The sequence below is a fragment of the Somniosus microcephalus genome, unplaced genomic scaffold, assembly GCF_052327205.1.
Source record: "Somniosus microcephalus isolate GS21.2 unplaced genomic scaffold, FLI_Smic_1.0 unresolved_chr5, whole genome shotgun sequence".
Classification (NCBI taxonomy): domain Eukaryota; kingdom Metazoa; phylum Chordata; class Chondrichthyes; order Squaliformes; family Somniosidae; genus Somniosus; species Somniosus microcephalus.
In genome coordinates this window covers 2,308,877-2,447,384 of record NW_028225183.1, presented here as the reverse complement: position 1 = coordinate 2,447,384, position 138,508 = coordinate 2,308,877, and the positions used below count along the sequence as shown (strand labels likewise).

The 138,508-nt window shown below is 46.0% G+C and overlaps 50 non-coding genes across 50 annotated transcripts; all 50 read left to right on the top strand.

Annotated features, from left to right (window-relative positions):
• The first annotated feature begins 30,612 nt into the window (after window positions 1-30,612).
• Window positions 30,613-30,684, top strand: trnae-uuc (transfer RNA glutamic acid (anticodon UUC)). The gene has a single exon. It is a non-coding gene; the product is annotated as a tRNA-Glu (tRNA).
• Window positions 30,685-31,878: 1,194 nt separating this feature from the next.
• trnad-guc (transfer RNA aspartic acid (anticodon GUC)) lies at window positions 31,879-31,950 on the top strand. The gene has a single exon. It is a non-coding gene; the product is annotated as a tRNA-Asp (tRNA).
• Window positions 31,951-33,921: 1,971 nt separating this feature from the next.
• Window positions 33,922-33,993, top strand: trnad-guc (transfer RNA aspartic acid (anticodon GUC)). The gene has a single exon. It is a non-coding gene; the product is annotated as a tRNA-Asp (tRNA).
• A 704-nt stretch (window positions 33,994-34,697) lies between these two features.
• On the top strand, window positions 34,698-34,769 carry trnae-uuc (transfer RNA glutamic acid (anticodon UUC)). Its single transcript has one exon. It is a non-coding gene; the product is annotated as a tRNA-Glu (tRNA).
• Window positions 34,770-35,963: 1,194 nt separating this feature from the next.
• On the top strand, window positions 35,964-36,035 carry trnad-guc (transfer RNA aspartic acid (anticodon GUC)). Its single transcript has one exon. It is a non-coding gene; the product is annotated as a tRNA-Asp (tRNA).
• Window positions 36,036-37,988: 1,953 nt separating this feature from the next.
• Window positions 37,989-38,060, top strand: trnad-guc (transfer RNA aspartic acid (anticodon GUC)). Its single transcript has one exon. It is a non-coding gene; the product is annotated as a tRNA-Asp (tRNA).
• A 704-nt stretch (window positions 38,061-38,764) lies between these two features.
• Window positions 38,765-38,836, top strand: trnae-uuc (transfer RNA glutamic acid (anticodon UUC)). The gene has a single exon. It is a non-coding gene; the product is annotated as a tRNA-Glu (tRNA).
• Window positions 38,837-40,030: 1,194 nt separating this feature from the next.
• Window positions 40,031-40,102, top strand: trnad-guc (transfer RNA aspartic acid (anticodon GUC)). Its single transcript has one exon. It is a non-coding gene; the product is annotated as a tRNA-Asp (tRNA).
• Window positions 40,103-42,055: 1,953 nt separating this feature from the next.
• trnad-guc (transfer RNA aspartic acid (anticodon GUC)) lies at window positions 42,056-42,127 on the top strand. Its single transcript has one exon. It is a non-coding gene; the product is annotated as a tRNA-Asp (tRNA).
• Window positions 42,128-42,831: 704 nt separating this feature from the next.
• trnae-uuc (transfer RNA glutamic acid (anticodon UUC)) lies at window positions 42,832-42,903 on the top strand. Its single transcript has one exon. It is a non-coding gene; the product is annotated as a tRNA-Glu (tRNA).
• A 1,194-nt stretch (window positions 42,904-44,097) lies between these two features.
• On the top strand, window positions 44,098-44,169 carry trnad-guc (transfer RNA aspartic acid (anticodon GUC)). The gene has a single exon. It is a non-coding gene; the product is annotated as a tRNA-Asp (tRNA).
• A 1,952-nt stretch (window positions 44,170-46,121) lies between these two features.
• On the top strand, window positions 46,122-46,193 carry trnad-guc (transfer RNA aspartic acid (anticodon GUC)). Its single transcript has one exon. It is a non-coding gene; the product is annotated as a tRNA-Asp (tRNA).
• A 704-nt stretch (window positions 46,194-46,897) lies between these two features.
• trnae-uuc (transfer RNA glutamic acid (anticodon UUC)) lies at window positions 46,898-46,969 on the top strand. Its single transcript has one exon. It is a non-coding gene; the product is annotated as a tRNA-Glu (tRNA).
• Window positions 46,970-48,163: 1,194 nt separating this feature from the next.
• trnad-guc (transfer RNA aspartic acid (anticodon GUC)) lies at window positions 48,164-48,235 on the top strand. The gene has a single exon. It is a non-coding gene; the product is annotated as a tRNA-Asp (tRNA).
• Window positions 48,236-50,181: 1,946 nt separating this feature from the next.
• trnad-guc (transfer RNA aspartic acid (anticodon GUC)) lies at window positions 50,182-50,253 on the top strand. The gene has a single exon. It is a non-coding gene; the product is annotated as a tRNA-Asp (tRNA).
• A 1,958-nt stretch (window positions 50,254-52,211) lies between these two features.
• On the top strand, window positions 52,212-52,283 carry trnad-guc (transfer RNA aspartic acid (anticodon GUC)). Its single transcript has one exon. It is a non-coding gene; the product is annotated as a tRNA-Asp (tRNA).
• Window positions 52,284-52,977: 694 nt separating this feature from the next.
• On the top strand, window positions 52,978-53,049 carry trnae-uuc (transfer RNA glutamic acid (anticodon UUC)). The gene has a single exon. It is a non-coding gene; the product is annotated as a tRNA-Glu (tRNA).
• Window positions 53,050-56,262: 3,213 nt separating this feature from the next.
• On the top strand, window positions 56,263-56,334 carry trnad-guc (transfer RNA aspartic acid (anticodon GUC)). Its single transcript has one exon. It is a non-coding gene; the product is annotated as a tRNA-Asp (tRNA).
• Window positions 56,335-57,028: 694 nt separating this feature from the next.
• Window positions 57,029-57,100, top strand: trnae-uuc (transfer RNA glutamic acid (anticodon UUC)). Its single transcript has one exon. It is a non-coding gene; the product is annotated as a tRNA-Glu (tRNA).
• Window positions 57,101-64,365: 7,265 nt separating this feature from the next.
• trnad-guc (transfer RNA aspartic acid (anticodon GUC)) lies at window positions 64,366-64,437 on the top strand. Its single transcript has one exon. It is a non-coding gene; the product is annotated as a tRNA-Asp (tRNA).
• Window positions 64,438-65,125: 688 nt separating this feature from the next.
• On the top strand, window positions 65,126-65,197 carry trnae-uuc (transfer RNA glutamic acid (anticodon UUC)). The gene has a single exon. It is a non-coding gene; the product is annotated as a tRNA-Glu (tRNA).
• A 3,985-nt stretch (window positions 65,198-69,182) lies between these two features.
• trnae-uuc (transfer RNA glutamic acid (anticodon UUC)) lies at window positions 69,183-69,254 on the top strand. The gene has a single exon. It is a non-coding gene; the product is annotated as a tRNA-Glu (tRNA).
• A 1,965-nt stretch (window positions 69,255-71,219) lies between these two features.
• On the top strand, window positions 71,220-71,291 carry trnae-uuc (transfer RNA glutamic acid (anticodon UUC)). Its single transcript has one exon. It is a non-coding gene; the product is annotated as a tRNA-Glu (tRNA).
• A 1,189-nt stretch (window positions 71,292-72,480) lies between these two features.
• On the top strand, window positions 72,481-72,552 carry trnad-guc (transfer RNA aspartic acid (anticodon GUC)). The gene has a single exon. It is a non-coding gene; the product is annotated as a tRNA-Asp (tRNA).
• Window positions 72,553-75,277: 2,725 nt separating this feature from the next.
• trnae-uuc (transfer RNA glutamic acid (anticodon UUC)) lies at window positions 75,278-75,349 on the top strand. The gene has a single exon. It is a non-coding gene; the product is annotated as a tRNA-Glu (tRNA).
• A 1,189-nt stretch (window positions 75,350-76,538) lies between these two features.
• trnad-guc (transfer RNA aspartic acid (anticodon GUC)) lies at window positions 76,539-76,610 on the top strand. The gene has a single exon. It is a non-coding gene; the product is annotated as a tRNA-Asp (tRNA).
• A 1,958-nt stretch (window positions 76,611-78,568) lies between these two features.
• trnad-guc (transfer RNA aspartic acid (anticodon GUC)) lies at window positions 78,569-78,640 on the top strand. Its single transcript has one exon. It is a non-coding gene; the product is annotated as a tRNA-Asp (tRNA).
• A 694-nt stretch (window positions 78,641-79,334) lies between these two features.
• On the top strand, window positions 79,335-79,406 carry trnae-uuc (transfer RNA glutamic acid (anticodon UUC)). The gene has a single exon. It is a non-coding gene; the product is annotated as a tRNA-Glu (tRNA).
• A 1,965-nt stretch (window positions 79,407-81,371) lies between these two features.
• trnae-uuc (transfer RNA glutamic acid (anticodon UUC)) lies at window positions 81,372-81,443 on the top strand. Its single transcript has one exon. It is a non-coding gene; the product is annotated as a tRNA-Glu (tRNA).
• Window positions 81,444-84,662: 3,219 nt separating this feature from the next.
• Window positions 84,663-84,734, top strand: trnad-guc (transfer RNA aspartic acid (anticodon GUC)). Its single transcript has one exon. It is a non-coding gene; the product is annotated as a tRNA-Asp (tRNA).
• Window positions 84,735-85,427: 693 nt separating this feature from the next.
• On the top strand, window positions 85,428-85,499 carry trnae-uuc (transfer RNA glutamic acid (anticodon UUC)). Its single transcript has one exon. It is a non-coding gene; the product is annotated as a tRNA-Glu (tRNA).
• A 1,189-nt stretch (window positions 85,500-86,688) lies between these two features.
• trnad-guc (transfer RNA aspartic acid (anticodon GUC)) lies at window positions 86,689-86,760 on the top strand. The gene has a single exon. It is a non-coding gene; the product is annotated as a tRNA-Asp (tRNA).
• A 1,950-nt stretch (window positions 86,761-88,710) lies between these two features.
• trnad-guc (transfer RNA aspartic acid (anticodon GUC)) lies at window positions 88,711-88,782 on the top strand. Its single transcript has one exon. It is a non-coding gene; the product is annotated as a tRNA-Asp (tRNA).
• Window positions 88,783-90,739: 1,957 nt separating this feature from the next.
• Window positions 90,740-90,811, top strand: trnad-guc (transfer RNA aspartic acid (anticodon GUC)). The gene has a single exon. It is a non-coding gene; the product is annotated as a tRNA-Asp (tRNA).
• Window positions 90,812-94,582: 3,771 nt separating this feature from the next.
• On the top strand, window positions 94,583-94,654 carry trnad-guc (transfer RNA aspartic acid (anticodon GUC)). Its single transcript has one exon. It is a non-coding gene; the product is annotated as a tRNA-Asp (tRNA).
• A 703-nt stretch (window positions 94,655-95,357) lies between these two features.
• Window positions 95,358-95,429, top strand: trnae-uuc (transfer RNA glutamic acid (anticodon UUC)). The gene has a single exon. It is a non-coding gene; the product is annotated as a tRNA-Glu (tRNA).
• A 1,953-nt stretch (window positions 95,430-97,382) lies between these two features.
• Window positions 97,383-97,454, top strand: trnae-uuc (transfer RNA glutamic acid (anticodon UUC)). Its single transcript has one exon. It is a non-coding gene; the product is annotated as a tRNA-Glu (tRNA).
• Window positions 97,455-98,642: 1,188 nt separating this feature from the next.
• trnad-guc (transfer RNA aspartic acid (anticodon GUC)) lies at window positions 98,643-98,714 on the top strand. Its single transcript has one exon. It is a non-coding gene; the product is annotated as a tRNA-Asp (tRNA).
• Window positions 98,715-102,703: 3,989 nt separating this feature from the next.
• On the top strand, window positions 102,704-102,775 carry trnad-guc (transfer RNA aspartic acid (anticodon GUC)). Its single transcript has one exon. It is a non-coding gene; the product is annotated as a tRNA-Asp (tRNA).
• A 1,954-nt stretch (window positions 102,776-104,729) lies between these two features.
• trnad-guc (transfer RNA aspartic acid (anticodon GUC)) lies at window positions 104,730-104,801 on the top strand. The gene has a single exon. It is a non-coding gene; the product is annotated as a tRNA-Asp (tRNA).
• Window positions 104,802-105,489: 688 nt separating this feature from the next.
• Window positions 105,490-105,561, top strand: trnae-uuc (transfer RNA glutamic acid (anticodon UUC)). Its single transcript has one exon. It is a non-coding gene; the product is annotated as a tRNA-Glu (tRNA).
• Window positions 105,562-106,755: 1,194 nt separating this feature from the next.
• trnad-guc (transfer RNA aspartic acid (anticodon GUC)) lies at window positions 106,756-106,827 on the top strand. Its single transcript has one exon. It is a non-coding gene; the product is annotated as a tRNA-Asp (tRNA).
• Window positions 106,828-107,509: 682 nt separating this feature from the next.
• trnae-uuc (transfer RNA glutamic acid (anticodon UUC)) lies at window positions 107,510-107,581 on the top strand. Its single transcript has one exon. It is a non-coding gene; the product is annotated as a tRNA-Glu (tRNA).
• A 1,946-nt stretch (window positions 107,582-109,527) lies between these two features.
• On the top strand, window positions 109,528-109,599 carry trnae-uuc (transfer RNA glutamic acid (anticodon UUC)). The gene has a single exon. It is a non-coding gene; the product is annotated as a tRNA-Glu (tRNA).
• Window positions 109,600-111,544: 1,945 nt separating this feature from the next.
• Window positions 111,545-111,616, top strand: trnae-uuc (transfer RNA glutamic acid (anticodon UUC)). Its single transcript has one exon. It is a non-coding gene; the product is annotated as a tRNA-Glu (tRNA).
• Window positions 111,617-113,562: 1,946 nt separating this feature from the next.
• trnae-uuc (transfer RNA glutamic acid (anticodon UUC)) lies at window positions 113,563-113,634 on the top strand. Its single transcript has one exon. It is a non-coding gene; the product is annotated as a tRNA-Glu (tRNA).
• Window positions 113,635-114,828: 1,194 nt separating this feature from the next.
• Window positions 114,829-114,900, top strand: trnad-guc (transfer RNA aspartic acid (anticodon GUC)). Its single transcript has one exon. It is a non-coding gene; the product is annotated as a tRNA-Asp (tRNA).
• Window positions 114,901-116,854: 1,954 nt separating this feature from the next.
• trnad-guc (transfer RNA aspartic acid (anticodon GUC)) lies at window positions 116,855-116,926 on the top strand. The gene has a single exon. It is a non-coding gene; the product is annotated as a tRNA-Asp (tRNA).
• A 694-nt stretch (window positions 116,927-117,620) lies between these two features.
• trnae-uuc (transfer RNA glutamic acid (anticodon UUC)) lies at window positions 117,621-117,692 on the top strand. Its single transcript has one exon. It is a non-coding gene; the product is annotated as a tRNA-Glu (tRNA).
• Window positions 117,693-118,872: 1,180 nt separating this feature from the next.
• trnad-guc (transfer RNA aspartic acid (anticodon GUC)) lies at window positions 118,873-118,944 on the top strand. The gene has a single exon. It is a non-coding gene; the product is annotated as a tRNA-Asp (tRNA).
• The last annotated feature ends 19,564 nt before the right edge of the window (window positions 118,945-138,508 follow it).

The following is a 138,508-nucleotide window of genomic DNA, read 5'->3' as shown; positions in this document are numbered from 1 at the left end:
TCAGCTTCAAAAGCTGTGTACTGGCGGTCCTCACCCCTGATGAGGAGCTGGTGGTATGCCGACTTCAGATCAATCGTCGAGAACTCCCGGTATTGTGCTATCTGATTGACCATGTCAGATATGCAGGGGAGTGGGTATGCATCTAGCTGGGTGTAGCGATTGATCGTCTGTCTGTAGTCAATAACTAGGCGTTGTTTTTCGCCAGTCTTCACTACCACCACTTGTGCTCGCCATGGGCTGGTGCTACTTTCAATAATCCCTTCCTTCAGGAGTCTCGCTACCTCAGATTTAATGAAGCTCCTATCCCCGGCACTGTAACGCCTGCTTTTGGTAGCGATGGGCTTACAGTCACGGGTGATGTTAGCGAACAAGGAGGGGGGGGACTTTAAGGGTGGAGAGGCTGCAAATGGTGCGCAGTGGGCGATTTAAAAGCTGCTGGCTGCAGACTGTGTGTGGGGGGAGGGGTCCGTCGTACGCTAATGTGACACTCTTAAGGTGGCACTGAAAATCCAACCCCAGTAGAATGGCAGCGCAGAGATGTGGCATGACCAGAAGTTTAAAATTATTGTATTCTGTGCCCCGTACTGAAAGGGTCACTACACAGTAGCCACCGATGTCCGCTGACTGGGTTTTGGAAGCCAAAGAGATCCGATGGCGCGTCGGCAGGACCGGGAGAGAGTAACTGCGCACCGTGTCGGGGTGGATAAAGCTCTCCGTGCTCCCGCTGTCAAAAAGGCAGGTAGTGGCGCAGCCATTTACCGTAATGTCCATCATGGACCTGGACAGCTGATGAGGGAGAGATTGGTCCAGCATCACGGAGGCCAGCGTATGGTCGAGCGAGTCGATGTGGTCGTCAGATGAGGCGGTGGTTGAGTCCGGGTCCCCCGTGGTTGAAGTTGGAGACGTCCAAGATGGCGGACAAAATGGCGGCGCCCATGATCCCGATCCCCACGCGGCTGGGGGAGCCCAAGATGGTGGACAAGATGGCTGCCCCCACGGTTCGCACGTGGCGCTGCTGGCGTTAGCGGTTTTACCTTTGCAGGCGCTGACATAGTGTCCTTTCTTCCCGCAGCCAGAGCAGGTAGCGTTTCTCGCCGGGCAGCCTGCTCTGGGGTGCTTTGCCTGGCCACAGAAATAACATTTCTGTGCCTTGGAGATCACAGCAGCAGTTGAAGGTGGCGGTCCCATGACCCAAGGTTGTGGCGTCCACGTTGTGGAGCGGTTAGGGGAGAAGGCGTCCATATTCCTGTGGGCCGCGTCGAGCGAGAGCGCGAGGGACACTGCCTTTCTCAGGTCCATTTCTCCCTTTTCCAACCGTCTCTGCCGGGAGTAGTCGGACCTTAGACCCACAACGAAAGCATCTCGGATCAGTCCCTCCGTGTGTGCTGCGGCTGATACTTCTTTGCAATCGCAGCCTCAGCCGAGTATCCGTAGTGCCCGTAGGAAGGCCTCCACCGATTCCCCGGGCTGCTGTCTGCGGGATCTTAAGAGGTGCCTGGCATAGACCGTATTTACCAGGCGTGCGTATTGCCCTTTGAGCAGATCGATAGCCGCTGCGTAGGTCGTCGAGTCCTGGATTGTTGTATAAACTTGGTAGCTCACCTTTGAGGCCAGGATTTCCAGCTTGTTTTCGTCCAGGGTCACAGTTGAGGCTTGCAGGTAAGCCTCGAAGCAACGCAGCCAATGTGCGAATTTGGTAGCCGAACCCGCTTCTTGGGGGTCTAGGTCCAGGCATGTTGGTCTGAGGGCTCGCAGCAGCTCCTGCTGCTCAGCGTTTGGTGCAGCAGCCTGCTGCTCAGCGTTTGTTGCCGACATTTTGTTTTTGCTAATAAAATTGATGCGCTATCAATTACTCATAAAAGACGGAGAGTTAGGAGAGTAACTAAAAGGCTTTTATTAGCAAAGAACAGAGCATGCCTCTCGTGGTTGACTGGGTTCCAAGAAGGCAGGGGGCTGCAGAGCAGTCACCTTTATACCTGGGCCTGTGGGTGGAGCCAGGGGCGGAGCCAGCAGAGACATGCTGAGGCATGCATAGGTACAACAGTGTGCAACAACAACAACAACGGTGAACAACAATAACAGTGGTTTACCACAGGCAGCGAATGGTTACGATCTGGAATGCACTGCCTTAACGCGTGGTGGAGGCAAATTCAATCGTGGCTTTCAAAAGGAAATGGGATAAGTAACTGAAGGAAAATCATTGCAGGGCTTCGGAGAAAGGGTGGGGGGTTGGGACTAGCTGAAGTGCATGTGCAGAGAGTGAGCACGGGCTCGACGGGCCGAATGGCCTCCTTCTGTGCTGTAACCATTCTATGGTTCCATTTTGGAAAATCTACTGACTACTTGTTATAATATTTTGTGTTTCTACATATTTTTCTGCTACACCTTTGAGTAGGGATTCAATTACCTTTCCTACCATCGACGTTATGCTAACTGGTCTGTAGATCCTTGGAATTGTTCTATCTTCCATTTTAAACACAGGAATAACGTGTCAATGGTGAACCACAGAGGCCTTCCCTTCCCTTCCTCGAATTCTCGATCTTCATTTCAAGGGCAAGGCCGTCCACCAATATCTACTATAAGCCCACCGACTCTCGCAGGAATCTTGAGTAGACTTCCTCCCACCCGGCTTCCTGGAAGGGCACTATTCTATTCTCACAGTTTTCCACCTCGGTTGCATATGTTCTGACGATGCCACCTTCCACACCCATGCTTCTGAAATGTCTTCATATTTCCTCAGCCGAGTAATCACCTGCATTGTGATTGACAGGGCCCTCGACCATGTCAATCCTCTGTTGCTGCCATCACCCCTTGCCCTCCCTGCTAGAACCTAGTCAGGGTTCCACTTGCCCTCAGCTTCCTCTGCAACAGCCTTCACATTCAACGGATCATCCTCTGCCATTTCCGCCATGTCTAGCTAAGTCCACCAACAAACATATCTTCCCCGGCCCTTCTGTCGCCCCGGCCTTCGCAACACCCTGGCCCACTCTTCCTTCACCCCTAATATCTGCCTTCTCCAGCACCTTCCTATGCAAGCGCAGGAGATGGAACAGCTGCCCTTTCCCCTCGTTCGTTCCCACCATCCAGGACCCCAAACATTCCAACCACGTGAAAGACTAACGTACTTGTACTTCTTCCAATTTAACACGTCATATTCGCTGCCCACGATCCAGTCTCCTGTACATTGGGTGGACTAAATGTAGATTGAATAATTGCTTTGCTGAACGCCTCCATTCAGTCCACAAGTGTGACCCTGAGCTTCAGGTCAATTGACACTTTAATTCTACATCGCACTCACAATCTGAATTCTCTGTTCTCGGCCTTCTGCACTGTTCCCCTTTTAAACTCATTGAGGAACAGCACTGTATTTTTCGATTAGGCATTTTATTGCCTTCCAGACTCAACACTAAGTTTACAAACTTCAGATCATAACCTCCGCTCCAGTTTTCTCGGACGACATGCGCAGATAATGGAGGACGGCTCCACCAGTACCACTGAGAGTGGAGGAGGTGTAGGCTGGGGCTTGGGTGGCGATCCCGGTACACGGCCACTGCGAGTGGATGATGTGTGGGCTGGGGCTTGGGGTGGTGATCCCGGTACATGGCCAGTGGGAGTGGAGGAGGTGTGGGCTGGGCCTTGGGGTGGCGATTTTGATACATGGCCATCGGGCTAGTCCAAATACCTGCGGTCTACCCAAATTTCTCTTCCACGTGTGCTACCCCTCCCCCTTGTTATTCTGCTGTAACCATTTACACCTCCTCTAGAACCATCTTCTGTTTCTTTAATTGTCCCATTCGCTTTGCACCATCAGTCATTTTGTCATTCAATCACTCCTGCCCTCCATTGATCTCAATCCTTCATCGTTGTTCTTTCTTGATGCTACCGCACATGTCTCTGAATCTAGCATTGCTTTAATACTGTTCATCTCTGATATCTTCCACTTCTGATGAAACGTCATCGACCTGAAATGATCAGGCTGTCTCTCTCTGCACAGATGCTGCCTTAGCTACTGAGTATTTTCAGCAATGTGTTTTTTATCAGACTTACAGCAGTCGCAGTACTTTGCTTTTGATCAAATACTTAAGCATAGTTAATAAGAGGGGTGGGTTACATAGGCGATGACACGCATGGTTTGGGGTGGATATGTAATATCAGCAAGGTGGGGGACGCCGGAGCAGGACCAGGTAGGTCTGATGCACAAATCTGGAGGGGAATGGAGCCTCCAATCCGCTGGTGTGTCCGATCACAGACCAAGGGGTTTCACTGGTCCCAGGTGTTAGACTGAGACCGGGGGTTTGACCGGTCCCGGGGGTTTGACCGGTCCTGGGGGTTTGACTGGTCCCGGGGGTTTGACTGGTCCCGGGGGTTTGAATGCACCCGGGGGGTTGACTGGTCCCGGTGGTTTTACTGTTCCCAGTCGTTTGACTGGTCCCGGGGGTTTGACCGGTCCTGGGGGTTTGACTGGTCCCGGGGGTTTGATCGGTCCCAGGGGTTTGAACAGTCCTGGGGGTTTGACAGGTTCGGAGGGATTGACTGGTCCCATGGGTTTGACTGGTCCCGGGGGTTTGACTGGTACTGGGGGTTTGATTGGACCCGGGGGTTTGACAGGTTTGGAGGAATGGACATGTCCCGGGGGTTTGACCGGTCCTGGGGTTTGGTTGGACCCGGGGTTTTGACCGGTCACAGGGGTTAGATCATTCCCGGTGGTGTGTCCAATTCCCAGTCTTGGGGATGTGGGAACCCGGGGTTCTATCCATGGGAGTCGGGCGATGGGTAGAACTTGGGGGTGCGTGGTGAAAGCATTCCAGAAGCCCAGTAAGCCCGGCCAGCCGTAGTTAAACAGGTAAAACAGGTTAAATCCGAAGCTGCCCGCCTCATTAAAAAATGTATATTGTGTACCCGCCTCTTGGGGGCGCTTCATTGCCCCACCCACCCCCAGCTTCCGTCTCCTTTAAACTCGGAAGCGGGCGGGTTGGAGGTGGGTTGGTTCGGGAGGATGTTGTTCAATTTTCTCCTCAGACCCGACCCGAACCCAACTGTTTTTGGTGCGTTAAAATCCAGCCCTTACTGTCTGGGCTCATACACGGAGAATGTGTGATCAGTAATTACCAGTCTCTTTTCCCTTCTGTGTTTTACACTGAATTTGCTGGCGATTGTGATCCTGTCCTGGGGAAAGTGCGGGCTCTCCACCTGCACCACTCGCTACCTGGTGGCCATGGCAGCGGCCGATCTCCTGGTCATTGTCACTGAGGTCATACTGCGGAGGATCAGCATGTATTATTTCCCATGGTCTTTCCAGTCCATCATTCCTGTGTGTAGTTTAAACACTGTCCTGACCGCTGCAGCCACAGACTTATCTGTCTGGTTCACCGTCACTTTCAACTTTGATCCATTTGCGGCCATTTGTTGCCAGAAGCTGAAATCTAAATATTGCACCGAGAAAACTGCGGCTGTGGTTCTAGCAACAACCGGCATTCTGCTCTGTTTTAAAAACGTTCCCTTCTACTTTGCAATTCAACCCAGGTGTACAATTGACAACGTGCCGTGGTTCTGTGACTCAATCCTGAGCTATTATACTGAACCCGGGTGGGTGGGATTTACCTGGTTTGATCGGGCTTTAACCCCATTGCTCCCAGTCGCTTTAATTCTGTCGCTCAACGCTCTGACAGTCAGACACATTTTAGTGGCCAGTCTGATCCGTAAGGGGCTGAAGGGTGAGAACAAGGGAGAGAAAGCCAGAGACCCAGAGATAGAGAGCAGAAAGAAGTCTGTAATTTTGCTCTTCACCATATCTGCCAGCTTCATACTGCTCTGGCTGGTCTATGTTATAAATTTCTTATATTATAACATTGCAGGAACAAGTCCCCATTATTACAATGGCGCTTTAATTATCTTCAGACAAGTCGGAGTTATGCTGCAGATTTTAAGTTGCTGCACAAACACATTTATTTATGGGGTGACCCAGTCCAAGTTCAGAGCGCAGCTGAAGAGCGCCGTGAAATATCCACTTACCTCAATTATTCAATACATTAATAATCAGAAATAACTGAATGCAGCCCAGAGGCGGCTCCCACTGTTTCCAGCCCAGGAATGTAATATTCAGCCCCAGACTGCCATCCACTGACTTACACCAGCAATCGCTGGAGATCTGAAGATACGGCCAGCGGCGGGGCGAGCACTGTATTTAGGACTCGGCGCTGTTTCTAACTGACATTTCCCACGTTGTCTTTCGGGCAGGAACACTAGTTTGCTGCTTTCACTCTGAGCTCTTCTGTAAAGAGTCCCTTCAGCGACTGAGGGCAGCAATTCATTTGCAGCTTCCAGAGCAACAGCCTGGTCAATAAGTAGGCAGACAGAGCTGAGCTGCAGTTCAGAGGATTATATTACATGGAACATACAGCACACAAACAGGCCATTCGGCCCAATCAATCTGTGCTGGTGTTTATGCTCCACACCAGTCTCCTCTCATTGAATCTACCTCACTTCAGCCTCTCAGAATATCTTTATATACCCCTTTCTAGCATTTACACGTCTAGTTTCCTTCTGAAAAAATCTAAAGTATTTTCCTCAAGCACTTCCTGTGCTAATATGTTCCACATTCTCAACACTCTCTGAGTACAGAAATTGCTCCTTATTTACCTATAGAATTTATTAGTAACTGTCTTGTATTTATGACCCCAAGTCTTGCATTCTCCCACAAGTGTAAAGAGTCTCTCCACATCCACCCTGTCCAACCCATTCATAATTTTCAAGATCTTTATCAGGCCTCATCAAAGTCGTCTCTCTTCTATAGCAGAAAGGCCCAACCTGTTTAATCGTTCCCGATAGCTGCAATTTTTCAGTTCTGGTGCCATCCAAATAAATATTTGTAAGACCGAAGCTATTCTTCCCGTTCACAAACTCCGTTGCCTAGGCAACGACTCCATCCCTCTCCTTAGCACCAGTTTGCTGTTTGCAACATTGGTGTCTTATTTGAGCACGGGATGATCTTCCGACCAGATATTCACTCCATCACCAGGACGGCATACTTCCAACTCCGTAATATCGCCGAAATTCGCCCCTGCCTCAGCTCATCTGCTGCTCAAACCATCATCCATGCTTTTGGTAGCTCTAGTCTTGATAACACCAACTCTCTCCTGGCCAGTTTCCCATCTCCCACCCTCCCTAACTTGAGCTCCTCCAAACCTGTGCTTCCTGTCACCTAAACCACACCAAATCCCGGTAAACCACCACCCCTGTGCTCCGCTGAATTACATTGGCTCCCGTTCCGGCAATTCCTCCATTTTAAAATGATCATTCTTGTTTTCAAATCCCTGCATGGCCTCGCCCTCCCTACATCTGCAAGCTCTATCAGCCCCTCAAAACTCCCGAGATCTCTGTGCTCCTCTAATTCTGACCTGTTGCACATCATTGATTTTAACTGCTCCACCATTGGCGGCTGTGCTTTCAGTTGCCTGGGCCCTCAACTCTGGAATCCCCTCCCTAAACCTCTCTGCTTCTCTAAATCGCCCTCCCTCTTTAAGATACTGCTTAAAACATACCACTTTGACTAAGCTTTTGGTCATCTTTCCTAATATCTTGCTTATGTGGCTCAGGGTAAGGTTTTGTTCAATAACGCTCGCATGAATCGCTTGGGCAATTTTGCTATGTTAAAGGCGCTATATAAATGAAATTGTTCTTGTTGTAAGTCTTTTTTTGCACGTTCTCCATTTGTTCTATTCCATTTTTATGTCATGGTGAGCATAACTATACACAGTTCTCTAAGTGTGACCTGACCCGGGTCCTAGACATGTTTAATACTATTTACAAAGTATTTACAGCACAGAGACAGGCCAGTCGACTCAAAATTCCACGTGGTGTCAATGCTCCACAGGACCCTCCTTCATCTAACCCAGTAAAAATATGGTTCCATTCCATTCCCCCTCATGTGCTTGTCTCACTCCCCTTTAAATATGTCTCTGCTATTCGCATCAACTGTTCCTTGTGTTAGCAAGTTGCACATTCTGACCAGTCATTTCTTAAACAGGTTTCTCCTGAATTCCCTATTAGGTTTGTTAATGATTATCTTAAATCTATGACCCCAAGTTCTGGTCTCCCCTGCAAGTGCAAACACCTTCATCAATCTACCCTATGAAACCCTTTCGTAATCTCAAAGAACATAAGAACATATGAAATAGGAGCAGGAGTAGGCCAATCGGCCCCTCGAGCCTGCTCCGCCATTCAATAAGATCATGGCTGATCTGATCCTAACCGCCAATCCACTATCCCAGAACCATCTCCTGAATCTAACAGAATCAGACACACGAAATAGTAGCAGGATCAGGCTACACGGCCCCTGGGCCCGCTCCGCTACCCACAGGGCCATGACCGATCCGAACCTAGTCTCATGTCCAATTTCCTGCCCGCTCCCCGTAACCTTTAATTCCCTTTACTTGTAGGAAACTGTCTATTTCTGTTTTAAATTTATGTAATGATGTAGCTTCTACAGCTTTTTGGGGCAGCATATTCCATGGACCTACCACCCTCTGAGTGAAGTAGTTCCTCCTCATCCCAGTTTTGAAAGAGCAGCCCCTTATTCTAAGACTATGCCCCCTAGTTCTAGTTTCACCCATCATCGGGAACATCTTCCCCGCATCCACCCGATCCAACCCCTTCACAATCTTATATATTTCAATAAGATCGCCTCTCATACTTCTGAACTCCAATGAGTAGTGTCCCAATCTACTCAACCTCTCCTCATATGTCCATCCCCTCATCCACGGGATTAACCGAGTGAACCTTCTTTGTACTGACTCGATAGCAAGTATGTCCTTTCTTAAGTATGGACACCAAAACTGTACGCAGTATTCCAGGTGCGGTCTCACCAATACCTTGTACAACTGAAGCAATACCTCCCTATTTTTATATTCTATCCCCCTAGCAATGAAAGCCAACATTCCATTGGCCTTCTTAATCACTTGCTGCACCTGCATACTAATCTTTTGAGTTTCGTGCACCAGGACGCCCAGATCCCTTTGTACTTCAGTACTTTCCAGTTTCTTGCCATTAAGATAATAACTTGCTCTACTATTTTTCCTGCCAAAGTGCATAACCTCGCACTTTCCAGTATCGTATTCCATCTGCCAAATCTCTGCCCACTTACTTAGCCTGTCTATGTCCCCTTGCAGTTTTTTTATGTCCTCCTCACTCACTAATTTCCCTCCCATCTTAGTATCATCTGCAAACTTTGATATGTTACACTCGGTCCCCTTCACCAAATCGTTTATATAGATTGTAAAGAGTTGGGGACCCAGCACTGACCCCTGCGGAACACCACTAGTTATTGATTGCCAGTCTGAGAATGAACCATTTATCCCAACTCTCTGCCTTCTGTTAGACAGCCAATCCTCTATCCTTGCCAGAATATTACCCCCAATCCCGTGATTTTTTATCTTAAGCAATAATCTTTTATGTGGCACCTTGTCAAATGCCTTTTTGAAGTCTAAATACACTCCGTCCATTGGTTCCCTTTATCCACCCTATCCGTTACTACCTCAAAGAACTCCAGCAAATTTGTCAAACATGACTTCCCCTTCATAAAACCATGCTGACTTTGTCCTATTAAATTATGATTATCCAAATGTCCTGTTACTGTCTCCTTAATAATGGACTCCAAAATTTTGCCTACCACAGATGGTAGGCTAACCGGTCTATAGTTTCCAGCCTTCTGTCTGCTGCCCTTTTTAAATAAGGGTGTTACATTTGCAGTTTTCCAGTCTGCCGGGACCTTTGCCGAGTCCAGGGAGTTTTGGAAAATGATTACCAACATCCACAATCCCTACCGCCACTTCCCTCAAGATCCTAGAATGTAAGCCATCAGGTCCAGGTGATTTTTCCGCCTTGAGTCCCATTATTTTACGGAGTACCACTTCCTTAGTGATTTTGATCGTGTTTAGCTCCTCCCCCCCTTTAGCCCCCTGTTTGTCCAGTGTTGGGGTATTCTTAGTGTCTTCTACTGTAAAGACTGATGTAAGATATTCATTCATTGTTTTTGCCATCTCCATATGTCCCCCCATTAATTTCCCGGTCTCATCCTCTAAGGGACCAACATTTACTTTAGCCACCCTTTTTCTTTTTATATAGCTATAAAAACTCTTACTATCTGTTTTTATATTTTTTGCTAATTTACTTTCATAATCTATCTTGCCTTTCTTAATCAATCTTTTTGTTATTTTTTGCTGTCTTTTAAAGTTTTCCCAATGCTCTATCTTCCCACTTGATTTGGCTACCTTATATGCCCTTGTTTTTAGTCGAATACTATCCTTAACTTATTTACTTAGCCATAGATGGCTGTCTTTGCTTTTGCACACTTTTCTTCTCAGTGGAATATATATTTTTTGGAAGTTGTAAAATAACTCCTTAAATGTACACCACTGATCATGTATCGTCTTACCCTTTAATCTATTTTCCCAATCCACTCTACTCAATTCCGCTCTCATACCTTCATAGTCTCCTTTATTCAAGCTTAGCATGCTTGTTTGAGATCCAACCGTCTCACCCTCTAATTGAATATGGAATTCAGCCATGTTATGGTCACTCATTCCAAGGGGATCCTTTACTAGGACATTTTTAATTAATCCTGTCTCGTTACACAGGACCAGATCTAAGATGCTTGCCCCCTGGTCGGTTCAGTTACATACTGCTCAAGAAACCCATCCCTAATACAATCAATGAATTCATCTCAAGGCAGCCCTGCCCAATTTGATTTGTCCAATTAATATGATAGTTAAAATCCCCCATAATTATAGATGTTCCCTTATTACAAGCCTCAACTATTTCCTGATTGATACTCCGTCCAACAGAGTTGCCACTGTTCGGCGGCCTATAGACTACGCCCACTAGTGTTTTTTGCCCTTATTATTCCTTACCTCCACCCAAACTGTTTCATTATCCAGATCTTTTGACCCAATATCATGTCTCTGTATTACATTATCTGATTATCCCTCAGTCTTCACTTCCCTAAAGAAAAGAGCCCCAGCCTGTTGAGTTTTTCCTGACAGGTATAACCTCTCAGTTCTGGTATAATTCTAATAAATACTTCGCCTTCGCCAGTGCCTCTGTGCCCTTTTTATAAGATGCAGACTATGCTCACAGTACACCAAGTGTGGTCTAACCAAGGTTCCATACAAGTTTAAAATAACTTCTATTTATTTACAAATCTATGCCTCTAGTAATGAACCCCAGTGCTTTCTTGGTTTTTATGGCCTTATCAACCTGCATTGCAACTTATACTGATTTATATAACTGTACCCTCTCATCCCTCTTTCCCTCAACCCCGTTTAGAACTTATTTTCGAAGGAGTATGTGAGCTCTGTATACTTCCTATTAAAATGCACTACCTCACATTTTTCTATATGAGGTTCATTTACCCATTCTGCCAGTTGAATAAAGTCTTCCTGGATTTTGTCGCAGTCCTCTGTATTAACTGTGAACCCTCATTTTAGGTAAGAAATCACACAACAGCAGGCTATAGTCCAACAGCTTTATTTGAAATCACAAGCTTTCGGAGCGCTGCTCCTTCTTCAGGTGAAGTGGAGAAATGCTTAAAGACACAGCTTATATAGTCAGAGAATCATGTCAGATGTTTACAGGTAACCTTTCCAACTGCCATTTATTGCACCTCGGCAGAGAGATAATCACAGCAGTCAAAGGTGTGAATGGTGTCCAAACAGGTCAGACAGGGAAACATTACATCAAAGAACAATGAGGTGGGGTCACAAGGGGTCAAATATTGCAGATGCTGGGGCCTGTATGAAAAACAAAAAAACATTTTTTTTGGCTGGAAATCACAGCAGGTCCAGCCGCATCTCACAGAATCACCACAGTGCAGATAGAGGCCATTTTGGCCCATCGAGCCTGCACCGACACATGTCCCACCCGATCCCCAACACATATCCCACCCTATCCCTGTAACCCCACGTATTTAATCCCCCTAACACTAAGGGTCAATTTATCATAGCCAATCAACCTAACCCGCACATCTTTGGACTGTGGGAGGAAACCGGAGCACCCGGAGAAAACCCACGCAAACACGGGGAGAATGTGCAAACTCCACACAGACAGTCGCCCGAGGCCGGATTCGAACCCGGGTTTCTGGCGCTGTGAGGCAACAGTGCTAACCACTATGCCACCTTGCTGCATCTGTGTAGAGAGAACAAGCCAATGTCGACTGGAGTCTGGATGACCCTGCATCAGGTGGGGTTACATGTAGCGTGACATGAACCCAAGATCTCGGTTAAGGCCGTCCTCATGGGTGCGGAACTTGGCTATCAGTTTCTGCTCGACGATTTTGCGTTGTCGTGTGTCTCGAAGGCCACCTTGGGGAATGCTTACCCGAAGATCGGAGGCTGAATGTCCTTGGCTGAATGTCACTTTAGGTGGCATCCACAATGTTTGCAATTGCACTTCCGATTCCTGAGTCCGAATTGTTTAAGTAAATGGTGAACAAATGTGTTCCCAGCACCGATGCTTGTGAATCATCACTTCCCACCATTGGCCAACTTCGCTTCCTTTGAATTCTATCACCTTAGAAATAAACCCCAAATCATTGTTAGCATTTTAATTGCTTTGCTGTCCAGTGATACTGCTTTAAATTTTTTGTTCACCTGTAGCCCTACAGCCCTTTGCACTTCTGCCAGGTTCAGTTTCTTATTTTCTAACGTATCTGTGATTATAGAATCATGGAATGATACAGCACAAAAGGAGGCCATTCGGCCCAACATACCTGTTCCGGCTCTTTGGAAGCACTGTCCAATTAATCCCACTCCTCTGCTCTTACCCCTGTATTTTTTTTATCTCAGATATTTTTTCCAAATCCACATTGAAAGTTACTATTGAATCTGCTTCCACCGCCCTTTCAGGCAGCGTATTCCAGATCGCAACAACTCGCTGTATATAACAAAAACTTCCTCATGTTGTCTCGGGTTCTTTTGCATTAAGTATGTGTCCTCTGGCGACCCCACTGCCACTGGAAACAGTTGCTCCTTAATTACTCTATTAACTCTATTTAGGCTTATGAACAGACCGTGCACTCAATCGTCTCCACACCTTCTCCGTCTCGCTTATTCAGATAGCCACCACTTTTACATTGTTGTTTCTTCCATTTTTTACAATCTATCGACTGCCCCCCCCCATTGCTGCCACTCTCGCACCCACCATCTATCCGCCGTTAAGCCGTTCACCCTTCCAAACCTGCCGTTTGAACCGCACCTGCCATCTGCTCCTGTGCTCCAATCCGATTAATATAACATGAATATTTTTTTTCCAATCTAACCTATCCAGACAGTGAAAATACATTAAGACAAGGATAAGCGAAGATCCGTTCTCTATAAGTTGGTGGTGAGCAGGAGTCTGTGTTCAGGATGCGGGTCAGATGTGTTTTTCATTCCATTAATCTGAGGAATGTTTGATTAGGAGGGCAAATATTCCCTTTTATTGTCTCCTCTTATAATTGTGGTAACTTTCACGCTCAATGCGTCAGGAATAGTTCAGTTCAGAGAGCTTTAGAAGGAAGATCACAATGAGCCACCTATGCTCAAAGTTTTATTACCACAATTGGCACAATTCTCAAATATTTCTCTATGGAAATGGTTGTCGTTCTTTCTACCGTTGTTTTTTTCTTCCCTCAGGCTCGTTCTCTCCACTCTCACTGACTCTCTGCCGCCGGTTCTCCCGTTTTATTTGTTGTCCTCTTGCACTGTTTCCCATCAGGTTCACATTCTCCGCTCAAAATTGCACTTCCTTAGCGCCTTTCACCACCTCAGGGCATCCCAACGCTCTTTACAGTGAATGAAGTATTTTAAAGTGTATCAATATGACAATAATACATTTTCAGCCTGACACAGAGAGAGGAATGGATTCGATTTTAGGCGTTGTTACTTTTCCAGAGAGCATGAACGATCAGAGACTCAGTAGGCACAACACCAGCCGGCAACTCATTTCTGCCACTGGGAACAGTTGCTCCTTAATTACCCTATTAAACCTATTTAGGCTTTTGAACAGCTCTATCAAATCTCCTCTTAACATTCTCAGCTTTAATCTGAACAACCCCAGCTACTCCAGTCTCTTCACATAACTGAAGTCCCTTATCCCTGGTACCATTCTCCTAAATTTCCTCTTAACCTTCTCTGCTCTAATCAGAACAAACCCAGCTTCTCCAGTCTCTCCACATAACTGAAGTCCCTTATCCCTGATACCATTCTAGTAAACCTCCTCTTAACCTTCTCTGCTCTAATCAGAATAACCCCAGCTTCTCCAGTCTCTCCACAGAACTGAAGTCCCTTGTCCCTGGTACCATTCAAGTAAACCTCCTCTTAACCTTCCCAGCTCTAATCAGAACAACCCCAGCTTTTCCATTCTCTCCACATAACTGAAGTCCCTTATCCCTGGAACAATTCCAGTAAACCTCATCTTAACCTTCTCTGCTCTAATCTGAACAACCCCAGCTTCTGCAGTCTCTCCACATAACTGAATTCCCTTATCCCTGGTACCATTCTAGCAAATCTCCTCTTAACCTTCTCAGCTCTAACCTGAACAACCCCAGCTACTCCAGTCTCTTCACATAACTGAAGTCCCTTATCCCTGGTACCATTCTAGTAAATCTCTTCTGCACACGCTCAAAGGCCTTAAAATTTTCCTAAAGTTTGGTGCCCAGAATGGGACACAATACTCCACCTGAAGCCTAATCAGCACTTTATAAAATGTTCTCATAACTACTGTGCTTTTGTACTTTCCTGCTTATTAATAAAGCGAAGGATCCCATATGCTTTATTAACATACTTATCAAATTGTCCAGCCGCCTTCAAAAATTAGTTCACATATATGCCTAGGTCCCTCTGTTCCTGCACTCCCTTTAAAGATGTGCCATTGAGATCACATTGTTTCTTCTCATTTTTCACTTCACAATTCTCTCTGTTAAATAGAATCTGCCAAGTGCCTGCCTAATTGAATCAGATTTCGGATTATGCTGCATGCAAAGTGATTGGATTCGGAAAGAAACGCCATCAGAGAAGAGCAGGATCATGTCAAGGACGTATCTGAAGCACTCAAAACCTCCAGCCTGAAGTACAGTTTATAAGGGTAAAGACACAGCAAACTTTTCTTGGCCTTTAGATTCTTGCTTTCGGCTCCAATTATATTTTATTCTGTTAATGCAAAATATGTCAGTAAACTGAGTAACGAGATAACTTTATGTGCATGAATGAGGGTCAGTTAGAAGGTGTTGCATGAATGACATTTTAACCGAAGGTCAGCCATGATCATATTGAATGGTGGAGCAGGCTCGAAGTGCTGAATGGCGTACTCCTGTTCCTATTTCTTATGCACTCTTGTTGACCAGTCAGTCTGCATCCCCTTGAAGTATGTTACTATCCTCCTCGTTGTGTGCTGCTTTTCTGAGTTTCGATGCCCTATATACTTCCCTCCAGTATGAAAAAGAACCCGTCACAACGACTCTCTGCTTTCTGACCCTTAGCCAATTTGGTATCCATGCTGCCCTGTCCCATTAATCCCATGGGCTATAATTTTGTGACCAGGTATGTCATGTGGTACTTTGTCAAACGCCTTTTCAAAGTCCATATACACAACATCAACCACACTACCCTCATGATGCTTCTGTTTTCCTACCAAAGTGCATCGCCTTGCATTAATCGATGTTAAACTTCACTTGCCACTTAACTGCGCAGTCTGTACGTTTTCTAATGTCTATTGTGAGAAGTCATATAGAGAAATGACTTTTCAATATTTGAAGCAAAGCATCAGTGTATTGAATATAAAACAATAATCCATATATATAAAAGGATTGTGGTGTCTGTCTGTCTGCGTGTCTGTGTGTCTGCCTGTCTGTGTGTATGTCCGGGCATAACTCAAAAGTTATAGAGCCTACCTACACATATGCTCTAACAAAAGAAAGCTTATGATTAGGGGAGTGTCATAGACGTATTTACTTTTTGGCCAGACAAACGTTGTTCGGACAGCATACAAAAAACGTTCACAAAACGGACAAAATCCACTCATTAGCTGTTGACCAATCCTACGGGGGAATCTGCTCATTAGCGTTGACTGACGTGAACGTTGACCAATCCTACGGGGGGAGCGCGCTGCGTCACGGGGGGCGTTTCATGGTGTGTGTGGGCGTGGCCTAATGCTTCAAACTGCCGTTAGTGCCTCACAAAATGGCAGCCACCCATCTTCACCCACAAAATCTCCCTCCGGCTCTCACCTTTTACCGGGGGAGAGGCTGCTCTAAATTAGATTCAGTCAGTGGCGTCTCTCTTTATCTGTTTTGAGGCGGCCCGAGAGACAGCGTGTGGGGGAGCAGCGGCGGTGGGGTGTTTGTTATGGATAAACTCTGCCTCTGTCCGACCATGGGCCCCAGTCCCACCCTCTGTCTCCTCCTCCTCCTTCTCGCCACTTTCTCCCCTCTCTCCTGTGACCCCGGCCTCTCCGCTCTGCAGGATGACACTGCCGAGCTCGTCGGGTCGGGGTCCCGGGGAACCATGGCCGCTTTCGGAGACTTCAACTCGGTGACAGGTGAGGAGGGTGTTTGTTATTCACGTTAGGTGGCGGGCCGAAGTGGGAGCTCAGCTCAGGTGACTTGGGCCGGGCCTCAGGTGCTACGCCGCCCATGGGGGCTCCGGGGCAGCGGACCGCAGCGCGAGCTCAGCTCGGGTGACTCGGGCCCGGACTCAGGCGCTACGCTGCCCACTGGGGCTCCGTGGCAGCGGGCCACAGTGGGAGCTTAGCTGCGGTGACTCAGGCCGGGCCTGAGGTGCTACGTCGTGCACGGGTGCTCTGGTCTATCTCCTTCCCTCACTCTCTCCTGCTCTCTCTCTCTCTGTCTCTCGCACCTTCCCTCTCTCTCTCTCTCTCCTTCCCTCTCTCTCTCTCTCTCCTTCCCTCTCTCTCTCTCTCTCTCCCTCCCTCTCTCTCTCTCCTTCCCTCTCTCTCTCTGTCTCTCTCTCTTTCCCCCTCTCTCTCTCTCTCCTTATCTGTCTCTCTCTGTCTCTCTCCCCTTCCCTCTCTCTTTCTCTCTCTCCTTAGCACTCCCTCTCTCTGCTTCCCCGCAATGTCAATCAACAAGGCACAGGGGCAGACTTTGCACAGGCACCGCCGGGCACTCCAGCTAGTAATTAATAAAGGTTGCCATCTAAAACAATGTGTCGTTTTGGAATTTTATCCAAAAATCTGAGGATTTATTGCAGAGAAACCTCATGGCTTCTCACTTTGTATCACTGCATTTCGAAGAAGTTGGTGAAGATATTATTTATATCAAATAACAGAATTGCCCTCCTGTATGCTTCAGCCTCACTTTGTGACTTTCGAAATCTATGTATGCATCGAACATACTAAACTCCTTCCCACCCCACCTAATATCCGCAGCTCCTCCCCACCCCACCTAATATCCTCAGCTCTGCCCCACCACACCTAATATCCTCAGCTCTGCCCCACCCCACCTAATATCCTCAGCTCTGCCCCACCACACCTAATATCCTCAGTGCCTCCCCACCCCATCTAATATCATCAGCTCCTCCCCACCCCAACTAATATCCGCAGCTCTGCCCCACCACACCTAATATCCTCAGCTCTGCCCCACCCCACCTAATATCCTCAGCTCTGTCCCACCACACCTAATATCCTCAGCGCCTCCTCACCCCATCAAATATCCTCAGCTCTGCCCCACCACACCTAATATCCTCAGCGCCTCCCCACCCCATCTAATATCCTCAGCTCTGCCCCACCCCATCAAAAACCTCAGCGCCTCCCCACCCCATCTAATATCCTCAGCGCCTCCCCACCCCATCTAATATCCTCAGCTTTGCCCCACCACACCTAATATCCTCAGCGCCTTCCCACCCCATCTAATATCCTCAGCTCTGCCCCACCACACCTAATATCCTCAGCTCCTCCCCACCCCAACTAATATCCTCAGCTCCTCCCCACCCCAACTAATATCCTCAGCTCTGCCCCACCACACCTAATATCCTCAGCTCTGCCCCACCCCACCAAATATCCTCAGCTCTGAACCACCACACCTAATATCCTCAGCGCCTCCCCACCCCATCTAATATCCTCAGCTCTGCCCCACCACACCTAATATCCTCAGCACCTCCCCACCCCACCTAATATCATCAGCGCCTCCCCACCCCACCTAATATCCTCAGCTCTGCCCCACCACATCTAATATCCTCAGCACCTCCCCACCCCATCTAATATCCTCAGCGCCTCCCCACCCCACCTAATATCCTCAGCTCTGCCCCACCCCACCTAATATCCTCAGCTCTGCCCCACCCCACCTAATATCCTCAGCTCTGCCCCACCACACCTAATATCCTCAGCTCCTCCTCACCCCATCTAATAAACTCAGCTCTGCCTCACCCCACCTAATGTCCTCAGCTCCTCCCCACCCCAACTAATATCATCAACACCTCCCCACCCCACCTAATATCCTCAGCTCCTCCCCACCCCACCTAATATCCGCAGCTCCTCCCTACTCCACCTAATATCCTCAGCTCCGCCCAACCTTAGCTCATATCGTCAGCTCCTCCCCACTCCAGCTAATGTCCTCAGCTCATCCCCAACCCAGCTAATATCCTTAGCTACTCCTGAACCCACTTAATATCCTCAGCTCCTCCCCATCCCAACTAATATTCTCAGCTCCTCCCCAACCCAGCTAATATCCTCAGCTCCTCCCCACCCCAACTAGTATCCTCAGCTCCTCTCCACCCCAACTAATATCCTCAGCTCCTCCCCACTAATGTTCCATCGAATCTTTTTGTACTCAGCGGCTGCAATCTCTTTTGAGCTCGACCTTTTCTTCCACAGGCAAATTTTAAAACAACAAATATTAGAGCAACTTTTAGAAAAGCAACTTACCCAACAACGACAGCAGCAACAACCAGTTAAAATCATATATACAGTAATGAGATATTGCCACCCCACCTCCTCAAATCATGAGGCAATCAGATAAGTTTCTGCAAGTTAAACATAACTTCTCTGCTTTTGAAATCTATTCCTCTAGAAATGAGCCCGTGCTTTATTTGCAATTTCATGGAGTTTTAACCTGCGTTGCTACTTCTGACGATTTGTGAATCTATACCCCGAGATACCTTTGCACCTCTACTCCATTTAGACTCTTATTTTCCAAGGAGTAGCTAGGCTCCTTAAACCTGCTACCACAATTCTCCACCTCACACTTACGGATATTGAAATTCATTTGTAATTTACATGCCCATTCTGCTATTTTGTTTACGGTAGAATTAATTAAAAGCTTTTAGTTCGTCATGTACAAATTCTATTTAAATAAAAACTTGTCAGAAATGACTGGGATATAAAAGAACTGCAGAATAATAAATTAACACTTCAGCAACGTCACTCAGTTACACATCGACAAACAATCCAAAAGCTCAACTTGAGCTGAATGAGGCAAATCCATTCGTGCAATTTGTATTAATTTTAAGGTTTTCAACTTATTAGCCCATCCCTCTTGTCACTATAGTAAAGGCTGCACAAGCAGCAGGCGCAGTGACTTTCCCATGGCGCTGACGTGCTGTACATCCTGATATGTAATCAGAATAATAATTACAATGCAACCAGGCAACCAACAAATATGAAGTGCTGTAATTCTTTAGTACACAATATTAAAAATAATTGAAAAAAAACTGGTATCCATATTTCCAAATTCAATCAATCCCATTAATAAACATGGTCTTGTTGAACCGACACACCCCACATGTAACATGACAGAAATGCAGAACTTATTCACAAGTGCAGAAAAACATATACACATTTTGCGTCGCTGAATTAAAAATAAAATGCAGGGAAAGCTATGATTTAACACAAATAAATATTCATCACTCCTCCTGGACAAGAGAACCATTCAGACTGACTTCGAAATATTTACTAATATGTTGATGTAAAGATGTTAATTTACAAATTTTGCTTCCAATGTTTTTTCTCTCAAACATTCTCCACAATATTAATCCCTGCTCTTATCACGAAAAGTGTTGAATTATTTTAGGTACTTCCCAAGTAAACAGCAGGAAACAAACTTTATTGTTGTCTCAATTTTCAATCTCCTAAATCAAAAATGTATACCTAATCAAAATGACAGATTAGCTGTTTAATCAAAGTATTTTGCGTGTCTTTCTCAATAAACAAGTAATGGTTTCTTCTAAAGTAGCTGCCTCCATTTTTCATACATCAATACAGAGTTCTTGTTTCTATTAACACTCCACTAATCATTTAAGAAGGAATCTATAGTTACGTTATTTCTGGGATTGTTCAGACTATAGAACGACAGACAAAATAAAATCGTTCACAATAGCAAAATACAGCGGATGCTGGAATCTGAAATATACACAGAAAAAGCTGGGAATACGCAGCAGGCCCGGCAGCATCTGTGGAGAGCGAGAGATGAACAAAGTTAAGGCTTCAGGTCTGTGGCCTGTTGTCGCAACTGGATAAAGTTAGAGATTTAACCAGCTGCAGAGGCCGGATTTAACCACTGCTGCCTTCCACCATATCACAGACCATCCCCTTTGTTCCTTCCGCCCGCCCGCATTTCGCTGACTCTGCACCTGGTTAAAATCTGTAACAACTCTAACATTTTTCATTTCTGAAGAAAGGTCACAGACCTGAAACGTTAAATCTGTTTTTCTCTCTCTCCACCGATGCTGCCTGGCCTGCTGAGTATATCCAGCATTTTCTCTTTTTATATTATGTAAAATAAAATTGTTTGTGTTTTTCCCCATTTTTGGTTCTCTTCCTAAACGTCTTAGTTATATTATTATAAAATCAATAAAAAGTAATAAGTTACTCCTCCAAAACCTCCACTGTTCTCCCCGAATTCAACTGCATGTTTCTGTGAAGCTACTCACTTCATTCCATTGTTGAAAATCAAATTTTGAGCAATTTCCAATTTTAAAAGTTTTAAGCAATTTAGCGCCTGCTTAAAATAATTCCGACTTCAAGACGCGCTTGAAACTTGTTTAGATGCGGGGAACATTGATGTTTGCTTGTTTCTTCCAAAATCATATTCGAAACGTAGGGGTAAAGAAGTGTTTATAACATTTATTTTTTGAGAAAATGCCTTTAAAAATCTTTAAATTCTTTCTAGTCACATCGCAGCTATGACAGAAGAAGTTGCGCCAAGTTTCTCTTTCCCTCTTGAAAGCTGTCTTTAAACATGCTGCAATAATATAAAATAAACTCTAATTACAAACGGAGCTCAAATAAGAAAGTGAATAAAGTGGTTAAACTTGCTAAGAAGGCGGTGAGGTTATCTTTCCCCAGTACCAGCGTGAACCATCGTCAGAGCTGGAAAAAGTTGGAGATGCAACAGGTTTTAAGCAGGTGTAAAGGCAGGGAAAGTGGGGGAGCGGAGGAAGGAAATAAAGGGACAGTCTGTGCTAGGATTGAAGGCAGGAGAGATGAAATGTTGCAAATGGGGATGGCAGAATGATCAACAGCTGCGACCTGCAAAAATAAGTTCAGGGGTTATAGTCTGAAATTGATGAACTCAGTGTTGAGTCCAGAAGGCTGTAAAGTGCCTAATCGAAAGAGGAGGTGCTGTTCCTCCAGCTTGCATTGAGCTTCATTGGATCAGTGTAACAGGCCTAGGACAGAGTGGCCTGTGTTGGAGTGGAGCGGCGAATTAAAGTGACAGACGACCAGATGCTCGAGGTCACCATTACGGACGAAATGGACGTGTTCTGCAAAGTGGTATTCCCAATCTGGCTTTGGTCTCCCCAATGAAGAGGAGACCGCATCATGAGCAGTGAATACAGTATACTAAATTGGAAGAAGTACAAGTAAATCGCTGTTTCACCTGGAAAGGTTGCTTGAAGCCCTGGACAGTGGGAAGGTAGGAAGTAAAAGGGCATGTATTGCTACTCCTGCACTTACACGGGAAGGTGCCGGGCGAACGGGAAGGAGTGTTGGGGTGATAGAGGATTGGACCAGGGTGTTGTGGAGGGAGCGGCCCCTTCAGAATGCTGAAAGTGGAGGTGAGGGCAAGATGTGCTTGGCGGTGATATCACGCTGGAAGTGGCAGAAATGGCGGAAGATTTTTGCAGGTGGCAGCTGTTGATCCTTCTGCAATCCCCATTTGCAACATTTCATCTCTCCTGCCTTCAATCCTAGCACAGACTGTCCCATTATTTCTTTGAATGTGGAGACTGGTGGGGTGAAAGCTGATGACAAGGGGAACCCTATTGTGGTTCCGCGAGGGAGGGGAAAAGGTGAGAGCAGAAGTGCGGGAAATAGAATGGACACAGTCAAGAGCCGTGTCAACCACGGTAGAGGGGAATCCTAGGTTGAGGAAAGAGGAAGACATGTCTGAAGCACTGGAATGGAATGAGGCATCGTCAGGCCAGAAGCGGCGGAGATGGAGCAACTGGGAGAATGGAATAAAATCCTTACAGGAAGCGGGGTGGGAGGAAGTGCAGTCCAGATATCTGTGGGAGTCCGTGGGCTTATAGTGAATATAATAGAAAAATACTTCGGATATTGGACATCTTACATAACAACAAAAAACGCTGGAAATACTCAGCAGGCCAGGCAGAATATGTGGAGAGCCGAACAGAGTTAATGTTTCAGGTCTGGGACCCTTCATCAGAACTGGAGAAAGCTGGAGATGTAACAGATATTAAGCAGGTGCATGGACGGGGGAGGGGGCGTGGATGGGAGGAATGTATTGAAGGAAAATACTGTGCTTATGTAGGAAGCGACTCATGCCCTCATTTGTTTAAAGTAATAAGCAGACAAAAACACAGGTATTTGATCAAAATGAACCCGCAGATGACCACGCACAAATAAACAACCAGAGAGGCAGACAGAGTTGGGAAACACCAGGAAATCGACAAGAAATATTGACAAGGAGTAAAGTGCTTTGCCATCAGAAAATTGCTGGATTTTGATGCTTGTTGAACGGCATCTCCCTAACAAATTTAGCTGATCACAGCATGGCTATCAATCAATTCATTGCCAGTGTGAAAAATGCAACTCTTGATACTTAGCAACGTGTGCAAGACTGGAATGAGAGAGTGCCTGGGCCGTGGTCAGTGATAGCTTATCCTGAGCATCAAGATATTCATTAGGCCTGAGCCCTTGCTGCGTAAGAAAATTCTCCTCATCTCCCCTCTGGGCCTTTTGCCAGTTATGTCCTTCGGTTACCGACCCTCCTGCCACTGCAAACGGTTTCTCCTTATTTATTCTTTCAATGCACCTTGCAATTATGAAAAACTCTATTAAATTTCTTCTTAAACTTCTGAGGAAAGCAATCTCAGCTTCTCCAGTCTCTCAACATAACTGAAGTCCTTCACCCCTCGGACCACTCTGTGAGACGTGAAACCGAGGCTCTCGCTCTCTGTGTGTCTCTCTCTATCTTTGTCTCTGTCTCTCTCTTTGTCTCTGTATACATTTCTGAGGGGGATTGACAGGGTAGATGCAGGAAGGATGCTTCCCCTCTTGGGGGAATCTAGAACTAGGGGGCAAAGATTCAGGCTAAGGGGTCGTCCATTTAAAACGGAGGAATTTCTTCTCTCAGAGGGTCGTGAATCTTTGGTAATCTCTAACCCAGAGAGCTGTGGAGGCGGAGTCATTGGATATAATCAAGTCGGAGATTGACAAATATTTGAGCTGCATAGAAACGTAGAAGATAGGATCAGGAGAAGTCCATTCGGCCCCTCGAGCCTGCTCCTCCGATCAATGCGGTCATGGCTGATCATCCAGATTCAGCATTCTGTCCCTGCTTTCTCCCCATATCCCTTGATCCCCTTATCCTTAAGAAATATTTCTAACGCCTTCTTGAATGTATTTAATGAATTGGCCTCAACTGTCTTCTGTGGTAGAGAATTCCACAGGTTCACCACTCTGGGTGAAGCAATTCCTCCTAATCTCAGCCCTAAATGGCTTACCCCTTATCCTTAGACAGTGACCCCTGGTTCTGGACTCCCGCACCATCGGCAACAGCCTTCCTGCATCTAATATGTCTAGTCCTGTTAGAATTTTATAAGTTTCAATGAGATCACCTCTCATTCTTATAAACTCTAGCGAATATAAGACTAATCAATCCAATCTCTCTTCATACGTCATTCCTGCCATTCCAGGTATCAATCTGGTGAATCTTCGCTGCACTCCCTCCAGGGCAAGATCATCCTTCGTCAGATAAGGCGACCAAAGCTGCACACAATACTCAAGGTATGGTTTCACCAAGGCCCTGTAGAATTCCATCAACACATTCTTGTTCCTGTACACGAATGTTCTCGCTGTGAAGGACAGCATACCATTTGCCTTCTTAACCGCCCGCTGCACCTGCATGCTTGCCTTCAGCGACTGGTGCACAAGGACACCCACGTCTCGTTGCACTTCCCCTTTTCCCAATCTATTGCCGTTCAGTTAATAATCTGCCTTCCTATTTTTGCCACCAAAGTGGATAACCTCGCATTTATTTACATTATACTGCATCTCCCATGCATCTGCCCAATCACCCAACCTATCCAAATCGTACACGCCCACCCAGCTTTGTGTCGTCTGCAAACTTGCTGATATTACATCTAGTTCCCCCGTCTAGATCATTAGTATATATTGTGAATAACTGGGGTCCTAGCCCCGATCCCTCTGCTACCCCACTAGTCAGTGCCGTCAACTCGGAAAAAGACCCATTTATTCTAAATCTTTGCTTCCTGTCTGCCAACCAGTTTTCTATCCAAGTCAGTACATTACCCCCAATCCCATGTGCTTTAACTTTGCATGCTAGTCTCTTATGCAGGACCTTTTCGAAGGCCTTCTGAAATTCCAAATACACCACATCCACTTGTTCTCCCTTTTCTATTCTACCAGTTACATCTTCAAATAATTCCAGTAGATTAGTCAAGCACGATTTACCTTGTGTAAATCCATTTTGACTTTGTCCAACATAACAACAGAAAATGCTGGAAAAATCAGCAGGCCAGGCAACATCCTTGGAGAGAAAATAGAGTCTACGTTGAAAATAGACCCGAAACGTTGACACTATTTTCTCTCCGCGGATGTTGCCTGGCCTGCTGAGCTTTTCCAGCATTTCCTGTTGTTATTTCGGATTTCCAGCATCTGCAGCATTTTGCTTTTGACTTTGTCCGATCCTGTCATTGTTTTCCAAGTGCTGTGCTATTACATCTTTTATAATGGACAATAGCATTTTCCCCACTACCGATGTCATGCTTACCGGCCTATAATGCCCCGTTTTTGCTCTACCACCTTTTTTAAATAGTGGTGTTACATTACCTTCCCTCCAATCCATGGGAATTTTTCCAGAATTTATAGAATTTTGGAAGATGACCAGCATTGCATCTATTCTTTCTAGGGCCACTTCCTTAAGTACCCTAGGATGTAGATTATCAGGCGCTGAGGATTTATCGGCCCTCAATCCCGTCAATTTCCCTAACACCATTTCCCTACAAATACTGATTTCATTCAGTTCCTCCCTTTCATTAAACCTTATGTTCCCCGACATCTCTGGGAGTTTATTCGTGTCCTCCTTTGTGAAGACAGAACCAAATTATGGATTTAATTTGTCTGCCATGTCTTTGTTCCCCATTATAAATTCCCCTGTTTCTGAATGCAAGGGACCTGCGCTTCACTTTAACAATCTCTTTCTATTCACATATCTATAGATGCTTTTACTGTCAGTTTTTATGTTCCCTGATAGCTTACTCTCATACTCTATATTCCCCCTCTTAATTAATACCTTTGTCCTCCTTTGCTGGATCCTAAACATAGAAAGATAGAAACATAGAAGATAGGAGCAGGAGTCGGCCATTCAGCCCCTCGAGCCTGCTCCACCATTCAATGAAATCATGGCTGATCATCCAAATTCAGTACCCTGTCCCTGCCTTCTCCCCATATCCCTTGATCCCATTGGCCTGAAGAAATAGATCTAACTCCTACTTGAACATATTTAATGAATTTGCCTCCACTGCCTTCTGGTGTAGAGAATTCCACAGGTTCACCATACTGTGGCTTACCCCTTATCCTTAAACTCTGACACCTGGGTCTGGACTCGCTGGCCATCTGGAACATCCTTCCTGCATCTAGTCTGTCTAGTCCTGTTAGAATATTATAAGTTTCAATGAGACCCCCTCTCATTCTTCTAAACTCCAGCGAGTAAAAGCCCAGTCGACACAACCTCTCCTCATACATCATTCCTGCCATCCCAGGTATCAGTCTGGGAAACTGCTCCCAATCGTCAGATAGCAAAATTTTCTATAGTTATATAAAAAGAAAAAGGGTGGCTAATGTAAATGTTGGTCCCTTAGAGAATGAGACTGGGAAATTAATGCTGGGAAACATGGATATGGCAAAAAAGCTGAACAATTATTTTGTATCAGTCTTTACGGCGGAGGACACTAAGAATATCCCAACACTGGACAAACAGTGGGCTCTAGGGGGGGGGAGGAGAAGCTAAATACGATTAAAATCACTAAGGAAGTGGTACTTGGTAAAATAATGGGACTCAAGGCGGATAAATCCCCTGGACCTGATGGTTTACATCCTAGGGTCTTGAGGGAAGTGGCGGTAGGGATTGTGGATGCATTGGTAATAATTTTCCAAAACTCCCTGGACTCAGCAAAGGTCCCAGCAGATTGGAAAACTGCTAATGCAACACACTTATTTAAAAAAGGTAGTAGGCAGAAGGCTGAAAACTACAGACCTGTTAGCCTAATATCTGTGGTTTGTAAAATTTTAGAGTCCATTATTAAGGAGACAGTAACGGGACATTTGGATAAACATAATTTAATAGGACAAAGTCAGCATGGTTTTATGAAGGGGAAGTCATGTTTGACAAATTTGCTTGTGTACTTTGAGGAACTAACATACAGGGTGGATAAAGGGGGACCAGTGGATGTATTGTATTTAGACTTCCAAAAGGCATTTGACAAGGTGCCACACAAAAGATTATTACTCAAGATAAAAAATCATGGGATTAGGGGTAATATTCTGGCATGGGTGCAGGATTGGCTATCTAACAGAAAGTAGAGAGTTAGGATAAATGGTTCGTTCTCAGACTGGCAATCAGTAACTATTGGTGTCCCGCAGGGGCCAGTGCTGGGTCCCCAACACTTTGCAATCTATATTAATGATTTGGAGGAGGGGACCGAGTGTAACATATCAAAGTTTGCAGATGATACAAAGATGGGAAGGAAAGTAGTGAATGAGGAGGACATAAAAAACCTGCAAAGGGAGATAGACAGGCTACGTTAGTGGGCAGCGATTTGCCAGATGGAATACAATCCTGGAAAGTGTGAGGTTATGCACTTTGGCAGAAAAAAATCATAGAGCAAGTTATTATCTTAATGGCAAGAAACTGGAAAGTACTGTAATACAAAGGGATCTGGGGGTCCTGGTGCACGAAACACAAAAAGTTAGTATGCAGGTGTAGCAAGTGATCAAGAAGGCCAATGGAATGTTGGCTTTTATTGCTTGGGGGACAGAATATAAAAACAGGGAGGTATTGTTACAGTTGTACAAGGTATTGGTGAGCCCGCACCTGGAATACTGCATACTGTTTTGTTGTCCATACTTAAGAAAATACATACTTGCTCTCGAGTCAGTACAAAGAAGGTTCACTCGGTTAATCCCAGGGATCAGGGGCTGGTCATATGAGAGAGGTTGAGTAGATTGGGACACTACTCAATGGAGTTCAGAAGAATGAGAGGCGATCTTATTGAAATATATAAGATTGTGAAGGGGCTTGATCGGGTGGATGTGGTGAGGATGTTCCCAATGATGGCTGAAACTAGAACTAGGGGGCATAATCTTAGACTAAGGGGCTGCTCTTTCAAACTGAGATGAGGAGAAACTTCTTCAATCAGAGGGTAGTAGGTCTGTGGAATTTGCTGCCCCAGAAAGCTGTGGAAGCTACATATTTAAATAAATTTAAAACAGAAATAGACAGTTTCTTAGAATTAACGGGAATGAGGTGTTACGGGGAGCCGGCAGGAAATTGAACATGAGTCTATGTTCGGAACGGTCATGGCCCTGTGGGTAAAGGAGCGGGCTCAGTGGCCATGTAGCCTGGTTCTGCTCCTACTTCTTATGTTCTAATTATGTGTTAGATTGCAGGAGATGGTTCTATTCCTGTTCCTGGCTGGGGTGGAAATCAACTTTTACAGAATGTAAGTACTGTAGAAAATATAGGGACAGTGATCTCCTGGACGAGTTGCGATCGCCCAGATGGGTCGGAGAGGAATTTCCCAGATTTTTATCTCCCAAATTGGCCATTGGGTTTTTTATCAGGTTTTTCGCCTCTCCCAGGAGATCACATGGGTTCGGGAGGGATGTAGAGTAATAGTAGATTTGAGGTTAGGATCAGATCAGCCATGATCTATTGAATGCTGGAGCAGGCTCGAGGGGCCGATTAGCCTACTCCTGCTCCTATTTCTTACGTTCTTTTGTTTGCTGCTTTATCTGTCCAATTGATATGTCCTCTCCTTGGAACTTATGCTATCATTAATTTCCCTTGTTAGCCAATGTTGAGGGAGTCAAGGGTTATGGGGTGCGGACGTTGAGCCGAAGATCTGATCAGCCATGATCTTATTGAATGGCGGGGCATGCTGGAGTGTCCGAATGGGATACTCCTGCTCCAATTTCTTCTGTACTTATTTTTATTTCTGTCCCTTCTGCCACTTTGTCCCTCTGTTCCCAGGTCGATTATTGCTCTGACAGATTCTGCATCTTTCAGTTCCTCGTTAGCATAGCGGTGAGTATCCCCGCCTGTCATGATAACTTAACCTGAGCAGTAAGAAAAACATTACGCCTGAGCCCTTGCTGCGTAAGCCAATTCTCCCCATACTGATTATTTTGCTGGTTATCTTCAATCGGTGTCCTCTGGTTACCGTCACTCCTGCCACTGGCAAGCGTTTCTCCTTATTGCCTCTATCTGATCCCCTTATAATTTTGAAGGCCCCTTATTAAATTTCCTCTTAACTTCTGAGGAAAACAATCCCAGACTCGCAACATAACTAAAGTCCCTTAAATCTCGGGCCAATCAGCAAGACGTCAAACTGAGGGTCTCGCTCTGTATGTCTATTTTTGTCTACCTCTTTGCTCCTGTCTCTCTCTGTATAGGATTCTGAGGATGCTTGACAGGATAGATGCAGGGAGGATATTTCTCCTCCTGGGGGAATCGATAACTTGGGGGCAGAGCTCAGAATCAGTGGTCGCCCAATTAAAACAGAGATGAGGAGGAATATCTTCTCTCAGAGTGTAGCGAAACTTTGGAATCCTCTACCCCAGAGAGCTGTGCAGGCGGAGTCATTGAATATAATCAAGGCGGAGACAGACATATGCTTGAGATACAGTGGAGTCACGGGTTTTGTGGAGTGGGCGGAAAAGTGGCGTTGATTCGAAGATCTGATCAGCCATGACATTATTGAATGGCGTGGCAGGCGCGACGAGGCGAATGGCACACCCCTGCTACAATTTCTTCTGTTCTTATTCTTATCTCTGTCCCTTCTGCCTCTTGTCCCTCTGTTCACAGGTCGATTTTTGCTCTGACAGATTCGGTATGTTTTAGTTCCTCGTTAGTATAGCGGTGAGTATCCCTGCCTGTAATGTGGAGACAGCGGTTCATCCCCCAAATTTAATCCTTTGGGCAGCTCCTTAAAATGCTCCTGGGAGAAGTTGAACAGGACAAAATGAACTAAAATAATTTAAAATATGTACTGGCATAAGAAGAACTGTATAACAATTCCCCCATATTAAATTTCCTCCTAACCGTCGCAGGAAAACAATCCCAGACTCTCAACATAACTGAAGTCCGTTATCCCTCGGACCACTCTGCAAGACGTCAAACTGAGTCTGTCACGCGGGGGAACGGGGTTCAATTCCCCGACGGGGAGGATTTTTAACATTCCCAATTTTAAACCTTCAGGCAGCTGCTTAAAATGACCCTGGGAAAAGTTGAATAGAACAAAGTGAACTACAATAATTTTAAAATAGAAACTGGCATATGAAGAACTGTATAACAACTCCCAGCACCAGTTCCTCGCTAGTAGCGTGTTCTCCTTCTGATTGCCTTTTGTGTGGGGCACTGAGGAGGGAGACTGAAAATGAGATAACAGCGGGAGAAAGCACGACTGCTCTTTCAAAGAGACAGCACAGGCACGATTGGCCGAATGGCCTCCCACCGTGCTGCCAGCCTCCATGAATGCATGACACTGAGATGGATATCTGAGACATACCCACACAAAGAGAGCACATACGGGTATTTTGTGTGTGTTTGCTGCTTTGTTTCAAGCACTGCATAACCATTTCCTCTACAATGTCGTGGATATTATCATGTTCAGTTTTCAATTCCCCGACGGCTTCTCTCTGACTTTATGCCTCTGACTCTGAGAAAAGCATAGAAGGAAATATATGGCAAATGGACGCCTGTGGCTTCGTGAACATGTCCTTTGTGTTCTCGTCTAAAAGATGTCATCTTGAACGAAAAGTTTGCCTGGCGTGAACGTGATCTGAATTTCAAAGCAGCAAGGAGGAAAGTCTGCGTTGCTCTGCTTGCTGGCAGGCAGCTTCTTGCAACTTATTGCAGCTTCCCTGGTGGTCTAGTGGTTAGGATTCGGCGCTTTCACCGCCGCGGCCCGGGTTCGATTCCCGGTTAGGAAACAGTGCGTTTTGAGGCTGTTTGAAATGCCTCCAATCAATGCACCCGCGCGAAGCAATTTCTGCTCCTGATCAACCTTTGCAATTTCAACACTGCTGATGCCTCAACAGGTACACAATGCACTTTCTTGCCTTTTGTAAAATGCCTGCTGTTTCAAAGTCAGCAGGAAATTACATTTGGGACGAGACAATTTAAACGTGTACATGCCCACATTTAACTGCAGCTGACAGTGTCAGAACAGTCACGGTTATTATCAAACTTCCATGTATTTTCTTGCAGGCTGCACCCCCCTAACAAATTTAGCTTATCACAGCACGGCTATCAATCAACTCAACGCCAGTTTGAAGAATGCAACATTTGAAAGTTAGCAACGTGTGCAAGACTTTAGTGAGAGAGAGTTGGGCCGTGATAACATTTCTAAGCAGTAAGATATTCAGTAGGCCTGAGCCCTTGCTGGGTAATACAATTCTCCCCATACTGATTCTGCTATCTTCAATTGGTCTCCTCTGGTTACCGTCATACCTGCCACTGGCAAGCGTTTCTCCTTATTACCTCAATCAAATCCCCTTGTAATTTTGAAAGCCTCTTATTAAATTTCCTCTTAACCGTCTGAGGAAAACAATCACAAACTCTCAACATAACTGAAGTTCCTTATCCCTCGGACCACTCTGCAAGACGTCAAACTGACTGTCTCGCTCTGTATGTCTATCTTTGTCTCCCTCTTTGTCCCTGTCTCTCTCTGTATAGGATTCTGAGGGTGCTTGACAGGATAGATGCAGGGAGGATGTTTCCCCTCCTGGGGGAATCTACAACTAGGGGGCAAAGCTCCAGGATATCCGGTCGCCCATTTAAAACGGAGATGAGGAGGAATTTCTTCTCTCAGAATGTCGTGAATCTTTGGAATCCTCTACCCCAGAGAGCGGTGGAGGCGGAGTCATTGAATATATTCAAGGTGGAGACAGACATATATTTGAGCTGCAGTGGAGTCAAGGGTTATGGGGAGCGGGCAGGAAAGTGGCGTTGAGTAGAAGATCTGTTCAGCCATGATCTTATTGAATGGCGGGGCAGGCTCGAGGGGCCGAATGGCCCACTCCTGCTCCTATTCCTTCTGTTCTTATTCTTATTTCTGTCCCTTCTGCCTCTGTCCCTCTGTTCACAGGTCGATTTCTGCTCTGACAGATTCGGCACTTTTCAGTTCCTCGTTAGTATAGTGGTGAGTATCCCCGCCTGTCACGCGGGAGACCGGGGTTCAATTCCCCGACGGGGAGAATTTTTAACATCCCCAATTTTAAACCTTTGGGCAGCTCCTTAAAAAGACCCTGGGAAAAGTTGAATAGAACAAAATGAACGAAAATAATTTTAAAATATGAACATGACGAAATTTATAACAACTCCCTGCACCAGTTCCTCGTTAGTAGAGTGTTCTCCTTCTGTTTGCCTGTTGTGTGGGGCACTGAGGAGGGAGAGAGAAAATGAGATAACAGCGGGAGAAAGCACGACTGCTCTATCAAAGAGACAGCACAGGCACGATTGGCCGAATGGCCTCCCACCGTGCTGCCAGCCTCCATGAATGCATGACACTGAGATGGATATCTGAGACATACCCACACAAAGAGAGCACATACGGGTATTTTGTGTGTGTTTGCTGCTTTGTCTCAAGCACTGCATAACCAATTCCTGGACAATGTCGTGGATATTATGATGTTCAGTTTTCACTTCCCCGACGGCTTCTCTCTGACTTTATGCCTCTGTCTCTGAGAAAAGCATAGAAGGAAATATATGGCAAATGGACCCCTTCCCGCACTTGATGCTGTGGCTTAGTGAACATGTCCTTTGTGTTCTCGTCTAAAAGATGTCATCTTGTACGAAAAGATTGCCTGGCGTGAAAGTGATCTGAATTTCAAAGCAGCAAGGAGGAAAGTCTGCGTTGCTCTGCTTGCTGGCAGGCAGCTTCTTGGAGCTTCCTGCAGCTTACCTGGTGGTCTAGTGGTTAGAATTCGGCGCTTTCACCGCCGCGGCCCGGGTTCGATTCCCGGATTAGGGAACAGTGCGTTTTGAGGCTGTTTCAAATGCCTCCAATCAATGCACCGGCGCGAAGCAATGTTTGCTCCTGATCAACCTTTGCAATTTCAACACTGCTGCTGCCTCAACAGGTACACAATGCACTTCCTTGCCTTCTGTAAAATGCCTGCTGTTTCAAAGTCAGCAGGAAATTACATTTGGGACGAGACAATTTAAACGTGTACATGCCCACATTTAACTGCAGCTGACAGTGTCAGAACAGTCACTGTTATTATCAAACTTCCATGTATTTTCTTGCAGGCTGCACCCCCCTAACAAACATAGCTTATCACAGCACGGCTATCAATCAACTCAACGCCAGTTTGAAGAATGCAACATTTGAAAGTTAGCAACGTGTGCAAGACTTTAGTGAGAGAGAGTTGGGCCGTGATAACATTTCTAAGCAGTAAGATATTCAGTAGGCCTGAGCCCTTGCTGCATAATACAATTCTCCCCATACTGATTCTGCTATCTTCAATTGGTCTCCTCTGGTTCCCGTCATACCTGCCACTGGCAAGCGTTTCTCCTTATTACCTCAATCAAATCCCCTTGTAATTTTGAAAGCCTCTTATTAAATTTCCTCTTAACCGTCTGAGGAAAACAATCACAAACTCTCAAAATAACTGAAGTTCCTTATCCCTCGGACCACTCTGCAAGACGTCAAACTGACTGTCTCGCTCTGTATGTCTATCTTTGTCTCCCTCTTTGTCCCTGTCTCTCTCTGTATAGGATTCTGAGGGTGCTTGACAGGATAGATGCAGGGAGGATGTTTCCCCTCCTGGGGGAATCTACAACTAGGGGGCAAAGCTCCAGGATATCCGGTCGCCCATTTAAAACGGAGATGAGGAGGAATTTGTTCTCTCAGAATGTCGTGAATCTTTGGAATCCTCTACCCCAGAGAGCTGTGGAGGCGGAGCCACTGAATATATTCAAGGTGGAGATAGACATATATTTGAGCTGCAGTGGAGTCAAGGGTTATGGGGAGCGGGCAGGAAAGTGGCGTTGAGTACAAGATCTGATCAGCCATGATCTTATTGAATGGCGGGGCAGGCTCGAGGGGCCGAATGGCCCACTCCTGCTCCTATTCCTTCTGTTCTTATTCTTATTTCTGTCCCTTCTGCCTCTGTCCCTCTGTTCACAGGTCGATTTTTGCTCTGACAGAGTCGGCACCTTTCAGTTCCTCGTTAGTATAGTGGTGAGTACCCCCGCCTGTCACGCGGGAGACCGGGGTTCAATTCCCCGACGGGGAGAATTTTTAACATCCCCAATTTTAAACCTTTGGGCAGCTCCTTAAAAAGACCCTGGGAAAAGTTGAATAGAACAAAATGAACGAAAATAATTTTAAAATATGAACATGACGAAATTTATAACAACTCCCTGCACCAGTTCCTCGTTAGTAGAGTGTTCTCCTTCTGTTTGCCTGTTGTGTGGGGCTCTGAGGAGGGAGAGAGAAAATGAGATAACAGCGGGAGAAAGCACGACTGCTCTTTCAAAGAGACAGCACAGGCACGATTGGCCGAATGGCCTCCCACCGTGCTGCCAGCCTCCATGAATGCATGACACTGAGATGGATATCTGAGACATACCCACACAAAGAGAGCACATACGGGTATTTTGTGTGTGTTTGCTGCTTTGTCTCAAGCACTGCATAACCATTTCCTGGACAATGTCGTGGATATTATGATGTTCAGTTTTCACTTCCCCGACGGCTTCTCTCTGACTTTATGCCTCTGTCTCTGAGAAAAGCATAGAAGGTAATATATGGCAAATGGACCCCTTCCCGCACTTGATGCTGTGGCTTAGTGAACATGTCCTTTGTGTTCTCGTCTAAAAGATGTCATCTTGTACGAAAAGTTTGCCTGGCGTGAAAGTGATCTGAATTTCAAAGCAGCAAGGAGGAAAGTCTGCGTTGCTCTGCTTGTTGGCAGGCAGCTTCTTACAGCTTCTTGCAGCTTCCCTGGTGGTCTAGTGGTTAGGATTCGGCGCTTTCACCGCCGCGGCCCGGGTTCGATTCCCGGTTAGGGAACAGTGCGTTTTGAGGCTGTTTGAAATGCCTCCAATCAATGCACCCGCGCGAAGCAATGTCTGCTCCTGATCAACCTTTGCAATTTCAACGCTGCTGATGCCTCAACAGGTGCGCAATGCACTTCCTTGCCTTTTGTAAAATGCCTGCTGTTTCAAAGTCAGCAGGAAATTACATTTGGGACGAGACAATTTAAACGTGTACATGCCCACATTTAACTGCAGCTGACAGTGTCAGAACAGTCACTGTTATTATCAAACTTCCATGTATTTTCTTGCAGGCTGCACCCCCCTAACAAACATAGCTTATCACAGCACGGCTATCAATCAACTCAACGCCAGTTTGAAGAATGCAACATTTGAAAGTTAGCAACGTGTGCAAGACTTTAGTGAGAGAGAGTTGGGCCGTGATAACATTTCTAAGCAGTAAGATATTCAGTAGGCCTGAGCCCTTGCTGCGTAATACAATTCTCCCCATACTGATTCTGCTATCTTCAATTGGTCTCCTCTGGTTACCGTCATACCTGCCACTGGCAAGCGTTTCTCCTTATTACCTCAATCAAATCCCCTTGTAATTTTGAAAGCCTCTTATTAAATTTCCTCTTAACCGTCTGAGGAAAACAATCACAAACTCTCAACATAACTGAAGTTCCTTATCCCTCGGACCACTCTGCAAGACGTCAAACTGACTGTCTCGCTCTGTATGTCTATCTTTGTCTCCCTCTTTGTCCCTGTCTCTCTCTGTATAGGATTCTGAGGGTGCTTGACAGGATAGATGCAGGGAGGATGTTTCCCCTCCTGGGGGAATCTACAACTAGGGGGCAAAGCTCCAGGATATCCGGTCGCCCATTTAAAACGGAGATGAGGAGGAATTTGTTCTCTCAGAATGTCGTGAATCTTTGGAATCCTCTACCCCAGAGAGCTGTGGAGGTGGAGCCACTGAATATATTCAAGGTGGAGATAGACATATATTTGAGCTGCAGTGGAGTCAAGGGTTATGGGGAGCGGGCAGGAAAGTGGCGTTGAGTACAAGATCTGATCAGCCATGATCTTATTGAATGGCGGGGCAGGCTCGAGGGGCCGAATGGCCCACTCCTGCTCCTATTCCTTCTGTTCTTATTCTTATTTCTGTCCCTTCTGCCTCTGTCCCTCTGTTCACAGGTCGATTTTTGCTCTGACAGATTCGGCACCTTTCAGTTCCTCGTTAGTATAGTGGTGAGTATCCCCGCCTGTCACGCGGGAGACCGGGGTTCAATTCCCCGACGGGGAGAATTTTTAACATCCCCAATTTTAAACCTTTGGGCAGCTCCTTAAAAAGACCCTGGGAAAAGTTGAATAGAACAAAATGAACGAAAATAATTTTAAAATATGTACATGACGAAATTTATAACAACTCCCTGCACCAGTTCCTCGTTAGTAGAGTGTTCTCCTTCTGTTTGCCTGTTGTGTGGGGCACTGAGGAGGGAGAGAGAAAATGAGATAACAGCGGGAGAAAGCACGACTGCTCTTTCAAAGAGACAGCACAGGCACGATTGGCCGAATGGCCTCCCACCGTGCTGCCAGCCTCCATGAATGCATGACACTGAGATGGATATCTGAGACATACCCACACAAAGAGAGCACATACGGGTATTTTGTGTGTGTTTGCTGCTTTGTCTCAAGCACTGCATAACCATTTCCTCGACAATGTCGTGGATATTATGATGTCAGTTTTCACTTCCCCGACGGCTTCTCTCTGACTTTATGCCTCTGTCTCTGAGAAAAGCATAGAAGGAAATATATGGCAAATGGACGCCTTCCCGCACTTGATGCTGTGGCTTAGTGAACATGTCCTTTGTGTTCTCGTCTAAAAGATGTCATCTTGTACGAAAAGTTTGCCTGGCGTTAAAGTGATCTGAATTTCAAAGCAGCAAGGACGAAAGTCTGCGTTGCTCTGCTTGCTGGCAGGCAGTTTCTTGCAGCTTCCCTGGTGGTCTAGTGGTTAGGATTCGGCGCTTTCACCGCCGCGGCCCGGGTTCGATTCCCGATTAGGGAACAGTGCGTTTTGAGGCTGTTTGAAATGCCTCCAATCAATGCACCCGCGCGAAGCAATGTCTGCTCCTGATCAACCTTTGCAATTTCAACACTGCTGATGCCTCAACAGGTACACAATGCACTTCCTTGCCTTTTGTAAAATGCCTGCTGTTTCAAAGTCAGCAGGAAATTACATTTGGGACGAGACAATTTAAACGTGTACATGCCCACATTTAACTGCAGCTGACAGTGTCAGAACAGTCACGGTTATTATCAAACTTCCATGTATTTTCTTGCAGGCTGCACCCCCCTAACAAACTTAGCTTATCACAGCACGGCTATCAATCAACTCAACGCCAGTTTGAAGAATGCAACATTTGAAAGTTAGCAAAGTGTGCAAGACTTTAGTGAGAGAGAGTTGGGCCGTGATAACAGTTCTAAGCAGTAAGATATTCAGCAGGCCTGAGCCCTTGCTGCATAATACAATTCTCCCCATACTGATTCTGCTATCTTCAATTGGTCTCCTCTGGTTACCGTCATACCTGCCACTGGCAAGCGTTTCTCCTTATTACCTCAATCAAATCCCCTTGTAATTTTGAAAGCCTCTTATTAAATTTCCTCTTAACCGTCTGAGGAAAACAATCACAAACTCTCAACATAACTGAAGTTCCTTATCCCTCGGACCACTCTGCAAGACGTCAAACTGAGTGTCTCGCTCTGTATGTCTATCTTTGTCTCCCTCTTTGTCCCTGTCTCTCTCTGTATAGGATTCTGAGGGTGCTTGACAGGATAGATGCAGGGAGGATGTTTCCCCTCCTGGGGGAATCTACAACTAGGGGGCAAAGCTCCAGGATATTCGGTCGCCCATTTAAAACGGAGATGAGGAGGAATTTCTTCTCTCAGAATGTCGTGAATCTTTGGAATCCTCTACCCCAGAGAGCTGTGGAGGCGGAGCCACTGAATATATTCAAGGTGGAGGTAGACATATATTTGCGCTGCAGTGGAGTCAAGGGTTATGGGGAGCGGGCAGGAAAGTGGCGTTGAGTAGAAGATCTGATCAGCCATGATCTTATTGAATGGCGGGGCAGGTTCGAGGGGCCGAATGGCCCACTCCTGCTCCTATTCCTTCTATTCTTATTTCTGTCCCTTCTGCCTCTGTCCCTCTGTTCAAAGGTCGATTTTTGCTTTGACAGATTCGGCACCTTTCAGTTCCTCGTTAGTATAGTGGTGAGTATCCCCGCCTGTCACGCGGGAGACCGGGGTTCAATTCCCCGACGGGGAGAATTTTTAACATCCCCAATTTTAAACCTTTGGGCAGCTCCTTAAAAAGACCCTGGGAAAAATTGAATAGAACAAAATGAACGAAAATAATTTTAAAATATGAACATGACGAAATTTATAACAACTCCCTGCACCAGTTCCTCGTTAGTAGAGTGTTCTCCTTCTGTTTGCCTGTTGTGTGGGGCACTGAGGAGGGAGAGAGAAAATGAGATAACAGCGGGAGAAAGCACGACTGCTCTTTCAAAGAGACAGCACAGGCACGATTGGCCGAATGGCCTCCCACCGTGCTGCCAGCCTCCATGAATGCATGACACTGAGATGGATATCTGAGACATACCCACACAAAGAGAGCACATACGGGTATTTTGTGTGTGTTTGCTGCTTTGTCTCAAGCACTGCATAACCATTTCCTGGACAATGTCGTGGATATTATGATGTTCAGTTTTCACTTCCCCGACGGCTTCTCTATGACTTTATGCCTCTGTCTCTGAGAAAAGCATAGAAGGAAATATATGGCAAATGGACCCCTTCCCGCACTTGATGCTGTGGCTTAGTGAACATGTCCTTTGTGTTCTCGTCTAAAAGATGTCATCTTGTACGAAAAGTTTGCCTGGCGTGAAAGTGATCTGAATTTCAAAGCAGCAAGGAGGAAAGTCTGCGTTGCTCTGCTTGTTGGCAGGCAGCTTCTTACAGCTTCTTGCAGCTTCCCTGGTGGTCTAGTGGTTAGGATTCGGCGCTTTCACCGCCGCGGCCCGGGTTCGATTCCCGGTTAGGGAACAGTGCGTTTTGAGGCTGTTTGAAATGCCTCCAATCAATGCACCCGCGCGAAGCAATGTCTGCTCCTGATCAACCTTTGCAATTTCAACGCTGCTGATGCCTCAACAGGTGCGCAATGCACTTCCTTGCCTTTTGTAAAATGCCTGCTGTTTCAAAGTCAGCAGGAAATTACATTTGGGACGAGACAATTTAAACGTGTACATGCCCACATTTAACTGCAGCTGACAGTGTCAGAACAGTCACTGTTATTATCAAACTTCCATGTATTTTCTTGCAGGCTGCACCCCCCTAACAAACATAGCTTATCACAGCACGGCTATCAATCAACTCAACGCCAGTTTGAAGAATGCAACATTTGAAAGTTAGCAACGTGTGCAAGACTTTAGTGAGAGAGAGTTGGGCCGTGATAACATTTCTAAGCAGTAAGATATTCAGTAGGCCTGAGCCCTTGCTGCGTAATACAATTCTCCCCATACTGATTCTGCTATCTTCAATTGGTCTCCTCTGGTTACCGTCATACCTGCGACTGGCAAGCGTTTCTCCTTATTACCTCAATCAAATCCCCTTGTAATTTTGAAAGCCTCTTATTAAATTTCCTCTTAACCGTCTGAGGAAAACAATCACAAACTCTCAACATAACTGAAGTTCCTTATCCCTCGGACCACTCTGCAAGACGTCAAACTGACTGTCTCGCTCTGTATGTCTATCTTTGTCTCCCTCTTTGTCCCTGTCTCTCTCTGTATAGGATTCTGAGGGTGCTTGACAGGATAGATGCAGGGAGGATGTTTCCCCTCCTGGGGGAATCTACAACTAGGGGGCAAAGCTCCAGGATATCCGGTCGCCCATTTAAAACGGAGATGAGGAGGAATTTGTTCTCTCAGAATGTCGTGAATCTTTGGAATCCTCTACCCCAGAGAGCTGTGGAGGTGGAGCCACTGAATATATTCAAGGTGGAGATAGACATATATTTGAGCTGCAGTGGAGTCAAGGGTTATGGGGAGCGGGCAGGAAAGTGGCGTTGAGTACAAGATCTGATCAGCCATGATCTTATTGAATGGCTGGGCAGGCTCGAGGGGCGGAATGGCCCACTCCTGCTCCTATTCCTTCTGTTCTTATTCTTATTTCTGTCCCTTCTGCCTCTGTCCCTCTGTTCACAGGTCGATTTTTGCTCTGACAGATTCGGCACCTTTCAGTTCCTCGTTAGTATAGTGGTGAGTATCCCCGCCTGTCACGCGGGAGACCGGGGTTCAATTCCCCGACGGGGAGAATTTTTAACATCCCCAATTTTAAACCTTTGGGCAGCTCCTTAAAAAGACCCTGGGAAAAGTTGAATAGAACAAAATGAACGAAAATAATTTTAAAATATGTACATGACGAAATTTATAACAACTCCCTGCACCAGTTCCTCGTTAGTAGAGTGTTCTCCTTCTGTTTGCCTGTTGTGTGGGGCACTGAGGAGGGAGAGAGAAAATGAGATAACAGCGGGAGAAAGCACGACTGCTCTTTCAAAGAGACAGCACAGGCACGATTGGCCGAATGGCCTCCCACCGTGCTGCCAGCCTCCATGAATGCATGACACTGAGATGGATATCTGAGACATACCCACACAAAGAGAGCACATACGGGTATTTTGTGTGTGTTTGCTGCTTTGTCTCAAGCACTGCATAACCATTTCCTCGACAATGTCGTGGATATTATGATGTCAGTTTTCACTTCCCCGACGGCTTCTCTCTGACTTTATGCCTCTGTCTCTGAGAAAAGCATAGAAGGAAATATATGGCAAATGGACGCCTTCCCGCACTTGATGCTGTGGCTTAGTGAACATGTCCTTTGTGTTCTCGTCTAAAAGATGTCATCTTGTACGAAAAGTTTGCCTGGCGTTAAAGTGATCTGAATTTCAAAGCAGCAAGGACGAAAGTCTGCGTTGCTCTGCTTGCTGGCAGGCAGTTTCTTGCAGCTTCCCTGGTGGTCTAGTGGTTAGGATTCGGCGCTTTCACCGCCGCGGCCCGGGTTCGATTCCCGATTAGGGAACAGTGCGTTTTGAGGCTGTTTGAAATGCCTCCAATCAATGCACCCGCGCGAAGCAATGTCTGCTCCTGATCAACCTTTGCAATTTCAACACTGCTGATGCCTCAACAGGTACACAATGCACTTCCTTGCCTTTAGTAAAATGCCTGCTGTTTCAAAGTCAGCAGGAAATTACATTTGGGACGAGACAATTTAAACGTGTACATGCCCACATTTAACTGCAGCTGACAGTGTCAGAACAGTCACGGTTATTATCAAACTTCCATGTATTTTCTTGCAGGCTGCACCCCCCTAACAAACTTAGCTTATCACAGCACGGCTATCAATCAACTCAACGCCAGTTTGAAGAATGCAACATTTGAAAGTTAGCAAAGTGTGCAAGACTTTAGTGAGAGAGAGTTGGGCCGTGATAACAGTTCTAAGCAGTAAGATATTCAGCAGGCCTGAGCCCTTGCTGCATAATACAATTCTCCCCATACTGATTCTGCTATCTTCAATTGGTCTCCTCTGGTTACCGTCATACCTGCCACTGGCAAGCGTTTCTCCTTATTACCTCAATCAAATCCCCTTGTAATTTTGAAAGCCTCTTATTAAATTTCCTCTTAACCGTCTGAGGAAAACAATCACAAACTCTCAACATAACTGAAGTTCCTTATCCCTCGGACCACTCTGCAAGACGTCAAACTGAGTGTCTCGCTCTGTATGTCTATCTTTGTCTCCCTCTTTGTCCCTGTCTCTCTCTGTATAGGATTCTGAGGGTGCTTGACAGGATAGATGCAGGGAGGATGTTTCCCCTCCTGGGGGAATCTACAACTAGGGGGCAAAGCTCCAGGATATTCGGTCGCCCATTTAAAACGGAGATGAGGAGGAATTTCTTCTCTCAGAATGTCGTGAATCTTTGGAATCCTCTACCCCAGAGAGCTGTGGAGGCGGAGCCACTGAATATATTCAAGGTGGAGGTAGACATATATTTGAGCTGCAGTGGAGTCAAGGGTTATGGGGAGCGGGCAGGAAAGTGGCGTTGAGTAGAAGATCTGATCAGCCATGATCTTATTGAATGGCGGGGCAGGTTCGAGGGGCCGAATGGCCCACTCCTGCTCCTATTCCTTCTATTCTTATTTCTGTCCCTTCTGCCTCTGTCCCTCTGTTCAAAGGTCGATTTTTGCTTTGACAGATTCGGCACCTTTCAGTTCCTCGTTAGTATAGTGGTGAGTATCCCCGCCTGTCACGCGGGAGACCGGGGTTCAATTCCCCGACGGGGAGAATTTTTAACATCCCCAATTTTAAACCTTTGGGCAGCTCCTTAAAAAGACCCTGGGAAAAATTGAATAGAACAAAATGAACGAAAATAATTTTAAAATATGAACATGACGAAATTTATAACAACTCCCTGCACCAGTTCCTCGTTAGTAGAGTGTTCTCCTTCTGTTTGCCTGTTGTGTGGGGCACTGAGGAGGGAGAGAGAAAATGAGATAACAGCGGGAGAAAGCACGACTGCTCTTTCAAAGAGACAGCACAGGCACGATTGGCCGAATGGCCTCCCACCGTGCTGCCAGCCTCCATGAATGCATGACACTGAGATGGATATCTGAGACATACCCACACAAAGAGAGCACATACGGGTATTTTGTGTGTGTTTGCTGCTTTGTCTCAAGCACTGCATAACCATTTCCTGGACAATGTCGTGGATATTATGATGTTCAGTTTTCACTTCCCCGACGGCTTCTCTATGACTTTATGCCTCTGTCTCTGAGAAAAGCATAGAAGGAAATATATGGCAAATGGACCCCTTCCCGCACTTGATGCTGTGGCTTAGTGAACATGTCCTTTGTGTTCTCGTCTAAAAGATGTCATCTTGTACGAAAAGTTTGCCTGGCGTGAAAGTGATCTGAATTTCAAAGCAGCAAGGAGGAAAGTCTGCGTTGCTCTGCTTGTTGGCAGGCAGCTTCTTACAGCTTCTTGCAGCTTCCCTGGTGGTCTAGTGGTTAGGATTCGGCGCTTTCACCGCCGCGGCCCGGGTTCGATTCCCGGTTAGGGAACAGTGCGTTTTGAGGCTGTTTGAAATGCCTCCAATCAATGCACCCGCGCGAAGCAATGTCTGCTCCTGATCAACCTTTGCAATTTCAACGCTGCTGATGCCTCAACAGGTGCGCAATGCACTTCCTTGCCTTTTGTAAAATGCCTGCTGTTTCAAAGTCAGCAGGAAATTACATTTGGGACGAGACAATTTAAACGTGTACATGCCCACATTTAACTGCAGCTGACAGTGTCAGAACAGTCACTGTTATTATCAAACTTCCATGTATTTTCTTGCAGGCTGCACCCCCCTAACAAACATAGCTTATCACAGCACGGCTATCAATCAACTCAACGCCAGTTTGAAGAATGCAACATTTGAAAGTTAGCAACGTGTGCAAGACTTTAGTGAGAGAGAGTTGGGCCGTGATAACATTTCTAAGCAGTAAGATATTCAGTAGGCCTGAGCCCTTGCTGCGTAATACAATTCTCCCCATACTGATTCTGCTATCTTCAATTGGTCTCCTCTGGTTACCGTCATACCTGCGACTGGCAAGCGTTTCTCCTTATTACCTCAATCAAATCCCCTTGTAATTTTGAAAGCCTCTTATTAAATTTCCTCTTAACCGTCTGAGGAAAACAATCACAAACTCTCAACATAACTGAAGTTCCTTATCCCTCGGACCACTCTGCAAGACGTCAAACTGACTGTCTCGCTCTGTATGTCTATCTTTGTCTCCCTCTTTGTCCCTGTCTCTCTCTGTATAGGATTCTGAGGGTGCTTGACAGGATAGATGCAGGGAGGATGTTTCCCCTCCTGGGGGAATCTACAACTAGGGGGCAAAGCTCCAGGATATCCGGTCGCCCATTTAAAACGGAGATGAGGAGGAATTTGTTCTCTCAGAATGTCGTGAATCTTTGGAATCCTCTACCCCAGAGAGCTGTGGAGGTGGAGCCACTGAATATATTCAAGGTGGAGATAGACATATATTTGAGCTGCAGTGGAGTCAAGGGTTATGGGGAGCGGGCAGGAAAGTGGCGTTGAGTACAAGATCTGATCAGCCATGATCTTATTGAATGGCGGGGCAGGCTCGAGGGGCCGAATGGCCCACTCCTGCTCCTATTCCTTCTGTTCTTATTCTTATTTCTGTCCCTTCTGCCTCTGTCCCTCTGTTCACAGGTCGATTTTTGCTCTGACAGATTCGGCACCTTTCAGTTCCTCGTTAGTATAGTGGTGAGTATCCCCGCCTGTCACGCGGGAGACCGGGGTTCAATTCCCCGACGGGGAGAATTTTTAACATCCCCAATTTTAAACCTTTGGGCAGCTCCTTAAAAAGACCCTGGGAAAAGTTGAATAGAACAAAATGAACGAAAATAATTTTAAAATATGTACATGACGAAATTTATAACAACTCCCTGCACCAGTTCCTCGTTAGTAGAGTGTTCTCCTTCTGTTTGCCTGTTGTGTGGGGCACTGAGGAGGGAGAGAGAAAATGAGATAACAGCGGGAGAAAGCACGACTGCTCTTTCAAAGAGACAGCACAGGCACGATTGGCCGAATGGCCTCCCACCGTGCTGCCAGCCTCCATGAATGCATGACACTGAGATGGATATCTGAGACATACCCACACAAAGAGAGCACATACGGGTATTTTGTGTGTGTTTGCTGCTTTGTCTCAAGCACTGCATAACCATTTCCTCGACAATGTCGTGGATATTATGATGTCAGTTTTCACTTCCCCGACGGCTTCTCTCTGACTTTATGCCTCTGTCTCTGAGAAAAGCATAGAAGGAAATATATGGCAAATGGACGCCTTCCCGCACTTGATGCTGTGGCTTAGTGAACATGTCCTTTGTGTTCTCGTCTAAAAGATGTCATCTTGTACGAAAAGTTTGCCTGGCGTTAAAGTGATCTGAATTTCAAAGCAGCAAGGACGAAAGTCTGCGTTGCTCTGCTTGCTGGCAGGCAGTTTCTTGCAGCTTCCCTGGTGGTCTAGTGGTTAGGATTCGGCGCTTTCACCGCCGTGGCCCGGGTTCGATTCCCAGTTAGGGAACAGTGCGTTTTGAGGCTGTTTGAAATGCCTCCAATCAATGCACCCGCGCGAAGCAATGTCTGCTCCTGATCAACCTTTAGCAATTTCAACACTGCTGATGCCTCAACAGGTACACAATGCACTTCCTTGCCTTTTGTAAAATGCCTGCTGTTTCAAAGTCAGCAGGAAATTACATTTGGGACGAGACAATTTAAACGCGTATATGCCCACATTTAACTGCAGCTGACAGTGTCAGAACAGTCACGGTTATTATCAAACTTCCATGTATATTCTTGCAGGCTGCACCCCTAACAAACTTAGCTTATCACAGCACGGTTATCAATCAACTCAACGCCAGTTTGAAGAATGCAACATTTGAAAGTTAGCAACGTGTGCAAGACTTTAGTGAGAGAGAGTTGGGCCGTGATAACATTTCTAAGCAGTAAGATATTCAGTAGGCCTGAGCCCTTGCTGCGTAATACAATTCTCCCCATACTGATTCTGCTATCTTCAATTGGTCTCCTCTGGTTACCGTCATACCTGCCACTGGCAAGCGTTTCTCCTTATTACCTCAATCAAATCCCCTTGTAATTTTGAAAGCCTCTTATTAAATTTCCTCTTAACCGTCTGAGGAAAACAATCACAAACTCTCAACATCACTGAAGTTCCTTATCCCTCGGACCACTCTGCAAGACGTCAAACTGAGTGTCTCGCTCTGTATGTCTATCTTTGTCTCCCTCTTTGTCCCTGTCTCTCTCTGTATAGGATTCTGAGGTGGCTTGACTGGATAGATGCAGGGAGGATGTTTCCCCTCCTGGGGGAATCTACAACTCGGGGGCAAAGCTCCAGGATTTCCGGTCGCCCATTTAAAACGGAGATGAGGAGGAATTTCTTCTCTCAGAATGTCGTGAATCTTTGGAATCCTCTACCCCAGAGAGCTGTGGAGGCGGAGCCACTGAATATATTCAAGGTGGAGGTAGACATATATTTGAGCTGCAGTGGAGTCAAGGGTTATGGGGAGCGGGCAGGAAAGTGGCGTTGAGTAGAAGATCTGATCAGCCATGATCTTATTGAATGGCGGGGCAGGTTCGAGGGGCCGAATGGCCCACTCCTGCTCCTATTCCTTCTATTCTTATTTCTGTCCCTTCTGCCTCTGTCCCTCTGTTCAAAGGTCGATTTTTGCTTTGACAGATTCGGCACCTTTCAGTTCCTCGTTAGTATAGTGGTGAGTATCCCCGCCTGTCACGCGGGAGACCGGGGTTCAATTCCCCGACGGGGAGAATTTTTAACATCCCCAATTTTAAACCTTTGGGCAGCTCCTTAAAAAGACCCTGGGAAAAATTGAATAGAACAAAATGAACGAAAATAATTTTAAAATATGAACATGACGAAATTTATAACAACTCCCTGCACCAGTTCCTCGTTAGTAGAGTGTTCTCCTTCTGTTTGCCTGTTGTGTGGGGCACTGAGGAGGGAGAGAGAAAATGAGATAACAGCGGGAGAAAGCACGACTGCTCTTTCAAAGAGACAGCACAGGCACGATTGGCCGAATGGCCTCCCACCGTGCTGCCAGCCTCCATGAATGCATGACACTGAGATGGATATCTGAGACATACCCACACAAAGAGAGCACATACGGGTATTTTGTGTGTGTTTGCTGCTTTGTCTCAAGCACTGCATAACCATTTCCTGGACAATGTCGTGGATATTATGATGTTCAGTTTTCACTTCCCCGACGGCTTCTCTATGACTTTATGCCTCTGTCTCTGAGAAAAGCATAGAAGGAAATATATGGCAAATGGACCCCTTCCCGCACTTGATGCTGTGGCTTAGTGAACATGTCCTTTGTGTTCTCGTCTAAAAGATGTCATCTTGTACGAAAAGTTTGCCTGGCGTGAAAGTGATCTGAATTTCAAAGCAGCAAGGAGGAAAGTCTGCGTTGCTCTGCTTGTTGGCAGGCAGCTTCTTACAGCTTCTTGCAGCTTCCCTGGTGGTCTAGTGGTTAGGATTCGGCGCTTTCACCGCCGCGGCCCGGGTTCGATTCCCGGTTAGGGAACAGTGCGTTTTGAGGCTGTTTGAAATGCCTCCAATCAATGCACCCGCGCGAAGCAATGTCTGCTCCTGATCAACCTTTGCAATTTCAACGCTGCTGATGCCTCAACAGGTGCGCAATGCACTTCCTTGCCTTTTGTAAAATGCCTGCTGTTTCAAAGTCAGCAGGAAATTACATTTGGGACGAGACAATTTAAACGTGTACATGCCCACATTTAACTGCAGCTGACAGTGTCAGAACAGTCACTGTTATTATCAAACTTCCATGTATTTTCTTGCAGGCTGCACCCCCCTAACAAACATAGCTTATCACAGCACGGCTATCAATCAACTCAACGCCAGTTTGAAGAATGCAACATTTGAAAGTTAGCAACGTGTGCAAGACTTTAGTGAGAGAGAGTTGGGCCGTGATAACATTTCTAAGCAGTAAGATATTCAGTAGGCCTGAGCCCTTGCTGCGTAATACAATTCTCCCCATACTGATTCTGCTATCTTCAATTGGTCTCCTCTGGTTACCGTCATACCTGCGACTGGCAAGCGTTTCTCCTTATTACCTCAATCAAATCCCCTTGTAATTTTGAAAGCCTCTTATTAAATTTCCTCTTAACCGTCTGAGGAAAACAATCACAAACTCTCAACATAACTGAAGTTCCTTATCCCTCGGACCACTCTGCAAGACGTCAAACTGACTGTCTCGCTCTGTATGTCTATCTTTGTCTCCCTCTTTGTCCCTGTCTCTCTCTGTATAGGATTCTGAGGGTGCTTGACAGGATAGATGCAGGGAGGATGTTTCCCCTCCTGGGGGAATCTACAACTAGGGGGCAAAGCTCCAGGATATCCGGTCGCCCATTTAAAACGGAGATGAGGAGGAATTTGTTCTCTCAGAATGTCGTGAATCTTTGGAATCCTCTACCCCAGAGAGCTGTGGAGGTGGAGCCACTGAATATATTCAAGGTGGAGATAGACATATATTTGAGCTGCAGTGGAGTCAAGGGTTATGGGGAGCGGGCAGGAAAGTGGCGTTGAGTACAAGATCTGATCAGCCATGATCTTATTGAATGGCGGGGCAGGCTCGAGGGGCCGAATGGCCCACTCCTGCTCCTATTCCTTCTGTTCTTATTCTTATTTCTGTCCCTTCTGCCTCTGTCCCTCTGTTCACAGGTCGATTTTTGCTCTGACAGATTCGGCACCTTTCAGTTCCTCGTTAGTATAGTGGTGAGTATCCCCGCCTGTCACGCGGGAGACCGGGGTTCAATTCCCCGACGGGGAGAATTTTTAACATCCCCAATTTTAAACCTTTGGGCAGCTCCTTAAAAAGACCCTGGGAAAAGTTGAATAGAACAAAATGAACGAAAATAATTTTAAAATATGTACATGACGAAATTTATAACAACTCCCTGCACCAGTTCCTCGTTAGTAGAGTGTTCTCCTTCTGTTTGCCTGTTGTGTGGGGCACTGAGGAGGGAGAGAGAAAATGAGATAACAGCGGGAGAAAGCACGACTGCTCTTTCAAAGAGACAGCACAGGCACGATTGGCCGAATGGCCTCCCACCGTGCTGCCAGCCTCCATGAATGCATGACACTGAGATGGATATCTGAGACATACCCACACAAAGAGAGCACATACGGGTATTTTGTGTGTGTTTGCTGCTTTGTCTCAAGCACTGCATAACCATTTCCTCGACAATGTCGTGGATATTATGATGTCAGTTTTCACTTCCCCGACGGCTTCTCTCTGACTTTATGCCTCTGTCTCTGAGAAAAGCATAGAAGGAAATATATGGCAAATGGACGCCTTCCCGCACTTGATGCTGTGGCTTAGTGAACATGTCCTTTGTGTTCTCGTCTAAAAGATGTCATCTTGTACGAAAAGTTTGCCTGGCGTTAAAGTGATCTGAATTTCAAAGCAGCAAGGACGAAAGTCTGCGTTGCTCTGCTTGCTGGCAGGCAGTTTCTTGCAGCTTCCCTGGTGGTCTAGTGGTTAGGATTCGGCGCTTTCACCGCCGTGGCCCGGGTTCGATTCCCAGTTAGGGAACAGTGCGTTTTGAGGCTGTTTGAAATGCCTCCAATCAATGCACCCGCGCGAAGCAATGTCTGCTCCTGATCAACCTTTAGCAATTTCAACACTGCTGATGCCTCAACAGGTACACAATGCACTTCCTTGCCTTTTGTAAAATGCCTGCTGTTTCAAAGTCAGCAGGAAATTACATTTGGGACGAGACAATTTAAACGCGTATATGCCCACATTTAACTGCAGCTGACAGTGTCAGAACAGTCACGGTTATTATCAAACTTCCATGTATATTCTTGCAGGCTGCACCCCTAACAAACTTAGCTTATCACAGCACGGTTATCAATCAACTCAACGCCAGTTTGAAGAATGCAACATTTGAAAGTTAGCAACGTGTGCAAGACTTTAGTGAGAGAGAGTTGGGCCGTGATAACATTTCTAAGCAGTAAGATATTCAGTAGGCCTGAGCCCTTGCTGCGTAATACAATTCTCCCCATACTGATTCTGCTATCTTCAATTGGTCTCCTCTGGTTACCGTCATACCTGCCACTGGCAAGCGTTTCTCCTTATTACCTCAATCAAATCCCCTTGTAATTTTGAAAGCCTCTTATTAAATTTCCTCTTAACCGTCTGAGGAAAACAATCACAAACTCTCAACATCACTGAAGTTCCTTATCCCTCGGACCACTCTGCAAGACGTCAAACTGAGTGTCTCGCTCTGTATGTCTATCTTTGTCTCCCTCTTTGTCCCTGTCTCTCTCTGTATAGGATTCTGAGGTGGCTTGACTGGATAGATGCAGGGAGGATGTTTCCCCTCCTGGGGGAATCTACAACTCGGGGGCAAAGCTCCAGGATTTCCGGTCGCCCATTTAAAACGGAGATGAGGAGGAATTTCTTCTCTCAGAATGTCGTGAATCTTTGGAATCCTCTACCCCAGAGAGCTGTGGAGGCGGAGCCACTGAATATATTCAAGGTGGAGGTAGACATATATTTGAGCTGCAGTGGAGTCAAGGGTTATGGGGAGCGGGCAGGAAAGTGGCGTTGAGTAGAAGATCTGATCAGCCATGATCTTATTGAATGGCGGGGCAGGTTCGAGGGGCCGAATGGCCTGCTCCTATTCCTTCTGTTCTTATTTCTGTCCCTTCTGCCTCTGTCCCTCTGTTCACAGGTCGATTTTTGCTCTGAGAGATTCGGCACCTTTCAGTTCCTCGTTAGTATAGTGGTGAGTATCCCCGCCTGTCACGCGGGAGACCGGGGTTCAATTCCCCGACGGGGAGGATTTTTAACATCCCCAATTTTAAACCTTTCGGCAGCTCCTTAAAAAGACCCTGGGAAAAGTTGAATAGAACAAAATGAACGAAAATAATTTTAAAATATGTACATGACGAAATTTATAACAACTCCCTGCACCAGTTCCTCGTTAGTAGAGTGTTCTCCTTCTGTTTGCCTGTTGTGTGGGGCACTGAGGAGGGAGAGAGAAAATGAGATAACAGCGGGAGAAAGCACGACTGCTCTTTCAAAGAGACAGCACAGGCACGATTGGCCGAATGGCCTCCCACCGTGCTGCCAGCCTCCATGAATGCATGACACTGAGATGGATATCTGAGACATACCCACACAAAGAGAGCACATACGGGTATTTTGTGTGTGTTTGCTGCTTTGTCTCAAGCACTGCATAACCATTTCCTGGACAATGTCGTGGATATTATGATGTTCAGTTTTCACTTCCCCGACGGCTTCTCTCTGACTTTATGCCTCTGTCTCTGAGAAAAGCATAGAAGGTAATATATGGCAAATGGACCCCTTCCCGCACTTGATGCTGTGGCTAAGTGAACATGTCCTTTGTGTTCTCGTCTAAAAGATGTCATCTTGTACGAAAAGTTTGCCTGGCGTGAAAGTGATCTGAATTTCAAAGCAGCAAGGAGGAAAGTCTACGTTGCTCTGCTTGCTGGCAGGCAGCTTCTTGCAGCTTTTTGCAGCTTCCCTGGTGGTCTAGTGGTTAAGATTCGGCGCTTTCACTGCCGCGGCCCGGGTTCGATTCCCGATTAGGGAATAGTGCGTTTTGAGGCTGTTTGAAATGCCTCCAATCAATGCACCCGCGCGAAGCAATGCCTGCTCCTGATCAACCTTTGCAATTTCAACACTGCTGCTGCTTCAACAGGTACACAATGCACTTCCTTGCCTTTTGTAAAATGCCTGCTGTTTCAAAGTCAGCAGGAAATTACATTTGGGACGAGACAATTTAAACGTGTACATGCCCACATTTAACTGCAGCTGACAGTGTCAGAACAGTCACGGTTATTATCAAACTTCCATGTACTTTCTTGCAGGCTGCACCCCCCTAACAAACATAGCTTATCACAGCACGGCTATCAATCAACTCAACGCCAGTTTGAAGAATGCAACATTTGAAAGTTAGCAACGTGTGCAAGACTTTAGTGAGAGAGAGTTGGGCCGTGATAACATTTCTAAGCAGTAAGATATTCAGTAGGCCTGAGCCCTTGCTGCGTAATACAATTCTCCCCATTCTGCTATCTTCAATTGGTCTCCTCTGGTTACCGTCATACCTGCAACTGGGAAGCGTTTCTCCTTATTACCTCAATCAAATCCCCTTGTAATTTTGAAAGCCTCTTATTAAATTTCCTCTTAACCGTCTGAGGAAAACAATCACAAACTCTCAACATAACTGAAGTTCCTTATCCCTCGGACCACTCTGCAAGACGTCAAACTGACTGCCTCGCTCTGTATGTCTATCTTTGTCTCCCTCTTTGTCCCTGTCTCGCTCTGTATAGGATTCTGAGGGTGCTTGACAGGATAGATGCAGGGAGGACGTTTCCCCTCCTGGGGGAATCTACAACTAGGGGGCAAAGCTCCAGGATATCCGGTCGCCCATTTAAAACGGAGATGGGGAGGAATTTCTTCTCTCAGAATGTCGTGAATCTTTGGAATCCTCTACCCCAGAGAGCTGTGGAGGCGGAGCCACTGAATATATTCAAGGTGGAGGTAGACATATATTTGAGCTGCAGTGGAGTCAAGGGTTATGGGGAGCGGGCAGGAAAGTGGCGTTGAGTAGAAGATCTGATCAGCCATGATCTTATTGAATGGCGGGGCAGGTTCGAGGGGCCGAATGGCCCACTCCTGCTCCTATTCCTTCTGTTCTTATTTCTGTCCCTTCTGCCTCTGTCCCTCTGTTCACAGGTCGATTTTTGCTCTGACAGATTCGGCACCTTTCAGTTCCTCGTTAGTATAGTGGTGAGTATCCCCGCCTGTCACGCGGGAGACCGGGGTTCAATTCCCCGACGGGGAGAATTTTTAACATCCCCAATTTTAAACCTTTGGGCAGCTCCTTAAAAAGACCCTGGGAAAAGTTGAATAGAACAAAATGAACGAAAATAATTTTAAAATATGAACATGACGAAATTTATAACAACTCCCTGCACCAGTTCCTCGTTAGTAGAGTGTTCTCCTTCTGTTTGCCTGTTGTGTGGGGCACTGAGGAGGGAGAGAGAAAATGAGATAACAGCGGGAGAAAGCACGACTGCTCTTTCAAAGAGACAGCACAGGCACGATTGGCCGAATGGCCTCCCACCGTGCTGCCAGCCTCCATGAATGCATGACACTGAGATGGATATCTGAGACATACCCACACAAAGAGAGCACATACGGGTATTTTGTGTGTGTTTGCTGCTTTGTCTCAAGCACTGCATAACCATTTCCTGGACAATGTCGTGGATATTATGATGTTCAGTTTTCACTTCCCCGACGGCTTCTCTCTGACTTTATGCCTCTGTCTCTGAGAAAAGCATAGAAGGAAATATATGGCAAATGGACCCCTTCCCGCACTTGATGCTGTGGCTTAGTGAACATGTCCTTTGTGTTCTCGTCTAAAAGATGTCATCTTGTCCGAAAAGTTTGCCTGGCGTGAAAGTGATCTGACTTTCAAAGCAGCAAGGAGGAAAGTCTGCGTTGCTCTGCTTGCTGGCAGGCAGCTTCTTGCAGCTTCCCTGGTGGTCTAGTGGTTAGGATTCGGCGCTTTCACCGCCGCGGCCCGGGTTCGATTCCCGGTTAGGGAACAGTGCGTTTTGAGGCTGTTTGAAATGCCTCCAATCAATGCACCCGCGCGAAGCAATGTCTGCTCCTGATCAACCTTTAGCAATTTCAACACTGCTGATGCCTCAACAGGTACACAATGCACTTCCTTGCCTTTTGTAAAATGCCTGCTGTTTCAAAGTCAGCAGGAAATTACATTTGGGACGAGACAATTTAAACGCGTATATGCCCACATTTAACTGCAGCTGACAGTGTCAGAACAGTCACGGTTATTATCAAACTTCCATGTATTTTCTTGCAGGCTGCACCCCCCTAACAAACTTAGCTTATCACAGCACGGCTATCAATCAACTCAACGCCAGTTTGAAGAATGCAACATTTGAAAGTTAGCAACGTGTGCAAGACTTTATGAGAGAGAGTTGGGCCGTGATAACATTTCTAAGCAGTAAGATATTCAGTAGGCCTGAGCCCTTGCTGCGTAATACAATTCTCCCCATTCTGCTATCTTCAATTGGTCTCCTCTGGTTACCGTCATACCTGCAACTGGCAAGCGTTTCTCCTTATTACCTCAATCAAATCCCCTTGTAATTTTGAAAGCCTCTTATTAAATTTCCTCTTAACCGTCTGAGGAAAACAATCACAAACTCTCAACATAACTGAAGTTCCTTATCCCTCGGACCACTCTGCAAGACGTCAAACTGACTGTCTCGCTCTGTATGTCTATCTTTGTCTCCCTCTTTGTCCCTGTCTCTCTCTGTATAGGATTCTGAGGGTGCTTGACAGGATAGATGCAGGGAGGACGTTTCCCCTCCTGGGGGAATCTACAACTAGGGGGCAAAGCTCCAGGATATCCGGTCGCCCATTTAAAACGGAGATGAGGAGGAATTTGTTCTCTCAGAATGTCGTGAATCTTTGGAATCCTCTACCCCAGAGAGCTGTGGAGGCGGAGCCACTGAATATATTCAAGGTGGAGATAGACATATATTTGAGCTGCAGTGGAGTCAAGGGTTATGGGGAGCGGGCAGGAAAGTGGCGTTGAGTACAAGATCTGATCAGCCATGATCTTATTGAATGGCGGGGCAGGCTCGAGGGGCCGAATGGCCCACTCCTGCTCCTATTCCTTCTGTTCTTATTTCTGTCCCTTCTGCCTCTGTCCCTCTGTTCACAGGTCGATTTTTGCTCTGACAGATTCGGCACCTTTCAGTTCCTCGTTAGTATAGTGGTGAGTATCCCCGCCTGTCACGCGGGAGACCGGGGTTCTAATTCCCCGACGGGGAGAATTTTTAACATCCCCAATTTTAAACCTTTGGGCAGCTCCTTAAAAAGACCCTGGGAAAAGTTGAATAGAACAAAATGAACGAAAATAATTTTAAAATATGTACATGACGAAATTTATAACAACTCCCTGCACCAGTTCCTCGTTAGTGGAGTGTTCTCCTTCTGTTTGCCTGTTGTGTGGGGCTCTGAGGAGGGAGAGAGAAAATGAGATAACAGCGGGAGAAAGCACGACTGCTCTTTCAAAGAGACAGCACAGGCACGATTGGCCGAATGGCCTCCCACCGTGCTGCCAGCCTCCATGAATGCATGACACTGAGATGGATATCTGAGACATACCCACACAAAGAGAGCACATACGGGTATTTTGTGTGTGTTTGCTGCTTTGTCTCAAGCACTGCATAACCATTTCCTGGACAATGTCGTGGGTATTATGATGTTCAGTTTTCACTTCCCCGACGGCTTCTCTCTGACTTTATGCCTCTGTCTCTGAGAAAAGCATAGAAGGTAATATATGGCAAATGGACCTCTTCCCGCACTTGATGCTGTGGCTTAGTGAACATGTCCTTTGTGTTCTCGTCTAAAAGATGTCATCTTGTACGAAAAGTTTGCCTGGCGTGAAAGTGATCTGAATTTCAAAGCAGCAAGGAGGAAAGTCTGCGTTGCTCTGCTTGCTGGCAGGCAGCTTCTTGCAGCTTTTTGCAGCTTCCCTGGTGGTCTAGTGGTTAAGATTCGGCGCTTTCACTGCCGCGGCCCGGGTTCGATTCCCGATTAGGGAACAGTGCGTTTTGAGGCTGTTTGAAATGCCTCCAATCAATGCACCCGCGCGAAGCAATGCCTGCTCCTGATCAACCTTTGCAATTTCAACACTGCTGCTGCCTCAACATGTACACAATGCACTTCCTTGCCTTTTGTAAAATGCCTGCTGTTTCAAAGTCAGCAGGAAATTACATTTGGGACGAGACAATTTAAACGTGTACATGCCCACATTTAACTGCAGCTGACAGTGTCAGAACAGTCACGGTTATTATCAAACTTCCATGTATTTTCTTGCAGGCTGCACCCCCCTAACAAACTTAGCTTATCACAGCACGGCTATCAATCAACTCAACGCCAGTTTGAAGAATGCAACATTTGAAAGTTAGCAACGTGTGCAAGACTTTAGTGAGAGAGAGTTGGGCCGTGATAACATTTCTAAGCAGTAAGATATTCAGTAGGCCTGAGCCCTTGCTGCGTAATACAATTCTCCCCATTCTGCTATCTTCAATTGGTCTCCTCTGGTTACCGTCATACCTGCAACTGGCAAGCGTTTCTCCTTATTACCTCAATCAAATCCCCTTGTAATTTTGAAAGCCTCTTATTAAATTTCCTCTTAACCGTCTGAGGAAAACAATCACAAACTCTCAACATAACTGAAGTTCCTTATCCCTCGGACCACTCTGCAAGACGTCAAACTGACTGTCTCGCTCTGTATGTCTATCTTTGTCTCCCTCTTTGTCCCTGTCTCTCTCTGTATAGGATTCTGAGGGTGCTTGACAGGATAGATGCAGGGAGGACGTTTCCCCTCCTGGGGGAATCTACAACTAGGGGGCAAAGCTCCAGGATATCCGGTCGCCCATTTAAAACGGAGATGAGGAGGAATTTCTTCTCTCAGAATGTCGTGAATCTTTGGAATCCTCTACCCCAGAGAGCTGTGGAGGCGGAGCCACTGAATATATTCAAGGTGGAGATAGACATATATTTGAGCTGCAGTGGAGTCAAGGGTTATGGGGAGCGGGCAGGAAAGTGGCGTTGAGTAGAAGATCTGATCAGCCATGATCTTATTGAATGGCGGGGCAGGTTCGAGGGGCCGAATGGCCCACTCCTGCTCCTATTCCTTCTATTCTTATTTCTGTCCCTTCTGCCTCTGTCCCTCTGTTCACAGGTCGATTTTTGCTCTGACAGATTCGGCACTTTTCAGTTCCTCGTTAGTATAGTGGTGAGTATCCCCGCCTGTCACGCGGGAGACCGGGGTTCAATTCCCCGACGGGGAGAATTTTTAACATCCCCAATTTTAAACCTTTGGGCAGCTCCTTAAAAAGACCCTGGGAAAAGTTGAATAGAACAAAATGAACGAAAATAATTTTAAAATATGAACATGACGAAATTTATAACAACTCCCTGCACCAGTTCCTCGTTAGTAGAGTGTTCTCCTTCTGTTTGCCTGTTGTGTGGGGCACTGAGGAGGGAGAGAGAAAATGAGATAACAGCGGGAGAAAGCACGACTGCTCTTTCAAAGAGACAGCACAGGCACGATTGGCCGAATGGCCTCCCACCGTGCTGCCAGCCTCCATGAATGCATGACACTGAGATGGATATCTGAGACATACCCACACAAAGAGAGCACATACGGGTATTTTGTGTGTGTTTGCTGCTTTGTCTCAAGCACTGCATAACCATTTCCTGGACAATGTCGTGGATATTATGATGTTCAGTTTTCACTTCCCCGACGGCTTCTCTCTGACTTTATGCCTCTGTCTCTGAGAAAAGCATAGAAGGAAATATATGGCAAATGGACCCCTTCCCGCACTTGATGCTGTGGCTTAGTGAACATGTCCTTTGTGTTCTCGTCTAAAAGATGTCATCTTGTCCGAAAAGTTTGCCTGGCGTGAAAGTGATCTGACTTTCAAAGCAGCAAGGAGGAAAGTCTGCGTTGCTCTGCTTGCTGGCAGGCAGCTTCTTGCAGCTTCCCTGGTGGTCTAGTGGTTAGGATTCGGCGCTTTCACCGCCGCGGCCCGGGTTCGATTCCCGGTTAGGGAACAGTGCGTTTTGAGGCTGTTTGAAATGCCTCCAATCAATGCACCCGCGCGAAGCAATGTCTGCTCCTGATCAACCTTTAGCAATTTCAACACTGCTGATGCCTCAACAGGTACACAATGCACTTCCTTGCCTTTTGTAAAATGCCTGCTGTTTCAAAGTCAGCAGGAAATTACATTTGGGACGAGACAATTTAAACGCGTATATGCCCACATTTAACTGCAGCTGACAGTGTCAGAACAGTCACGGTTATTATCAAACTTCCATGTATTTTCTTGCAGGCTGCACCCCCCTAACAAACTTAGCTTATCACAGCACGGCTATCAATCAACTCAACGCCAGTTTGAAGAATGCAACATTTGAAAGTTAGCAACGTGTGCAAGACTTTAGTGAGAGAGAGTTGGGCCGTGATAACATTTCTAAGCAGTAAGATATTCAGTAGGCCTGAGCCCTTGCTGCGTAATACAATTCTCCCCATACTGATTCTGCTATCTTCAATTGGTCTCCTCTGGTTACCGTCATACCTGCCACTGGCAAGCGTTTCTCCTTATTACCTCAATCAAATCCCCTTGTAATTTTGAAAGCCTCTTATTAAATTTCCTCTTAACCGTCTGAGGAAAACAATCACAAACTCTCAACATAACTGAAGTTCCTTATCCCTCGGACCACTCTGCAAGACGTCAAACTGACTGTCTCGCTCTGTATGTCTATCTTTGTCTCCCTCTTTGTCCCTGTCTCTCTCTGTATAGGATTCTGAGGGTGCTTGACAGGATAGATGCAGGGAGGACGTTTCCCCTCCTGGGGGAATCTACAACTAGGGGGCAAAGCTCCAGGATATCCGGTCGCCCATTTAAAACGGAGATGAGGAGGAATTTCTTCTCTCAGAATGTCGTGAATCTTTGGAATCCTCTACCCCAGAGAGCTGTGGAGGCGGAGCCACTGAATATATTCAAGGTGGAGATAGACATATATTTGAGCTGCAGTGGAGTCAAGGGTTATGGGGAGCGGGCAGGAAAGTGGCGTTGAGTACAAGATCTGATCAGCCATGATCTTATTGAATGGCGGGGCAGGCTCGAGGGGCCGAATGGCCCACTCCTGCTCCTATTCCTTCTGTTCTTATTTCTGTCCCTTCTGCCTCTGTCCCTCTGTTCACAGGTCGATTTTTGCTCTGACAGATTCGGCACCTTTCAGTTCCTCGTTAGTATAGTGGCGAGTATCCCCGCCTGTCACGCGGGAGACAGGGGTTCAATTCCCCGACGGGGAGAATTTTTAACATCCCCAATTTTAAACCTTTGGGCAGCTCCTTAAAAAGACCCTGGGAAAAGTTGAATAGAACAAAATGAACGAAAATAATTTTAAAATATGTACATGACGAAATTTATAACAACTCCCTGCACCAGTTCCTCGTTAGTAGAGTGTTCTCCTTCTGTTTGCCTGTTGTGTGGGGCTCTGAGGAGGGAGAGAGAAAATGAGATAACAGCGGGAGAAAGCACGACTGCTCTTTCAAAGAGACAGCACAGGCACGATTGGCCGAATGGCCTCCCACCGTGCTGCCAGCCTCCATGAATGCATGACACTGAGATGGATATCTGAGACATACCCACACAAAGAGAGCACATACGGGTATTTTGTGTGTGTTTGCTGCTTTGTCTCAAGCATTGCATAACCATTTCCTGGACAATGTCGTGGATATTATGATTTTCAGTTTTCACTTCCCCGACGGCTTCTCTCTGACTTTATGCCTCTGTCTCTGAGAAAAGCATAGAAGGTAATATATGGCAAATGGACCCCTTCCCGCACTTGATGCTGTGGCTTAGTGAACATGTCCTTTGTGTTCTCGTCTAAAAGATGTCAACTTGTACGAAAAGTTTGCCTGGCGTGAAAGTGATCTGAATTTCAAAGCAGCAAGGAGGAAAGTCTGCGTTGCTCTGCTTGCTGGCAGGCAGCTTCTTGCAGCTTCCCTGGTGGTCTAGTGGTTAGGATTCGGCGCTTTCACCGCCGCGGCCCGTGTTCGATTCCCGGTTAGGGAACAGTGCGTTTTGAGGCTGTTTGAAATGCCTCCAATCAATGCACCCGCGCGAAGCAATGTCTGCTCCTGATCAACCTTTGCAATTTCAACACTGCTGATGCCTCAACAGGTGCGCAATGCACTTCCTTGCCTTTTGTAAAATGCCTGCTGTTTCAAAGTCAGCAGGAAATTACATTTGGGACGAGACAATTTAAACGTGTACATGCCCAGATTTAACTGCAGCTGACAGTGTCAGAACAGTCACTGTTATTATCAAACTTCCATGTATTTTCTTGCAGGCTGCACCCCCCTAACAAACATAGCTTATCACAGCACGGCTATCAATCAACTCAAAGCCAGTTTGAAGAATGCAACATTTGAAAGTTAGCAACGTGTGCAAGACTTTAGTGAGAGAGAGTTGGGCCGTGATAACATTTCTAAGCAGTAAGATATTCAGTAGGCCTGAGCCCTTGCTGCGTAATACAATTCTCCCCATACTGATTCTGCTATCTTCAATTGGTCTCCTCTGGTTACCGTCATACCTGCCACTGGCAAGCGTTTCTCCTTATTACCTCAATCAAATCCCCTTGTAATTTTGAAAGCCTCTTATTAAATTTCCTCTTAACCGTCTGAGGAAAACAATCACAAACTCTCAACATAACTGAAGTTCCTTATCCCTCGGACCACTCTGCAAGACGTCAAACTGACCGTCTCGCTCTGTATGTCTATCTTTGTCTCCCTCTTTGTCCCTGTCTCTCTCTGTATAGGATTCTGAGGGTGCTTGACAGGATAGATGCAGGGAGGATGTTTCCCCTCCTGGGGGAATCTACAACTAGGGGGCAAAGCTCCAGGATATCCGGTCGCCCATTTAAAACGGAGATGAGGAGGAATTTGTTCTCTCAGAATGACGTGAATGTTTGGAATCCTCTACCCCAGAGAGCTGTGGAGGCGGAGCCACTGAATATATTCAAGGTGGAGATAGACATATATTTGAGCTGCAGTGGAGTCAAGGGTTATGGGGAGCGGGCAGGAAAGTGGCGTTGAGTACAAGATCTGATCAGCCATGATCTTATTGAATGGCGGGGCAGGTTCGAGGGGCCGAATGGCCCACTCCTGCTCCTATTCCTTCTGTTCTTATTTCTGTCCCTTCTGCCTCTGTCCCTCTGTTCACAGGTCGATTTTTGCTCTGAGAGATTCGGCACCTTTCAGTTCCTCGTTAGTATAGTGGGGAGTATCCCCGCCTGTCACGCGGGAGACCGGGGTTCAATTCCCCGACGGGGAGGATTTTTAACATCCCCAATTTTAAACCTTTCGGCAGCTCCTTAAAAAGACCCTGGGAAAAGTTGAATAGAACAAAATGAACGAAAATAATTTTAAAATATGTACATGACGAAATTTATAACAACTCCCTGCACCAGTTCCTCGTTAGTAGAGTGTTCTCCTTCTGTTTGCCTGTTGTGTGGGGCTCAGAGGAGGGAGAGAGAAAATGAGATAACAGCGGGAGAAAGCACGACTGCTCTTTCAAAGAGACAGCACAGGCACGATTGGCCGAATGGCCTCCCACCGTGCTGCCAGCCTCCATGAATGCATGACACTGAGATGGATATCTGAGACATACCCACACAAAGAGAGCACATACGGGTATTTTGTGTGTGTTTGCTGCTTTGTCTCAAGCACTGCATAACCATTTCCTCGACAATGTCGTGGATATTATGATGTTCAGTTTTCACTTCCCCGACGGCTTCTCTCTGACTTTATGCCTCTGTCTCTGAGAAAAGCATAGAAGGAAATATATGGCAAATGGACCCCTTCCCGCACTTGATGCTGTGGCTTAGTGAACATGTCCTTTGTGTTCTCGTCTAAAAGATGTCATCTTGTCCGAAAAGTTTGCCTGGCGTGAAAGTGATCTGACTTTCAAAGCAGCAAGGAGGAAAGTCTGCGTTGCTCTGCTTGCTGGCAGGCAGCTTCTTGCAGCTTCCCTGGTGGTCTAGTGGTTAGGATTCGGCGCTTTCACCGCCGCGGCCCGTGTTCGATTCCCGGTTAGGGAACAGTGCGTTTTGAGGCTGTTTGAAATGCCTCCAATCAATGCACCCGCGCGAAGCAATGTCTGCTCCTGATCAACCTTTAGCAATTTCAACACTGCTGATGCCTCAACAGGTACACAATGCACTTCCTTGCCTTTTGTAAAATGCCTGCTGTTTTAAAGTCAGCAGGAAATTACATTTGGGACGAGACAATTTAAACGCGTATATGCCCACATTTAACTGCAGCTGACAGTGTCAGAACAGTCACGGTTATTATCAAACTTCCATGTATTTTCTTGCAGGCTGCACCCCCCTAACAAACTTAGCTTATCACAGCACGGCTATCAATCAACTCAACGCCAGTTTGAAGAATGCAACATTTGAAAGTTAGCAACGTGTGCAAGACTTTATGAGAGAGAGTTGGGCCGTGATAACATTTCTAAGCAGTAAGATATTCAGTAGGCCTGAGCCCTTGCTGCGTAATACAATTCTCCCCATTCTGCTATCTTCAATTGGTCTCCTCTGGTTACCGTCATACCTGCAACTGGCAAGCGTTTCTCCTTATTACCTCAATCAAATCCCCTTGTAATTTTGAAAGCCTCTTATTAAATTTCCTCTTAACCGTCTGAGGAAAACAATCACAAACTCTCAACATAACTGAAGTTCCTTATCCCTCGGACCACTCTGCAAGACGTCAAACTGACTGTCTCGCTCTGTATGTCTATCTTTGTCTCCCTTTTTGTCCCTGTCTCTCTCTGTATAGGATTCTGAGGGTGCTTGACAGGATAGATGCAGGGAGGACGTTTCCCCTCCTGGGGGAATCTACAACTAGGGGGCAAAGCTCCAGGATATCCGGTCGCCCATTTAAAACGGAGATGAGGAGGAATTTGTTCTCTCAGAATGTCGTGAATCTTTGGAATCCTCTACCCCAGAGAGCTGTGGAGGCGGAGCCACTGAATATATTCAAGGTGGAGATAGACATATATTTGAGCTGCAGTGGAGTCAAGGGTTATGGGGAGCGGGCAGGAAAGTGGCGTTGAGTACAAGATCTGATCAGCCATGATCTTATTGAATGGCGGGGCAGGCTCGAGGGGCCGAATGGCCCACTCCTGCTCCTATTCCTTCTGTTCTTATTTCTGTCCCTTCTGCCTCTGTCCCTCTGCTCACAGGTCGATTTTTGCTCTGACAGATTCGGCACCTTTCAGTTCCTCGTTAGTATAGTGGTGAGTATCCCCGCCTGTCACGCGGGAGACCGGGGTTCAATTCCCCGAAGGGGAGAATTTTTAACATCCCCAATTTTAAACCTTTGGGCAGCTCCTTAAAAAGACCCTGGGAAAAGTTGAATAGAACAAAATGAACGAAAATAATTTTAAAATATGTACATGACGAAATTTATAACAACTCCCTGCACCAGTTCCTCGTTAGTGGAGTGTTCTCCTTCTGTTTGCCTGTTGTGTGGGGCTCTGAGGAGGGAGAGAGAAAATGAGATAACAGCGGGAGAAAGCACGACTGCTCTTTCAAAGAGACAGCACAGGCACGATTGGCCGAATGGCCTCCCACCGTGCTGCCAGCCTCCATGAATGCATGACACTGAGATGGATATCTGAGACATACCCACACAAAGAGAGCACATACGGGTATTTTGTGTGTGTTTGCTGCTTTGTCTCAAGCACTGCATAACCATTTCCTGGACAATGTCGTGGGTATTATGATGTTCAGTTTTCACTTCTCCGACGGCTTCTCTCTGACTTTATGCCTCTGTCTCTGAGAAAAGCATAGAAGGTAATATATGGCAAATGGACCTCTTCCCGCACTTGATGCTGTGGCTTAGTGAACATGTCCTTTGTGTTCTCGTCTAAAAGATGTCATCTTGTACGAAAAGTTTGCCTGGCGTGAAAGTGATCTGAATTTCAAAGCAGCAAGGAGGAAAGTCTGCGTTGCTCTGCTTGCTGGCAGGCAGCTTCTTGCAGCTTTTTGCAGCTTCCCTGGTGGTCTAGTGGTTAAGATTCGGCGCTTTCACTGCCGCGGCCCGGGTTCGATTCCCGATTAGGGAACAGTGCGTTTTGAGGCTGTTTGAAATGCCTCCAATCAATGCACCCGCGCGAAGCAATGCCTGCTCCTGATCAACCTTTGCAATTTCAACACTGCTGCTGCCTCAACAGGTACACAATGCACTTCCTTGCCTTTTGTAAAATGCCTGCTGTTTCAAAGTCAGCAGGAAATTACATTTGGGACGAGACAATTTAAACGTGTACATGCCCACATTTAACTGCAGCTGACAGTGTCAGAACAGTCACGGTTATTATCAAACTTCCATGTATTTTCTTGCAGGCTGCACCCCCCTAACAAACTTAGCTTATCACAGCACGGCTATCAATCAACTCAACGCCAGTTTGAAGAATGCAACATTTGAAAGTTAGCAACGTGTGCAAGACTTTAGTGAGAGAGAGTTGGGCCGTGATAACATTTCTAAGCAGTAAGATATTCAGTAGGCCTGAGCCCTTGCTGCGTAATACAATTCTCCCCATTCTGCTATCTTCAATTGGTCTCCTCTGGTTACCGTCATACCTGCAACTGGCAAGCGTTTCTCCTTATTACCTCAATCAAATCCCCTTGTAATTTTGAAAGCCTCTTATTAAATTTCCTCTTAACCGTCTGAGGAAAACAATCACAAACTCTCAACATAACTGAAGTTCCTTATCCCTCGGACCACTCTGCAAGACGTCAAACTGACTGTCTCGCTCTGTATGTCTATCTTTGTCTCCCTCTTTGTCCCTGTCTCTCTCTGTATAGGATTCTGAGGGTGCTTGACAGGATAGATGCAGGGAGGACGTTTCCCCTCCTGGGGGAATCTACAACTAGGGGGCAAAGCTCCAGGATATCCGGTCGCCCATTTAAAACGGAGATGAGGAGGAATTTCTTCTCTCAGAATGTCGTGAATCTTTGGAATCCTCTACCCCAGAGAGCTGTGGAGGCGGAGCCACTGAATATATTCAAGGTGGAGATAGACATATATTTGAGCTGCAGTGGAGTCAAGGGTTATGGGGAGCGGGCAGGAAAGTGGCGTTGAGTAGAAGATCTGATCAGCCATGATCTTATTGAATGGCGGGGCAGGTTCGAGGGGCCGAATGGCCCACTCCTGCTCCTATTCCTTCTATTCTTATTTCTGTCCCTTCTGCCTCTGTCCCTCTGTTCACAGGTCGATTTTTGCTCTGACAGATTCGGCACTTTTCAGTTCCTCGTTAGTATAGTGGTGAGTATCCCCGCCTGTCACGCGGGAGACCGGGGTTCAATTCCCCGACGGGGAGAATTTTTAACATCCCCAATTTTAAACCTTTGGGCAGCTCCTTAAAAAGACCCTGGGAAAAGTTGAATAGAACAAAATGAACGAAAATAATTTTAAAATATGAACATGACGAAATTTATAACAACTCCCTGCACCAGTTCCTCGTTAGTAGAGTGTTCTCCTTGCCTGTTGTGTGGGGCACTGAGGAGGGAGAGAGAAAATGAGATAACAGCGGGAGAAAGCACGACTGCTCTTTCAAAGAGACAGCACAGGCACGATTGGCCGAATGGCCTCCCACCGTGCTGCCAGCCTCCATGAATGCATGACACTGAGATGGATATCTGAGACATACCCACACAAAGAGAGCACATACGGGTATTTTGTGTGTGTTTGCTGCTTTGTCTCAAGCACTGCATAACCATTTCCTGGACAATGTCGTGGATATTATGATGTTCAGTTTTCACTTCCCCGACGGCTTCTCTCTGACTTTATGCCTCTGTCTCTGAGAAAAGCATAGAAGGAAATATATGGCAAATGGACCCCTTCCCGCACTTGATGCTGTGGCTTAGTGAACATGTCCTTTGTGTTCTCGTCTAAAAGATGTCATCTTGTCCGAAAAGTTTGCCTGGCGTGAAAGTGATCTGACTTTCAAAGCAGCAAGGAGGAAAGTCTGCGTTGCTCTGCTTGCTGGCAGGCAGCTTCTTGCAGCTTCCCTGGTGGTCTAGTGGTTAGGATTCGGCGCTTTCACCGCCGCGGCCCGGGTTCGATTCCCGGTTAGGGAACAGTGCGTTTTGAGGCTGTTTGAAATGCCTCCAATCAATGCACCCGCGCGAAGCAATGTCTGCTCCTGATCAACCTTTAGCAATTTCAACACTGCTGATGCCTCAACAGGTACACAATGCACTTCCTTGCCTTTTGTAAAATGCCTGCTGTTTCAAAGTCAGCAGGAAATTACATTTGGGACGAGACAATTTAAACGTGTACATGCCCACATTTAACTGCAGCTGACAGTGTCAGAACAGTCACGGTTATTATCAAACTTCCATGTATTTTCTTGCAGGCTGCACCCCCCTAACAAACTTAGCTTATCACAGCACGGCTATCAATCAACTCAACGTCAGTTTGAAGAATGCAACATTTGAAAGTTAGCAACGTGTGCAAGACTTTAGTGAGAGAGAGTTGGGCCGTGATAACATTTCTAAGCAGTAAGATATTCAGTAGGCCTGAGCCCTTGCTGCGTAATACAATTCTCCCCATACTGATTCTGCTATCTTCAATTGGTCTCCTCTGGTTACCGTCATACCTGCCACTGGCAAGCGTTTCTCCTTATTACCTCAATCAAATCCCCTTGTAATTTTGAAAGCCTCTTATTAAATTTCCTCTTAACCGTCTGAGGAAAACAATCACAAACTCTCAACATAACTGAAGTTCCTTATCCCTCGGACCACTCTGCAAGACGTCAAACTGACTGTCTCGCTCTGTATGTCTATCTTTGTCTCCCTCTTTGTCCCTGTCTCTCTCTGTATAGGATTCTGAGGGTGCTTGACAGGATAGATGCAGGGAGGACGTTTCCCCTCCTGGGGGAATCTACAACTAGGGGGCAAAGCTCCAGGATATCCGGTCGCCCATTTAAAACGGAGATGAGGAGGAATTTGTTCTCTCAGAATGTCGTGAATCTTTGGAATCCTCTACCCCAGAGAGCTGTGGAGGCGGAGCCACTGAATATATTCAAGGTGGAGATAGACATATATTTGAGCTGCAGTGGAGTCAAGGGTTATGGGGAGCGGGCAGGAAAGTGGCGTTGAGTACAAGATCTGATCAGCCATGATCTTATTGAATGGCGGGGCAGGCTCGAGGGGCCGAATGGCCCACTCCTGCTCCTATTCCTTCTGTTCTTATTTCTGTCCCTTCTGCCTCTGTCCCTCTGTTCACAGGTCGATTTTTGCTCTGACAGATTCGGCACCTTTCAGTTCCTCGTTAGTATAGTGGTGAGTATCCCCGCCTGTCACGCGGGAGACCGGGGTTCAATTCTCCGACGGGGAGAATTTTTAACATCCCCAATTTTAAACCTTTGGGCAGCTCCTTAAAAAGACCCTGGGAAAAGTTGAATAGAACAAAATGAACGAAAATAATTTTAAAATATGTACATGACGAAATTTATAACAACTCCCTGCACCAGTTCCTCGTTAGTGGAGTGTTCTCCTTCTGTTTGCCTGTTGTGTGGGGCTCTGAGGAGGGAGAGAGAAAATGAGATAACAGCGGGAGAAAGCACGACTGCTCTTTCAAAGAGACAGCACAGGCACGATTGGCCGAATGGCCTCCCACCGTGCTGCCAGCCTCCATGAATGCATGACACTGAGATGGATATCTGAGACATACCCACACAAAGAGAGCACATACGGGTATTTTGTGTGTGTTTGCTGCTTTGTCTCAAGCACTGCATAACCATTTCCTCGACAATGTCGTGGATATTATGATGTTCAGTTTTCACTTCCCCGACGGCTTCTCTCTGACTTTATGCCTCTGTCTCTGAGAAAAGCATAGAAGGTAATATATGGCAAATGGACCCCTTCCCGCACTTGATGCTGTGGCTTAGTGAACATGTCCTTTGTGTTCTCGTCTAAAAGATGTCATCTTGTACGAAAAGTTTGCCTGGCGTGAAAGTGATCTGAATTTCAAAGCAGCAAGGAGGAAAGTCTGCGTTGCTCTGCTTGCTGGCAGGCAGCTTCTTAGAGCTTTTTGCAGCTTCCCTGGTGGTCTAGTGGTTAAGATTCGGCGCTTTCACTGCCGCGGCCCGGGTTCGATTCCCGATTAGGAAACAGTGCGTTTTGAGGCTGTTTGAAATGCCTCCAATCAATGCACCCGCGCGAAGCAATGCCTGCTCCTGATCAACCTTTGCAATTTCAACACTGCTGCTGCCTCAACAGGTACACAATGCACTTCCTTGCCTTTTGTAAAATGCCTGCTGTTTCAAAGTCAGCAGGAAATTACATTTGGGACGAGACAATTTAAACGTGTACATGCCCACATTTAACTGCAGCTGACAGTGTCAGAACAGTCACGGTTATTATCAAACTTCCATGTATTTTCTTGCAGGCTGCACCCCCCTAACAAACTTAGCTTATCACAGCACGGCTATCAATCAACTCAACGCCAGTTTGAAGAATGCAACATTTGAAAGTTAGCAACGTGTGCAAGACTTTAATGAGAGAGAGTTGGGCCGTGATAACATTTCTAAGCAGTAAGATATTCAGTAGGCCTGAGCCCTTGCTGCGTAATACAATTCTCCCCATTCTGCTATCTTCAATTGGTCTCCTCTGGTTACCGTCATACCTGCAACTGGCAAGCGTTTCTCCTTATTACCTCAATCAAATCCCCTTGTAATTTTGAAAGCCTCTTATTAAATTTCCTCTTAACCGTCTGAGGAAAACAATCACAAACTCTCAACATAACTGAAGTTCCTTATCCCTCGGACCACTCTGCAAGACGTCAAACTGACTGTCTCGCTCTGTATGTCTATCTTTGTCTCCCTCTTTGTCCCTGTCACTCTCTGTATAGGATTCTGAGGGTGCTTGACAGGATAGATGCAGGGAGGACGTTTCCCCTCCTGGGGGAATCTACAACTAGGGGGCAAAGCTCCAGGATATCCGGTCGCCCATTTAAAACGGAGATGAGGAGGAATTTCTTCTCTCAGAATGTCGTGAATCTTTGGAATCCTCTACCCCAGAGAGCTGTGGAGGCGGAGCCACTGAATATATTCAAGGTGGAGGTAGACATATATTTGAGCTGCAGTGGAGTCAAGGGTTATGGGGAGCGGGCAGGAAAGTGGCGTTGAGTAGAAGATCTGATCAGCCATGATCTTATTGAATGGCGGGGCAGGTTCGAGGGGCCGAATGGCCCACTCCTGCTCCTATTCCTTCTATTCTTATTTCTGTCCCTTCTGCCTCTGTCCCTCTGTTCACAGGTCGATTTTTGCTCTGACAGATTCGGCACTTTTCAGTTCCTCGTTATTATAGTGGTGAGTATCCCCGCCTGTCACGCGGGAGACCGGGGTTCAATTCCCCGACGGGGAGAATTTTTAACATCCCCAATTTTAAACCTTTGGGCAGCTCCTTAAAAAGACCCTGGGAAAAGTTGAATAGAACAAAATGAACGAAAATAATTTTAAAATATGAACATGACGAAATTTATAACAACTCCCTGCACCAGTTCCTCGTTAGTAGAGTGTTCTCCTTCTGTTTGCCTGTTGTGTGGGGCACTGAGGAGGGAGAGAGAAAATGAGATAACAGCGGGAGAAAGCACGACTGCTCTTTCAAAGAGACAGCACAGGCACGATTGGCCGAATGGCCTCCCACCGTGCTGCCAGCCTCCATGAATGCATGACACTGAGATGGATATCTGAGACATACCCACACAAAGAGAGCACATACGGGTATTTTGTGTGTGTTTGCTGCTTTGTCTCAAGCACTGCATAACCATTTCCTGGACAATGTCGTGGATATTATGATGTTCAGTTTTCACTTCCCCGACGGCTTCTCTCTGACTTTATGCCTCTGTCTCTGAGAAAAGCATAGAAGGAAATATATGGCAAATGGACCCCTTCCCGCACTTGATGCTGTGGCTTAGTGAACATGTCCTTTGTGTTCTCGTCTAAAAGATGTCATCTTGTCCGAAAAGTTTGCCTGGCGTGAAAGTGATCTGACTTTCAAAGCAGCAAGGAGGAAAGTCTGCGTTGCTCTGCTTGCTGGCAGGCAGCTTCTTGCAGCTTCCCTGGTGGTCTAGTGGTTAGGATTCGGCGCTTTCACCGCCGCGGCCCGGGTTCGATTCCCGGTTAGGGAACAGTGCGTTTTGAGGCTGTTTGAAATGCCTCCAATCAATGCACCCGCGCGAAGCAATGTCTGCTCCTGATCAACCTTTAGCAATTTCAACACTGCTGATGCCTCAACAGGTACACAATGCACTTCCTTGCCTTTTGTAAAATGCCTGCTGTTTCAAAGTCAGCAGGAAATTACATTTGGGACGAGACAATTTAAACGCGTATATGCCCACATTTAACTGCAGCTGACAGTGTCAGAACAGTCACGGTTATTATCAAACTTCCATGTATTTTCTTGCAGGCTGCACCCCCCTAACAAACTTAGCTTATCACAGCACGGCTATCAATCAACTCAACGCCAGTTTGAAGAATGCAACATTTGAAAGTTAGCAACGTGTGCAAGACTTTAGTGAGAGAGAGTTGGGCCGTGATAACATTTCTAAGCAGTAAGATATTCAGTAGGCCTGAGCCCTTGCTGCGTAATACAATTCTCCCCATACTGATTCTGCTATCTTCAATTGGTCTCCTCTGGTTACCGTCATACCTGCCACTGGCAAGCGTTTCTCCTTATTACCTCAATCAAATCCCCTTGTAATTTTGAAAGCCTCTTATTAAATTTCCTCTTAACCGTCTGAGGAAAACAATCACAAACTCTCAACATAACTGAAGTTCCTTATCCCTCGGACCACTCTGCAAGACGTCAAACTGAGTGTCTCGCTCTGTATGTCTATCTTTGTCTCCCTCTTTGTCCCTGTCTCTCTCTGTATAGGATTCTGAGGTTGCTTGACAGGATAGATGCAGGGAGGATGTTTCCCCTCCTGGGGGAATCTACAACTAGGGGGCAAAGCTCCAGGATATCCGGTCGCCCATTTAAAACGGAGATGAGGAGGAATTTCTTCTCTCAGAATGTCGTGAATCTTTGGAATCCTCTACCCCAGAGAGCTGTGGAGGCGGAGCCACTGAATATATTCAAGGTGGAGGTAGACATATATTTGAGCTGCAGTGGAGTCAAGGGTTATGGGGAGCGGGCAGGAAAGTGGCGTTGAGTAGAAGATCTGATCAGCCATGATCTTATTGAATGGCGGGGCAGGTTCGAGGGGCCGAATGGCCCACTCCTGCTCCTATTCCTTCTGTTCTTATTTCTGTCCCTTCTGCCTCTGTCCCTCTGTTCACAGGTCGATTTTTGCTCTGACAGATTCGGCACTTTTCAGTTCCTCGTTAGTATAGTGGTGAGTATCCCCGCCTGTCACGCGGGTGACCGGGGTTCAATTCCCCGACGGGGAGAATTTTTAACATCCCCAATTTTAAACCTTTGGGCAGCTCCTTAAAAAGACCCTGGGAAAAGTTGAATAGAACAAAATGAACGAAAATAATTTTAAAATATGAACATGACGAAATTTATAACAACTCCCTGCACCAGTTCCTCGTTAGTAGAGTGTTCTCCTTCTGTTTGCCTGTTGTGTGGGGCACTGAGGAGGGAGAGAGAAAATGAGATAACAGCGGGAGAAAGCACGACTGCTCTTTCAAAGAGACAGCACAGGCACGATTGGCCGAATGGCCTCCCACCGTGCTGCCAGCCTCCATGAATGCATGACACTGAGATGGATATCTGAGACATACCCACACAAAGAGAGCACATACGGGTATTTTGTGTGTATTTGCTGCTTTGTCTCAAGCACTGCATAACCATTTCCTGGACAATGTCGTGGATATTATGATGTTCAGTTTTCACTTCCCCGACGGCTTCTCTCTGACTTTATGCCTCTGTCTCTGAGAAAAGCATAGAAGGTAATATATGGCAAATGGAGCTCTTCCCGCACTTGATGCTGTGGCTTAGTGAACATGTCCTTTGTGTTCTCGTCTAAAAGATGTCATCTTGTACGAAAAGTTTGCCTGGCGTGAAAGTGATCTGAATTTCAAAGCAGCAAGGAGGAAAGTCTGCGTTGCTCTGCTTGCTGGCAGGCAGCTTCTTGCAGCTTTTTGCAGCTTCCCTGGTGGTCTAGTGGTTAAGATTCGGCGCTTTCACCGCCGCGGCCCGGGTTCGATTCCCGGTTAGGGAACAGTGCGTTTTGAGGCTGTTTGAAATGCCTCCAATCAATGCACCCGCGCGAAGCAATGTCTGCTCCTGATCAACCTTTAGCAATTTCAACACTGCTGATGCCTCAACAGGTACACAATGCACTTCCTTGCCTTTTGTAAAATGCCTGCTGTTTCAAAGTCAGCAGGAAATTACATTTGGGACGAGACAATTTAAACGCGTATATGCCCACATTTAACTGCAGCTGACAGTGTCAGAACAGTCACGGTTATTATCAAACTTCCATGTATTTTCTTGCAGGCTGCACCCCCCTAACAAACTTAGCTTATCACAGCACGGCTATCAATCAACTCAACGCCAGTTTGAAGAATGCAACATTTGAAAGTTAGCAACGTGTGCAAGACTTTAGTGAGAGAGAGTTGGGCCGTGATAACATTTCTAAGCAGTAAGATATTCAGTAGGCCTGAGCCCTTGCTGCGTAATACAATTCTCCCCATACTGATTCTGCTATCTTCAATTGGTCTCCTCTGGTTACCGTCATACCTGCCACTGGCAAGCGTTTCTCCTTATTACCTCAATCAAATCCCCTTGTAATTTTGAAAGCCTCTTATTAAATTTCCTCTTAACCGTCTGAGGAAAACAATCACAAACTCTCAACATAACTGAAGTTCCTTATCCCTCGGACCACTCTGCAAGACGTCAAACTGACTGTCTCGCTCTGTATGTCTATCTTTGTCTCCCTCTTTGTCCCTGTCTCTCTCTGTATAGGATTCTGAGGGTGCTTGACAGGATAGATGCAGGGAGGACGTTTCCCCTCCTGGGGGAATCTACAACTAGGGGGCAAAGCTCCAGGATATCCGGTCGCCCATTTAAAACGGAGATGAGGAGGAATTTGTTCTCTCAGAATGTCGTGAATCTTTGGAATCCTCTACCCCAGAGAGCTGTGGAGGCGGAGCCACTGAATATATTCAAGGTGGAGATAGACATATATTTGAGCTGCAGTGGAGTCAAGGGTTATGGGGAGCGGGCAGGAAAGTGGCGTTGAGTACAAGATCTGATCAGCCATGATCTTATTGAATGGCGGGGCAGGCTCGAGGGGCCGAATGGCCCACTCCTGCTCCTATTCCTTCTGTTCTTATTTCTGTCCCTTCTGCCTCTGTCCCTCTGTTCACAGGTCGATTTTTGCTCTGACAGATTCGGCACCTTTCAGTTCCTCGTTAGTATAGTGGTGAGTATCCCCGCCTGTCACGCGGGAGACCGGGGTTCAATTCCCCGACGGGGAGGATTTTTAACATCCCCAAATTTTAAACCTTTGGGCAGCTCCTTAAAAAGACCCTGGGAAAAGTTGAATAGAACAAAATGAACGAAAATAATTTTAAAATATGTACATGACGAAATTTATAACAACTCCCTGCACCAGTTCCTCGTTAGTGGAGTGTTCTCCTTCTGTTTGCCTGTTGTGTGGGGCTCTGAGGAGGGAGAGAGAAAATGAGATAACAGCGGGAGAAAGCACGACTGCTCTTTCAAAGAGACAGCACAGGCACGATTGGCCGAATGGCCTCCCACCGTGCTGCCAGCCTCCATGAATGCATGACACTGAGATGGATATCTGAGACATACCCACACAAAGAGAGCACATCCGGGTATTTTGTGTGTGTTTGCTGCTTTGTTTCAAGCACTGCATAACCATTTCCTCGACAATGTCGTGGATATTATGATGTTCAGTTTTCACTTCCCCGACGGCTTCTCTCTGACTTTATGCCTCTGTCTCTGAGAAAAGCATAGAAGGTAATATATGGCAAATGGACCCCTTCCCGCACTTGATGCTGTGGCTTAGTGAACATGTCCTTTGTGTTCTCGTCTAAAAGATGTCATCTTGTACGAAAAGTTTGCCTGGCGTGAAAGTGATCTGAATTTCAAAGCAGCAAGGAGGAAAGTCTGCGTTGCTCTGCTTGCTGGCAGGCAGCTTCTTAGAGCTTTTTGCAGCTTCCCTGGTGGTCTAGTGGTTAAGATTCGGCGCTTTCACTGCCGCGGCCCGGGTTCGATTCCCGATTAGGAAACAGTGCGTTTTGAGGCTGTTTGAAATGCCTCCAATCAATGCACCCGCGCGAAGCAATGCCTGCTCCTGATCAACCTTTGCAATTTCAACACTGCTGCTGCCTCAACAGGTACACAATGCACTTCCTTGCCTTTTGTAAAATGCCTGCTGTTTCAAAGTCAGCAGGAAATTACATTTGGGACGAGACAATTTAAACGTGTACATGCCCACATTTAACTGCAGCTGACAGTGTCAGAACAGTCACGGTTATTATCAAACTTCCATGTATTTTCTTGCAGGCTGCACCCCCCTAACAAACTTAGCTTATCACAGCACGGCTATCAATCAACTCAACGCCAGTTTGAAGAATGCAACATTTGAAAGTTAGCAACGTGTGCAAGACTTTAATGAGAGAGAGTTGGGCCGTGATAACATTTCTAAGCAGTAAGATATTCAGTAGGCCTGAGCCCTTGCTGCGTAATACAATTCTCCCCATTCTGCTATCTTCAATTGGTCTCCTCTGGTTACCGTCATACCTGCAACTGGCAAGCGTTTCTCCTTATTACCTCAATCAAATCCCCTTGTAATTTTGAAAGCCTCTTATTAAATTTCCTCTTAACCGTCTGAGGAAAACAATCACAAACTCTCAACATAACTGAAGTTCCTTATCCCTCGGACCACTCTGCAAGACGTCAAACTGACTGTCTCGCTCTGTATGTCTATCTTTGTCTCCCTCTTTGTCCCTGTCACTCTCTGTATAGGATTCTGAGGGTGCTTGACAGGATAGATGCAGGGAGGACGTTTCCCCTCCTGGGGGAATCTACAACTAGGGGGCAAAGCTCCAGGATATCCGGTCGCCCATTTAAAACGGAGATGAGGAGGAATTTCTTCTCTCAGAATGTCGTGAATCTTTGGAATCCTCTACCCCAGAGAGCTGTGGAGGCGGAGCCACTGAATATATTCAAGGTGGAGGTAGACATATATTTGAGCTGCAGTGGAGTCAAGGGTTATGGGGAGCGGGCAGGAAAGTGGCGTTGAGTAGAAGATCTGATCAGCCATGATCTTATTGAATGGCGGGGCAGGTTCGAGGGGCCGAATGGCCCACTCCTGCTCCTATTCCTTCTATTCTTATTTCTGTCCCTTCTGCCTCTGTCCCTCTGTTCACAGGTCGATTTTTGCTCTGACAGATTCGGCACTTTTCAGTTCCTCGTTATTATAGTGGTGAGTATCCCCGCCTGTCACGCGGGAGACCGGGGTTCAATTCCCCGACGGGGAGAATTTTTAACATCCCCAATTTTAAACCTTTGAGCAGCTCCTTAAAAAGACCCTGGGAAAAGTTGAATAGAACAAAATGAACGAAAATAATTTTAAAATATGAACATGACGAAATTTATAACAACTCCCTGCACCAGTTCCTCGTTAGTAGAGTGTTCTCCTTCTGTTTGCCTGTTGTGTGGGGCACTGAGGAGGGAGAGAGAAAATGAGATAACAGCGGGAGAAAGCACGACTGCTCTTTCAAAGAGACAGCACAGGCACGATTGGCCGAATGGCCTCCCACCGTGCTGCCAGCCTCCATGAATGCATGACACTGAGATGGATATCTGAGACATACCCACACAAAGAGAGCACATACGGGTATTTTGTGTGTGTTTGCTGCTTTGTCTCAAGCACTGCATAACCATTTCCTGGACAATGTCGTGGATATTATGATGTTCAGTTTTCACTTCCCCGACGGCTTCTCTCTGACTTTATGCCTCTGTCTCTGAGAAAAGCATAGAAGGAAATATATGGCAAATGGACCCCTTCCCGCACTTGATGCTGTGGCTTAGTGAACATGTCCTTTGTGTTCTCGTCTAAAAGATGTCATCTTGTCCGAAAAGTTTGCCTGGCGTGAAAGTGATCTGACTTTCAAAGCAGCAAGGAGGAAAGTCTGCGTTGCTCTGCTTGCTGGCAGGCAGCTTCTTGCAGCTTCCCTGGTGGTCTAGTGGTTAGGATTCGGCGCTTTCACCGCCGCGGCCCGGGTTCGATTCCCGGTTAGGGAACAGTGCGTTTTGAGGCTGTTTGAAATGCCTCCAATCAATGCACCCGCGCGAAGCAATGTCTGCTCCTGATCAACCTTTAGCAATTTCAACACTGCTGATGCCTCAACAGGTACACAATGCACTTCCTTGCCTTTTGTAAAATGCCTGCTGTTTCAAAGTCAGCAGGAAATTACATTTGGGACGAGACAATTTAAACGCGTATATGCCCACATTTAACTGCAGCTGACAGTGTCAGAACAGTCACGGTTATTATCAAACTTCCATGTATTTTCTTGCAGGCTGCACCCCCCTAACAAACTTAGCTTATCACAGCACGGCTATCAATCAACTCAACGCCAGTTTGAAGAATGCAACATTTGAAAGTTAGCAACGTGTGCAAGACTTTAGTGAGAGAGAGTTGGGCCGTGATAACATTTCTAAGCAGTAAGATATTCAGTAGGCCTGAGCCCTTGCTGCGTAATACAATTCTCCCCATACTGATTCTGCTATCTTCAATTGGTCTCCTCTGGTTACCGTCATACCTGCCACTGGCAAGCGTTTCTCCTTATTACCTCAATCAAATCCCCTTGTAATTTTGAAAGCCTCTTATTAAATTTCCTCTTAACCGTCTGAGGAAAACAATCACAAACTCTCAACATAACTGAAGTTCCTTATCCCTCGGACCACTCTGCAAGACGTCAAACTGACTGTCTCGCTCTGTATGTCTATCTTTGTCTCCCTCTTTGTCCCTGTCTCTCTCTGTATAGGATTCTGAGGGTGCTTGACAGGATAGATGCAGGGAGGATGTTTCCCCTCCTGGGGGAATCTACAACTAGGGGGCAAAGCTCCAGGATATCCGGTCGCCCATTTAAAACGGAGATGAGGAGGAATTTGTTCTCTCAGAATGTCGTGAATCTTTGGAATACTCTACCCCAGAGAGCTGTGGAGGCGGAGCCACTGAATATATTCAAGGTGGAGATAGACATATATTTGAGCTGCAGTGGAGTCAAGGGTTATGGGGAGCGGGCAGGAAAGTGGCGTTGAGTACAAGATCTGATCAGCCATGATCTTATTGAATGGCGGGGCAGGCTCGAGGGGCCGAATGGCCCACTCCTGCTCCTATTCCTTCTGTTCTTATTTCTGTCCCTTCTGCCTCTGTCCCTCTGTTCACAGGTCGATTTTTGCTCTGACAGATTCGGCACCTTTCAGTTCCTCGTTAGTATAGTGGTGAGTATCCCCGCCTGTCACGCGGGAGACCGGGGTTCAATTCCCCGACGGGGAGAATTTTTAACATCCCCAATTTTAAACCTTTGGGCAGCTCCTTAAAAAGACCCTGGGAAAAGTTGAATAGAACAAAATGAACGAAAATAATTATAAAATATGTACATGACGAAATTTATAACAACTCCCTGCACCAGTTCCTCGTTAGTGGAGTGTTCTCCTTCTGTTTGCCTGTTGTGTGGGGCTCTGAGGAGGGAGAGAGAAAATGAGATAACAGCGGGAGAAAGCACGACTGCTCTTTCAAAGAGACAGCACAGGCACGATTGGCCGAATGGCCTCCCACCGTGCTGCCAGCCTCCATGAATGCATGACACTGAGATGGATATCTGAGACATACCCACACAAAGAGAGCACATACGGGTATTTTGTGTGTGTTTGCTGCTTTGTCTCAAGCACTGCATAACCATTTCCTGGACAATGTCGTGGATATTATGATTTTCAGTTTTCACTTCCCCGACGGCTTCTCTCTGACTTTATGCCTCTGTCTCTGAGAAAAGCATAGAAGGTAATATATGGCAAATGGACCCCTTCCCGCACTTGATGCTGTGGCTTAGTGAACATGTCCTTTGTGTTCTCGTCTAAAAGATGTCATCTTGTACGAAAAGTTTGCCTGGCGTGAAAGTGATCTGAATTTCAAAGCAGCAAGGAGGAAAGTCTGCGTTGCTCTGCTTGCTGGCAGGCAGCTTCTTGCAGCTTTTTGCAGCTTCCCTGGTGGTCTAGTGGTTAAGATTCGGCGCTTTCACTGCCGCGGCCCGGGTTCGATTCCCGATTAGGAAACAGTGCGCTTTGAGGCTGTTTGAAATGCCTCCAATCAATGCACCCGCGCGAAGCAATGCCTGCTCCTGATCAACCTTTGCAATTTCAACACTGCTGCTGCCTCAACAGGTACAGAATGCACTTCCTTGCCTTTTGTAAAATGCCTGCTGTTTCAAAGTCAGCAGGAAATTACATTTGGGACGAGACAATTTAAACGTGTACATGCCCACATTTAACTGCAGCTGACAGTGTCAGAACAGTCACGGTTATTATCAAACTTCCATGTATTTTCTTGCAGGCTGCACCCCCCTAACAAACTTAGCTTATCACAGCACGGCTATCAATCAACTCAACGCCAGTTTGAAGAATGCAACATTTGAAAGTTAGCAACGTGTGCAAGACTTTAGTGAGAGAGAGTTGGGCCGTGATAACATTTCTAAGCAGTAAGATATTCAGTAGGCCTGAGCCCTTGCTGCGTAATACAATTCTCCCCATTCTGCTATCTTCAATTGGTCTCCTCTGGTTACCGTCATACCTGCAACTGGCAAGCGTTTCTCCTTATTACCTCAATCAAATCCCCTTGTAATTTTGAAAGCCTCTTATTAAATTTCCTCTTAACCGTCTGAGGAAAACAATCACAAACTCTCAACATAACTGAAGTTCCTTATCCCTCGGACCACTCTGCAAGACGTCAAACTGACTGTCTCGCTCTGTATGTCTATCTTTGTCTCCCTCTTTGTCCCTGTCACTCTCTGTATAGGATTCTGAGGGTGCTTGACAGGATAGATGCAGGGAGGACGTTTCCCCTCCTGGGGGAATCTACAACTAGGGGGCAAAGCTCCAGGATATCCGGTCGCCCATTTAAAACGGAGATGAGGAGGAATTTCTTCTCTCAGAATGTCGTGAATCTTTGGAATCCTCTACCCCAGAGAGCTGTGGAGGCGGAGCCACTGAATATATTCAAGGTGGAGGTAGACATATATTTGAGCTGCAGTGGAGTCAAGGGTTATGGGGAGCGGGCAGGAAAGTGGCGTTGAGTAGAAGATCTGATCAGCCATGATCTTATTGAATGGCGGGGCAGGTTCGAGGGGCCGAATGGCCCACTCCTGCTCCTATTCCTTCTATTCTTATTTCTGTCCCTTCTGCCTCTGTCCCTCTGTTCACAGGTCGATTTTTGCTCTGACAGATTCGGCACTTTTCAGTTCCTCGTTAGTATAGTGGTGAGTATCCCCGCCTGTCACGCGGGAGACCGGGGTTCAATTCCCCGACGGGGAGAATTTTTAACATCCCCAATTTTAAACCTTTGGGCAGCTCCTTAAAAAGACCCTGGGAAAAGTTGAATAGAACAAAATGAACGAAAATAATTTTAAAATATGAACATGACGAAATTTATAACAACTCCCTGCACCAGTTCCTCGTTAGTAGAGTGTTCTCCTTCTGTTTGCCTGTTGTGTGGGGCACTGAGGAGGGAGAGAGAAAATGAGATAACAGCGGGAGAAAGCACGACTGCTCTTTCAAAGAGACAGCACAGGCACGATTGGCCGAATGGCCTCCCACCGTGCTGCCAGCCTCCATGAATGCATGACACTGAGATGGATATCTGAGACATACCCACACAAAGAGAGCACATACGGGTATTTTGTGTGTGTTTGCTGCTTTGTCTCAAGCACTGCATAACCATTTCCTGGACAATGTCGTGGATATTATGATGTTCAGTTTTCACTTCCCCGACGGCTTCTCTCTGACTTTATGCCTCTGTCTCTGAGAAAAGCATAGAAGGAAATATATGGCAAATGGACCCCTTCCCGCACTTGATGCTGTGGCTTAGTGAACATGTCCTTTGTGTTCTCGTCTAAAAGATGTCATCTTGTCCGAAAAGTTTGCCTGGCGTGAAAGTGATCTGACTTTCAAAGCAGCAAGGAGGAAAGTCTGCGTTGCTCTGCTTGCTGGCAGGCAGCTTCTTGCAGCTTCCCTGGTGGTCTAGTGGTTAGGATTCGGCGCTTTCACCGCCGCGGCCCGGGTTCGATTCCCGGTTAGGGAACAGTGCGTTTTGAGGCTGTTTGAAATGCCTCCAATCAATGCACCCGCGCGAAGCAATGTCTGCTCCTGATCAACCTTTAGCAATTTCAACACTGCTGATGCCTCAACAGGTACACAATGCACTTCCTTGCCTTTTGTAAAATGCCTGCTGTTTCAAAGTCAGCAGGAAATTACATTTGGGACGAGACAATTTAAACGCGTATATGCCCACATTTAACTGCAGCTGACAGTGTCAGAACAGTCACGGTTATTATCAAACTTCCATGTATTTTCTTGCAGGCTGCACCCCCCTAACAAACTTAGCTTATCACAGCACGGCTATCAATCAACTCAACGCCAGTTTGAAGAATGCAACATTTGAAAGTTAGCAACGTGTGCAAGACTTTAGTGAGAGAGAGTTGGGCCGTGATAACATTTCTAAGCAGTAAGATATTCAGTAGGCCTGAGCCCTTGCTGCGTAATACAATTCTCCCCATACTGATTCTGCTATCTTCAATTGGTCTCCTCTGGTTACCGTCATACCTGCCACTGGCAAGCGTTTCTCCTTATTACCTCAATCAAATCCCCTTGTAATTTTGAAAGCCTCTTATTAAATTTCCTCTTAACCGTCTGAGGAAAACAATCACAAACTCTCAACATAACTGAAGTTCCTTATCCCTCGGACCACTCTGCAAGACGTCAAACTGAGTGTCTCGCTCTGTATGTCTATCTTTGTCTCCCTCTTTGTCCCTGTCTCTCTCTGTATAGGATTCTGAGGTTGCTTGACAGGATAGATGCAGGGAGGATGTTTCCCCTCCTGGGGGAATCTACAACTAGGGGGCAAAGCTCCAGGATATCCGGTCGCCCATTTAAAACGGAGATGAGGAGGAATTTCTTCTCTCAGAATGTCGTGAATCTTTGGAATCCTCTACCCCAGAGAGCTGTGGAGGCGGAGCCACTGAATATATTCAAGGTGGAGGTAGACATATATTTGAGCTGCAGTGGAGTCAAGGGTTATGGGGAGCGGGCAGGAAAGTGGCGTTGAGTAGAAGATCTGATCAGCCATGATCTTATTGAATGGCGGGGCAGGTTCGAGGGGCCGAATGGCCCACTCCTGCTCCTATTCCTTCTGTTCTTATTTCTGTCCCTTCTGCCTCTGTCCCTCTGTTCACAGGTCGATTTTTGCTCTGACAGATTCGGCACTTTTCAGTTCCTCGTTAGTATAGTGGTGAGTATCCCCGCCTGTCACGCGGGTGACCGGGGTTCAATTCCCCGACGGGGAGAATTTTTAACATCCCCAATTTTAAACCTTTGGGCAGCTCCTTAAAAAGACCCTGGGAAAAGTTGAATAGAACAAAATGAACGAAAATAATTTTAAAATATGAACATGACGAAATTTATAACAACTCCCTGCACCAGTTCCTCGTTAGTAGAGTGTTCTCCTTCTGTTTGCCTGTTGTGTGGGGCACTGAGGAGGGAGAGAGAAAATGAGATAACAGCGGGAGAAAGCACGACTGCTCTTTCAAAGAGACAGCACAGGCACGATTGGCCGAATGGCCTCCCACCGTGCTGCCAGCCTCCATGAATGCATGACACTGAGATGGATATCTGAGACATACCCACACAAAGAGAGCACATACGGGTATTTTGTGTGTATTTGCTGCTTTGTCTCAAGCACTGCATAACCATTTCCTGGACAATGTCGTGGATATTATGATGTTCAGTTTTCACTTCCCCGACGGCTTCTCTCTGACTTTATGCCTCTGTCTCTGAGAAAAGCATAGAAGGTAATATATGGCAAATGGAGCTCTTCCCGCACTTGATGCTGTGGCTTAGTGAACATGTCCTTTGTGTTCTCGTCTAAAAGATGTCATCTTGTACGAAAAGTTTGCCTGGCGTGAAAGTGATCTGAATTTCAAAGCAGCAAGGAGGAAAGTCTGCGTTGCTCTGCTTGCTGGCAGGCAGCTTCTTGCAGCTTTTTGCAGCTTCCCTGGTGGTCTAGTGGTTAAGATTCGGCGCTTTCACCGCCGCGGCCCGGGTTCGATTCCCGGTTAGGGAACAGTGCGTTTTGAGGCTGTTTGAAATGCCTCCAATCAATGCACCCGCGCGAAGCAATGTCTGCTCCTGATCAACCTTTAGCAATTTCAACACTGCTGATGCCTCAACAGGTACACAATGCACTTCCTTGCCTTTTGTAAAATGCCTGCTGTTTCAAAGTCAGCAGGAAATTACATTTGGGACGAGACAATTTAAACGCGTATATGCCCACATTTAACTGCAGCTGACAGTGTCAGAACAGTCACGGTTATTATCAAACTTCCATGTATTTTCTTGCAGGCTGCACCCCCCTAACAAACTTAGCTTATCACAGCACGGCTATCAATCAACTCAACGCCAGTTTGAAGAATGCAACATTTGAAAGTTAGCAACGTGTGCAAGACTTTAGTGAGAGAGAGTTGGGCCGTGATAACATTTCTAAGCAGTAAGATATTCAGTAGGCCTGAGCCCTTGCTGCGTAATACAATTCTCCCCATACTGATTCTGCTATCTTCAATTGGTCTCCTCTGGTTACCGTCATACCTGCCACTGGCAAGCGTTTCTCCTTATTACCTCAATCAAATCCCCTTGTAATTTTGAAAGCCTCTTATTAAATTTCCTCTTAACCGTCTGAGGAAAACAATCACAAACTCTCAACATAACTGAAGTTCCTTATCCCTCGGACCACTCTGCAAGACGTCAAACTGACTGTCTCGCTCTGTATGTCTATCTTTGTCTCCCTCTTTGTCCCTGTCTCTCTCTGTATAGGATTCTGAGGGTGCTTGACAGGATAGATGCAGGGAGGATGTTTCCCCTCCTGGGGGAATCTACAACTAGGGGGCAAAGCTCCAGGATATCCGGTCGCCCATTTAAAACGGAGATGAGGAGGAATTTGTTCTCTCAGAATGTCGTGAATCTTTGGAATCCTCTACCCCAGAGAGCTGTGGAGGCGGAGCCACTGAATATATTCAAGGTGGAGATAGACATATATTTGAGCTGCAGTGGAGTCAAGGGTTATGGGGAGCGGGCAGGAAAGTGGCGTTGAGTACAAGATCTGATCAGCCATGATCTTATTGAATGGCGGGGCAGGCTCGAGGGGCCGAATGGCCCACTCCTGCTCCTATTCCTTCTGTTCTTATTTCTGTCCCTTCTGCCTCTGTCCCTCTGTTCACAGGTCGATTTTTGCTCTGACAGATTCGGCACCTTTCAGTTCCTCGTTAGTATAGTGGTGAGTATCCCCGCCTGTCACGCGGGAGACAGGGGTTCAATTCCCCGACGGGGAGAATTTTTAACATCCCCAATTTTAAACCTTTGGGCAGCTCCTTAAAAAGACCCTGGGAAAAGTTGAATAGAACAAAATGAACGAAAATAATTATAAAATATGTACATGACGAAATTTATAACAACTCCCTGCACCAGTTCCTCGTTAGTGGAGTGTTCTCCTTCTGTTTGCCTGTTGTGTGGGGCTCTGAGGAGGGAGAGAGAAAATGAGATAACAGCGGGAGAAAGCACGACTGCTCTTTCAAAGAGACAGCACAGGCACGATTGGCCGAATGGCCTCCCACCGTGCTGCCAGCCTCCATGAATGCATGACACTGAGATGGATATCTGAGACATACCCACACAAAGAGAGCACATACGGGTATTTTGTGTGTGTTTGCTGCTTTGTCTCAAGCACTGCATAACCATTTCCTGGACAATGTCGTGGATATTATGATTTTCAGTTTTCACTTCCCCGACGGCTTCTCTCTGACTTTATGCCTCTGTCTCTGAGAAAAGCATAGAAGGTAATATAAGGCAAATGGAGCTCTTCCCGCACTTGATGCTGTGGCTTAGTGAACATGTCCTTTGTGTTCTCGTCTAAAAGATGTCATCTTGTACGAAAAGTTTGCCTGGCGTGAAAGTGATCTGAATTTCAAAGCAGCAAGGAGGAAAGTCTGCGTTGCTCTGCTTGCTGGCAGGCAGCTTCTTGCAGCTTTTTGCAGCTTCCCTGGTGGTCTAGTGGTTAAGATTCGGCGCTTTCACTGCCGCGGCCCGGGTTCGATTCCCGATTAGGGAACAGTGCGTTTTGAGGCTGTTTGAAATGCCTCCAATCAATGCACCCGCGCGAAGCAATGCCTGCTCCTGATCAACCTTTGCAATTTCAACACTGCTGCTGCCTCAACAGGTACACAATGCACTTCCTTGCCTTTTGTAAAATGCCTGCTGTTTCAAAGTCAGCAGGAAATTACATTTGGGACGAGACAATTTAAACGTGTACATGCCCACATTTAACTGCAGCTGACAGTGTCAGAACAGTCACGGTTATTATCAAACTTCCATGTATTTTCTTGCAGGCTGCACCCCCCTAACAAACTTAGCTTATCACAGCACGGCTATCAATCAACTCAACGCCAGTTTGAAGAATGCAACATTTGAAAGTTAGCAACGTGTGCAAGACTTTAGTGAGAGAGAGTTGGGCCGTGATAACATTTCTAAGCAGTAAGATATTCAGTAGGCCTGAGCCCTTGCTGCGTAATACAATTCTCCCCATTCTGCTATCTTCAATTGGTCTCCTCTGGTTACCGTCATACCTGCAACTGGCAAGCGTTTCTCCTTATTACCTCAATCAAATCCCCTTGTAATTTTGAAAGCCTCTTATTAAATTTCCTCTTAACCGTCTGAGGAAAACAATCACAAACTCTCAACATAACTGAAGTTCCTTATCCCTCGGACCACTCTGCAAGACGTCAAACTGACTGTCTCGCTCTGTATGTCTATCTTTGTCTCCCTCTTTGTCCCTGTCTCTCTCTGTATAGGATTCTGTGGGTGCTTGACAGGATAGATGCAGGGAGGACGTTTCCCCTCCTGGGGGAATCTACAACTAGGGGGCAAAGCTCCAGGATATCCGGTCGCCCAATTAAAACGGAGATGAGGAGGAATTTCTTCTCTCAGAATGTCGTGAATCTTTGGAATCCTCTACCCCAGAGAGCTGTGGAGGCGGAGCCACTGAATATATTCAAGGTGGAGGTAGACATATATTTGAGCTGCAGTGGAGTCAAGGGTTATGGGGAGCGGGCAGGAAAGTGGCGTTGAGTAGAAGATCTGATCAGCCATGATCTTATTGAATGGCGGGGCAGGTTCGAGGGGCCGAATGGCCCACTCCTGCTCCTATTCCTTCTATTCTTATTTCTGTCCCTTCTGCCTCTGTCCCTCTGTTCACAGGTCGATTTTTGCTCTGACAGATTCGGCACTTTTCAGTTCCTCGTTAGTATAGTGGTGAGTATCCCCGCCTGTCACGCGGGAGACCGGGGTTCAATTCCCCGACGGGGAGAATTTTTAACATCCCCAATTTTAAACCTTTGGGCAGCTCCTGAAAAAGACCCTGGAAAAGTTGAATAGAACCAAATGAACGAAAATAATTTTAAAATATGAACATGACGAAATTTATAACAACTCCCTGCACCAGTTCCTCGTTAGTAGAGTGTTCTCCTTCTGTTTGCCTGTTGTGTGGGGCACTGAGGAGGGAGAGAGAAAATGAGATAACAGCGGGAGAAAGCACGACTGCTCTTTCAAAGAGACAGCACAGGCACGATTGGCCGAATGGCCTCCCACCGTGCTGCCAGCCTCCATGAATGCATGACACTGAGATGGATATCTGAGACATACCCACACAAAGAGAGCACATACGGGTATTTTGTGTGTGTTTGCTGCTTTGTCTCAAGCACTGCATAACCATTTCCTGGACAATGTCGTGGATATTATGATGTTCAGTTTTCACTTCCCCGACGGCTTCTCTCTGACTTTATGCCTCTGTCTCTGAGAAAAGCATAGAAGGAAATATATGGCAAATGGACCCCTTCCCGCACTTGATGCTGTGGCTTAGTGAACATGTCCTTTGTGTTCTCGTCTAAAAGATGTCATCTTGTCCGAAAAGTTTGCCTGGCGTGAAAGTGATCTGACTTTCAAAGCAGCAAGGAGGAAAGTCTGCATTGCTCTGCTTGCTGGCAGGCAGCTTCTTGCAGCTTCCCTGGTGGTCTAGTGGTTAGGATTCGGCGCTTTCACCGCCGCGGCCCGGGTTCGATTCCCGGTTAGGGAACAGTGCGTTTTGAGGCTGTTTGAAATGCCTCCAATCAATGCACCCGCGCGAAGCAATGTCTGCTCCTGATCAACCTTTAGCAATTTCAACACTGCTGATGCCTCAACAGGTACACAATGCACTTCCTTGCCTTTTGTAAAATGCCTGCTGTTTCAAAGTCAGCAGGAAATTACTTTTGGGACGAGACAATTTAAACGCGTATATGCCCACATTTAACTGCAGCTGACAGTGTCAGAACAGTCACGGTTATTATCAAACTTCCATGTATTTTCTTGCAGGCTGCACCCCCCTAACAAACTTAGCTTATCACAGCACGGCTATCAATCAACTCAACGCCAGTTTGAAGAATGCAACATTTGAAAGTTAGCAACGTGTGCAAGACTTTAGTGAGAGAGAGTTGGGCCGTGATAACATTTCTAAGCAGTAAGATATTCAGTAGGCCTGAGCCCTTGCTGCGTAATACAATTCTCCCCATACTGATTCTGCTATCTTCAATTGGTCTCCTCTGGTTACCGTCATACCTGCCACTGGCAAGCGTTTCTCCTTATTACCTCAATCAAATCCCCTTGTAATTTTGAAAGCCTCTTATTAAATTTCCTCTTAACCGTCTGAGGAAAACAATCACAAACTCTCAACATAACTGAAGTTCCTTATCCCTCGGACCACTCTGCAAGACGTCAAACTGACTGTCTCGCTCTGTATGTCTATCTTTGTCTCCCTCTTTGTCCCTGTCTCTCTCTGTATAGGATTCTGAGGGTGCTTGACAGGATAGATGCAGGGAGGATGTTTCCCCTCCTGGGGGAATCTACAACTAGGGGGCAAAGCTCCAGGATATCCGGTCGCCCATTTAAAACGGAGATGAGGAGGAATTTGTTCTCTCAGAATGTCGTGAATCTTTGGAATCCTCTACCCCAGAGAGCTGTGGAGGCGGAGCCACTGAATATATTCAAGGTGGAGGTAGACATATATTTGAGCTGCAGTGGAGTCAAGGGTTATGGGGAGCGGGCAGGAAAGTGGCGTTGAGTAGAAGATCTGATCAGCCATGATCTTATTGAATGGCGGGGCAGGTTCGAGGGGCCGAATGGCCCACTCCTGCTCCTATTCCTTCTATTCTTATTTCTGTCCCTTCTGCCTCTGTCCCTCTGTTCACAGGTCGATTTTTGCTCTGACAGATTCGGCACTTTTCAGTTCCTCGTTAGTATAGTGGTGAGTATCCCCGCCTGTCACGCGGGAGACCGGGGTTCAATTCCCCGACGGGGAGAATTTTTAACATCCCCAATTTTAAACCTTTGGGCAGCTCCTTAAAAAGACCCTGGGAAAAGTTGAATAGAACAAAATGAACGAAAATAATTTTAAAATATGAACATGACGAAATTTATAACAACTCCCTGCACCAGTTCCTCGTTAGTAGAGTGTTCTCCTTCTGTTTGCCTGTTGTGTGGGGCACTGAGGAGGGAGAGAGAAAATGAGATAACAGCGGGAGAAAGCACGACTGCTCTTTCAAAGAGATAGCACAGGCACGATTGGCCGAATGGCCTCCCACCGTGCTGCCAGCCTCCATGAATGCATGACACTGAGATGGATATCTGAGACATACCCACACAAAGAGAGCACATACGGGTATTCTGTGTGTGTTTGCTGCTTTGTCTCAAGCACTGCATAACCATTTCCTGGACAATGTCGTGGATATTATGATGTTCAGTTTTCACTTCCCCGACGGCTTCTCTCTGACTTTATGCCTCTGTCTCTGAGAAAAGCATAGAAGGAAATATATGGCAAATGGACCCCTTCCCGCACTTGATGCTGTGGCTTAGTGAACATGTCCTTTGTGTTCTCGTCTAAAAGATGTCATCTTGTACGAAAAGTTTGCCTGGCGTGAAAGTGATCTGAATTTCAAAGCAGCAAGGAGGAAAGTCTGCGTTGCTCTGCTTGCTGGCAGGCCGCTTCTTGCAGCTTCCCTGGTGGTCTAGTGGTTAGGATTCGGCGCTTTCACCACCGCGGCCCGGGTTCGATTCCCGGTTAGGGAACAGTGCGTTTTGAGGCTGTTTGAAATGCCTCCAATCAATGCACCCGGGCGAAGCAATGTCTGCTCCTGATCAACCTTTGCAATTTCAACACTGCTGATGTCTCAACAGGTACACAATGCACTTCCTTGCCTTTTGTAAAATGCCTGCTGTTTCAAAGTCAGCAGGAAATTACATTTGGGACGAGACAATTTAAACGTGTACATGCCCACATTTAACTGCAGCTGACAGTGTCAGAACAGTCACTGTTATTATCAAACTTCCATGTATTTTCTTGCAGGCTGCACCCCCCTAACAAACATAGCTTATCACAGCACGGCTATCAATCAACTCAACGCCAGTTTGAAGAATGCAACATTTGAAAGTTAGCAACGTGTGCAAGACTTTAATGAGAGAGAGTTGGGCCGTGATAACATTTCTAAGCAGTAAGATATTCAGTAGGCCTGAGCCCTTGCTGCGTAATACAATTCTCCCCATACTGATTCTGCTATCTTCAATTGGTCTCCTCTGGTTACCGTCATACCTGCCACTGGCAGGCGTTTCTCCTTATTACCTCAATCAAATCCCCTTGTAATTTTGAAAGCCTCTTATTAAATTTCCTCTTAACCGTCTGAGGAAAACAATCACAAACTCTCAACATAACTGAAGTTCCTTATCCCTCGGACCACTCTGCAAGACGTCAAACTGACTGTCTCGCTCTGTATGTCTATCTTTGTGTCCCTGTCTCTCTCTGTATAGGATTCTGAGGGTGCTTGACAGGATAGATGCAGGGAGGATGTTTCCCCTCCTGGGGGAATCTACAACTCGGGGGCAAAGCTCCAGGATATCCGGTCGCCCATTTAAAACGGAGATGAGGAGGAATTTGTTCTCTCAGAATGTCGTGAATCTTTGGAATCCTCCACCCCAGAGAACTGTGGAGGCGGAGCCACTGAATATATTCAAGGTGGAGATAGACATATATTTGAGCTGCAGTGGAGTCAAGGGTTATGGGGAGCGGGCAGGAAAGTGGCGTTGAGTATAAGATCTGATCAGCCATGATCTTATTGAATGGCGGGGCAGGCTCGAGGGGCCGAATGGCCCACTCCTGCTCCTGTTCCTTCTGTTCTTATTCTAATTTCTGTCCCTTCTGCCTCTGTCCCTCTGTTCACAGGTCGATTTTTGCTCTGACAGATTCGGCACCTTTCAGTTCCTCGTTAGTATAGTGGTGAGTATCCCCGCCTGTCACGCGGGAGACCGGGGTTCAATTCCCCGACGGGGAGAATTTTTAACATCCCCAATTTTAAACCTTTGGGCAGCTCCTTAAAAAGACCCTGGGAAAAGTTGAACAGAACAAAATGAACGAAAATAATTTTAAAATATGAACATGACGAAATTTATAACAACTCCCTGCACCAGTTCCTCGTTAGTAGAGTGTTCTCCTTCTGTTTGCCTGTTGTGTGGGGCACTGAGGAGGGAGAGAGAAAATGAGATAACAGCGGGAGAAAGCACGACTGCTCTTTCAAAGAGACAGCACAGGCACGATTGGCCGAATGGCCTCCCGTGCTGCCAGCCTCCATGAATGCATGACACTGAGATGGATATCTGAGACATACCCACACAAAGAGAGCACATACGGGTATTTTGTGTGTGTTTGCTGCTTTGTCTCAAGCACTGCATAACCATTTCCTGGACAATGTCGTGGATATTATGATGTTCAGTTTTCACTTCCCCGACGGCTTCTCTCTGACTTTATGCCTCTGTCTCTGAGAAAGGCATAGAAGGAAATATATGGCAAATGGACCCCTTCCCGCACTTGATGCTGTGGCTTAGTGAACATGTCCTTTGTGTTCTCGTCTAAAAGATGTCATCTTGTACGAAAAGTTTGCCTGGCGTGAAAGTGATCTGAATTTCAAAGCAGCAAGGAGGAAAGTCTGCGTTGCTCTGCTTGCTGGCAGGCCGCTTCTTGCAGCTTCCCTGGTGGTCTAGTGGTTAGGATTCGGCGCTTTCACCACCGCGGCCCGGGTTCGATTCCCGGTTAGGGAACAGTGCGTTTTGAGGCTGTTTGAAATGCCTCCAATCAATGCACCCGGGCGAAGCAATGTCTGCTCCTGATCAACCTTTGCAATTTCAACACTGCTGATGTCTCAACAGGTACACAATGCACTTCCTTGCCTTTTGTAAAATGCCTGCTGTTTCAAAGTCAGCAGGAAATTACATTTGGGACGAGACAATTTAAACGTGTACATGCCCACATTTAACTGCAGCTGACAGTGTCAGAACAGTCACTGTTATTATCAAACTTCCATGTATTTTCTTGCAGGCTGCACCCCCCTAACAAACATAGCTTATCACAGCACGGCTATCAATCAACTCAACGCCAGTTTGAAGAATGCAACATTTGAAAGTTAGCAACGTGTGCAAGACTTTAATGAGAGAGAGTTGGGCCGTGATAACATTTCTAAGCAGTAAGATATTCAGTAGGCCTGAGCCCTTGCTGCGTAATACAATTCTCCCCATACTGATTCTGCTATCTTCAATTGGTCTCCTCTGGTTACCGTCATACCTGCCACTGGCAGGCGTTTCTCCTTATTACCTCAATCAAATCCCCTTGTAATTTTGAAAGCCTCTTATTAAATTTCCTCTTAACCGTCTGAGGAAAACAATCACAAACTCTCAACATAACTGAAGTTCCTTATCCCTCGGACCACTCTGCAAGACGTCAAACTGACTGTCTCGCTCTGTATGTCTATCTTTGTCTCCCTCTTTGTCCCTGTCTCTCTCTGTATAGGATTCTGAGGGTGCTTGACAGGATAGATGCAGGGAGGATGTTTCCCCTCCTGGGGGAATCTACAACTCGGGGGCAAAGCTCCAGGATATCCGGTCGCCCATTTAAAACGGAGATGAGGAGGAATTTGTTCTCTCAGAATGTCGTGAATCTTTGGAATCCTCCACCCCAGAGAGCTGTGGAGGCGGAGCCACTGAATATATTCAAGGTGGAGGTAGACATATATTTCAGCTGCAGTGGACTCAAGGGTTATGGGGAGCGGGCAGGAAAGTGGCGTTGAGTATAAGATCTGATCAGCCATGATCTTATTGAATGGCGGGGCAGGCTCGAGGGGCCGAATGGCCCACTCCTGCTCCTGTTCCTTCTGTTCTTATTCTAATTTCTGTCCCTTCTGCCTCTGTCCCTCTGTTCACAGGTCGATTTTTGCACTGACAGATTCGGCACCTTTCAGTTCCTCGTTAGTATAGTGGTGAGTATCCCCGCCTGTCACGCGGGAGACCGGGGTTCAATTCCCCGACGGGGAGGATTTTTAACATCCCCAATTTTAAACCTTTGGGCAGCTCCTTAAAAAGACCCTGGGAAAAGTTGAATAGAACAAAATGAACGAAAATAATTTTAAAATATGTACATGACGAAATTTATAACAACTCCCTGCACCAGTTCCTCGTTAGTAGAGTGTTCTCCTTCTGTTTGCCTGTTGTGTGGGGCACTGAGGAGGGAGAGAGAAAATGAGATAACAGCGGGAGAAAGCACGACTGCTCTTTCAAAGAGACAGCACAGGCACGATTGGCCGAATGGCCTCCCACCGTGCTGCCAGCCTCCATGAATGCATGACACTGAGATGGATATCTGAGACATACCCACACAAAGAGAGCACATACGGGTATTTTGTGTGTGTTTGCTGCTTTGTCTCAAGCACTGCATAACCATTTCCTCGACAATGTCGTGGATATTATGATGTTCAGTTTTCACTTCCCCGACGGCTTCTCTCTGACTTTATGCCTCTGTCTCTGAGAAAAGCATAGAAAGTAATATATGGCAAATGGACCCCTTCCCGCACTTGATGCTGTGGCTTAGTGAACATGTCCTTTGTGTTCTCGTCTAAAAGATGTCATCTTGTACGAAAAGTTTGCCTGGCGTGAAAGTGATCTGAATTTCAAAGCAGCAAGGAGGAAAGTCTGCGTTGCTCTGCTTGCTGGCAGGCAGCTTTTTGCAGCTTTTCTGGTGGTCTAGTGGTTAAGATTCGGCGCTTTTACTGCCGCGGCCCGGGTTCGATTCCCGATTAGGGAACAGTGCGTTTTGAGGCTGTTTGAAATGCCTCCAATCAATGCACCCGCGCGAAACAATGTCTGCTCCTGATCAACCTTTGCAATTTCAACACTGCTGCTGCCTCAACAGGTACACAATGCACTTCCTTGCCTTTTGTAAAATGCCTGCTGTTTCAAAGTCAGCAGGAAATTACATTTCGGACGAGACAATTTAAACGTGTACATGCCCACATTTAACTGCAGCTGACAGTGTCAGAACAGTCACGGTTATTATCAAACTTCCATGTATTTTCTTGCAGGCTGCATCCCCCTAACTAGCTTATCACAGCACGGCTATCAATCAACTCAACGCCAGTTTGAAGAATGCAACATTTGAAAGTTAGCAACGTGTGCAAGACTTTAGTGAGAGAGAGTTGGGCCGTGATAACATTTCTAAGCAGTAAGATATTCAGTAGGCCTGAGCCCTTGCTGCGTAATACAATTCTCCCCATACTGATTCTGCTATCTTCAATTGGTCTCCTCTGGTTACCGTCATACCTGCCACTGGCAAGCGTTTCTCCTTATTACCTCAATCAAATCCCCTTGTAATTTTGAAAGCCTCTTATTAAATTTCCTCTTAACCGTCTGAGGAAAACAATCACAAACTCTCAACATAACTGAAGTTCCTTATCCCTCGGACCACTCTGCAAGACGTCAAACTGACTGTCTCGCTCTGTATATCTATCTTTGTCTCCCTCTTTGTCCCTGTCTCTCTCTGTATAGGATTCTGAGGGTGCTTGACAGGATAGATGCAGGGAGGATGTTTCCCCTCCTGGGGGAATCTACAACTAGGGGGCAAAGCTCCAGGATATCCGGTCGCCCATTTAAAACGGAGATGAGGAGGAATTTCTTCTCTCAGAATGTCGTGAATCTTTGGAATCCTCTACCCCAGAGAGCTGTGGAGGCGGAGCCACTGAATATATTCAAGGTGGAGATAGACATATATTTGAGCTGCAGTGGAGTCAAGGGTTATGGGGAGCGGGCAGGAAAGTGGCGTTGAGTACAAGATCTGATCAGCCATGATCTTATTGAATGGCGGGGCAGGCTCGAGGGGCCGAATGGCCCACTCCTGCTCCTATTCCTTCTGTTCTTATTCTTATTTCTGTCCCTTCTGCCTCTGTCCCTCTGTTCACAGGTCGATTTTTGCTCTGACAGATTCGGCATCTTTCAGTTCCTCGTTAGTAGAGTGGTCTCCTTCTGTTTGCCTGTTGTGTGGGGCTCTGAGGAGGGAGAGAGAAAATGAGATAACAGCGGGAGAAAGCACGACTGCTCTTTCAAAGAGACAGCACAGGCACGATTGGCCGAATGGCCTCCCACCGTGCTGCCAGCCTCCATGAATGCATGACACTGAGATGGATATCTGAGACATACCCACACAAAGAGAGCACATACGGGTATTTTGTGTGTGTTTGCTACTTTGTCTCAAGCACTGCATAACCATTTCCTGGACAATGTCGTGGATATTATGATGTCAGTTTTCACTTCCCCGACGGCTTCTCTCTGACTTTATGCCTCTGTCTCTGAGAAAAGCACAGAAGGAAATATATGGCAAATGGACGCCTTCCCGCACTTGATGCTGTGGCTTAGTGAACATGTCCTTTGTGATCTCGTCTAAAAGATGTCATCTTGTACGAAAAGTTTGCCTGGCGTTAAAGTGATCTGAATTTCAAAGCAGCAAGGAGGAAAGTCTGCGTTGCTCTGCTTGCTGGCAGGCAGCTTCTTGCAGCTTCCCTGGTGGTCTAGTGGTTAGGATTCGGCGCTTTCAGCGCCGCGGCCCGGGTTCGATTCCCGATTAGAGAACAGTGCGTTTTGAGGCTGTTTGAAATGCCTCCAATCAATGCACCCGCGCGAAGCAATGCCTGCTCCTGATCAACCTTTGCAATTTCAACACTGCTGCTGCCTCAACAGGTACACAATGCACTTCCTTGCCTTTTGTAAAATGCCTGCTGTTTCAAAGTCAGCAGGAAATTACATTTGGGACGAGACAATTTAAACGTGTACATGCCCACATTTAACTGCAGCTGACAGTGTCAGAACAGTCACGGTTATTATCAAACTTCCATGTATTTTCTTGCAGGCTGCACCCCCCTAACAAACTTAGCTTATCACAGCACGGCTATCAATCAACTCAACGCCAGTTTGAAGAATGCAACATTTGAAAGTTAGCAAAGTGTGCAAGACTTTAGTGAGAGAGAGTTGGGCCGTGATAACATTTCTAAGCAGTAAGATATTCAGTAGGCCTGAGCCCTTGCTGCATAATACAATTCTCCCCATACTGATTCTGCTATCTTCAATTGGTCTCCTCTGGTTACCGTCATACCTGCCACTGGCAAGCGTTTCTCCTTATTACCTCAATCAAATCCCCTTGTAATTTTGAAAGCCTCTTATTAAATTTCCTCTTAACCGTCTGAGGAAAAAAATCACAAACTCTCAACATAACTGAAGTTCCTTATCCCTCGGACCACTCTGCAAGACGTCAAACTGACTGTCTCGCTCTGTATGTCTATCTTTGTCTCCCTCTTTGTCCCTGTCTCTCTCTGTATAGGATTCTGAGTGTGCTTGACAGGATAGATGCAGGGAGGATGTTTCCCCTCCTAGGGGAATCTACAACTAGGGGGCAAAGCTCCAGGATATCCGGTCGCCCATTTAAAACGGAGATGAGGAGGAATTTCTTCTCTCAGAATGTCGTGAATCTTTGGAATCCTCTACCCCAGAGAGCTGTGGAGGCGGAGCCACTGAATATATTCAAGGTGGAGATAGACATATATTTGAGCTGCAGTGGAGTCAAGGGTTATGGGGAGCGGGCAGGAAAGTGGCGTTGAGTAGAAGATCTGATCAGCCATGATCTTATTGAATGGCGGGGCAGGTTCGAGGGGCCGAATGGCCCACTCCTGCTCCTATTCCTTCTGTTCTTATTTATGTCCCTTCTGCCTCTGTCCCTCTGTTCACAGGTCGATTTTTGCTCTGACAGATTCGGCACCTTTCAGTTCCTCGTTAGTATAGTGGTGAGTATCCCCGCCTGTCACGCGGGAGACCGGGGTTCAATTCCCCGACGGGGAGAATTTTTAACATCCCCAATTTTAACCCTTTGAGCAGCTCCTTAAAAAGACCCTGGGAAAAGTTGAATAGAACAAAATGAACGAAAATAATTTAAAAATATGTACATGACGAAATTTATAACAACTCCCTGCACCAGTTCCTCGTTAATAGAGTGTTCTCCTTCTGTTTGCCTGTTGTGTGGGGCTCTGAGGAGGGAGAGAGAAAATGAGATAACAGCGGGAGAAAGCACGACTGCTCTTTCAAAGAGACAGCACAGGCACGATTGGCCGAATGGCCTCCCACCGTGCTGCCAGCCTCCATGAATGCATGACACTGAGATGGATATCTGAGACATACCCACACAAAGAGAGCACATACGGGTATTTTGTGTGTGTTTGCTGCTTTGTCTCAAGCACTGCATAACCATTTCCTCGACAATGTCGTGGATATTATGATGTCAGTTTTCACTTCCCCGACGGCTTCTCTCTGACTTTATGCCTCTGTCTCTGAGAAAAGCATAGAAGGAAATATATGGCAAATGGACGCCTTCCCGCACTTGATGCTGTGGCTTAGTGGACATGTCCTTTGTGTTCTCGTCTAAAAGATGTCATCTTGTACGAAAGGTTTGCCTGGCGTTAAAGTGATCTGAATTTCAAAGCAGCAAGGAGGAAAGTCTGCGTTGCTCTGCTTGCTGGCAGGCAGCTTCTTGCAGCTTCTTGCAGCTTCCCTGGTGGTCTAGTGGTTAGGATTCGGCGCTTTCACCGCCGCGGCCCGGGTTCGATTCCCGGTTAGGGAACAGTGCCTTTTGAGGCTGTTTGAAATGCCTCCAATTAATGCACCCGCGCGAATCAATGTCTGCTCCTGATCAACCTTTAGCAATTTCAACACTGCTGATGCCTCAACAGGTACACAATGCACTTCCTTGCCTTTTGTAAAATGCCTGCTGTTTCAAAGTCAGCAGGAAATTACATTTGGGACGAGACAATTTAAACGCGTATATGCCCACTTTTAACTGCAGCTGACAGTGTCAGAACAGTCACGGTTATTATCAAACTTCCATGTATTTTCTTGCAGGCTGCACCCCCTAACAAACTTAGCTTATCACAGCACGGCTATCAATCAACTCAACGCCAGTTTGAAGAATGCAACATTTGAAAGTTAGCAAAGTGTGCAAGACTTTAGTGAGAGAGAGTTGGGCCGTGATAACATTTCTAAGCAGTAAGATATTCAGTAGGCCTGAGCCCTTGCTGCGTAATACAATTCTCCCCATACTGATTCTGCTATCTTCAATTGGTCTCCTCTGGTTACCGTCATACCTGCCACTGGCAAGCGTTTCTCCTTATTACCTCAATCAAATCCCCTTGTAATTTTGAAAGCTTCTTATTAAATTTCCTCTTAACCGTCTGAGGAAAACAATCACAAACTCTCAACATAACTGAAGTTCCTTATCCCTCGGACCACTCTGCAAGACGTCAAACTGAGTGTCTCGCTCTGTATGTCTATCTTTGTCTCCCTCTTTGTCCCTGTCTCTCTCTGTATAGGATTCTGAGGGTGCTTGACAGGATAGATGCAGGGAGGATGTTTCCCCTCCTGGGGGAATCTACAACTAGGGGGCAAAGCTCCAGGATATCCGGTCGCCCATTTAAACGGAGATGAGGAGGAATTTGTTCTCTCAGAATGTCGTGAATCTTTGGAATCCTCTACCCCAGAGAGCTGTGGAGGCGGAGCCACTGAATATATTCAAGGTGGAGGTAGACATATATTTGAGCTGCAGTGGAGTCAAGGGTTATGGGGAGCGGGCAGGAAAGTGGCGTTGAGTAGAAGATCTGATCAGCCATGATCTTATTGAATGGCGGGGCAGGTTCGAGGGGCCGAATGGCCCACTCCTGCTCCTATTCCTTCTGTTCTTATTTCTGTCCCTTCTGCCTTTGTCCCTCTGTTCACAGGTCGATTTTTGCTCTGACAGATTCGGCACCTTTCAGTTCCTCGTTAGTATGGTGGGGAGTATCCCCGCCTGTCACGCGGGAGACCGGGGTTCAATTCCCCGACGGGGAGAATTTTTAACATCCCCAATTTTAAACCTTTGGGCAGCTCCTCAAAAAGACCCTGGGAAAAGTTGAATAGAACAAAATGAACGAAAATAATTTTAAAATATGAACATGACGAAATTTATAACAACTCCCTGCACCAGTTCCTCGTTAGTAGAGTGTTCTCCTTCTGTTTGCCTGTTGTGTGGGGCACTGAGGAGGGAGAGGGAAAATGAGATAACAGCGGGAGAAAGCACGACTGCTCTTTCAAAGAGACAGCACAGGCACGATTGGCCGAATGGCCTCCCACCGTGCTGCCAGCCTCCATGAATGCATGACACTGAGATGGATATCTGAGACATACCCACACAAAGAGAGCACATACGGGTATTTTGTGTGTGTTTGCTGCTTTGTCTCAAGCACTGCATAACCATTTCCTGGACAATGTCGTGGATATTATGATGTTCAGTTTTCACTTCCCCGACGGCTTCGCTCTGACTTTATGCCTCTGTCTCTGAGAAAAGCATAGAAGGAAATATATGGCAAATGGACCCCTTCCCGCACTTGATGCTGTGGCTTAGTGAACATGTCCTTTGTGTTCTCGTCTAAAAGATGTCATCTTGTCCGAAAAGTTTGTCTGGCGTGAAAGTGATCTGAATTTCAAAGCAGCAAGGCGGAAAGTCTGCGTTGCTCTGCTTGCTGGCAGGCAGCTTCTTGCAGCTTCCCTGGTGGTCTAGTGGTTAGGATTCGGCGCTTTCACCGCCGCGGCCCGGGTTCGATTCCCGGTTAGGGAACAGTGCGTTTTGAGGCTGTTTGAAATGCCTCCAATCAATGCACCGGCGCGAAGCAATGTCTGCTCCGGATCAACCTTTGCAATTTCAACACTGCTGCTGCCTCAACAGGTACACAATGCACTTCCTTGCCTTTTGTAAAATGCCTGCTGTTTCAAAGTCAGCAGGAAATTACATTTGGGACGAGACAATTTAAACGTGTACATGCCCACATTTAACTGCAGCTGACAGTGTCAGAACAGTCACTGTTATTATCAAACTTCCATGTATTTTCTTGCAGGCTGCACCCCTCTAACAAACAAAGCTTATCACAGCACGGCTATCAATCAACTCAACGCCAGTTTGAAGAATGCAACATTTGAAAGTTAGCAACGTGTGCATGACTTTAGTGAGAGAGATTTGGGCCGTGATAACATTTCTAAGCAGTAAGATATTCAGTAGGCCTGAGCCCTTCCTGCGTAATACAATTCTCCCCATACTGATTCTGCTATCTTCAATTGGTCTCCTCTGGTTACCGTCATACCTGCCACTGGCAAGCGTTTCTCCTTATTACCTCAATCAAATCCCCTTGTAATTTTGAAAGCCTCTTATTAAATTTCCTCTTAACCGTCTGAGGAAAACAATCACAAACTCTCAACATAACTGAAGTTCCTTATCCCTCGGACCACTCTGCAAGACGTCAAACTGACTGTCTCGCTCTGTATGTCTATCTTTGTCTCCCTCTTTGTCCCTGTCTCTCTCTGTATAGGATTCTGAGGGTGCTTGACAGGATAGATGCAGGGAGGATGTTTCCCCTCCTGGGGGAATCTACAACTCGGGGGCAAAGCTCCAGGATATCCGGTCGCCCATTTAAAACGGAGATGAGGAGGAATTTGTTCTCTCAGAATGTCGTGAATCTTTGGAATCCTCTACCCCAGAGAGCTGTGGAGGCGGAGCCACTGAATATATTCAAGGTGGAGGTAGACATATATTTGAGCTGCAGTGGAGTCAAGGGTTATGGGGAGCGGGCAGGAAAGTGGCGTTGAGTAGAAGACCTGATCAGCCATGATCTTATTGAATGGCGGGGCAGGTTCGAGGGGCCGAATGACCCACTCCTGCTCCTATTCCTTCTGTTCTTATTTCTGTCCCTTCTGCCTCTGTCCCTCTGTTCACAGGTCGATTTTTGCTCTGACAGATTCGGCACTTTTCAGTTCCTCGTTAGTATAGTGGTGAGTATCCCCGCCTGTCACGCGGGAGACCGGGGTTCAATTCCCCGACGGGGAGAATTTTTAACATCCCCAATTTTAAACCTTTGGGCAGCTCCTTAAAAAGACCCTGGGAAAAGTTGAATAGAACAAAATGAACGAAAATAATTTTAAAATATGAACATGACGAAATTTATAACAACTCCCTGCACCAGTTCCTCGTTAGTAGAGTGTTCTCCTTCTGTTTGCCTGTTGTGTGGGGCACTGAGGAGCGAGAGAGAAAATGAGATAACAGCGGGAGAAAGCACGACTGCTCTTTCAAAGAGACAGCACAGGCACGATTGGCCGAATGGCCTCCCACCGTGCTGCCAGCCTCCATGAATGCATGACACTGAGATGGATATCTGAGACATACCCACACAAAGAGAGCACATACGGGTATTTTGTGTGTGTTTGCTGCTTTGTCTCAAGCACTGCATAACCATTTCCTGGACAATGTCGTGGATATTATGATGTTCAGTTTTCACTTCCCCGACGGCTTCTCTCTGACTTTATGCCTCTGTCTCTGAGAAAAGCATAGAAAGTAATATATGGCAAATGGACCCCTTCCCGCACTTGATGCTGTGGCTTAGTGAACATGTCCTTTGTGTTCTCGTCTAAAAGATGTCATCTTGTACGAAAAGTTTGCCTGGCGTGAAAGTGATCTGAATTTCAAAGCAGCAAGGAGGAAAGTCTGCGTTGCTCTGCTTGCTGGCAGGCAGCTTCTTGCAGCTTCTTGCAGCTTCCCTGGTGGTCAAGTGGTTAGGATTCGGCGCTTTCACCGCCACGGCCCGGGTTCGATTCCCGGTTAGGGAACAGTGCGTTTTGAGGCTGTTTGAAATGCCTCCAATCAATGCACCCGCGCGAAGCAATGTCTGCTCCTGATCAACCTTTGCAATTTCAACACTGCTGATGTCTCAACAGGTACACAATGCACTTCCTTGCCTTTTGTAAAATGCCTGCTGTTTCAAAGTCAGCAGGAAATTACATTTGGGACGAGACAATTTAAACGTGTACATGCCCACATTTAACTGCAGCTGACAGTGTCAGAACAGTCACTGTTATTATCAAACTTCCATGTATTTTCTTGCAGGCTGCACCCCCCTAACAAACATAGCTTATCACAGCACGGCTATCAATCAACTCAACGCCAGTTTGAAGAAAGCAACATTTGAAAGTTAGCAACGTGTGCAAGACTTTAGTGAGAGAGAGTTGGGCCGTGATAACATTTCTAAGCAGTAAGATATTCAGTAGGCCTGAGCCCTTGCTGCGTAATACAATTCTCCCCATACTGATTCTGCTATCTTCAATTGGTCTCCTCTGGTTACCGTCATACCTGCCACTGGCAAGCGTTTCTCCTTATTACCTCAATCAAATCCCCTTGTAATTTTGAAAGCCTCTTATTAAATTTCCTCTTAACCGTCTGAGGAAAACAATCACAAACTCTCAACATAACTGAAGTTCCTTATCCCTCGGACCACTCTGCAAGACGTCAAACTGACTGTCTCGCTCTGTATGTCTATCTTTGTCTCCCTCTTTGTCCCTGTCTCTCTCTGTATAGGATTCTGAGGGTGCTTGACAGGATAGATGCAGGGAGGATGTTTCCCCTCCTGGGGGAATCTACAACTCGGGGGCAAAGCTCCAGGATATCCGGTCGCCCATTTAAAACGGAGATGAGGAGGAATTTGTTCTCTCAGAATGTCGTGAATCTTTGGAATCCTCTACCCCAGAGAGCTGTGGAGGCGGAGCCACTGAATATATTCAAGGTGGAGATAGACATATATTTGAGCTGCAGTGGAGTCAAGGGTTATGGGGAGCGGGCAGGAAAGTGGCGTTGAGTATAATATCTGATCACTCATGATCTTATTGAATGGCGGGGCAGGCTCGAGGGGCCGAATGGCCCACTCCTGCTCCTGTTCCTTCTGTTCTTATTCTAATTTCTGTCCCTTCTGCCTCTGTCCCTCTGTTCACAGGTCGATTTTTGCTCTGACAGATTCGGCACCTTTCAGTTCCTCGTTAGTATAGTAGTGAGTATCCCCGCCTGTCACGCGGGAGACCGGGGTTCAATTCCCCGACGGGGAGAATTTTTAACATCCCCAATTTTAAACCTTTGGGCAGCTCCTTAAAAAGACCCTGGGAAAAGTTGAATAGAACAAAATGAACGAAAATAATTTTAAAATATGTACATGACGAAATTTATAACAACTCCCTGCACCAGTTCCTCGTTAGTAGAGTGTTCTCCTTCTGTTTGCCTGTTGTGTGGGGCACTGAGGAGGGAGAGAGAAAATGAGATAACAGCGGGAGAAAGCACGACTGCTCTTTCAAAGAGACAGCACAGGCACGATTGGCCGAATGGCCTCCCACCGTGCTGCCAGCCTCCATGAATGCATGACACTGAGATGGATATCTGAGACATACCCACACAAAGAGAGCACATACGGGTATTTTGTGTGTGTTTGCTGCTTTGTCTCAAGCACTGCATAACCATTTCCTGGACAATGTCGTGGATATTATGATGTTCAGTTTTCACTTCCCCGACGGCTTCTCTCTGACTTTATGCCTCTGTCTCTGAGACAAGCATAGAAGGTAATATATGGCAAATGGACCCCTTCCCGCACTTGATGCTGTGGCTTAGTGAACATGTCCTTTGTGTTCTCGTCTAAAAGATGTCATCTTGTACGAAACGTTTGCCTGGCGTGAAAGTGATCTGAATTTCAAAGCAGCAAGGAGGAAAGTCTGCGTTGCTCTGCTTGCTGGCAGGCAGCTTTTTGCAGCTTCCCTGGTGGTCTAGTGGTTAAGATTCGGCGCTTTTACTGCCGCGGCCCGGGTTCGATTCCCGATTAGGGAACAGTGCGTTTTGAGGCTGTTTGAAATGCATCCAAGAATGCACCCGCGCGAAGCAATGCCTGCTCCTGATCAACCTTTGCAATTTCAACACTGCTGCTGCCTCAACAGGTACACAATGCACTTCCTTGCCTTCTGCAAAATGCCTGCTGTTTCAAAGTCAGCAGGAAATTACATTTGGGACGAGACAATTTAAACGTGTACATGCCCACATTTAACTGCAGCTGACAGTGTCAGAACAGTCACGGTTATTATCAAACTTCCATGTATTTTCTTGCAGGCTGCACCCCCCTAACAAACTTAGCTTATCACAGCACGGCTATCAATCAACTCAACGCCAGTTTGAAGAATGCAACATTTGAAAGTTAGCAACGTGTGCATGACTTTAGTGAGAGAGAGTTGGGCCGTGATAACATTTCTAAGCAGTAAGATATTCAGTAGGCCTGAGCCCTTGCTGCGTAATACAATTCTCCCCATACTGATTCTGCTATCTTCAATTGGTCTCCTCTGGTTACCGTCATACCTGCCACTGGCAAGCGTTTCTCCTTATTACCTCAATCAAATCCCCTTGTAATTTTGAAAGCCTCTTATTAAATTTCCTCTTAACCGTCTGAGGAAAACAATCACAAACTCTCAACATAACTGAAGTTCCTTATCCCTCGGACCACTCTGCAAGACGTCAAACTGACTGTCTCGCTCTGTATGTCTATCTTTGTCTCCCTCTTTGTCCCTGTCTCTCTCTGTATAGGATTCTGAGGGTGCTTGACAGGATAGATGCAGGGAGGATGTTTCCCCTCCTGGGGGAATCTACAACTCGGGGGCAACGCTCCAGGATATCCGGTCGCCCATTTAAAACGGAGATGAGGAGGAATTTGTTCTCTCAGAATGTCGTGAATCTTTGGAATCCTCTACCCCAGAGAGCTGTGGAGGCGGAGCCACTGAATATATTCAAGGTGGAGATAGACATATATTTGAGCTGCAGTGGAGTCAAGGGTTATGGGGAGCGGGCAGGAAAGTGGCGTTGAGTAGAAGATCTGATCAGCCATGATCTTATTGAATGGCGGGGCAGGTTCGAGGGGCCGAATGGCCTGCTCCTATTCCTTCTGTTCTTATTTCTGTCCCTTCTGCCTCTGTCCCTCTGTTCACAGGTCGATTTTTGCTCTGACAGATTCGGCACTTTTCAGTTCCTCGTTAGTATAGTGGTGAGTATCCCCGCCTGTCACGCGGGAGACCGGGGTTCAATTCCCCGACGGGGAGAATTTTTAACATCCCCAATTTTAAACCTTTGGGCAGCTCCTTAAAAAGACCCTGGGAAAAGTTGAATAGAACCAAATGAACGAAAATAATTTTAAAATATGTACATGACGAAATTTATAACAACTCCCTGCACCAGTTCCTCGTTAGTAGAGTGTTCTCCTTGCCTGTTGTGTGGGGCACTGAGGAGGGAGAGAGAAAATGAGATAACAGCGGGAGAAAGCACGACTGCTCTTTCAAAGAGACAGCACAGGCACGATTGGCCGAATGGCCTCCCACCGTGCTGCCAGCCTCCATGAATGCATGACACTGAGATGGATATCTGAGAGATACCCACACAAAGAGAGCACATACGGGTATTTTGTGTGTTTTTGCTGCTTTGTCTCAAGCACTGCATAACCATTTCCTCTACAATGTCGTGGATAATATGATGTTCAGTTTTCACTTCCCCGACGGCTTCTCTCTGACTTTATGCCTCTGACTCTGAGAAAAGCATAGAAGGAAATATATGGCAAATGGACGCCTTCCCGCACTTGATGCTGTGGCTTAGTGAACATGTCCTTTGTGTTCTCGTCTAAAAGATGTCATCTTGTACGAAAAGTTTGCCTGGCGTGAAAGTGATCTGAATTTCAAAGCAGCAAGGAGGAAAGTCTGCGTTGCTCTGCTTGCTGGCAGGCAGCTTCTTGTAGCTTCCCTGGTGGTCTAGTGGTGAAGATTCGGCGCTTTCACCACCGCGGCCCGTGTTCGATTCCCGGTTAGGGAAAAGTGCGTTTTGAGGCTGTTAGAAATGCCTCCAATCAATGCACCCGCGCGAAGCAATGCCTGCTCCTGATCAACCTTTGCAATTTCAACACTGCTGCTGCCTCAACAGGTACACAATGCACTTCCTTGCCTTCTGTAAAATGCCTGCTGTTTCAAAGTCAGCAGGAAATTACATTTGGAACGAGACAATTTAAACGTGTACATGCCCACATTTAACTGCAGCTGACAGTGTCAGAACAGTCACGGTTATTATCAAACTTCCATGTATTTTCTTGCAGGCTGCACCCCCCTAACAAACTTAGCTTATCACAGCACGGCTATCAATCAACTCAACGCCAGTGTGAAGAATGCAACATTTGAAAGTTAGCAACGTGTGCAAGACTTTAGTGAGAGAGAGTTGGGCCGTGATAACATTTCTAAGCAGTAAGATATTCAGTAGGCCTGAGCCCTTGCTGCGTAATACAATTCTCCCCATACTGATTCTGTTATCTTCAATTGGTCTCCTCTGGTTACCGTCATACCTGCCACTGGCAAGCGTTTCTCCTTATTACCTCAATCAAATCCCCTTGTAATTTTGAAAGCCTCTTATTAAATTTCCTCTTAACCGTCTGAGGAAAACTATCACAAACTCTCAACATAACTGAAGTTCCTTATCCCTCGGACCACTCTGCAAGACGTCAAACTGAGTGTCTCGCTCTGTATGTCTATCTTTGTCTCCCTCTTTGTCCCTGTCTCTCTCTGTATAGGATTCTGAGGGTGCTTGACAGGATAGATGCAGGGAGGATGTTTCCCCTCCTGGGGGAATCTACAACTAGGGGGCAAAGCTCCAGGATATCCGGTCGCCCATTTAAAACGGAGATGAGGAGGAATTTCTTCTCTCAGAATGTCGTGAATCTTTGGAATCCTCTACACCAGAGAGCTGTGGAGGCGGAGTCACTGAATATATTCAAGGTGGAGATAGACATATATTTGAGCTGCAGTGGGGTCAAGGGTTATGGGGAGCGGGCAGGAAAGTGGCGTTGAGTAGAAGATCTGATCAGCCATGATCTTATTGAATGGCGGGGCAGGCTCGAGGGGCCGAATGGCCCACTCCTGCTCCTATTCCTTCTGTTCTTATTCTTATTTCTGTCCCTTCTGCCTCTGTCCCTCTGTTCACAGGTCGATTTTTGCTCTGACAGATTCGGCACCTTTCAGTTCCTCGTTAGTATAGTGGTGAGTATCCCCGCCTGTCACGCGGGAGACCGGGGTTCAATTCCCCGACGGGGAGGATTTTTAACATCCCCAATTTTAATCCTTTGCGCAGCTCCTTAAAAAGACCCTGGGAAAAGTTGAATAGAACCAAATGAACGAAAATAATTTTAAAATATGTACATGACGAAATTTATAACAACTCCCTGCACCAGTTCCTCGTTAGTAGAGTGTTCTCCTTCTCCTTGCCTGTTGTGTGGGGCACTGAGGAGGGAGAGAGAAAATGAGATAACAGCGGGAGAAAGCTCGACTGCTCTTTCAAAGAGACAGCACAGGCACGATTGGCCGAATGGCCTCCCACCGTGCTGCCAGCCTCCATGAATGCATGACACTGAGATGGATATCTGAGACATACCCACACAAAGAGAGCACATACGGGTATTTTGTGTGTTTTTGCTGCTTTGTCTCAAGCACTGCATAACCATTTCCTCTACAATGTCGTGGATAATATGATGTTCAGTTTTCACTTCCCCGACGGCTTCTCTCTGACTTTATGCCTCTGAGAAAAGCATAGAAGGAAATATATGGCAAATGGACGCCTTGCCGCACTTGATGCTGTGGCTTAGTGAACATGTCCTTTGTGTTCTCGTCTAAAAGATGTCATCTTGTACGAAAAGTTTGCCTGGCGTGAAAGTGATCTGAATTTCAAAGCAGCAAGGAGGAAAGTCTGCGTTGCTCTGCTTGCTGGCAGGCAGCTTCTTGTAGCTTCCCTGGTGGTCTAGTGGTTAAGATTCGGCGCTTTCACCGCCGCGGCCCGGGTTCGATTCCCGGTTAGGGAACAGTGCGTTTTGAGGCTGTTAGAAATGCCTCCAATCAATGCACCCGCGCGAAGCAATGCCTGCTCCTGATCAACCTTTGCAATTTCAACACTGCTGCTGCCTCAACAGGTACACAATGCACTTCCTTGCCTTCTGTAAAATGCCTGCTGTTTCAAAGTCAGCAGGAAATTACATTTGGAACGAGACAATTTAAACGTGTACATGCCCACATTTAACTGCAGCTGACAGTGTCAGAACAGTCACGGTTATTATCAAACTTCCATGTATTTTCTTGCAGGCTGCACCCCCCTAACAAACTTAGCTTATCACAGCACGGCTATCAATCAACTCAACGCCAGTGTGAAGAATGCAACATTTGAAAGTTAGCAACGTGTGCAAGACTTTAGTGAGAGAGAGTTGGGCCGTGATAACATTTCTAAGCAGTAAGATATTCAGTAGGCCTGAGCCCTTGCTGCGTAATACAATTCTCCCCATACTGATTCTGTTATCTTCAATTGGTCTCCTCTGGTTACCGTCATACCTGCCACTGGCAAGCGTTTCTCCTTATTACCTCAATCAAATCCCCTTGTAATTTTGAAAGCCTCTTATTAAATTTCCTCTTAACCGTCTGAGGAAAACTATCACAAACTCTCAACATAACTGAAGTTCCTTATCCCTCGGACCACTCTGCAAGACGTCAAACTGAGTGTCTCGCTCTGTATGTCTATCTTTGTCTCCCTCTTTGTCCCTGTCTCTCTCTGTATAGGATTCTGAGGGTGCTTGACAGGATAGATGCAGGGAGGATGTTTCCCCTCCTGGGGGAATCTACAACTAGGGGGCAAAGCTCCAGGATATCCGGTCGCCCATTTAAAACGGAGATGAGGAGGAATTTCTTCTCTCAGAATGTCGTGAATCTTTGGAATCCTCTACACCAGAGAGCTGTGGAGGCGGAGTCACTGAATATATTCAAGGTGGAGATAGACATATATTTGAGCTGCAGTGGAGTCAAGGGTTATGGGGAGCGGGCAGGAAAGTGGCGTTGAGTAGAAGATCTGATCAGCCATGATCTTATTGAATGGCGGGGCAGGCTCGAGGGGCCGAATGGCCCACTCCTGCTCCTATTCCTTCTGTTCTTATTCTTATTTCTGTCCCTTCTGCCTCTGTCCCTCTGTTCACAGGTCGATTTTTGCTCTGACAGATTCGGCACCTTTCAGTTCCTCGTTAGTATAGTGGTGAGTATCCCCGCCTGTCACGCGGGAGACCGGGGTTCAATTCCCCGACGGGGAGGATTTTTAACATCCCCAATTTTAATCCTTTGCGCAGCTCCTTAAAAAGACCCTGGGAAAAGTTGAATAGAACCAAATGAACGAAAATAATTTTAAAATATGTACATGACGAAATTTATAACAACTCCCTGCACCAGTTCCTCGTTAGTAGAGTGTTCTCCTTGCCTGTTGTGTGGGGCACTGAGGAGGGAGAGAGAAAATGAGATAACAGCGGGAGAAAGCACGACTGCTCTTTCAAAGAGACAGCACAGGCACGATTGGCCGAATGGCCTCCCACCGTGCTGCCAGCCTCCATGAATGCATGACACTGAGATGGATATCCGAAACATACCCACACAAAGAGAGCACATACGGGTATTTTGTGTGTTTTTGCTGCTTTGTCTCAAGCACTGCATAACCATTTCCTCGACAATGTCGTGGATATTATGATGTTCAGTTTTCACTTCCCCGACGGCTTCTCTCTGACTTTATGCCTCTGAGAAAAGCATAGAAGGAAATATATGGCAAATGGACGCCTTGCCGCACTTGATGCTGTGGCTTAGTGAACATGTCCTTTGTGTTCTCGTCTAAAAGATGTCATCTTGTACGAAAAGTTTGCCTGGCGTGAAAGTGATCTGAATTTCAAAGCAGCAAGGAGGAAAGTCTGCGTTGCTCTGCTTGCTGGCAGGCAGCTTCTTGTAGCTTCCCTGGTGGTCTAGTGGTTAAGATTCGGCGCTTTCACCGCCGCGGCCCGGGTTCGATTCCCGGTTAGGGAACAGTGCGTTTTGAGGCTGTTAGAAATGCCTCCAATCAATGCACCCGCGCGAAGCAATGCCTGCTCCTGATCAACCTTTGCAATTTCAACACTGCTGCTGCCTCAACAGGTACACAATGCACTTCCATGCCTGCTGTTTCAATGTCAGCAGGAAATTACATTTGGAACGAGACAATTTAAACGTGTACATGCCCACATTTAACTGCAGCTGACAGTGTCAGAACAGTCACGGTTATTATCAAACTTCCATGTATTTTCTTGCAGGCTGCACCCCCCTAACAAACTTAGCTTATCACAGCACGGCTATCAATCAACTCAACGCCAGTGTGAAGAATGCAACATTTGAAAGTTAGCAACGTGTGCAAGACTTTAGTGAGAGAGAGTTGGGCCGTGATAACATTTCTAAGCAGTAAGATATTCAGTAGGCCTGAGCCCTTGCTGCGTAATACAATTCTCCCCATACTGATTCTGTTATCTTCAATTGGTCTCCTCTGGTTACCGTCATACCTGCCACTGGCAAGCGTTTCTCCTTATTACCTCAATCAAATCCCCTTGTAATTTTGAAAGCCTCTTATTAAATTTCCTCTTAACCGTCTGAGGAAAACTATCACAAACTCTCAACATAACTGAAGTTCCTTATCCCTCGGACCACTCTGCAAGACGTCAAACTGAGTGTCTCGCCCTGTATGTCTATCTTTGTCTCCCTCTTTGTCCCTGTCTCTCTCTGTATAGGATTCTGAGGGTGCTTGACAGGATAGATGCAGGGAGGATGTTTCCCCTCCTGGGGAAATCTACAACTAGGGGGCAAAGCTCCAGGATATCCGGTCGCCCATTTAAAACGGAGATGAGGAGGAATTTCTTCTCTCAGAATGTCGTGAATCTTTGGAATCCTCTACCCCAGAGAGCTGTGGAGGCGGAGTCACTGAATATATTCAAGGTGGAGATAGACATATATTTGAGCTGCAGTGGAGTCAAGGGTTATGGGGAGCGGGCAGGAAAGTGGCGTTGAGTAGAAGATCTGATCAGCCATGATCTTATTGAATGGCGGTGCAGGCTCGAGGGGCCGAATGGCCCACTCCTGCTCCTATTCCTTCTGTTCTTATTCTTATTTCTGTCCCTTCTGCCTCTGTCCCTCTGTTCACAGGTCGATTTTTGCTCTGACAGATTCGGCACCTTTCAGTTCCTCGTTAGTATAGTGGTGAGTATCCCCGCCTGTCACGCGGGTGACCGGGGTTCAATTCCCCGACGGGGAGGATTTTTAACATCCCCAATTTTAATCCTTTGGGCAGCTCCTTAAAAAGACCCTGGGAAAAGTTGAATAGAACCAAATGAACGAAAATAATTTTAAAATATGTACATGACGAAATTTATAACAACTCCCTGCACCAGTTCCTCGTTAGTAGAGTGTTCTCCTTCTGTTTGCCTGTTGTGTGGGGCACTGAGGAGGGAGAGAGAAAATGAGATAACAGCGGGAGAAAGCACGACTGCTCTTTCAAAGAGACAGCACAGGCACGATTGGCCGAATGGCCTCCCACCGTGCTGCCAGCCTCAATGAATGCATGACACTGAGATGGATATCCGAGACATACCCACACAAAGAGAGCACATACGGGTATTTTGTGTGTTTTTGCTGCTTTGTCTCAAGCACTGCATAACCATTTCCTCTACAATGTCGTGGATAATATGATGTTCAGTTTTCACTTCCCCGACGGCTTCTCTCTGACTTTATGCCTCTGACTCTGAGAAAAGCATAGAAGGAAATATATGGCAAATGGACGCCTTCCCGCACTTGATGCTGTGGCTTAGTGAACATGTCCTTTGTGTTCTCGTCTAAAAGATGTCATCCTGTACGAAAAGTTTGCCTGGCGTGAAAGTGATCTGAATTTCAAAGCAGCAAGGAGGAAAGTCTGCGTTGCTCTGCTTGCTGGCAGGCAGCTTCTTGTAGCTTCCCTGGTGGTCTAGTGGATAAGATTCGGCGCTTTCACCGCCGCGGCCCGGGTTCGATTCCCGGTTAGGGAACAGTGCGTTTTGAGGCTGTTTGAAATGCCTCCAGTCAATGCACCCGCGCGAAGCAATGCCTGCTCCTGATCAACCTTTGCAATTTCAACACTGCTGCTGCCTCAACAGGTACACAATGCACTTCCTTGCCTTCTGTAAAATGCCTGCTGTTTCAAAGTCAGCAGGAAATTACATTTGGAACGAGACAATTTAAACGTGTACATGCCCACATTTAACTGCAGCTGACAGTGTCAGAACAGTCACGGTTATTATCAAACTTCCATGTATTTTCTTGCAGGCTGCACCCCCCTAACAAACTTAGCTTATCACAGCACGGCTATCAATCAACTCAACGCCAGTGTGAAGAATGCAACATTTGAAAGTTAGCAACGTGTGCAAGACTTTAGTGAGAGAGAGTTGGGCCGTGATAACATTTCTAAGCAGTAAGATATTCAGTAGGCCTGAGCCCTTGCTGCGTAATACAATTCTCCCCATACTGATTCTGTTATCTTCAATTGGTCTCCTCTGGTTACCGTCATACCTGCCACTGGCAAGCGTTTCTCCTTATTACCTCAATCAAATCCCCTTGTAATTTTGAAAGCCTCTTATTAAATTTCCTCTTAACCGTCTGAGGAAAACTTTCACAAACTCTCAACATAACTGAAGTTCCTTATCCCTCGGACCACTCTGCAAGACGTCAAACTGAGTGTCTCGCTCTGTATATCTATCTTTGTCTCCCTCTTTGTCCCTGTCTCTCTCTGTATAGGATTCTGAGGGTGCTTGACAGGATAGATGCAGGGAGGATGTTTCCCCTCCTGGGGGAATCTACAACTAGGGGGCAAAGCTCCAGGATATCCGGTCGCCCATTTAAAACGGAGATGAGGAGGAATTTCTTCTCTCAGAATGTCGTGAATCTTTGGAATCCTCTACCCCAGAGAGCTGTGGAGGCGGAGTCACTGAATATATTCAAGGTGGAGATAGACATATATTTGAGCTGCAGTGGAGTCAAGGGTTATGGGGAGCGGGCAGGAAAGTGGCGTTGAGTAGAAGATCTGATCAGCCATGATCTTATTGAATGGCGGGGCAGGCTCGAGGGGCCGAATGGCCCACTTCTGCTCCTATTCCTTCTGTTCTTATTATTATTTCTGTCCCTCTGTTCACAGGTCGATTCTTGCTCTGACAGATTCGGCATCTTTCAGTTCCTCGTTAGTATAGTGGTGAGTATCCCCGCCTGTCACGCGGGAGACCGGGATTCAATTCCCCGACGGGGAGAATTTTTAACATCCCCAATTTTAATCCTTTGGGCAGCTCCTTAAAAAGACCCTGGGAAAAGTTGAATAGAACCAAATGAACGAAAATAATTTTAAAATATGTACATGACGAAATTTATAACAACTCCCTGCACCAGTTCCTCGTTAGTAGAGTGTTCTCCTTCTGTTTGCCTGTTGTGTGGGGCACTGAGGAGGGAGAGAGAAAATGAGATAACAGCGGGAGAAAGCACGACTGCTCTTTCAAAGAGACAGCACAGGCACGATTGGCCGAATGGCCTCCCACCGTGCTGCCAGCCTCCATGAATGCATGACGCTGAGATGGATATCTGAGACATACCCATAAAAAGAGAGCACATACGGGTATTTTGTGTGTTTTTGCTGCTTTGTCTCAAGCACTGCATAACCATTTCCTCTACAATGTCGTGGATAATATGATGTTCAGTTTTCACTTCCCCGACGGCTTCTCTCTGACTTTATGCCTCTGACTCTGAGAAAAGCATAGAAGGAAATATATGGCAAATGGACGCCTTCCCGCACTTGATGCTGTGGCTTAGTGAACATGTCCTTTGTGTTCTCGTCTAAAAGATGTCATCTTGTACGAAAAGTTTGCCTGGCGTGAAAGTGATCTGAATTTCAAAGCAGCAAGGAGGAAAGTCTGCGTTGCTCTGCTTGCTGGCAGGCAGCTTCTTGTAGCTTCCCTGGTGGTCTAGTGGTTAAGATTCGGCGCTTTCACCGCCGCGGCCCGGGTTCGATTCCCGGTTAGGGAACAGTGCGTTTTGAGGCTGTTTGAAATGCCTCCAATCAATGCACCCGCGCGAAGCAATGCCTGCTCCTGATCAACCTTTGCAATTTCAACACTGCTGCTGCCTCAACAGGTACACAATGCACTTCCTTGCCTTCTGTAAAATGCCTGCTGTTTCAAAGTCAGCAGGAAATTACATTTGGAACGAGACAATTTAAACGTGTACATGCCCACATTTAACTGCAGCTGACAGTGTCAGAACAGTCACGGTTATTATCAAACTTCCATGTATTTTCTTGCAGGCTGCACCCCCCTAACAAACTTAGCTTATCACAGACACGGCTATCAATCAACTCAACGCCAGTGTGAAGAATGCAACATTTGAAAGTTAGCAACGTGTGCAAGACTTTAGTGAGAGAGAGTTGGGCCGTGATAACATTTCTAAGCAGTAAGATATTCAGTAGGCCTGAGCCCTTGCTGCGTAATACAATTCTCCCCATACTGATTCTGTTATCTTCAATTGGTCTCCTCTGGTTACCGTCATACCTGCCACTGGCAAGCGTTTCTCCTTATTACCTCAATCAAATCCCCTTGTAATTTTGAAAGCCTCTTATTAAATTTCCTCTTAACCGTCTGAGGAAAACTTTCACAAACTCTCAACATAACTGAAGTTCCTTATCCCTCGGACCACTCTGCAAGACGTCAAACTGAGTGTCTCGCTCTGTATATCTATCTTTGTCTCCCTCTTTGTCCCTGTCTCTCTCTGTATAGGATTCTGAGGGTGCTTGACAGGATAGATGCAGGGAGGATGTTTCCCCTCCTGGGGGAATCTACAACTAGGGGGCAAAGCTCCAGGATATCCGGTCGCCCATTTAAAGCGGAGATGAGGAGGAATTTCTTCTCTCAGAATGTCGTGAATCTTTGGAATCCTCTACCCCAGAGAGCTGTGGAGGCGGAGTCACTGAATATATTCAAGGTGGAGATAGACATATATTTGAGCTGCAGTGGAGTCAAGGGTTATGGGGAGCGGGCAGGAAAGTGGCGTTGAGTAGAAGATCTGATCAGCCATGATCTTATTGAATGGCGGGGCAGGCTCGAGGGGCCGAATGGCCCACTCCTGCTCCTATTCCTTCTGTTCTTATTCTTATTTCTGTCCCTCTGTTCACAGGTCGATTCTTGCTCTGACAGATTCGGCACCTTTCAGTTCCTCGTTAGTATAGTGGTGAGTATCCCCGCCTGTCACGCAGGAGACCGGGGTTCAATTCCCCGACGAGGAGAATTTTTAACATCCCCAATTTTAATCCTTTGGGCAGCTCCTTAAAAAGACCCTGGGAAAAGTTGAATAGAACCAAATGAACGAAAATAATTTTAAAATATGTACATGACGAAATTTATAACAACTCCCTGCACCAGTTCCTCGTTAGTAGAGTGTTCTCCTTCTGTTTGCCTGTTGTGTGGGGCACTGAGGAGGGAGAGAGAAAATGAGATAAAAGCGGGAGAAAGCACGACTGCTCTTTCAAAGAGACAGCACAGGCACGATTGGCCGAATGGCCTCCCACCGTGCTGCCAGCCTCCATGAATGCATGACGCTGAGATGGATATCTGAGACATACCCATAAAAAGAGAGCACATACGGGTATTTTGTGTGTTTTTGCTGCTTTGTCTCAAGCACTGCATAACCATTTCCTCTACAATGTCGTGGATAATATGATGTTCAGTTTTCACTTCCCCGACGGCTTCTCTCTGACTTTATGCCTCTGACTCTGAGAAAAGCATAGAAGGAAATATATGGCAAATGGACGCCTTCCCGCACTTGATGCTGTGGCTTAGTGAACATGTCCTTTGTGTTCTCGTCTAAAAGATGTCATCTTGTACGAAAAGTTTGCCTGGCGTGAAAGTGATCTGAATTTCAAAGCAGCAAGGAGGAAAGTCTGCGTTGCTCTGCTTGCTGGCAGGCAGCTTCTTGTAGCTTCCCTGGTGGTCTAGTGGTTAAGATTCGGCGCTTTCACCGCCGCGGCCCGGGTTCGATTCCCGGTTAGGGAACAGTGCGTTTTGAGGCTGTTTGAAATGCCTCCAATCAATGCACCCGCGCGAAGCAATGCCTGCTCCTGATCAACCTTTGCAATTTCAACACTGCTGCTGCCTCAACAGGTACACAATGCACTTCCTTGCCTTCTGTAAAATGCCTGCTGTTTCAAAGTCAGCAGGAAATTACCTTTGGAACGAGACAATTTAAACGTGTACATGCCCACATTTAACTGCAGCTGACAGTGTCAGAACAGTCACGGTTATTATCAAACTTCCATGTATTTTCTTGCAGGCTGCACCCCCCTAACAAACTTAGCTTATCACAGCACGGCTATCAATCAACTCAACGCCAGTGTGAAGAATGCAACATTTGAAAGTTAGCAACGTGTGCAAGACTTTAGTGAGAGAGAGTTGGGCCGTGATAACATTTCTAAGCAGTAAGATATTCAGTAGGCCTGAGCCCTTGCTGCGTAATACAATTCTCCCCATACTGATTCTGTTATCTTCAATTGGTCTCCTCTGGTTACCGTCATACCTGCCACTGGCAAGAGTTTCTCCTTATTACCTCAATCAAATCCCCTTGTAATTTTGAAAGCCTCTTATTAAATTTCCTCTTAACCGTCTGAGGAAAACTATCACAAACTCTCAACATAACTGAAGTTCCTTATCCCTCGGACCACTCTGCAAGACGTCAAACTGAGTGTCTCGCTCTGTATGTCTATCTTTGTCTCCCTCTTTGTCCCTGTCTCTCTCTGTATAGGATTCTGAGGGTGCTTGACAGGATAGATGCAGGGAGGATGTTTCCCCTCCTGGGGGAATCTACAACTAGGGGGCAAAGCTCCAGGATATCCGGTCGCCCATTTAAAACGGAGATGAGGAGGAATTTCTTCTCTCAGAATGTCGTGAATCTTTGGAATCCTCTACCCCAGAGAGCTGTGGAGGCGGAGTCACTGAATATATTCAAGGTGGAGATAGACATATATTTGAGCTGCAGTGGAGTCAAGGGTTATGGGGAGCGGGCAGGAAAGTGGCGTTGAGTAGAAGATCTGATCAGCCATGATCTTATTGAATGGCGGAGCAGGCTCGAGGGGCCGAATGGCCCACTCCTGCTCCTATTCCTTCTGTTCTTATTCTTATTTCTGTCCCTTCTGCCTCTGTCCCTCTGTTCACAGGTCGATTTTTGCTCTGACAGATTCGGCACCTTTCAGTTCCTCGTTAGTATAGTGGTGAGTATCCCCGCCTGTCACGCGGGAGACCGGGGTTCAATTCCCCGACGGGGAGAATTTTTAACATCCCCAATTTTAATCCTTTGGGCAGCTCCTTAAAAAGACCCTGGGAAAAGTTGAATAGAACCAAATGAACGAAAATAATTTTAAAATATGTACATGACGAAATTTATAACAACTCCCTGCACCAGTTCCTCGTTAGTAGAGTGTTCTCCTTCTGTTTGCCTGTTGTGTGGGGCACTGAGGAGGGAGAGAGAAAATGAGATAACAGCGGGAGAAAGCACGACTGCTCTTTCAAAGAGACAGCACAGGCACGATTGGCCGAATGGCCTCCCACCGTGCTGCCAGCCTCCATGAATGCATGACACTGAGATGGATATCTGAGACATACCCATACAAAGAGAGCACATACGGGTATTTTGTGTGTTTTTGCTGCTTTGTCTCAAGCACTGCATAACCATTTCCTCTACAATGTCGTGGATAATATGATGTTCAGTTTTCACTTCCCCGACGGCTTCTCTCTGACTTTATGCCTCTGAGAAAAGCATAGAAGGAAATATATGGCAAATGGACGCCTTCCCGCACTTGATGCTGTGGCTTAGTGAACATGTCCTTTGTGTTCTCGTCTAAAAGATGTCATCTTGTACGAAAAGTTTGCCTGGCGTGAAAGTGATCTGAATTTCAAAGCAGCAAGGAGGAAAGTCTGCGTTGCTCTGCTTGCTGGCAGGCACCTTCTTGTAGCTTCCCTGGTGGTCTAGTGGTGAAGATTCGGCGCTTTCACCACCGCGGCCCGTGTTCGATTCCCGGTTAGGGAAAAGTGCGTTTTGAGGCTGTTAGAAATGCCTCCAATCAATGCACCCGCGCGAAGCAATGCCTGCTCCTGATCAACCTTTGCAATTTCAACACTGCTGCTGCCTCAACAGGTACACAATGCACTTCCTTGCCTTCTGTAAAATGCCTGCTGTTTCAAAGTCAGCAGGAAATTACATTTGGAACGAGACAATTTAAACGTGTACATGCCCACATTTAACTGCAGCTGACAGTGTCAGAACAGTCACGGTTATTATCAAACTTCCATGTATTTTCTTGCAGGCTGCACCCCCCTAACAAACTTAGCTTATCACAGCACGGCTATCAATCAACTCAACGCCAGTGTGAAGAATGCAACATTTGAAAGTTAGCAACGTGTGCAAGACTTTAGTGAGAGAGAGTTGGGCCGTGATAACATTTCTAAGCAGTAAGATATTCAGTAGGCCTGAGCCCTTGCTGCGTAATACAATTCTCCCCATACTGATTCTGTTATCTTCAATTGGTCTCCTCTGGTTACCGTCATAACTGCCACTGGCAAGCGTTTCTCCTTATTACCTCAATCAAATCCCCTTGTAAATTTGAAAGCCTCTTATTAAATTTCCTCTTAACCGTCTGAGGAAAACTATCACAAACTCTCAACATAACTGAAGTTCCTTATCCCTCGGACCACTCTGCAAGACGTCAAACTGAGTGTCTCGCTCTGTATGTCTATCTTTGTCTCCCTCTTTGTCCCTGTCTCTCTCTGTATAGGATTCTGAGGGTGCTTGACAGGATAGATGCAGGGAGGATGTTTCCCCTCCTGGGGGAATCTACAACTAGGGGGCAAAGCTCCAGGATATCCGGTCGCCCATTTAAAACGGAGATGAGGAGGAATTTCTTCTCTCAGAATGTCGTGAATCTTTGGAATCCTCTACCCCAGAGAGCTGTGGAGGCGGAGTCACTGAATATATTCAAGGTGGAGATAGACATATATTTGAGCTGCAGTGGAGTCAAGGGTTATGGGGAGCGGGCAGGAAAGTGGCGTTGAGTAGAAGATCTGATCAGCCATGATCTTATTGAATGGCGGGGCAGGCTCGAGGGGCCGAATGGCCCACTCCTGCTCCTATTCCTTCTGTTCTTATTCTTATTTCTGTCCCTTCTGCCTCTGTCCCTCTGTTCACAGGTCGATTTTTGCTTTGACAGATTCGGCACCTTTCAGTTCCTCGTTAGTATAGTGGTGAGTATCCCCGCCTGTCACGCGGGAGACCGGGGTTCAATTCCCCGACGGGGAGGATTTTTAACATCCCCAATTTTAAACCTTTGGGCAGCTCCTTAAAAAGACCCTGGGAAAAGTTGAATAGAACCAAATGAACGAAAATAATTTTAAAATATGTACATGACGAAATTTATAACAACTCCCTGCACCAGTTCCTCGTTAGTAGAGTGTTCTCCTTCTGTTTGCCTGTTGTGTGGGGCACTGAGGAGGGAGAGAGAAAATGAGATAACAGCGGGAGAAAGCACGACTGCTCTTTCAAAGAGACAGCACAGGCACGATTGGCCGAATGGCCTCCCACCGTGCTGCCAGCCTCCATGAATGCATGACACTGAGATGGATATCTGAGACATACCCATAAAAAGAGAGCACATACGGGTATTTTGTGTGTTTTTGCTGCTTTGTCTCAAGCACTGCATAACCATTTCCTCTACAATGTCGTGGATAATATGATGTTCAGTTTTCACTTCCCCGACGGCTTCTCTCTGACTTTATGCCTCTGACTCTGAGAAAAGCATAGAAGGAAATATATGGCAAATGGACGCCTTCCCGCACTTGATGCTGTGGCTTAGTGAACATGTCCTTTGTGTTCTCGTCTAAAAGATGTCATCTTGTACGAAAAGTTTGCCTGGCGTGAAAGTGATCTGAATTTCAAAGCAGCAAGGAGGAAAGCCTGCGTTGCTCTGCTTGCTGGCAGGCAGCTTCTTGTAGCTTCCCTGGTGGTCTAGTGGTGAAGATTCGGCGCTTTCACCGCCGCGGCCCGGGTTCGATTCCCGGTTAGGGAACAGTGCGTTTTGAGGCTGTTAAAAATGCCTCCAATCAATGCACCCGCGCGAAGCAATGGCTGCTCCTGATCAACCTTTGCAATTTCAACACTGCTGCTGCCTCAACAGGTACACAATGCACTTCCTTGCCTGCTGTTTCAAAGTCAGCAGGAAATTACATTTGGAACGAGACAATTTAAACGTGTACATGCCCACATTTAACTGCAGCTGACAGTGTCAGAACAGTCACGGTTATTATCAAACTTCCATGTATTTTCTTGCAGGCTGCACCCCCCTAACAAACTTAGCTTATCACAGCACGGCTATCAATCAACTCAACGCCAGTGTGAAGAATGCAACATTTGAAAGTTAGCAACGTGTGCAAGACTTTAGTGAGAGAGAGTTGGGCCGTGATAACATTTCTAAGCAGTAAGATATTCAGTAGGCCTGAGCCCTTGCTGCGTAATACAATTCTCCCCATACTGATTCTGTTATCTTCAATTGGTCTCCTCTGGTTACCGTCATACCTGCCACTGGCAAGCGTTTCTCCTTATTACCTCAATCAAATCCCCTTGTAATTTTGAAAGCCTCTTATTAAATTTCCTCTTAACCGTCTGAGGAAAACTATCACAAACTCTCAACATAACTGAAGTTCCTTATCCCTCGGACCACTCTGCAAGACGTCAAACTGAGTGTCTCGCTCTGTATGTCTATCTTTGTCTCCCTCTTTGTCCCTGTCTCTCTCTGTATAGGATTCTGAGGGTGCTTGACAGGATAGATGCAGGGAGGATGTTTCCCCTCCTGGGGGAATCTACAACTAGGGGGCAAAGCTCCAGGATATCCGGTCGCCCATTTAAAACGGAGATGAGGAGGAATTTCTTCTCTCAGAATGTCGTGAATCTTTGGAATCCTCTACCCCAGAGAGCTGTGGAGGCGGAGTCACTGAATATATTCAAGGTGGAGGTAGACATATATTTGAGCTGCAGTGGAGTCAAGGATTATGGGGAGCGGGCAGGAAAGTGGCGTTGAGTAGAAGATCTGATCAGCCATGATCTTATTGAATGGCGGGGCAGGCTCGAGGGGCCGAATGGCCCACTCCTGCTCCTATTCCTTCTGTTCTTATTCTTATTTCTGTCCCTTCTGCCTCTGTCCCTCTGTTCACAGGTCGATTTTTGCTTTGACAGATTCGGCACCTTTCAGTTCCTCGTTAGTATAGTGGTGAGTATCCCCGCCTGTCACGCGGGAGACCGGGGTTCAATTCCCCGACGGGGAGGATTTTTAACATCCCCAATTTTAATCCTTTGGGCAGCTCCTTAAAAGACCCTGGGAAAAGTTGAATAGAACCAAATGAACGAAAATAATTTTAAAATATGTACATGACGAAATTTATAACAACTCCCTGCACCAGTTCCTCGTTAGTAGAGTGTTCTCCTTCTGTTTGCCTGTTGTGTGGGGCACTGAGGAGGGAGAGAGAAAATTAGATAACAGCGGGAGAAAGCACGACTGCTCTTTCAAAGAGACAGCACAGGCACGATTGGCCGAATGGCCTCCCACCGTGCTGCCAGCCTCCATGAATGCATGACACTGAGATGGATATCCGAGACATACCCACACAAAGAGAGCACATACGGGTATTTTGTGTGTTTTTGCTGCTTTGTCTCAAGCACTGCATAACCATTTCCTCTACAATGTCGTGGATAATATGATGTTCAGTTTTCACTTCCCCGACGGCTTCTCTCTGACTTTATGCCTCTGAGAAAAGCATAGAAGGAAATATATGGCAAATGGACGCCTTCCCGCACTTGATGCTGTGGCTTAGTGAACATGTCCTTTGTGTTCTCGTCTAAAATAGAGGAAAGTGAAAGGCAGACAGAAATAAATGGTAAAAGGGTGAGGAACAAAAAACGAAGGGCCAAACTAATTCATAAAAATTGTGAGCATAAAAAAAGCCTGAGGGTTTTATACCTTAATGCGAGAAGCATCAGGAACAAGGTAGATGAATTAGCTGTGGAAATAGAGGTTAATAATTATGATCTAATTGGGATTACGGAAACATGGTTGCAGGGTGAGCAGGGCTGGGAGCTTAACATACAGGGGTATTCAGTATTTAGGAAGGATCGACAAAAAAGAAAGGGAGGAGGGGTAGCATTGCTAGTAAAAGAGGGGATAAATGCAATTGAAAGGAAGGATATTAACTCAGTTAATACAGAATCTATATGGGTGGAGCTAAGAAATAGCGAGGGGCGAAAAACATTAATAGGAGTGGTATATAGGCCTCCAAATAGTAAAATAGAGGTTAGGGAGGGCATCACGAGGGAAATTAGAGAAGCGTGCAATAAGAGCACAGCTGTCATCATAGGTGACTTTAACTTACATATAGATTGGACTAGCCTAATCAGTAAAAATAATGAGGAGGAGGAATTCCTTGAGTGTTTGAGGGATGGTTATCTGGATCAATATGTCGAGGAACCAACTCGGGAACAGGCTATATTGGACTGGGTACTGTGCAATGAGAAGGGACTAATCAGTAATCTTGTTGTACGGGGACCCTTGGGTCAGAGCGATCATAACATGATCGATTTCTCACTCGAAATGGAGAGCGAAGAAATTGACTCAGAGACTAAGGTCCTGAATTTAAACAAGGGGAATTATGATGCCATGAGACGGGAACTGAGTAGGTCTGATTGGACAACGTTCCTGGGAGGACTGGAGGTAGATAAACAATGGCAAACATTTAAAGATAGAATGACAAAATTGCAAAAATTATTTATACCAATCTGGCATAAAAGGAAATCTAAAAAGGTGACTCAACCGTGGATAACAGGGGAAATTAGAGACAGCATAAAATCCAAAGATAGGGCGTATAAAATAGCCAAAAAAAGCGCCAGAGCGGAAGATTGGGAACAGTTTAAGATAGAGCAAAGGAGGGCAAAGGGCATAATCAAGAGGGGCAAAATAGCTTACGAAAACAAGCTGGCGGAAAATATAAAAACTAACTCCAAAAGCTTTTATAAGTATATCAAAAGGAAAAGACTGGTGAAAACCAAAGTTGGTCCATTGCAGTCAGATACGGGGGAATATATAATGGGAAATAAGGAAATGGCAGATCAACTAAATGCATACTTTGGGTCAGTCTTTACGAAGGAAGACACAAAAAACCTCCCTGGGATATCGGGAAAAATAGGGACATTGGCAAAGGAGGAACTGACGCAAATCAATATCTCTAAGGATATGGTGTTAAGGAAGCTAAAGGGATTGAAGGTGGACAAATCCCCAGGGCCTGATAACATGCATCCTAGGGTACTGAAGGAGGTGGCCCTAGAGATAGCGGATGCACTAAGGATGATTTTTCAGAATTCATTAGACTCGGGAACAGTGCCGATGGATTGGAGGGTAGCTAACGTTACCCCACTATTCAAAAAGGGGGGTAGGGAAAAAGCAGGTAATTACAGACCTGTAAGCCTTACATCAGTTGTGGGCAAAATGCTGGAGTCCATCATTAAGGATGAAATAGCGGAGCACTTAGCAAATGGGGACAGGATAGGACAGAGTCAACATGGATTTACAAAGGGTAAATCGTGCTTGACTAATCTATTGGAATTTTTTGAGGGAGTAACTGGTAGAATAGATGGGGGAGAGCCAGTAGATGTGGTGTACCTGGACTTCCAAAAGGCCTTCGATAAGGTCCCACATAAAAGATTAGCATGGAAAATTGAGGCTCATGGGATAAAGGGGAAAGTTTTGGCGTGGATAGGGAACTGGCTGTCAGATAGAAAACAGAGAGTTGGAATAAACGGCTCATTTTCTGAATGGCAGGCAGTAACAAGTGGGGTACCACAGGGATCTGTCCTGGGCCCCCAGCTGTTCACAATTTACATTAATGACCTGGATCAGGGAGTCGGATGCAGCATTTCCAAATTTGCAGACGACACTAAACTAGGAGGGGGGGTGGGCTCAGAGGAAGAGACCAGGAAGCTCCAGAGCGATTTGGACAGACTGGGCGATTGGGCGGATAAATGGCAGATGCACTATAATGTGGACAAGTGCGAAGTTATCCACCTTGGGTGCAGGAACGGGAGGGCAAATTATTATTTAAATGGCAATAGATTGGGAGAGGGGGAAGTACAGAGAGACCTGGGTGTTCTTGTACACCAGTCACTGAAGGCGAGCATGCAGGTGCAACAGGCGGTCAAGAAGGCAAACGGTATGCTGGCCTTCATAGCAAAAGGGTTAGAATACAGGAACAGGGATACCTTGCTGCAGCTGTACAGGGCACTGGTGAGACCACACCTCGAGTACTGTGTACAGTTTTGGTCGCCTCATCTGAGGAAGGATGTTCTTGCCATGGAGGGGGTGCAGCGGCGATTCACCAGGCTGATACCAGGAATGGCGGGAATGACCTATGAGGAGAGACTATGTAGTTTAGGGATGTACACACTGGAGTTTAGAAGATTGAGAGGGGACCTCATAGAAGTGTATAAAATTCTGACAGGTCTAGACAGACTGGATGCAGAAGGAATGTTTCCCTTGGCGGGTGAGAACAGAACTAGAGGACATAATTAAGGATAAGGGCTAAACCATTTAGGACAGAGATGAGGGGGAATTTCTTCACTCAGAGAGTGGTGAACCTGTGGAACTCATTGCCACAGAGGGCAGTGTATGCCAGCTCATTAAATATATTTAAGAGGGAATTAGATATATTTCTACGGGCAAAAGGGGTTAAGGGTTACGGAGAGAAGGCGGGGACGGGATACTGAATTAAAGGATCAGCCATGATCTCATTAAATGGCGGAGCAGGCACGAAGGGCCGAATGGCCTACTCCTGCTCCTATCTTCTATGTATCTATGTAAAAGATGTCATCTTGTACGAAAAGTTTGCCTGGCGTGAAAGTGATCTGAATTTCAAAGCAGCAAGGAGGAAAGTCTGCGTTGCTCTGCTTGCTGGCAGGCAGTTTCTTGTAGCTTCCCTGGTGGTCTAGTGGTGAAGATTCGGCGCTTTCACCGTCGCGGCCCGTGTTCGATTCCCGGTTAGGGAACAGTGCGTTTTGAGGCTGTTAAAAATGCCTCCAATCAATGCACCCGCGCGAAGCAATGCCTGCTCCTGATCAACCTTTGCAATTTCAACACTGCTGCTGCCTCAACAGGTACACAATGCACTTCCTTGCCTTCTGTAAAATGCCTGCTGTTTCTAAGTCAGCAGGAAATTACATTTGGAACGAGACAATTTAAACGTGTACATGCCCACATTTAACTGCAGCTGACAGTGTCAGAACAGTCACGGTTATTATCAAACTTCCATGTATTTTCTTGCAGGCTGCACCCCCCTAACAAACTTAGCTTATCACAGCACGGCTATCAATCAACTCAACGCCAGTGTGAAGAATGCAACATTTGAAAGTTAGCAACGTGTGCAAGACTTTAGTGAGAGAGAGTTGGGCCGTGATAACATTTCTAAGCAGTAAGATATTCAGTAGGCCTGAGCCCTTGCTGCGTAATACAATTCTCCCCATACTGATTCTGTTATCTTCAATTGGTCTCCTCTGGTTACCGTCATACCTGCCACTGGCAAGCGTTTCTCCTTATTACCTCAATCAAATCCCCTTGTAATTTTGAAAGCCTCTTATTAAATTTCCTCTTAACCGTCTGAGGAAAACAATCACAAACTCTCAACATAACTGAAGTTCCTTATCCCTCGGACCACTCTGCAAGACGTCAAACTGAGTGTCTCGCTCTGTTTGTCTATCTTTGTCTCCCTCTTTGTCCCTGTCTCTCTCTGTATAGGATTCTGAGGGTGCTTGACAGGATAGATGCAGGGAGGATGTTTCCCCTCCTGGGGGAATCTACAACTAGGGGGCAAAGCTCCAGGATATCCGGTCGCCCATTTAAAACGGAGATGAGGAGGAATTTCTTCTCTCAGAATGTCGTGAATCTTTGGAATCCTCTACCCCAGAGAGCTGTGGAGGCGGAGTCACTAAATATATTCAAGGTGGAGATAGACATATATTTGAGCTGCAGTGGAGTCAAGGGTTATGGGGAGCGGGCAGGAAAGTGGCGTTGAGTAGAAGATCTGATCAGCCATGATCTTATTGAATGGCGGGGCAGGCTCGAGGGGCCGAATGGCCCACTCCTGCTCCTATTCCTTCTGTTCTTATTCTTATTTCTGTCCCTTCTGCCTCTGTCCCTCTGTTCACAGGTCGATTTTTGCTCTGACAGATTCGGCACCTTTCAGTTCCTCGTTAGTATAGTGGTGAGTATCCCCGCCTGTCGCGCGGGAGACCGGGGTTCAATTCCCCGACGGGGAGTATTTTTAACATCCCCAATTTTAAACCTTTGGGCAGCTCCTTAAAAAGACCCTGGGAAAAGTTGAATAGAACAAAATGAACGAAAATAATTTTAAAATATGTACATGACGAAATTTATAACAACTCCCTGCACCAGTTCCTCGTTAGTAGAGTGTTCTCCTTCTGTTTGCCTGTTGTGTGGGGCACTGAGGAGGGAGAGGGAAAATGAGATAACAGCGGGAGGAAGCACGACTGCTCTTTCAAAGAGACAGCACAGGCACGATTGGCCGAATGGCCTCCCACCGTGCTGCCAGCCTCCATGAATGCATGACACTGAGATGGATATCTGAGACATCCCCACACAAAGAGAGCACATACGGGTATTTTGTTTGTGTTTGCTGCTTTGTCTCAAGCACTGCATAACCATTTCCTCGACAATGTCGTGGATATTATGATGTTCAGTTTTCACTTCCCCGACGGCTTTTCTCTGACTTTATGCCTCTGTCTCTGAGAAAAGCATAGAAGGAAATATATGGCAAATGGACGCCTTCCCGCACTTGATGCTGTGGCTTAGTGAACATGTCCTTTGTGTTCTCGTCTAAAAGATGTCATCTTGTACGAAAAGTTTGCCTGGCGTGAAAGCGATCTGATATCTTATATATTTCAATAAGATCGCCTCTCATTCTTCTGACCTCCAATGAGTAGAGTCCCAATCTACTCAACATTTCCTCATATGTCCACCCCCTCATCCCCGGGATTAACCGAGTGCACCTTCTTTGTACTGACTCGAGAGCAAGTATGTCTTTTCTTAAGTAAGGACACCAAAACTGTATGCAGTATTCCAGGTACGGTCTCACCAATACCTTGTACAATTGCAACAATACCTCCCTGTTTTTATATTCTCTCCCCCTAGCAATAAAAGCCAACATTCCCTTGGCCATCTTGATCACTTGCTGCACCTGCATACTTACTTTTTGAGTTTCGTGCACCAGGACCCCCAATCCCTTTCTACTACAGTACTTTCCAGTTTCTTGTCATTCAGATAATAACATGCTCTATGATTTTTCCCATCAAAGTGCATACCCTCACACTTTCCAGTATTGTATTCCATCTGCCGAATCTCTGCCCACTTACTTAGCCTGTCTATGTCCCATTGCAGGTTTTTTATGTCCCCCTCATTCACTATTTTCCTTCCAATCTTTGCATCATCTGCAAACTTTGTTATTTTACACTCGGTCCCCTCCTCCAAATCGTTAATATAGATTGTAAAGAGTTGGGGACCCAGCACTGACCCCTGCGGAACGCCACTAGTTACTGGTTGCCAGTCTGAGAATGAACCATTTATCCCAACTCTCTGCTTTCTGTTACACACTGTCTACACTGGGCTCCTTGGGCCTGATATTGTGGCGAGTCGCTTTCTTCCAGGCCGCCCGAGGGTCCGGTGTTCGGGGACATTCACAAACTCACTCACGCACTGTCGACACTGGCCTCCCTGGGCCTGAAATTGTGGTGAGCTGCTCCCACCCGGGCTGCGGGGCCGGTGATCGGGGTCATTCACACACTCACTCTCACACTTTCTGCAATGGGCTCACTGGGACTGATATTGTGTCGAGGCACTCTCCCCCGGGCCGAATGCCCGTGGGGCTGGTGCCCTTAAAGATAAACATTTGGGACTAACAAATGTACATTCCCCTGGATTTCTGTGGACATACAGGCTAGTAGAAAGAATAAAAGGGAGGTGGATGAGAGATACCGAGTGCTAAATACTGCAGAATGTTTAGAGGAGTACGGAAAGTACAGGACTGCAATTAAAAACGAAATTAAGAAAGCAAAGTGAGTACATGAACAATTCTTGGCAAGTAAAATCCCGGAAACACGAAAGATATTAATGAATATTTTAAGTTTAAGAGTATAACTAAAGAAAGTGTAGGGCCTATTAGAGATCATGAGGGTTATCTGTGTGTGGAGGCGGGAGACATCAGTAGCGTTCTTAATGAATATTTTGCGTCCGTCTTCACAAAGGAGCAGGCAATGCAGACATTGCTATCAGTGGGAATGAGTGTGAAGTTTTAGATGAAATAAACATAGTGAGAGAGGAAGTACTAAGGGGATTCGCAGCTCTAAAAGTGGTTAAATCCCCAGGCTCGGATGAAATGTATCCCAGGCTGTTAAGCAAAGCGAAAGAGGAAATAGCAAAGTCCCTGACCATCACCTTCCAATCTTCTCTGGCTTCAGGTGTGGTGCCGGAGTAATGGAGGACTGCTAATGTGGTACCCTGGTTTAAAAAGTGAGCTAAGGTTAGACAGAGTAATTACAGGCCAGTCAACCTAACCATGGTGGTGGGAAAAATATTGGATAGAATTCTGAAGGAAAGCGTCGGCGGGATTCTCGAGCGGCAGAGCGGGGCTATAAAAGTCCCAGAGACCAGGTAAGGCCTCACAGCATCGGCGGGAATCCTGAGCGGCAGAGCGGGGCTATAAAAGTCCCACAGACCAGGTAAGGTTTACCAATCTCCAGTCTGGAAACTCGGAGGGAAGGAGAGAGGTAAAAAGTAATCCAAGTGTGACGTCACCAGAAAGCGGTTAATGATTGGTTGGTAAGTGTTTCTCCCTTTTTAAGCTTAAATCTCTTTGGTTTATAATTTCTAAGGTGTGATATTCAACATCCAGAATCGGGGCAGAGGGTATTTAAGAATAATATTAATAAATTTAATTAATTACATAGAATGGGAGATCAGGTGATGTGTTGCTGCTGCAATATGTGGGAGCTGGTGACCACCATTGATGCTCACGGTGATCACATTTGCAGTAATTGTTGGCTGCTCGAGAAAACACCGGCTCCGTGTTGAAGAGCTGGAGTCTGAGCTTCAAACACTGAGACACATCAGGGAGGGGGAGAGTTACCTGGACTCTGTGTATCACGAGGTATTCACACCAATTAGATTAATTAATTCAGATGTAGTCCGTGGCCAGGGTCAGGAAGGTGTGACTAGAAGTGAGGCAGGTACGGGGATCCAGGAGGTAGTGTTGGAGGAGCCGCAGCGCTTGCTCTTGTCCAACAGGTTTGAGGCTCTTACTCCCTGTGAGGATGGGAACAGGGACTGAGGGGAGGATGAGCAACCTGGCCACAGCACCGTGGAGCAGGGGGCCATTCAAGTGGGGGACTTAAAAGAAATCTTGTAGTGGTAGGGGATAGTATCGTTAAGGGGATAGATAGAGTTCTTTGCAGCCGAGAGCGAGAGTCCCGAAGGCTGTGTTGCCTGCCCGGTGCCAGGGTTAAGGACATCTTCTCTGGACTGGAGAGGAACTTTGAGTGGGAGGGGGAGGATCCAGTTGTCGTGGTCCATGTTGGTACCAACGACATAGATAGGACAAGGAAGGAGGTTCTGCTGAGGGAGTTTGAGCAGCTAGGGGCCAAATTAAAAAGCAGAACCACAAGGGTAATAATCTCTGGATTATTACCTGAGCCACGAGCGAATTTGGCTAGGACAAATAAAATTAGAGAGTTAAATGCGTGGCTCAAAGACTGGTGTGGGAGAAATGGGTTTTGCTTCCTGGGACACTGGCACCAGTACTGGGGCAGGAGGTAGCTGTTCCGTTCGGACGGGCTTCACTTGGCCAGTGTTGGGGCTAGAGTCCTGGCGGATCATATAACTAGGGCTGTAGAGAGGGCTTTAAACTAACTAGTGGGGGGGAGGTTCCAAGAGAGCAAATAATAAAAATGACAACAAAGAAGGTGATAGACTTAGGTAGCAGTGGGTAAATTAAAAACCAGAGCGTGTCAGGAAGGGGCAGAAGGTATGGAGTAAAAGGTAAAGTAATAAAAAGTGCAAAAGCAGGAACTAAGTGTCACAAAACATATTTGAAAGTTCTCTATCTGAATGCACGTAGCATTCGCTCTGAATGCACGTAGCATTCACAACAAAATAGACGAGTTAATGACACAAATAACTACATATGGGTATGATCTTGTGGCCATTACAGAAACATGGCTGCAGGGTGACAATGCCCGGGAATTAAACATACCAGGTCATTTAACGATCAGGAAGGACAGGCAGGAAGGAAGGGGAGGTGGGGTGGCTATGTTAATAAAGGAAGGAATCACTGTAATACAGAGAAATGATATTGTGTCAAAACATCAGGATAATGAAACAGTTTGGGTGGAGGTAAGGAATATTAAGGGGAAAAAACACTAGTGGGCGTAGTCTATAGGCCTCCAAACAATGGCAACACTGTTGGATGGAGTATCAATCAGGAAATAGTTGAGGCTTGTAATAAGGGAACATCTATAATTATGGGGGATTTTAACAATCATATTAATTGGACAAATCAAATTGGGCAGGGCTGCCTTGAGGATAAGTTCATTGAGTGCATTAGGGATGGGTTTCTTGAGCAGTATGTAACTGAACCGACCAGGGGGCAAGCAACCTTAGATCTGGTCCTGTGTAACGAGACAGGATTAATTAAAAATGTCCTAGTAAAGGATCCCCTTGGAATGAGTGACCATAACATGGTTGAATTCCATATTCAATTAGAGGGTGAGAAGGTGGGATCTCAAACAAGCGTGCTAAGCTTGAATAAAGGAGACTATGAAGTTATGAGAGCGGAATTGAGTAGAGTGGATTGGGAAAATAGATTAAAGGGTAAGACGATACATGATCAGTGGTGTACATTTAAGGAGTTATTTTACAACTTCCAAAAAAAAAAATATTCCGCTGAAAAGTAAAGGGTGTAAAAGAAAAGACAGCCATCCGTGGCTAAGTAAATAAATTAAGGATTGTATTCGACTAAAAACAAGGGCATATAAGGTCGCCAAATCTAGTGGGATGATAGAGGATTGGGAAAACTTTAAAAGACAGCAAAAAATAACAAAAAGATTGATTAAGAAAGGGAAGATAGATTATGAAAGTAAATTAGCAAAAAATATAAAAACAGATATAAGAGTTTTTATAGTTATATAAAAAGAAAAAGGGTGGCTAAAGTAAATGTTGGTCCATTAGAGGATGAGACCGGGAAATTAATGGTGGGAAATATGGAGATGGCAAAAACACTGAATGAATATTTTACATCAGTCTTTACAGTAGAAGACACTAAGAATACCCCAACACTGGACAAACAGGGGGCTAAAGGGGGGAGGAGTTAAACACGATCAAAATCACTAAGGAAGTGGTACTCGGTAAAATAATGGGACTCAAGGCGGATAAATCACCTGGACCTGTTGGCTTACATCCTAGGGTCTTGAGGGAAGTGGCGGTAGGGATTGTGGATGCATTGGTAATAATTTTCCAAAACTCCCTGGACTCGGCAAAGGTCCCGTCAGACTGGAAAACTGCTAATGTAACACCCTTATTTAAAAAGGGCAGTAGACAGAAGGCTGGAAACTATAAACCGGTTAGCCTAACATCTGTGGTAGGTAAAATTTTGGAGTCCATTATTAAGGAGACAGTAACAGGACATTTGGATAATCATAATTTAATAGGACAAAGTCAGCATGGTTTTATGAAGGGGAAGTCATGTTTGACAAATTTGCTGGAGTTCTTTGAGGAAGTAACGTATAGAGTGGGTAAAGGGCAACCAGTGGAGGTAGTGTATTTACACTTCCAAAAGGCATATGTCAAGGTGCCACACAAAAGATTATTGCTTAAGATAAAAAATCACGGGTTGGGGGTAATATTCTGGCATGGAGAGAGTATTGGCTATCTAACAGAAGGCAGAGAGTTGGGATAAATGGTTCATTCTCAGACTGGCAATCAGTAACTAGTGGTGTTCAGCAGGGGTCAGTGCTGGGTCCCCAACTCTTTACAATCTATATTAACGATTTAGAGGAGGGGAATGAGTGTAACATATCAAAGTTTGCAGATGCTACTAAGATGGGAGGGAAAGTAGTGAGTGAGGAGGACATAAAAAACCTGCAAGGGGACATAGACCAGAAGTGGGCAGACATTTGGCAGATGGAATACAATACTGGAAAGTGTGAGGTTATGCACTTTGGCAGGAAAAATCGTAGGTCAAGTTATTATCTTAATGCAAGAAACTGGAAAGTACTGAAGTACAAAGGGATCTGGGGGTCCTGGTGCACGAAACTCAAAGGTTAGTATGCAGGTGCAGCAAGTGATTAGGAAGGCCAATGGAATATTGGCTTTCATTGCTAGGGGGATAGAATATAAAAATAGGGAGGCATTGCTTCTGTTGTACAAGGTATTGGTGAGACCGCACCTGGAATACTGCGTACAGTTTTGGTGTCCATACTTAAGAAAGGACATACTTTCTCTCGAGTTAGTACAAAGAAGGTTCACTCGGTTAATCCCGGGGATGAGGGGGTGGACATATGAGGAGAGGTTGAGTAGATTGGGACTCTACTCATTGGAGTTCAGAAAAATGAGAGGCGATCTTATTGAAACATATAAGATTGTGAAGGGGTTGGATCGGGTGGATGCGGGGAAGATGTTCCTGATGATGGGTGAAACTAGAACTAGGGGGCATAGTCTTAGAATAAGGGGCTGCTCTTTCAAAACTGAGATGAGGATGAACTACTTCACTCAGAGGGTGGTAGGTCCATGGAATATGCTGCCCCAAAAAGCTGTAGAAGCTACATCATTACATAAATTTAAAACAGAAATAGACAGTTTCCTTGAATTAAAGGGAATTAAGGGTTACGGGGAGCGGGCAGGAATGTGGACATGAGTCTAGGTTCGGATCGGTCATGGCCCTGTGGGTAGCGGAGCGGGCCCAGCGGCCGTCTAGCCTGATCCTGCTCCTATTTCGTGTGTCTAATTCTGTTAGATTCCATAGATTGTTCTGTGATAGTGGATTGGCGGTTAGGGTCAGATCAGCCATGATCTTATAGAATGGCAGAGCAGGCTCGAGGGGCCGATTGGCCTACTCCTGCTCCTATTTCTTATGTTCTTAAGTTCTTATGTTCATTTAGAAAGATGCTGATTGATCAAGGATCGTCAGCGCCTATTTGTTAAGGGGAAGTCGTGTCTGACAAACTTCATTGAATAATTTTGGGCGGTAACAAGGAGGGTCGATGAGGATAGTTCATTTGTTGTAGTCTACATGCATTTTGGAAGGCTCTTGATGAGGTTCCACATGGCAGACCGACCACGAAGTTAAAAGACCATGGCATCCACGGCAAAGTGTGAAGTTGGATTCAATACTGGCTCGGAGACAGGAAGCAGAGGGTAATGGTCGATTGTTATTTCTGTGATTGGAAGGCTGTACCCAGTGGGGTTCTGCAGCTCACTTGCTCTTTGTGGTATATGTCAATGATCTTGACTTGAATATAATGGGTATGCCTAAGAAGTTTTCAGATTATACTAAAATCGGCTGTGTGGTTGAAACGGAAGAAGGAAGCTGTATACTGCAGGAAGATATCTATAAATTGGTCAGGTGGTCAGAACATTGGCAAATAGAATTCAATCCGGAGAAGTGTGGTGTATTGCTTTTGTGCAGGGCTAACAAGGAAATGGAATACACATTAAATGGTAGTACACTGAGTAGTGTAGAGGTACAAAGGGGCCTTGGAGTGCATGTCCACAGATCCCTGAAGGTAGCAGGCCAGGTAGATAAGCTGGTTTAGAATGTAAACGGGCTGCTTGCCATTATTAGACGTGGCATAGAATACAAGAGCAGGGAGGCTATGCTTCAACTGTATAAAACACTAGTTAGGCCTCAGCTATTGTACTGCTTGCAGTTCTGGTCACCACATTACAGAAAAGCTGTGATTGCACTACAGAGTGTACAGAGGATACGTAAAAGGCTGTTGCCGGGAGTAGAGAATCTTAGCTACGAGGAGAGACTGGATAGGCTGGGTTTGTTTTCCTTGGAACAGAGGAGGCTGAGGCGAGACCTTATTGAGGTGTATTAAATTATGAGGGGCCTAGATAAAGTGGATTGAAAGGACCTATTTCCCTTAGCGGATGGGTGAAAAACCAGGGGCAAAGATTTAAAGTAATTTGTGGAAGGTTTAGAGCTGATTTGAGGGGAGATTTCTTCACGCAGAGGATTGTGGGGGTCTGGAACTCACTGCCTGACAGGGCGATAGAGGCAGAATACCTAACCACATTTAAAAAGTACTTGGATATGCACTTTGGATGCTGTAAGCTGCAGGGCAACGGACCAAGAGCTGAGAAATGGGATTAGGCTGGAGAGCTCTTTGATGGCGAGCGCAGAGACGATGTGCCGAAATGACCGCCTTCCATGCTGTAACTTTCTATGATCTATGATTCTATGATTCTCTCGGGAACATTCGCTCACACACTTTCTACACTGGGCTCTCTGGGCCTGATATTGAGGTAAGCCGCTCTCCCCCATGCCGCCTGCGGATCCGGTGATCAGCGACATTAACATACACAATCACACATTGCCTACACTGGCCTCCCTGGGCTTGATATTGTGTGAGCTGCTCTCTCCAGGTCGCCCGCAGGGCCGGTGGTCGGGGACATTCACACGCTCGCTCACACGCTGGGCTCCCTCGGCTGTAATAGTTTCAGGGGCTGTATTAATTTCAGGGCCTGCCTTACTTTGAGTGGCTGTATTAAATTTAGGGGCTGTATTTGTTTGAGGGACTCTATAATTTGAGGGGCTCTGTTACTTTCAGAGGCTGTATTAGTTACAGGTTCTGTATTAGTTTGAGAGGCTGTATCAGTTTCAGGGGCTGTATTAGTTTGATGTGCTGTATTAATTTGAGGGGCTGTTTTAGATTGAGGGGATGTATTCGTTTCAGGTGATGTATCAGATTGAGAGTCTGTAAAGTTTGAGGGGCTGTATTAGTTTGAGGGGCTGTATTAGTTTGAGGGGCTGCATTAGTTTGAGGTGCTGTATTAGTTCAGCAGCTGTATAGGTTTGAGGGGCTGCATTAGTTTGAGGTGCTGTATTAGTTGAGGAGCTGTATTAGTTTGAGGTGCTGTGTTAATTTCAGTGGCTTTAATAGTTTGAAGGACTGTATTAGATTGAGGGCATGTAATAGTTAGAGGGACTATATTATTTTGAGGAGCTGTACTAGTTTGATGGGCTGTAGTAATTTTAGATGCTGTATTAGTTTGAGGGACTGTATTAGATTGAGGGGCTGTATTCGTTTGAGGTGCTGTATTAATCTGAGGTGCTGTATTAGTTTGAAAGGCTGTTTCAGTTTGAGGGTCTGTATAAGTTTGAATACTGTATTAGTTTGAGAGGCTGTGTTAATTTCAGAGGCTGTATTATTTTGACAGTCTATATTGGCATGTTGGGCTGTATTAGGTGAGGGAATGTGTTAGATTGAGGTGATCTATTAGTTTGAGGTGCTGTATTAGTTTAAGGGGCTATATAAGTTTGAGGTGCCGTATTACTTTGAGTGTCTGTATTATTTGAGGTGCTGTTTTAGTTGAGGTGCTGTATTAGAATGATGGGCTGTATTAGTTCGAGGGGCAGTATTAGTTTGAGGGGCTGCATTACTAAGGGGGTCTCTATTAGTTTGAGGGGCTGCATTAATAAGAGTGGCTGTATTAGTTTGAGTAGGTGTCTTAGTTTGAGGGGTTGTATCAGTTTAACGGGCTTTATTAGCTTGAATGTTGTATTAGTTTGAGAGCCCCTGTTAGTTTCAGAGGCTGTTTTATTGCGACGAGCTGTATTCGTTTGATGGGATCTATTAGGCACGGGACTGTGTTAGATTGAGGTGCTCCATTAGTTTGAGTTGCTGTGTTCCCTTTGGGGGCTATATTAGTTTGAGGGGCGTTATTAGTTTTAGGCATTGTATTAGTTTGAGGGGCTGTATTAGTTTGAGGGGCTGTATTGGTTTGAATGGCTGTATTATTTTTAATGGATGTGTTAGTTTGAAGGGCTGTCTTATTTTGAGGGGTTGTATTAGTTTGTGTGGCTGTATTAGTTTGAGGGGTTGTGTTGGTTGAGGGGCTGTATTATTTTGAAGAGCTGTAGCAGTTTGAGGGGCTGTATTAGATTGAGGTGTTTTATTATTTTGAGGTACTGAATTAGTTTGAGGCGCAGTATGAGTTTGAGGGTCTGTATTATTTTGTGGCGCTGTTTCAGTTTGAGGGGTTGTATTAGTTTGACATACTGTATTAATTTCAGTGGCTGTAAAAGTTTGAGGGACTGTATTAGATTGAGGGCATGTATTAATTTGAGGGGCTTTATTTCTTTGAGGAGCGGTATTAGTTTGATGATCTGCATTACTTTTAGAAGCCATATTAGGTTGAGGGGTTGTGTTGGGTTGAGGGGCTGTATTAGTTTTAGGAGCTGAATCAGTTTGAGGAGCTGTATTAGTTTGAAATACTTTGTTAATTTCAGTGGCTGTAATAGCTTGAAGGACTGTATTAGATTGAGGGCATGTACTAGTTGAGGGACTATATTATTTTGAGGAGCTGTATTAGTTTGATGTGCTGTATTACTTTAGAAGCTCTATTAGTTTGATGGACTGTATTAGATTGAGGGGTTGTATTCGTTTGAGGTGCTGTATTAAGCTGAGGTGCTGTATTAGTTTGAAAGGCTGTTTCAGTTTGAGCATCTGTATAAATTTGATTACTGTATTAGTTTTAGAGGCTGTGTTAGTTTCAGAGGCTGTATTATTTTGACCGTCTGTATTATTATGTTGGGCTTTATTAGCTGAGGGACTGTTATTTTAGGTGACCTTTTAGTTTGATGTGCTGTAATAGTTTGTGGGGCTATATAAGTTTGAGGGGCCGTATTAGTTTGAGTGGCTGTATTATTTGAGGTGCTGTTTTAGTTTGAGTCGCTGCATTAGATTGATGGGCTGTATTAGTTTGAGTGGCGATATTAGTTTGAGAGGCTGCATTACTAAGGGGGTCTCTATTAGTTTGAGGAGGTGTATTAGTTTGAGGTGTTATTTTCGGTTGAAGGGCCGTATTTTTTTGAAGGGCTTTGTTAGTTTGAGAAGTTGTATTAGATTGAGGGGCTCTATCAATTTGAGGTGCTGTATGTATCTGAGGTTCTGTAATAGTTTGAATGTTGTATTAGTTAGAGAGGCTGTGTCAGTTCCAGAGGCTGTATTATTTTGACGGTCTCTATTAGTATGAGGGGCTTTATTAGGTGAGGGACTGTGTTAGATTGAAGCGCTCTACTAATTTGAGGTGCTGTATTAATTTGAGTGGCTGTATTAATTTCAGGGGCTATGTTCGTTTCAGGGGCTAGTTTAGTTGGAGGCGCTCTAATATTGAGGTGCTCCATTAGTTTAAGGGACTGTATTAGATTGAGGTGCTTTATAAGTTTGAGATAATTTATTAGTTTGATGTGCTTTATTAGTTTGAGGGGCAGAATGAGTTTGGGTGGCTCTATTAGTTTGAGGGGCTGTGTTACTTTGAGGGGCTGTATTAGTTTGACGAGCTGTATGAATTTGAGGAAATACATTACATTGAGGTGCATTTTAAGTATGAGGGGCTGGATTAGTTTGAGGTACTGTATGACTTTGAGCGGCTCTCTTAGTTTGGGGGCTGTATTAATTTGAGGAGTAGTATGAATTTAATGAGCTATATTAGTTTGAGATAATGTATTAACTTCAGTGGCTGTAATAGTTTGAGGGTCTGAATTAGATTGAGGGCATATATTAGTTTGATTGCCTGTATTAATTTCAGAGACTGTGTTAGTTTGAGGCACGGCATTATATTGAGGTGCTGTATTAATTTGATGGTCTGTATCTTTTGAGGGGCTGTATTAGTTCGAGGCGCTGTATTATTTGAGGTGCTCCATTAGTTTCAGGGACTGTATTAAATTGAGGTGCTTTATTAGTTTGATGGGATGTATTAGTTTGAGAGGCTGCATTAATAAGAGGGGCTGTATTAGTTTGAGAAGGTGTCTTAGTTTGAGGGGTTGTATCAGTTTAACGGGCTGTATTAGTGTTAATGTTGTATTAGTTTGAGAGGCTGTGTTAGTTTCAGAGGTTGTTTTATTGTGATGATATGTATTAGTTTGAGGAGCTGTTTAGGTGCGGGACTGTGTTAGATTGAGGTGCCCCATTAGTTTGAGGCGCTGTATTAACTTTGGGGGCTATATTAGTTTTAGGCGTTGTATTAGTTTGAGGGGCTGTATTAGTTTGAGTGTCTGCATTAGTTTGAGCGGCTCTATTATTGTGAGTTGCTGTATTAGTTTGAGGGGCTGTATTCGTTTGAGTGGCTGCATTATATTGATGGGATGTGTTAGTTTGAAGGGCTGTCTTATTTTGAGGGGCAGTATTAGTTTGAGGCACTGTATTATATTGAGGTGCTCTATTATTATAATGGACCATATTAGATTGAAGTGCTTTATTGCTTTGAGGTACTGTATTAGTTTGAGGTGGAGTAATAGTTTGAGGGGCTGTATTAGTTTGAGGGGCTGTATTAGTTTGTGGGTCTGAATTAGTTTGAGGGGTTGTGTTGGTTTGAGGGGCTGTATTAGTTTGTGGAGCTGTATCAGTTTGAGGCACTGTATTAGATTGAGGTGTTTTATTAGTTTGAGGTAGTGTATTAGTTTGAGGCGCAGTATGAGTTTGAGGGCCTGTATTATTTTGTGGTGCTGTGTCAGTTTCATGGGTGGTATTTGCTTGAGATACTGTATTAATTTCAGTGGCTATAAAAGTTTGAGGAACTGTATTAGATTGAGGGCATGTATTAATTTGAGGAGCTTTATTATTTTGAGGAGCTGTATTAGTTTGCTTTGACTGCATTAATTATAGAAGCTGTGTTAGTTTGAGGGACTGTATTAGATTTAGGTGATGTATTAATTTGAGGGACTGTATGAGATTGAGGGGCTGTAGAATTTTGAGGTGCTTTGTTAGTTTCAGGGGTTGTATTAGTTTGAGAGACTGTATTAGATTGTGTGGCTTTATTTGTCTGAGGGACAGTATCAGTTTGAGTAGCATTGTTAGTTTGAGAAACTGTTTGAGTTTGAGGGGCTGTATTATTTTGAGGGGATGTATTACTTTGAAGGGCTTTATTAGATTGATCGGCTGTATTAATCTGTGGGTTTGTATTAGTTTGAGCGCCTGTATTATTTTGAGTTGGTGCATTAGATTGAGGGACTGCATTAGTTTGAGGAGGTGTATTACTTTGAGGGGTCGTATTAGTTTGAGGAGCTGTATTATTATGAGTGGTTCTATTAGTTCGAGTGGCTGTATTAGTTTGAGGTACTGTAATAGTTTGAGGGTCTGTATTAGTTGGAGCTGATGAGTTAGTTTGAGGGAATGTATTAGTTTGAGAGGGTTCAGTAGTTTGTAGGTCTGTAATCGTTTGAGGGGCTGTATTATTTTGAGGTACTCTTATTAGTTTGAGGGTCTGTATTGGTTTGAGGGACTGTAGTAGTTTGTGGGACTGTATTATTTTGGGGGTCTGTATTAGTTTGAGGGTCTGCATTAGTTTGAGGGGTATATTTGTTTGTGGGTCTGTATTAGTTTGAGGGGCTGTATTAGTTTGAGGGACTGTATTAGTTTTAGGGTCTGTATTTGTTTGAGGGACTGTATTAGTTTGCCGGTCTGTATTAGTTTGAAGTACGTCTTAGATTAAAGCTCTGTATTTGTTTGAGGGACTGTATTAGTTTGAGAATCTATTAGTTTGAGGGGATGTATTAGTTTGCACGGCTGTATTAGTTTGAGTGTCTGTATTAGTTTTCAGGCTGTATTACTTTTAGGGGCAGTATTATTGTGAGGTGCTGTATTAGATTGGGGGTCGCTATTAGTTTGAAAGGCTGTATTACTTTGAGGGGCTGCATTAGTTTACGGGACTGTATTATGTTGAGGGTCTGTATTAGTTTGCGGTTCTTTTTTAGTTTGAGTGATTGTATTAGTTTGATGGACTGCATTAGTTTGAGGATACGTATTAGTTTGAGGGGCTGTATTAGTGTGAGGTATTGTTTTATATTGGGTGTTGTGGTGTATGTGCCTTTAAGAGCAATTATGGTGTATGTGCCTTTAAGAGCCCCAGGTGTGCGTAATGCCGGTAATTGCCACTTGGGCCATATAAGCCTGTGTATTGTGTATATCCTTTAGAAACCCACCCTCCCCCAAGACTTGCTTAGTAAATACTTATGAACCAACTCCTGTCTTCAGTGTCTTTATCTATACACGGCCACTACAGTGGTGACGAAGTGGAAACGGACTTACCTGCAATTCGGCAGCACCTCAAGGACATCCATTCCTCCAGCGTCCAGAAGATTCAAGGAAGTAAGAGAAACTGTGATTTCACCAGCTGGCCAAGCTGGTGACAGGTACTGCGCTAATCCTTCCTGGGCGTCAGGCTGGAGCTCCAGCGGCGGGCTCTACAGCTGAGACAGGCAGCGAAATTGGAGGCAAGCAATAACGGACTGGGAGGGTGCACTCGAGAGACGGCCGGCGCGGCAAGCAGGTCAGCATTTAGACCTCCGTCGGGAACGAGGCTCCAGCAGTGAATAAACGGAAACCACAGCAAAACAGCGTTGTTATCGATAGCAGCGGCGGGAAAGCACGGGAAGCACCATATCGTTGCTACAGAGAGAGAAAAAAAAAGAAAAAAAAAGAAAATAAGCGCGGGAAGCGCCATATCTTTTCTGAAATGCCTAAATCTGGTAATATTGAGGCTTTTGATGGCGAAATAGAAGA